The sequence below is a fragment of the Sciurus carolinensis genome, chromosome 4, assembly GCF_902686445.1.
Source record: "Sciurus carolinensis chromosome 4, mSciCar1.2, whole genome shotgun sequence".
NCBI lineage: Eukaryota > Metazoa > Chordata > Mammalia > Rodentia > Sciuridae > Sciurus > Sciurus carolinensis.
In genome coordinates, this window is record NC_062216.1 from 113,896,193 (window position 1) to 114,035,531 (window position 139,339).

A 139,339-nucleotide genomic window follows, 5' to 3' on the forward strand; every position below is an offset into this window, starting at 1 on the left:
CCAACCAAATATTCAGGGTGAGGCTGAGCTTTGAATCTGAGTGAGGATTGTGTCGGTGCTGCAACTATTTGTCTAGTTTAACCTCCCAAATTATAACGTACTCCACTGACTTTAACACAAAACACCCTGTGTCTCAAACTGGGTCTTAAGGAGCAAGAAAATAGAAGTATCTGAATGGTTTAGGAAGAAAATCATTCTTCTGTTGTGTGTATGCAAGCTTATATCGTCCAAATGAGTTCTGTATTTGGACCTGATTATCTACGAAGTCGTTCTGCTCCACTCTGATCTGCACAGCCAAAGCTGGGTATTTAAAGCCACTATTGAGCGAGCGGGCAGGAGATGGACCCGGCTGTCCGGGTTCTGTGGATGCTAATGCAACCGGAAACCCAGCGCGATCGATGGCTCAGACCCAGAGCCGAGCAGGGACCGCCGGCCCAGATCCGCAAACAAAACAAACCCTTGGGACCTTGAGATCCGGCCAGCCCGGAGTCCCCCCCCGCCCCCACCCTCCCTCGCTTTATATCCAAGAAAGCGGGACCGGTTTTTAGGCTCCAGGCCACACGGGAAACGCACCCTGGAGCCGCCAAACCTCTCTGCGCAATGGGCATTTGGACGTGCGGAAGGTTTTGGTATAATCCAGCACAAAGTAAACAGAAGGTCCGGTATCCCACAGCCCACATGCCTGGTCTTAGGCCTGAGCGGCCGCATTTCTAAATCTGCCTCCATAGAGACAGAATTGCCAATTTTCCGCGGATAGGCCTGAGGTCCGTGCCCGCAGCCGCAAGACTCCCCAGCCTCTCCCACCGCTCACCGCTGCAGGCCCGCGCCGTGCTCGCGGTTGTTGCTCTAGGGGAGGCCCCGAGACAAAGGCGGGTCGGCCGCTGCCGGATGACTCCGGCGCCTGGTCCGCTCCCCAACTCACGCCTGGAGCCCTCAGCGCCCTGGCCCAGTGGAGAGGGCTCTGAGACCCGGGTCGGTCCGGATCCCGCTGACCGGTCCACTTCAGGGACCCAGGAAGAGGAAACCCAGCGCGCCCAAAGCCCCTGCTGATCCGAGTAGCTCGCCGCCCAACAGCGCCGGAGGCTCTCGTTGCTTTCCGAGGGCAGCCGGGCCCCGCGAAGGACGGGATGACCCCTGCTGGCCGGAGCAGTGGAGACTGTCTCTCCTGGACCGGGTCCCACCCAGTTCCTCTTTCCTGAGCACCCTGGGCCTGAGGGACACCCCATGAGTGTGTGGGAAGCCTTGAAGAGCAGATGAAATCTGAGGTTCTGTCTGAGCTGCAGGAACTAGACATTTCTCCCAAATGCCTTCCCTCTGCCAGCACGCGGTGTCCTCACGGTGGCAGCCAGTCCTCCAGCGGGGCTTCTTATCTCTGGCGGTTTTGCCCGGGAGGCTCCTGTGCTACCGCTGAATCCTGGCACAGAAGACAGGAAATTAGACCTCCACAAGACGATACAACTGGACCAGTGGGAACCAACACAGTGCCAGCAGCCGATCTCTCATTTTCAAGCCAAAGCACTTGCTGGACACTTGGAGACAAGTCGACACTTGGAGACAAGTCTTCACTTAATCAGTTTCTCTGACCACGAGTGGAAAACTTCCTTCGAGGACAGGTCTGTAGGGATGGAACCCACCAGCAGCCCTTGCTTGGAAAGCTTTCTGTGAAAGGCATGTAGTCCACATGGGATCATGGAAAGATATTCCTAACATATACACCTGGCCTTGCTGGGGCCAAAACCAATATATGGTAACAGTCATTTTAGATACCTATATTACTTGTATATTCTGGGCATGCAAAATACATTTTTATATAAAATATGAACAGAGGCACTTTTATCTGTCACACGGAAAAGCAATGTACAGAGAAAAGATCACATATAGCAAAGGTACTCACATGTAAAATTTATTTACATATATAAACACTACAGTGGCTGTATGTTTGTGGGGAATGTATAGTCCTCAGTCTATTTAGCTACATGCTTATATACCCCACAGGACACACAGAATCGGTGCATAAAAATGCACCTAGATCTGCTATATTTACACAAAAATTTTATGAAAAAATATTGTATATACACAAAGTGCATATTTACACACTGTAAATTATGTTTGCATGTATGGCATGTGTAATACCAAATACATTGAAAATGCAATCTTTGGACTTATAGTACATATTTCTTTGGCAGTCTTAAAAATAAGAACAGGAAGAATTTCAGGCATTGGTAATGACAGTCTCCATCTGCTCAACTTTTATTTTTTTCTTTTCTGTGGTTCTATTATCCCCATCTCCTAAAATCCCTCTCGTGTCTACAGCATTATTATGTAAGTGGTCTCCAATAGCTATTACTATGTCGAATCTCTTGTCTGAAGTTGGGTATTTAGAACAGGATAAGTCCTGTCTTCAGCAGGACCTACTGCATAATCACTCCTATATAGAATTATAAATTTTTACTCCATGTGTCCCAAGATGCTGTCTTTTAGACCTAATGTAAGTATATTATAGACATACTCTGTTCTGCCAGGTAGGAAAAGGAAGGCCACATTGATCTAGTGTGGTATTTAACAGGTTGATTCCTAGGTGTGCACTGAGCACAAGGGGGCTCCTGAAGGCTAACATTTGTTTAATTTTTAAATTTTATTTTAAATCTTGAGTCTAGGGAGCAACATGAAACAAAGGCTGGACCTGGGCTTCTGTGTTAGTCTCAAATCTGGGAGCAGCCTCACTTCCAGCCTTCTCAGCCTCTTAGCTCAGAATCCCATTTTTAAACTGGGCTGGGTCTACACAAGCACCAGGGAAAAGCTATCTCATAACCCAAAATTTTCTCTCCCTCCCCCCAACAAAACCTATTCCCAACATTTTTGGAGAGGCAGTTTCTGGCACTGAGCTCACTGTTTTGACTCCCTAAAAATTAGTCTCACTTAGGTCTCAGCAACTAAAAATTCAGGGCTCTCTGACATACCTATGGAAAATTCTTTGAGACAGTTCACTCACACCCAGCAGAGATATTGTTTATGAGTCCACGGGTTCCGTGTAGACGCGGCGATATTTTACAGTCCGAAGGAATCAATTAATTAGCGCCTCCCAGTCCCCCCGCCGGCCGCTGCTCGGCTGAGCGGCGCGGCTGAGATAGATGTGCGTGGCAGCTCGCTGGTCTTGTTAACAAGCCTCATCATAAGATGGAGATGATAAGAAGAGCAAGGAAGCTTCAGCGGCCACCGCGGGGCGGGCGGGGTGCGGCTTGGAGGGCCCCGGTCGTGATATGCGTGTGGGGCAACGCCTGTCTGGAGCTTGAGCTGCCCTGGCGCCCACTCGGGTTTATCCAGCCCTTCTTTTCTTCTTGGGCGGTGATACTGTGAGCTAGGACCCGGATAATTCTCTCTCCCCTCTCCTTCCCTGAAATTTCCCTTTTCTTTATCGGGCCCAAAATGAGATTTAAAAAATAAAAATACATAAACCTCTGTCCGCGAGCGAGTGAATGCTTGTCTTGCTCCCTGCCACGTTTGTTCCGGGGACCTGTCGTCTTGTTCTTTTCCCAGCATTTCTCTGCATGGTTCCCTTTCATCTTGGCCTGGCGCTCTCTTCCCTCCTCTGGCTCTCTCTCATTCTCTGGCTTCGTGGTTGCGTTTTCTACCAGGTCGGGGCTGGCTCAGGGTCCAACGGGCTTATAAAAAAATACAAATACCCGCTGGTTATCTTGCACCAGAGCGAACACCCCCAGATAAGGCAGATCCAGTGGGGAGGGGGAACACCTTGGGTGTAATTGCTGGTTCGGTTGTAGCACTTAATTCTGTTTATTCTCGCCGATGTGCATACTTAACAGAGAGATATTGATATTAAAGGGCAAGGGGGAATTAATTTTACTTTTATAGTCATCTATTAAGAGCAGAAGATGATCTGAGTCTCCTTTAAAGGGACCAAAAAGGGGGGGAGAGGGAGGGGGAAGGGAGAAAAATGACTGAAGGGGAACAAAGATCTTTGCCTGAAGAAACAATGTAACACTAGACAGAACTATAAAGTCGGGGAATGTAAGAACCCAGGACTCTCAGCTCCCCCCATTTGAAATCCTGTCCTCTGCACTTCCTGCTGAAATCCTGGACCCTGAGTACACAGTGGTATTCAAGGAAGAATTCATGCAATTATCCGGATAATTGTAGGGGGAGAAAGAGAAAGCATTTCCCTTTTATTGTTTGACCCTCTCTGGTGTCTGTGCTGAGGAGGAGAAGGAGGAGGGGCCAGGGGGGTGTTTGAGATATAGAGGAAAAGGAGGTGGTGGGGTCTCTCAATATTACCCTAAGTTCTACTAAATGACTACTCCTAAATCAGGAAGGGTCTAGGCAGTTTACAGATTTTGGAAACATACTTAAGTAAGTAAGAGATCCAGTTTGAAAGTCTCTAATCCAGTTTCATTTTCAGTATTCACTTGGCTTCACTTTGTCAGCATAGACCTGCCTCTAGTATTGTAATCATCACAAGTAAGTGGATAATAGATAATTATAGGGGTGTCGATAATATTATTTTATAGCCACACAAGATATGATTAGAGTTAATGTCAGAGGCTCTGTTGGAGTCTGGGAGGCAGCATGAGGCAAGGTAGAGAGGCTCTCCGAGTCTTTCTCTTTCTATTATTAAATGTGTGAAAAATCTTTGAAATTGCTAATACTCTAAATTTCTCCTCTGAGTGTCTTAAGGGAGATCTCTAAGATTTTAGGGGTCATAAAGCTCAGACAAGGGCAAAGAACAACTTGATACTTGAACTCTGCCCTTCTTAGTCTAGGGAGCAGTGGGCTCTGCTCTCCCTATGCTCCCACAATCAGGGACTTAGCTCTCAGTACAAGGCCACTAGTGTTGTGGAGACTTAGTAGGTGAGACCAGTGAGAGCAAGACAGGAGCTTATCACAATAAAGTTCACAGTCAACCCCAAGTGGGCACTGGGCCCAGAGCAAGCCCCCCTCTTTTTATCCCAAATTTTTCTTTCTTTCCTGGAGTCTCCTCCAAAGGACATATGGATGGAGGAGAAAACCCAGTGGGACTGCAAAGTTCAGTTCAAGGTAGGGATGAGGGGAGGACTGAATATATTTTTTTCAAGGTGGGTTTGTGGCTCAGGGGTAGAGCACTTGTCTACCATGCATGAGGCCTTAGGTTCAGTCCCCAGCACCACATACACTCACACACACAACATACACACCACACACAAAATTTTTTCCAGGAGTCAAGAGACCAGAAGCCTGTGGGAGACAGGGGAAGATTGCCTTAGAGGCAAAAGCAGAGAGCAAGGCCCAGAGAATTGTAGGGAACTATGAAACCAAAGGCAAGACTAAAATAAATGAGAGAAAGAAATGGGGCAGCGAGAACTGGAGGAGAAAACAAAGAGGAGGAGAAATAAAAAGGAAAAGGTAGGGTTGAAAAGGAAGAAAAGGGCCAAAATTAACAGAAAAAGAGAGGGGGAGGCAGAGGCAAGGGTCAGCCAGTTTCCCTTCCTGGTTGCTTTCAGCAGTCTGGGTGGGCGGGGGCGCCATGACAAAGTGAAGGTCAAGTTAGCATCGTACCTTATAAGGAAGGCGTCGGTCCTCCATTTCAGTCTTTCTCTTCAGAAGGACGCTGGCAGTGGCATTTCTGATCTTGTAAACACTGGACTCTATGGGACATTGAAAAAATAAAGACCCCCACTCCTTCCTTTATTGGGGGCGAGCTCTGCCCGCCGGGAAAGCTTCGGATAGGGAAGTCAACTAAAGAAGACTCCGGGAAACTTTTCTTTTTTTCTCTCTGGCTACGCTCCCGCCAGCTGGGGGGCTCCCTCTCTCCCGCACCCCCACCTCTCTCTCTCTCTCTCTCTCTCTCTCTCTCCTCTCTCTGTCTCTCTCTCTCTCCCCCCCCCCCCTTCTCTCTCCCCTTCCCCTCCGAATCTCCCATTCTTCCGCATCTTTCACCCTAACTCTGGGCTCAATCTCTCCACTCACCCTCTCCCCTACTGCAGACTTCTAAATTCGTTCTATTCCACCGTCAAGCGGAGCAGGACGTTAACAAATGGAGAGAAAATTAAACATCTTAAAGAAAAATTCATTTACCGCTCAAATGTCTGAACATTACGGTTTCCTTCAGGAAACAAAGAGATTATCTTCGGTAAGGAGAAGTGAGATAGCAGCGATGGGGAGGGCTGATGTAGTAGGAGACTTGGATTTATTTCTCAGATCCAGGGGCGAAAAGGAGGGAAATGAGAGAGAAGCGTTTTAACCAAGCAACTAGCGAAGAAAGAGGCTGCAGCTGGTGACCGCGCAAGGACCGGGTACTCCCGCTGCGATCCCATAGTGCTGAGCCTGCTCAGTCCCGGCCTTGGGTGCGGAGAAGCAAGTATATTAGATATTTGTTGGTTTCAGGGAGCTGGGCGGCAGAATGGAGGAAGGCAGGGAGACACAGAGAGTAAGGCGGAGTCACAGCCGGTCTGTGAGACATTCTGTGAGACAGAAAGTGAGATCCGCAGCCTTGCCGGCTGGCGGAGTACAACCCGCGGCTCAGCTGAAAGCGCTACGGGAAGGAGCCTGAACTGGGATCCTTGATCCTTTTCCTCCAAGGTATCACTGAGGTGTTGAGAGAGGGCACTATTGGTGTAGTGGTATCCGCGGAAAACTCACCTCCTTTTTCTTAAACCTCACAGTTGTCTTCTCTTCTGAGCTCTGAGAGCCATTTTTAAGGTCTCGTCATTTCTTTTTAAATTGAAATTCTAATGTTAAGGATGTTCAGAAAGCAATGATAGGGGATTCTGGTTAAATCTGATGCTCCAAAAGCCCTTAATTGTTGTCACATCCACCTTTCTCAACTGGAAAACTGGCCTCTGGAATCAACTCCCTCTCATCTTGCCTACCTGGTTCGGAATACCTTAGAGACCTGAAATGGGACTGGGGTGGCAAAAGCAATGGATATGGTCACAGGGGCTCCTAGGCCTTGGGGCCTGGTAACCTCCTACCCTGTGTTCTGCCAAGAAAAAACAAAGAGGCCTGATTTGATTATTTCTGGTAGTATTAAAGGATCCTGGCTTTCAGTGGAGCTTCTGAACTTGAGGTCTGAGTGATAAGTGTTCCACTCATAGACATTTAATCTGGTAAAAGTGCCATTTGTGTCACAGTGCTTGGACTCAAGCAGTTAGGGGGTAGCCAGGGTGGGGACTTTCATTACTCAGGAAGTCCCGGAGAAGGAATGGTAGGTCCTCTTTGTCAGAATCTAGAGTTCTGCAGAAAGTATTTTAAATGTTCAAAATGGACAGGGGAGTCCCTTTCTAATGTTCCCTCAGCTGTGAAGGGGAGTCCCAGGAAGTGAAGAGGTTTACTAGTTGGGATGCTTCCCCCTAGTGTGGGAAAGATAGAGATAGCCAGATTTCACCCTGCAAAAATACGCTCTGTATCTGACAGAAAATTGGCAGGCACTTCAGAGATTTAGGGACTTACACGGAGAAAAGCAAGTCCAGACACCCTGGTGAAGGCTAAAGTGTGATTCAGGGTGGACAGGGGAATCTGAAGGAGTAAGGCTGGAAAGGTATCACCCAAAACCATTTCCTCAGAGAAACCAATTTGCACAATGGACTCCAATATTGAAAAACACCAGATGATCTGCTTCGAAAGGGACATAAACAGGCCAAGCGGATGCAGGTTAATAAAACCTGCAAAAGCCCAGACAGGAACACTTAAAATGCCCCAGAACAAAGCACACCGTGACAAATTCTCACCCAACACACAAGTACACGCACTGGAATGTTCCCAGGCACAGAGAGAAAGAGACCTTTTCTACCTCTGGCTTCCACCCGTGAACCCTCAGGTATACCTGCCCAACTCCAAGAACACACACAAATTTATGCATTCTTCTAAACTGACCCAAAGAAACCCCTAAGAGTGTTGGGCAGGCATGGCTGCACTGCACACCCCACAGAGCCAGCCCACGTCCCCTGAGCCTTGCTAATGCACGATCCAGATCCATACCGAGAGATAAAAGTCTAGACAATAGACGGCTGTTTATGACAACGAGGCTCTCCAAGTTTGGGGCTGGGCGATAAATCTCTGGCGAATCTTCCTGTAACTCAACTTCTGGCTGTAGTGAAGAGAGAACCATGGAGATCACAGAAAGCAGCGAAATGGGGGAGACTTTTAAATCGTGAGCAGGAGTCTTTCTTGTTGGGGCAAGTAAATGGAGGCCAGCACACTCGACCCACGCAGGCATCCACACCGTGGAAGCTATTGGATCTAGCTTTCAAGCCCTGGCGAGTCAGGGCTCCCGGAAATCCGGCAGAAGTGTGTGGGCAGAAAGATAGGGCCTAGAGGCTGGGACAGACCCACAAACCACTCTTGCTGGGGGCAAAGATTCTTTTTTTGTTGGTGACTGGAATCTTCTTGCTCTGTGACACCTGAATTTTCGGGCCCTTCTCTCTTGTCCTTTCTCTCTCCCTCTCCTTCCTTTCCTTCTTCTCCCTGAACTTCTTCTTCTCCCTCTCCCTCTTCTTTTCGTTTTTGGGTTGATGGGCTGTTCTCTTTTGCATTTTCAACCCAGGCGTCTGATTACAAGTAAAGAGCCACTGAAGTTGATCTCATAAAAATGCCGAGAGCTCACTTTGATCAGCTCGGACTGGGTCCGAGCCTAAGTAGGCGCTAAAGCCCGGGAATGGCGGCTTGGGCCAACCCTGTCTCTGCTAAGAACAAGGGGGGAGATTTGGGTGGCCCAAGCCAGCAATTTTGCTCAGAAAAGATATTTTCTGTGGGGCTACAACTGGCTTTGGAAACTAAGGCCCAGGGCAGCGGCTCCATTTCCAGACTGCTTTTAAGACATTTCCTTCATTTTAGAGCATTTGGTGAGGGGGGCCAGTGAAACTGGCTCATAAAATCGGGCTTTTATGGGGAGAAATAGGGTCGCATTGCTAGCCTCCTAGGACAATACCTCTGAGGGGAAAGCTGGGTGGAGCTGCAGGGGTGGAGAAACTGCCCTTCTTCCACCACACATTTTCCATATGCCTGAGGAACCTGAGCAGAGTCCACTGCTTAGGTGACCTGACTTGTGGCCTTGGGCTTGGGGCTCTGACCAAGGCTGAAGTGAGGTGGAAGCCATAAACCAGCAGTCCCACCCTTTCTAGTTCCCTGGCTGGGGTGAAATGGGGTGTTGGTGTCTCCCTTGCAAAACAGCTGTTAGTCTGAAAATCTAAAGGGATTATTCAATGCAACAATATTGCTCGAAGGGAGAGAAATATGTGCAAGAAGGTGCAAGTTGATTTTTAATGAGGGCTCCTCCTTGCCCTCCTAGGATAGGAACCATGTCCATGCATGGGACTCCTTCCTCTTATCTCTTCATTGACTCCATACAGAACGGAACTTACAACCAAGGTCCACTGGAGATCTTATGAACCCCTTTTCTCCTGCTAGGGTTTTCTTCCTAGCTCATGATCTGTGGGGTAGTCACCTCCCCGCACCAAGGTCTGCAGAATCTAGAGCAGCAGAAGGAGGTAGACAAGCTGCCAGGCAACCCTAGCGCTGTGTGTGGGTGCCACTCAGGCCAGAATTCGCTAGATACTGCCCCCTTCTGAAGCTGTCCCTGTGTCCCTGTGTGGGAGGGAAGGGTGTTGGTGTTGCCCTGATCAGGCTACCAAGGTAGTTGCCCAGACCACAGCCGCCTGCTAGCGGTCAGGCCGACAGTGGGAACTGAGGCCAAGAAGAGTCAGTAAATGCAGCAGGATGGCCCTCCCGCGGAGGATTTCAGGTGAAGGATCAGACCCTAGGCGGTTGGAGGACCTCCCGCACCTACCAGGTGAGGAAAAACTAGCCACCTAGAGTGAAGCCTACCAGGGAAGGAATTGGGGCCACAGATGGGTCCCTGTATGGTGTGGGGGGTAACGATTGTCCTGGCCAGAAGCTGCGGATTAAGAGGGTGCAGCCCAGGGCAAGCAAGCTCAGCCCATGCTTATGGGTGGTCTGGAACCAAGGCTAGGCAAAGAGGTCACTACCCCACACCTTGGGCATTTTTGCCATCAACATCTAGCTGACCTCAGAGACCAGGGCCTTCTTTCCTTGATCCCAGCAGCAACTGACAGCTGCTGGGATTTTTTTTTTTTTTAACTGTTGAAAAACTAAAAGTCAGAGAAACAATAGGAAAAAATATAAAATTGGTGTTCTACTTTTAGGAAGCAAAGTATAACTTCCCAAAAGTCTGTATTGGGATATCCCAAGTTTCCAGGACATCAACTCATTGATGTTCCTTCTTGAGTTTATTTTTCTTTTTTGTGTTTTGTTTTTTGTTCATTTGTTTCAAGGAAATAAGGTCGACAGCAGCCCCTTGCAGCCGCCTGGGCTTACTTTTATGGTGGCCCCAGAATAAACTTGGTGGTCAAATTCAAGTGCTCAGGCACACAGCTGTCTCCTCACAGGAAGCAGCCCACCCCTCTTGTCCCTGGCTGTGCAGAAGTGCCTTGGGGGATTGGGCCCCACATTGCCCGGGAAGCCAGAAATGGGAAGGAAGCAGACTCTCCTTGGGAAGGAGAGAAAGCAAAAGGTGAGACACTGCCCTCATCAACACCTCTGCAAGGGATAGGGGTACCTCTTGCCTCCCTCTCCTTGATTGCTGTCACTGTTTGGGGAGCATTTTGCCTCTAATAAACTCAAGTTTAATGAGGTCAGTGTGAACCCCATAAAAGCCACAGTTCCAAGTCCCCACCATTATAAATTAAAATGCTGCCCCCAGCTTACTCTATAAAAAGGGCTAGAGTTAGGAGGAAACAACAGATTTTTTCTTTTTGGTCCCTTCCCTACAGAGAAGTCCCATACTTGAGCAAAGCCCCAATCTAGTTCCTCTTTTCCCTCAGTAAAGATCTGGCCCAGACTAAAGGAGGGCTCAGGAAGCCAAACCCCGCACTGAGTAGGTAGAAGGGCACAAGAGTACTCTACTATTCTAGAATCACCACAAGAATGGGACCTAGGGTCAAGGCTGACTTCACTCAGGTGTTTCTCTAAAAGTTGAGCAAATTTAGGGAGGAAGAAGAGTTGAGGAGGAATGGATTTGGTAGGAATGTATTTAGAGAAGTTACTATAGGTCTTTCCTACCTGATTTGGGGGCCACAGCACTTCATCATGCTTCATCAAAGAAAATAAAATCCTGATAAAAAAAATTTAAAGTGGAAACCAATTTTAACCAAGAGTTAGAGCTGTAAGGTAGGTTCTGGCTATTGTTTTTGCTTTCTCTAAGAGATCAGTGGGCTTCAGCTCTTCCTCTCCTTCCTTAAGAAATCACACTCTGGCCGTACCTCTTTAGAACCAAGATTGCTTTCTGCTCATGCCAGTTGTTCAGGTCCCTTTGACCCAGTCCAGAACCTTTCAATAAAGTGATTTTCTGCTTCCCAGACATGTCCTGTGGTGCCCAAAGGGATGGGAGGCAAGAGGACAAAATTACTGAGTTCCCCCCCACCCTTGGGTCACAGTCATCCAGGAGGATGACGGACTTGGAGGAGAGCAGGGCAAGGCAGGACTGAGAAATAAGGAGGCACTGGTGTCTGGCTTTCCCCAAGGTTGAGGGTCTGGGGATACCGTCTAGAGAGAGATCCCTGGCCCTAGCCTGCCTTAGGAGCCACAGCTCTCTACTGTCCAGCTGGTCTGTAGTGGAAATTCATACCTGGCCCCACTGTCCACCTCTACAGCCCTCCCAATATCATTCAAGAATAGTAGTCCTAAACCTAATCCCCCCAACATATTCTGCCTGCACCCTCCACCAGGCTTCTTTGCAGCCTAGTAGCTGAGCTGAGCCCCCAACCCCAAGGGCCCTAACATAGAAGATGTATGACTTTCTTTCCAATCTTTTTCTTTGGGGTTTGGGATTTTAAAAATCCACAGTGGATGGAGCTTTCTGCACATTGATTGACAATAAAGGCAAGCATGAAATATTCACCCAGGGCCACTCTCTCATACTAAATATTTAACACAACATTAGAGAAGGTTTTTCCCAGACTTCGCCAGGCACCGGCTGGGCGGCTGGCGCTTCGCTTACCACTCGTTTATGACTAATCGGAGTCCCTAGCTGGCAGCCACACAGCAAGCCAGACAAAGTTGGGACACTGGCTTACAGATGGGCTGCCTCACCTTTGGGAAACTTCAGATACTCTTCCGGGGAGCTTCTCCAAATACCTTAAAGGGAGTCTTGACAACCAGCTCTGGCCAGAAAAATAATAGAATGGACTTCTTCAAACTCTTGTACAGGCGCTGACTACGGGTTGGAGGGGTAAGAGTCCCTAGACTTGGGGGGAAAGGATTCACTATTCTCCGGGAAATCAGCAATGGGGAAAGAAGTCCTCATTCCGGTCTCTGCTGATCACAGGGAGGAAGCCAGACCCCCATATTGAAAGCTCGCCTCTTTCCCCCAATCCTGGGGGGGGGGGGAGCAGCAGCTAGAAAAAAATACAATTGCCCCCTCCCAGCCACCGCCCCCGCCCATCCCACCGCCCACCCCACCCCAACCTCTCTCTCCTCTTTTGCTCGCTCTGTGGAATGGAGAGGAGGGGAGTGACGAGAGAAAAACGAATACAAATCTGCAATTGATTTTCATAATGTTTCTGCGGTGTTTGCAAACCAATCGCCTGAACGTCCCCGATCTTACCTAAGAGAGAACCCCTCCTACGTCTGCGAAGTGCTCCGAACTGATATATGACAATATCTACTTTGGATCACGTGCTCGGGGAGAGAGACTAAGACGGATAACGCGTCATCTCGCCTTCCCAAAATTTCCCCCCTCGCTAGACCGGGTCCAAAACCTCCATCCGGAGCCGGCAGGAGAGGAGAACGATGTTTAACTCGGTCAACCTGGGCAACTTCTGCTCGCCGTCGCGCAAAGAGAGGGGCGCTGACTTCGGCGAGCGAGGGAGCTGCGCCTCCAACCTCTATCTACCCAGTTGCACTTACTACGTGCCCGAGTTCTCCACGGTCTCCTCCTTCCTGCCCCAAGCCCCCTCTCGTCAGATCTCCTATCCCTACTCGGCCCAAGTGCCCCCGGTCCGGGAGGTCTCCTACGGCTTGGAGCCATCCGGCAAGTGGCACCATCGGAACAGCTACTCTTCCTGCTATGCCGCGGCCGACGAGCTTATGCACCGGGAGTGCCTTCCTCCTTCCACAGTCACTGAGATCCTCATGAAAAACGAAGGTTCCTACGGCAGCCACCACCACCCCAGCGCCCCTCATGCTGCCCCCGCCGGTTTTTACTCTTCAGTCAACAAGAACAGCGTCCTGCCTCAAGCCTTCGACCGTTTCTTCGACAACGCCTACTGCGGTGGCGGCGACGCACCCGCGGAGCCCCCCTGCTCCGGCAAGGGCGAGGCCAAGGGGGAGCCCGAAGCGCCCCCGGCCTCGGGACTGGCGTCCCGGGCTGAGGCGGGGGCCGAGGCGGAGGCCGAGGAGGAGAACACGAATCCCAGCTCGTCCGGTTCTGCCCACTCGGCGACCAAGGAGCCGGCCAAGGGAGCCGCCCCCAGTAGGTAGCACCGGCCGGGAACAGGCGGGCAGCAAGGGAGGGAACGAGAGGGAGGGCTAGAGTAGGGGGGTGGCCAGGGGAGCAGGGACAGCCTCGTGTTTTGGGTCAGTCCGATTTTATGTGGAGTTTTATAAGCATTCAAAGGATTTTATTATAACCTACAAAGCCCTCTCTCCCAACGACTCGACTTTTTACGATGGAGAAGGGGTGGGAGGGAGGGAAACGGGCTCTTTGGAAAAGACGGGTGAACCCCCCTCCCCCGTTATCTTCCTCGGTCTGTGAAAATTTTAAAAGTGCCACCATTGCGGGCGATATTAACTTTGATCGTGAACTTAGAGGAGCATTTAAGGAAGGATGGGGAGCCGGGCTGCCGGGGGGTGGGAGGGAGGGGAGGGGTGGAGGGGGAGAAAGGGGAGGGCGAGGGAAAGACAGGGAGAAACTCAGAGGGGGAAGAGGTGGAGGAAAGAAGCAATGGAGCAGAACCTGAGACCCGAGAGGCGAGCCAGGATTGCTCTGTTTCTTTTTTAAACTATTTTTTTAATGTTCAAACTATGTTTTCGCGAATCTTTGAGCAGAAACCCAAGGAACCAGGGGCTTAGCGGCGACAAGGGACTGGGGAGAGGTAGATCCCGGCTCCGCTGCGTTTTTGGCAGGGGTCTCAGCGTTTCTTCTCGATCTGCGGCCTCGGTGCAGGCCTAGCGAGGCAGCGTACAAGGCGCGGCCCGGCGGGCGGCCCCGGGCGCCAAGGTCCCCCGGAAGAGACTTTAGGGTGTCTAGGTGCCTGCTCGCTGGTTTCCTCCCGACTTCCCCACTGTTCTCGCTAGGTCATGCTTCGCGCCTTGTTCTCCGCGATTCCCTCAGAAATCTGGGGGAGATGGTAGTGGACTTTCAGAACCTTTAGGAGGGCAGCTCCGTGAGGAGCCGCCAAGGGCCGCCGGAGAGCAGGCAAGGGACTCAAGGAGACACACGTGGCCCCAGCAGGCTTTCCTTCTCCCCGAGACCCTGTCAGTTAAGGCTCTCGCCTGAAGGGCAGTGGGGCGCAAGTCGCTCAATGGCCGGAGCTAGACCAGGCGAGGGGGTCGAGGCTTGCCCCAGATCTGCGGCCTGCGAGAGGACAGCCGCGGCCTGGCGGGAGGGCTGCCCAGCGGATGGGCTGGGAGAAAGGCCGCTGAGCGCTCAGCGGGCTGGGCTGGGGTCGCCCTGGTCTCACGTGTCTCTCTCCCCCTCTCCTCGCACTTGCCTCCTCCCCTCCCTCCAGACGCCCCCCGCACCCGCAAGAAGCGCTGCCCTTATTCGAAATTCCAGATTCGGGAACTGGAGCGAGAGTTTTTCTTCAACGTGTATATCAACAAAGAGAAGCGGCTGCAGCTGTCCCGGATGCTGAACCTGACGGACCGACAAGTGAAAATTTGGTTTCAGAACAGGAGGATGAAAGAAAAAAAACTAAGCAGAGACCGGCTGCAGTATTTTCGGGAAATCCGCTGCTGTAACTGCAGACCGGGTCCTTTTGGGGGGTGGGAGGGAGGGAAAGGGGGAAATTATTTTATTTTATTTTTATTTTTTATTTTCTAACTCGTCTTTTTTCCGCGGGTGGAAAACTGGACTGGCCAGGGCTGGCCCCCACTGCCGTTGCTGGCACTTCCTTCCGGAACCTCCTTCACCTTCGGTCTGACTCTCGCTGTGGGGATAGAGACCGGCCTGGAAAAGGAGGTGAAGGGAAGTGTCTGACCCACGGCGAGTGGATCCCTTTGGCGCCGAGGCCCCAAGACTCTTTATTTAAAAGAAAACACACCTCGCGACAATGTCTTGCTGCTCGGATTTGGTGGAGGGAGGGGCGAGCGTACTGGCGCCTGAGCTGAACAATCCTTGAACTACAAGCCTTCCCTTGCCCAAGTGAACAGATCCACTAAGACACCTTGTTTGCAAGGGGAGACCTCTCGGGCTCCCCGCTCCTACCCCACCTTGCCCCACCGTTAAGGGGCAACTAAATGTGATCCTGCCTTGCTGTGAAATTCCTGTACCTTCGACCTGGTGTTAGGTGTGCAAAGTCCGTGTCCTACCTCCGTCTGCGCCCTGGCTCATCCCAAGCCTAATTGTTCGCCCCCTAAATGTGTAGAGCCCTCTTTGAAATTTCTTAACTGGTACATTGAGGTGTCCTAACCTTTCTCCAAACAATGCTCCCCTAACTCCATGGATTTATATCTAGTCTTTGCAGTTGTTACTTCCTTTTTTCTTTTCTTTTCCTTTCCTTTTTTCTTTTTCTTTCTTTTTTTATGAGGAAAAAAAGAGAAATTGGGGTGGAGGAGGCCGTAGGGAAATGGGTTGGGCACCTCCCCCTTGCTGGGGTTTGAATTTTTGTAAATAAATTTCACAAACCTTTATTTCTACCTGAGAGGATGGGAAAGAACATGCCAGAAAGAAATTCAAATTACCCATCTCCCTCCTTGTGCGTGAGTGCGTGTGTACATGTGCAATCCCCAACCTGCTCCCCACCCAGAGGGGTTGCTGTTATTTTTTTTTTGTTGGCAAATAAAGATATTTCATTCTATTCAATATTATGATTTTATTTGACCTTTTTATTAACCCCTCTCCTCTTAAAACCCTCCATCCTCCCAAGTCTAAGGAGGAGGAGGAGGAGGAGGTGGTGGTGCAGAAGGCAAGGAGGAAGAGGAAGAGGGGGAGTTAAAAAGCCAGAGACCCCCACGGGTGAGCACAAGCATGCAGAGGCAAGGCAGGCCCATGCTGGAGCTCTTCTCCACTGGCAGGGTCAGGATTCTGGCGGTAGCTTCTTCTCTGAAACAGAGGACATTCCAGGGCTACTCTTAAGATCTCCTTTCTCATGTGAAGCTTAAACTAGGTCCAAACACCCAGCAATGCTTTCCGTTTAAGCACACGTTTGTTGTGGAGTTAATTGTAACCATCATCAAATTTAAATTTATAGGAATTTTCTTGGCTCCACAGCCCTCCTGCCAGATGTCTCCGTCTGTCTCAGTTAAATGTGTAGAGTTGAGGGTAGGGCTTTTGTCAATTTTTTTTTTCTCTCTATGAGAAGATGGTATAGAAAATTTTATATACAGTTTTGAAGGAAGGAGGGGAGAGGAGGAGAAGCCATCCCCCCCTTGTCCTCTCCACAGCTTCTGAGGATGGGAAGGTAGACCCTGGCCCCTTCCCCTTTGACACAAATGGCCAGGTTCCTCCAGACACAACCAGATACCCAGAGTGGAGCTACCCTGATATTTATATTTTAGGTCTCCCAGAGTAAAAAGCCCCCACCTGTGTCTGACCTGGATGTCAGACGTGGATGGGATACTGAGGAAGGAGGTGACCCATGGGGTTAGTCACCACACCCATGTATATTTGCTGCACGTTTCTTCCTTCTCCTTTTCTTCCTCTTCCTCTTCTCCCCCCTTTTCCCTCTTCTCTTTCATACTGGAAACTGAACCCAGGGTTTGGCACATGCTATGCAAGCACTCTACCACTGAGCTACATCCCTAGCTCTTTTTATTTTTTATTTTGGGATGGGGTCTTGCTAACTTGCAGAGGCCGCCTTCAACCTTGCAATCATCCTGCCTCAGCCTCCCAGGTATCTGGAATTACAGCATGCACCATCACACCCAGGATGCATGTTTCTTCTGTATTAGGATAACCTTGGTCCTTTCAATACTTTCAGTGAAGCCTCATGGTCATCTCTGTTATAAATATGTTACTTGGGGGCAGAGGTTCAGGACCAATTCTCTCATCTTTCCACTCTCTGTTCTTGTGTAATTGAAAAAATGTTTTTGTCCATGCTGTTGGATGAAATGAAAAAACACCATGACTATCAAATCTAAGTTCTACTGTTGTTTTCCACGGCAGGGATCCCTGCGGCTTAGGTGTCTGAATCTTGTAATTTGTAAATGTGGGGTCCTTAAGACAATTGTTGTGTATATGTGATCCACAATTCTTTCATGTGCTCACACACATTTTGTTGAAGTCAGTGAGCCTATGAGTGAATATGAAAAGGAATATTATTTTTACTCTTTTACCTATAGTACAGAAAAGCCTGACCACATGTGTGTCTAGAGCTTGTGTCACCCTTAGTGTGTAACCATCGGCAGTGTTTAATGAGTGTGGACAGGAATACAACTGAGGGTTTTCTGCATGTGTGGCACTGCTCTAGGTATAATGCTTGTCCACTAGCCCTATCAGAGACCATTAGCCTGCTGGCCATGTTTCCTGTAAAAGGATGGAGATAACTCTTCAGAATGAACTAGTTTATAAAGCAAACTATTAACCTTCAAAGGGCTCCTGATTTGGAGGTGGGGGGTAGTTTAAAACTGTCAGCTACCACTTTCTGTGCAATGTGCAACCCAGAAAGATTTCCAGCTCCAGAAGAGATTTCTGAAGGATGAGAGGAGAGTCCTCGTGAAAGAAAAACAAAGGTTTCTGTGACCCAGGCCCAGGAACCTGCCTTGCTGATTTTCTCAAAGGGAAAACAGGGGTCTCCGGGCCCCCAACAAACCCACCTTCATACTTCTGAATGTCCAACCCCCCTTGCGGGCCAGGGGCACTCTGGACACGACCTCTTGGGGTAATCCCCTCCAGCCGCAGCGCTGCCCAGGAACAAAAGATCCTCGTCTAGACGCCGCCATAAAGCGCCCCCCGCGCCTCTAAACCCAGATTCATTTCGCTCTTAACGACCCAGTCTGGCCTGTGTTAAAAAACGCTTCCGCCCTAAATAGTAAACAAATCCGAAGTGGACCATCTTAGCTCTCCCAACACACCCCAGACCCCCACCCCATCATCCCCTTGCCCCACATTTTCTCTCTTTTCACCATCCTTTCTCAGCTCCCAGCTCCCCCCTGCCCAAGTAAATAAACCCGAGGCCGAGTTCAAAGTTTCCTGGAGCTAAGGAGGAATGTTGGTTGTAAAAATCCAAGTTTATAGCGCACGTGGGAGTTTACAAGGGTATTAAGTGGTGTGGGCTGACAGAGAACTCTGGGCCCCTCCCCCTCCCACTATGGGCTTTGGGGGTGCTGGGGAGCCAGGGGCACTTGAAAGGAGAGAGGGGTTTGGGGTAGCCTTGGGTTTGGGGTTTCTTTGTCACTCAGAGCCTTCCAGGTCGTGGGGAATGGCAATGCAAGGGTCATTGAGAAGAAGGCTCACAACCCCTATTAAGCGCCTCTGAGAGCATGGATTCTGGGCATCCCAGATGGAGGAGCTGGGGAGCCTTGTTTGGGGGAAAGCGAAAAAGGTGTAGACCTGGGTCTGAAAGGTATACAGAGGTGGGGTTGCTTGCAGTCAGTTCTCACTAAAAGGGGAAGAAACAACCTTGGGCTAATTTCTTGAGTGGGCTGAGGACAGAGAGGACCTTTTTTTTCATCAGGGCAAAGAAGAACTTTGAACTTCAAGGAAGTCAAGGGCACCACCCCTTCTCCCCCCACCCCTCCTCTCTCTGGAATCTGTAGGGCAATTCCTTTCTGGGCCAATATTCCCTGAAGGGGGCAGCCCCTGAGGTTTCCTGGTGCCCTAGGGCTAGATAATGCAGTTTGCTAAATCCTCCCTGCTCCGGGCAGGCCAGAACACTGTGCACGCGACTACACTCTTTATTATTCATATAAACCTTTGGAAAAGGCAACGCCCGGGAAGTTTTTATAACTTTGTTTGGCATAAAAGTTTTACAAGATTCCCCCTCCCTTAAAAAAAAAAAAAAAAAAAAACCTCACAGTTTTGGTTCTGCCATAGGATGGAATCTAAGATCTTTGAGAGGGGAAGCGATAGAAAGGGCACTGGGGCTTCATTGTCTGGGTGTGTGGTGGGGAGCTGTCTTTCTTTGCTGAAGGCAAAAAGACTTGAAGGTCGGGATCAGTCCTTCCTAAAGCACACCTTGGACCTGCCTTTGGAGGCTGCCAGCCAACTGAGGCTGCAGGACCTCAGGAGAGTTCTGTTCACTATGTTCTTGAGATACAACCTTATAAACCTCCAAAGTTTGGATAATGTCCCCAGGACATGAGGCTCCCCATCACACACTCTTATTCTCCTCCAGGCACTATACTCTCCCGCAACCCTGCCACGGACACACAGCCGTGCACATGCCCCCCACAACCCACTACACAAAGCAGAGAAGACCCATAACCTTGACTCAAACTGCTGATTGGGGAGGGTCTTTTCACATAATCTTGCATCCCTGCTGCCTGTGAAATAAAAAATGGGTTAGAAGAAAGACAGTATCCAAAGTGCCAAGAAACTCTTGCCCAGGGGTTGCAACTGTTGCAGGACTAAAGACGACAAAAGTCCAGAAGGGTTGCAGTCCAGGACCACAGAGAACAAAGGTACCCATGTGAGGACAGGGCCTTGGGCTGCTGAGTCTAAGGATAACTCCCCCACCTGTAACTGACAACCCCCTCCCTCATTTTTTGCAGCCTTGGGGGCACCAATTGGGCTCAACTTTGGGTCATTTTAACGTCAGCTCTGAAAGTCAGGACAAAATGTCAGGCTTAGTGGACAAAGCTCCTTTGGGGTGATGAAAATGAAAATACCTTACCCCCGGAACTTGGCACTTCAGGGAACCATCAGGCATTAGTGGGGACGTGCCTCAGAGCCAGCTTTTCCTTTCCTTTAATGGCGACTGCTGAGGCCTGGCTGCTGGTCGGTCGCTGGCAGTCCTACACTTCGCCTTGTGAGAAACCGAGCTGAGGCTGAAGGCGGGAGAAGGTCAACTCCAAGCCTGAGGAGCTGGGCTGGGGAGGCATGCGACTGAGTCTAGTGTTTTCACCCTCATTGAGCCCAGCACACCAGAAAAAAAAATAAGAAAGCCTAGGTAAGAAAATCAAGGAAAAAGAAAGAATTGAGGAGGGGAAAAAAAGAGCAAAAAATAAATTGTCTAATAAGAAAAAGAGGAAATGGTGAAATAAGGAAGACAACAAATTAAGAAAGAGAATGGATCAGAAAAAGAGAAAAGAAAAAGGAATTGTAGGATAAAAGAAAAGAAAAAAGAGGATTGAAAAAAAGAAAGAATGAATGAACAAATCAAGGAAAGTGTTAAAAAAGAAAAAGAAAGAAATCAAGATCTTTAAAAAGGAATTTAGCCCCGAGAAGAAGGATTAGGGGTTTTCTCCCGAGCAAACCAGCCCAACCACAGTCCTTATACTGGCTGGAAACCTGACCTTCTGGGGCAACTTAGAAACAAACCATCAAAGTGGGGACCAGGGCTTTCCCCCCAAGACATCGTCCCATCCAGCTCCTCCTCCCCAAGCTTCTCTTGGAGGTATCTGCAGTCTGGTTTCGATTCAGGAGGCAAAGTTAAATAACTGGTTGGCTTCGGCAAGACAGAAGCAGTCCGGCTGGCGCGGGTTACCAGACTTCAGGATTCAAGGTTCTCAGGGAGCACTTTGGGTAAAAGTGAATATTTGTGACTGTGTAGACTCAATTAATAAGTGCAAGTTGGACATGTGTGTAGATACTAAGCCACACAGCATCTGGGTGCAAGTGTACAGTGTCCAGATGTGAGAGTGATTTTGTTGGCTGGGCCCGCCGGAGTGGCTATAAGATCCGAATTAGACCAAAGGCCTCAGCCTCTCACCTCCGTACCTGTTTGAAAACTGTTTTTCTGGACCTCCAAACATGCCACAGTTTGCCTGGAATTTCCTTGCTCTCAATTCAGCTGGGACAGAGCCTGGTGCTAAGTGAAGAAAAGTCAACCTTTCCTTCAAGATTTGGGAAGAGAATGATTTATCTTGGCCTTCAAAACAAGTGGAAAAACCCTGCAATCACTGGTGTGATTTTATTTTCCATTTCGCTTGAAGAGCTTTCTGAACACACAATTTTATTTTATTATTTTATCCCAGCGGAAGAGTCACTTTTCCTTTTTCATTTCATCTCTAAATTTTCCCAGATAACTTTCTAAACCACTTGGGGAAATAGAAAATTTTCAGTGGAGAAATCAGGGTGCTTCTGGAGTGATCTGAGTGCTACGCCGGGAAAACAGCCGAATTTCCTTTCTGTCCGTTGAGCACGACAGTTTCCTTCTGCTTTTAATAGGGACCCCTAGTGCCTCAGCCCTTGGCCTGCTATGTGGAACCACTGGATCCTCCTGGAGCATGCCAAGAGCTTTGGAAACCCTCCTTGTCTCCCTTGCTCAGAGACCCACAGCCGGCAGGAGTCCCAGGCCCATCCTTGCTGCCCCTTCAGGGTCTAGGTACCGGGCAGGAAGAGCAAAAGATGCCAGGGTTCCTGGGGCAGGTGAGATTTGTCCAGACACATGCAGAGCCTGAGCCCCAACTCTGGCCTGCAGCCCTGGATATTCGGGTCCCCAAGCTGAGGTAAGAAGAGTTCCAGAGTCAGTCTTAGGTGCAGGTCTCTCCGCATTCTCTTCAGGAAGTTGGAGAAGTGGCGTAATAAGACTTGATATGGGGGTGATTTCAGTAACACAGACTTCTCCTGAACCCCGATCCGGTTGCCAAGGGTGCAGGCTAAGGGTCTTGGTCCTGTGAGCAGGGCTGGTGGGCGCCTGGCAGTGGTGGCAGGCGGGGTGACTCTGGTGGCCGGCATGCCTTTGAACGCCAGGCCCAGACAATAGGATGGAAACTGCCTTTGCTCGTGGCCTCAGGAAAGACTGAGCCCAAGGGGGCAGGGCTGAGACCCAGACCAGGCTGGACTTCTTTGGAACCACACAAATGCTCCTTTTGCCTGGCCCACTCTTTCTTCCTTCTTTCTTCCTTTTACCTTCACTGAGGCAGAGTCCCAAAGTCTGCAAAACCCAACAAGTTATTCAAGTCTGCGTCTGTCCGAGCCGAGCGGGCTCTTGTTTAACAGCTCTGGGTTTTCGTTTATCTTGAGTAATTAGAGGCAAACATTTGTCCCACCGGGGGTCCCACTTAGGCTGATGAATTTGATTTCTTTTTCCATTAATGGGCCGTGTTTATCATACTTCTAATTATTTCAACTTTAAACACTATCCGTTCTTGTGAGGAGGTGGGAGGCTTTCTCCCAAGGGTATTATTTCCATTAATAATAGCAAGGATTCTGAAGCAACTCTATCCCTTCCCCTGGCTAAGGTGGGTAGTAGGTTTGGGATGGGGGTCAGGCTGGTAAGGGGAGACAGACCCGAGGCCCAGTGACTTTGTTCCTCTCCTGACGGCTCTTCGGCTTTTGCCTGGGGACTTGGTTTTGAGAATTTCTCTCTTTCACCCTCTTCTGGAACTCCTACCATTCCCTCCCAGACTGAGCTTGGATTCGTCTTGGAGGTTCTTCCCTCATCACCTTCCCTCAGTCCTAGCCTGGCCTGGGTAGAGTATCCGAGAGCGCTGCTCCAGCTCTCAGCCTCTGACACAGAGAAAAAGGCCAGGAAAATTTGAGGTAGCTAGGCAGCACCTGGTCATGGGGAAAAGGGACTACTGTAGTCCAAAACAGGGGGCAAGGGCAGGGGATTGGGACAACAAACTCCAGGGACAGACAAACCAGGCAGGAAAATAAAGGAGACATGAAAGAGGGGGGAGGGAACCCCCCAAAGCCATATAATTCTCAATTGCTTTGGTCTTTAATTTCATCGTCCCATAAATGAGGAAATATCAGTTCCCATACTAAATTTTTATCCTCAGCTGATAAATATGACGGGAAATTTTCGTTGGGTCCTCGTAAAAGGGAACGGTTTCGATCAAACTGGTGGGGAAAGACTTATGCAGATAATACAAACAGAGTGGCCATAAAGTCTGGTCTGTTTCCCCGGGGATAGGCGGTGGGACAAATGGCTCCCTGGATTGACTACTGCCCGGGCTGTCCCAAGTCTGGTCTGGGGCCTAAACAACCTAACCTTGCCCTGGACAACCCCCATGCTGAGGCCAGGCGACCCCTGCAAATGAAAACACAAAACTATTTCAAATCTCCCCTGTCCATTCTGCAAGCAAGTCACACACTCCAGTCACACACTCCTTCCAGTTTTCTGGGGTTTCAGGGACCCCTGCGCCTTCTCTTTCAATCCATGGATGAGGGAATTCGGCAGATTTCTTTCCACGGTCCTCTTCTGGCCGCGCTGGCTTGGGCCTCCCTAGAAGCGGTCCGGCCTTCTTACTCGACCACGCCAGGGCGCTCGGCATTAGGGTCCTTTCCCCGCTTGGCTTCAGCACTTCGGAAAGTCGAAACCCCGGGCTCTGTCCAGAGAAAAATGCGGGGCTACCGGAAAGACAAGTTATTCTCCGGATTCCGTTTCCTGAGGAAGGGGTGGAGAGTTTTGTTCGCTTTGGGAGAAAGACGATGGAGAAACGGAAAGAACTATTTGAAACATGTATTTCTCTGTTTTTTTCTTCCCTTTATTAAACAACAACAACAATAACAAAAACAGACTGGCCTCACTTCTTTAAAAGATGCTTCCAGCCCAATCGTCTGGGTCCGATTTGGTTGCGTCTGGTGTCCTCCTTTTCGTGTTGATATGCGACTCCCCGAACCCGATCAAAGTCCCTGCAGGTTCGGTCTTTTTCTTCAGAAATATTCCCTGTTTTGGTAGGGGCAAGGTCAAGCGGAAAGCAAGGGTCGCTAATGCCTGGAGCAAAGCGGCCGAACCAGCTCCAAGGCCAAAGTCCTGAGATAGTGACCCAGGAGCTGCCTGCTCAGCCAGGCCCAGGCCATAGCTCCGGGGTGGGGAGCGGGCACCTCTGGTCCTGTGCTTCCTCCTCCAAGGATCCCTACATCCACTGGGAGCCTCCTTTCCCCAGCAGCCCTGAAGTGACCGTGACCCCCTCCCTGACCCACCCCAGACACTGGAGATTCCCCTTCAACTCCCACAGGGAACTTGCAACTCAACCAATCTCCAAGACGGTCGGTCCCCGAACTCCCAGACCCAAAAGGCCAAGCCCGAGAAAGCAGGACACAGGCAGCTGAAACTTTAGTCCTGTTTGGGATTCTTTAACTTTCTCTTTCTCTGTCCGCGGGAGCACCCTTCACCCTCCCATCTACCCCCCAAAAACAACCCTCATCCTGCTCCCACCCCAAGAGAAGAGTGGGTGGGGGCTGAGAAAAGGAAAAGGGGAGGTGAAGAGAAGGGAAGAAGTACCTGAATCGAGTCTTGACCTTTTAATTTGAATTTGTTTTGAGCCCCGTTGCCTCTCTCTCCCACTTTCCCTCATTTCCCCCCTCTCCTCCCTCCTCTCCCCAGGAGTTACCGGCTGGTTCCCGGGTAAACAAACCCCACTCTACCCAGAACGCCCCCATCTCCCTCCACCCCCCAACCGCCCCTGCCGCCTGGGGGGCGCTTCCTTTGTTCGCGGGGAAGGGCTCCAGTGCCCCTACCCCGAGGCAGCTGCTAGGTGGCGCTGTTACTCCATGCTGAGCGCTCCGCCTGCCGACAACTTGACCCCGCTGACGTCACGGCCGTCTGAATCATCAAGGCCATTTTCAAATCCCATTGGTCTAGCCGTCACATGGTGAGGACCGAATGCGCGGATAATTATGGAGCTGATATTTCCCCCCCTCCCCTTCTTTTTCCTCCCGCCCCTCCAACCGCCCCCCCTTCCCGGATGGGGGAAAAAAAAGATGTCAGCTCCTCCGCTGTAGTATTGCTCCTTAAAAACCCCTCTCTCTGAAAATGACATGCCCTCGCAATGTAACTCCGAACTCGTACGCGGAGCCCTTGGCTGCGCCGGGCGGAGGAGAGCGCTATAGCCGGAGCGCAGGCATGTATATGCAATCTGGGAGTGACTTCAACTGCGGGGTGATGAGAGGCTGCGGGCTCGCGCCCTCGCTCTCCAAGAGGGACGAGGGCGGCAGTCCCAACCTCGCCCTCAACACCTACCCGTCCTACCTCTCGCAGCTGGACTCCTGGGGCGACCCCAAAGCCGCCTACCGCCTGGAACAACCTGTTGGCAGGCCGCTGTCCTCCTGCTCCTACCCACCTAGTGTCAAGGAGGAGAATGTCTGCTGCATGTACAGCGCAGAGAAGCGGGCGAAAAGTGGCCCCGAGGCAGCTCTCTACTCCCACCCCCTGCCGGAGTCCTGCCTCGGGGAGCACGAGGTGCCCGTGCCCAGCTACTACCGCGCCAGCCCGAGCTACTCGGCGCTGGACAAGACGCCCCACTGCGCCGGGGCCAACGACTTCGAAGCCCCTTTCGAGCAGCGGGCCAGTCTTAACCCGCGCGCCGAACATCTGGAATCGCCTCAGCTCGGGGGCAAAGTGAGTTTCCCTGAGACCCCCAAGTCCGACAGCCAGACCCCTAGCCCCAATGAAATCAAGACCGAGCAGAGCCTGGCGGGCCCCAAAAGCAGCCCCTCGGAGAGCGAAAAGGAGCGGGCCAAGACTGCCGACTCCAGTCCAGATACCTCCGATAACGAAGCGAAAGGTAAGGCCGCCTGGGCCGCGGGCCGGGCTGGGACGCTCTGGCACTTGGTCTTCGTGGCCAGAACAGGGGCAGGGGGGAGGGTTGGGCTGAGGCCTCGAAAACCGGAGGTCCTGGGAATGCGACCACGGTTTGCGACTGATGTCTGCTGAACGCCAGGCTGGTAGCGCGTCATTAGCTGGGGAAGGTAAGCGGCGACGTGGAGGTGCCGGGCCAGCCCGGGCCGTGGGTGCTAAGGCAGGGGCGGTGCGCACCACAGGCAGCCGGCAGGCGCCCTGTGCTGCCCAGTACGGATGATGGCTCCTGGGCGCATGCTGGTTTTGGTTTGCTTTCTCAACACTGGTATCCTGGGGTGGGGGCTGATGTGCCCCACTTAGGTCAAAAGCTCACAAAAAGCTTAAAATGGCGATCATAGGCCAGGAACTAGGGAAGGCTTTTGAGATGAGGGATTTCTCTTTACTGCGTTTTCCCAGTTGAAAATTGTTTCCTGCGAAACGCGATTTGTTGTTTGTGGGTTTGATATGTGCATAGGGTTTGGGCTTCTTGGTTTTTTGGCTTGTCTGGCCTGGGGGCCTTGGACTGGAGGGCTGAGACCGGAAGAGGTGGAGGTGAAGGGCTGCCCGCCACATCTCTCCTTCTCCTCCAGATGCTTGGCTAGGAGATGGCTTGAAACAGGGCATTTGGAATGTTTTAAGTTTTTCTTTTGGGTTGTTGTTGTTGTTGTTGTTGCCTCTCTTAAATTTTTTTCTTTTACTTTTTTTCTAGCTAAATCACATTTCCCCCATTGGTTTCCAAAAGCAGCTTACAAATGAGTGGTTGGAAAATTCTGTGTGCGTGGCAAGCGGTTTTCTCCTGAAAGGGAGTGTGGCTTTGGTTGGATTTCATTGTGACTTTGGTTAGAGAGAGAAAGCCTAGCCAGAGTTCAAGCTCAGGGTTCAAGATTCATTTCTGCTCTAGGAACTGGGGACCTTCAGAATCTTTCTCTGACACCTGGAGAAAGAATGTGGAGGAAACACAGGAGCAGAGGAGGGAGGCTGAGGGTAATGACTTTCCCTGAAAAGTTGGAGCAAAAAGCATCGGAAAGGCCCAACGGGGAGGAATAAACCTGCTCCCTGTGACACTGGCTACTGGCAGCAGTATATAAGAGGGACTCATTGGGTGTAGAGGTAGATGAAATATTGAGAGTGGAGCAGACTGGGGGGTGGCCTGGATCTTGTGGTGCTTTGTATATGGGTGCGACGCACACACGCACGCCTGACGGCGACTTGTGTCACACTCACACACCCTTCTGGCATGTTCCTCACACACTCACTCATGCCCGCTCACAGAGGTACATGCACTCTTTTTGCACGAAAGAGTAGAACCTCACTCTCTTGGGTCTGCTTTACAAGGGTGTCCTTGGCAAATCAGTCCACAGAGACCTGGCCCGAAGATGACCACTGGTGTGTTTGTGAGGATAAGAGGGAGAGTGAGGCAGCTCCACACATGAAACCTTCCTGGTGGCACATATGCATTGTAGAGGTTTAATTTTATACACTCTCCATAGACACTGAGCTTGAATGGGGTACGGATTTATGGTAGAAAAAGTTGTGTTCTAGCCCCACCAAAAGCAAAGTCAAGGTTAACAAGTTCATCTCCTAACTCAAATTGCAACCATTCCCATAGGCTCCTCTTTCTCTCCTACTGTACACACCACAACCTAAACCCTCCTATTCCAACTAATCCCCTTAGCCTGCACTTTGCCTGTGCTCTTCTTGTCCCCCTACCTTTTTGGTGTCTCCATCAGGCCAGAGCCAAGACAGCTTTTGGCTGAACTTCCCCATCTATAATTTCTCTCCTCTCCCCAAAATCCAACAACACCAATAAGAAAAATAAACAAGTTATATGTGAAGTTATATGTGAAGAGCCTGTACACAACTTGGCAGGATGGTGCAGGTGCAAAGGATGGAGAATAAGCAAAGATTTTTATGCTGCAGTTTCCAGTTTGCATCTTTCTGGCGTTTTCTGGTTCCCTTGGTACTTACTTCCTTACTACTCCCACTCAAGATAGGATCCTGGAACCTGGCAGCTTCCTTTGGCACAAGGAGGAGAGAGAGAGAGCACAGAACCATAACAGAGTTGTTTGCTGGGTGCCTCCTCTTAGGTCTTTGGACTGTGTGTTTCCCTTAATAAATGGCCAAGTTTTTGCTTGAAGAGCAAGGCTGGTTCATTTCAGAAAGAATATGTGCCAGGGAGAGAACCTATTAATAAGATAATAGGAAATACACACTACACTATTGTATCTCCTTATATAAGTGGACATGTGTACATTTCTGTGTGTACAGATGTATATGCAAGCGTGTATCTTTGCAGGTATACATGTATGTTTGCAGGCATACATATCTATCTACACACAGATTGGGCAGGAGAGTTCTAGGAGGCTAAAATTTCTCAGGATATCTCTCTCCCTTGACCTTAGGTCCTCTGGCCAGGGAACATGTCTGAGGACCCCTCAGCCTGCCCCGGAGCCATTGCCCCTGACCTCCACTACTCCAACAAGCTTCCCTGCTTCACACACCTGGGGGAAATAGCCAGGAGAGGAAGAGATGCCAACAGGGAGATCTAATGGGGCAGTCATTCTCTGGCAACTCAGGTGGGAGTTAGAGCTGGAAGGGTGGTGCAAGGACAATGCAATGGCCTCTGGTTGCAGAGACTGGGACAAAGTCCCTCCACTGAGTTGAAAGGGGCCAAAGCTCTTTGGAAATTGACTCTGGGTTCTGGGGTGGACTCTGCACTTGGGTCTGGGGCCTGGAAAATACTATTCAGTCTGGCTGGAATTTTCCAGAGCTGGAGCGGAGCAGAGTTGAGGGAGGGCCTGGAGAGGTTTAGGGAAACTCACCAGGGTCAGCAAGCTGAGAAAAATGACAATACTCAGGATCTGCTAGATTAATGTGGGCTTGGGTAATCTAAATTTAATGAATGCTTTGAAGGCAAGAACCTCCACCCTTTCTCCCTGTAAGTCTAGACCCAAAGACATTCTAAAAGTCCTGTGCCCAAGAGGATCCCACTGGCAAGGCCTGTGGGGTGAGAGAAGCTCCCCTGTGCTCCCTCAGTCTCCCCAACAGCAGGCTGGCAAAGGTTGCAGCGCTGCTGGGAGGGTTTGCATCTTCGAGGGATACTTATGTAAATAATGTTATTTTTAACAGAGGAGATAAAGGCAGAAAACACCACAGGAAATTGGCTGACAGCAAAGAGCGGAAGGAAGAAGAGGTGCCCCTATACTAAACACCAGACGCTGGAATTGGAGAAAGAATTTCTGTTCAATATGTATTTGACGCGAGAGCGCCGCCTGGAGATTAGCAAGACCATTAACCTTACAGACAGACAAGTCAAAATCTGGTTTCAAAATCGCAGAATGAAACTCAAGAAAATGAACCGAGAGAATCGGATCCGGGAACTGACCTCCAATTTTAATTTCACCTGAGTGCGCGGTCTCCCCTCCCCCTCCCTCCTCCTTCCTTTCCCCGCCCCTCCTCCCTTTGTGCCTGGTGATATTTTTTTTTTTCCTCCCTGAGTATAAATGCAACGCGCCTGCAAAAAAAGGCAAAGACCTCAGACTCTCCTTCCAAGGGACCTATGGTTCGTGCTGCGAGGATGCTTCTACCTAAAGCATGAGAAATGGGGTGCCTGGGTGTGGGGTGTGGTGTATGCCCTCATGATGGGGGTGGGAGTGTGACTGGTGTGTGTGTCAGCCCCCACTCACCCACTCACACACTCACACACAGCATTCTGTTCTCTGTGCAAAATTAAGATCGAATCCACCCGATTGTAGGGGAAGAAAAGAAAAATAACCAACCAGAGAGGGTCTGTAATCTTGCAGAGCACAGTCAGTCAGAATCGCTTCTTCCTTGCTGCATTTCCTCCTTAGAATAATAGACGTTTTGGAAAGTTCGGCTAGTGTTTGTGTGTCTGTCGTAGCACCCAGCGTCTCCACCAAACCCTCTCTGTGTCTTACCTCCCAGTCGCTCTGAGAATCTGCTTGAAGTCTTGTATTTGTACTGCTTTCTGCTTTTCTCCCACCCCTCCCAGCACCCCCACATCCCCTGTCCGCTAACATCTCAAAAATTCCATGCAGAGGAACAAAAAAATTAAAAATAGAACATAGCAAAGCAAAGGCAGAATGACCCCCCCTCAAAAAAATTGCCCTGTCCCTGTCTGGGAGTTGTGTTATTTAAAGATATTCTGTATGTTGTATCTTTTGCATGTAGCTTCCTTAATGGAGAAAAAAATCCTAATAAATTTCCGGAATCATAATCCTCAAATGGGTGGTTTTTTTGTTTTTAGTATTTTTTAGCGACACCCCCCTCCCCCAAAGAAGCTGAGTGTGTGGATGTGTGTGTTTTGTGTTTGACTCATCTCCTAGAGCCTTTCTAGAACGTCTCTTGGCGGGTTTAATGTAAGTGAGAGACCATAACGTTGATTTAAATATTATCCAGGTGACCACAATAAGTCAAGGTCATAAAACAGTAATGTCAGGACGGTCTTGGTGCGCGCGAGAGGTGGATTTTATGATCTGCAAATATAATGTGGTGCTGCAGTAAAAGATGCATTTAAAGGTGACTGGAGGAGGGAAAGAGGCAGAGAGCAAACTGCAATCTTGAGGAGCAGACGGATCTGATTGCCTGGGGTGCTGGGCTGGGCGCACCCCACCACTGCTGGGGGGCACCCCAAGAGCCCCCTACCCATCCAAAGAGAGGAATAAACTTAACCGCTGGAGGGGCGCGAGGAGCTCAACCCCCTACACACACACATCGACAGCAGCTAACAGAAACGCCGGCAGCAGCAGGAGGAGGAAGCAGCGATAAGGTAAGAGAAGCGGTTTCTTGTTCTTCTCTTGGCGGCGGAGTGGGGACAAGCAGCGTCCCCAGGTGCCTGGCGTGCAGTGGGCAAGCCGAGAAGAAGGTGTTTCAGGCATCCGTGCTTGCTAAGAGCCCAGGCTTGCCTTGTGGGTGCTGGCAGCGGAGGGCAGCAGTCTTGAGCTCCCTCTCTTCCCCTCCCCGGCCCATTGCTATGGGGTTCGGTGGTTAAAGGGGTAAATTGGTGGTTTTGGCTTCTTTATCTTTGTGGGCATTTAGAGTCACCACGAGGTTCACGCACTGGTCTAGGTGTCTCTCAGTCTGGTCGTCTGTTGAGGGGAGGAGGGAGAGGTAGAGTGGGTTGGAGCTTGATGCTTAGGTTTTCCTGCTTTTTGCTGGTGTGGGTGTGAGCCTTGTCCAGGGCTCTTGGTCCTTAACACTCCCTGCCTGTAGGGCTTTGCCAGGCAAGTGGTCTGATTGGAAGTGGCTTCAGAGCACAGGCGCTGTGGTAGGACTCATGCTCACCAGGAAGCCTAAACCGAGCTGAAAGAGGAAAATGATACGAGAGTGTACGAGAGTGCAGGAGAGCCAGATGCACAAGACAGGGGACCCAGCTCAAGAGTGGAAGGACAATCCAGCTTCCCTCAGGGCCAGGGCCAGATGCAGGGAAATAGCTCCACTGCGGTGCTGGGGGTGGGGCAGGGATTTGGCGGCTAGCGGTCCCATTTCACCAGAGTTTCCCTTAGTGATTGCTTAGACCAGAAACTGATGAAGGCAGACTCCCTACCCACCCAGCCACACAAAATCTTCTCTCTAGTCCTTAGGGAGGTTGTGGGGGCGGAAAGGGGGACGGGGCTGAATTTCTTCCTTCCCCAACCCCCTTCCCTTCTCCTCCGGATAGATGCAAAGCTGAATCTCCCGCCCTGCTTGCTCAGCTGATCTGTGGCTTAGGTAGTTTCATGTTGTTGGGATTGAGTTTTGAACTCGGCAACAAGAAACTGCCTGAGTTACATCAGTCGGTTTTCGTCGAGGGCCCCAACCCACCTCTCCTGCTCATTCCCTCCCCAGTAAACCTGCCCCACAGCCCCCTCCCAGATAGGGCAAAGTGGGTGCAAGCTGTGAATGGGACCGCAGGATAAGTCTGGAGAACCCTGCTTTATACTCTCCCCTCCCCAGTCTGTCCCAATCCCGTGACTGAGGGAAAGGAGTTTTTCCTGCAGCTATTGTCTCCTGGGCCCAGCTGATGGAGACAGACAAAGAAGGTCCAGCCAATTCCAAGGAAATTCAGGAGTTTTGAGTTTGGCCTGGCGGGCCAGCTCAGTTGGACAGCAGGGTGGGGCAGAATCATTCGGGAAAAGAGGAATGGTTAGGATCTTTCACCTACCATTTGCAAAAGAGAATATGCCTCTAGTTGGCTGGGGCTGGAGCTTCTCATTAGAAAAGCGAGGTGCCTGGAGGTTCTAAGAGTTGGGGAACTCTGTAAGACAGCCCAGCTACCTTCCCTTCCCCTTCTATAGCTCCATCTCCAAGGGAAGAACATATTTGGGGTATTAACAGATTATGGAAAAGCTATCAAGTCCAAGTAGAGACCCCCAAAACACCCTACTGGGAAACATCAGGGTAAAAACCTGGCTCGGGTCTGTTTAGCAGTCTTTGCCCATAGGCCTGGTCTGTGTATCGGTGAATCTGTGGTTGTCAGACAGTTGCCTATCTTTGCGTTCCATGGAAATGTCTAGGTGAACAAGCTGCCAGCGCCCACCATTACCATGTTGGGAAGATTGTTGTCTGATGCCAGGGGGAGGAGGGGAGGAGAATGGGGTAGGGGAAAATCTGAGCAATGAGAAACTTTGTAAAGCTGCCTCCACTCCTTTTGAATTGGGTTCCCCAGTTCTGGCCCTGGTTGCTAGAAAGAAGGGTCTCAAAAGATGTTTCTTTGCCTTTGAAAATGGGGGAGGGGTCAGGAAGAATGGGGAGGTATACCCTGTTCTCAGAGATACTGGAAAAGGGAAGCCAAAAAGAGTTTGGGTTGTTGGTTCTCTTACTTTGGAATAATTATGATTATTAAAACATAAACTTTCAAATAGGGAACAGAATCATGTCCCTGTAACAAAATAGGTACACAGAGTGTTCTATATTCTCTCAGTCATTTGCTGGGGTGGGGGGAAATATATGCAACCTTGCATGAATGTAGGTCTCTGTTTCTATCTCTTCATCTCCTTTAGGCTCAAATCCCCTGTATTTATTTATACACATACTCATTCAGTTTTTTCTTCTATCTTATACAAAGAGATTTATTTGAACCTCAAGGAAATTGGAGAAAATGGAAATAGAGCCTTTCCTTTCCCCAGCTGAATTGTCAGTCTATCTCCTATCCCTTTGTGAGAGAAAAAAATTCTTCCCTTGGAGGGGTGTACTCAAATCTCTAAGGCTCCCAGGGAAATGGGGAGGTTTCCAGAGAGACACGCCAGCTGGTGGGAAGCAAGGGACTCCTCTGGTTTGGGAGCCTCTAGCAGCCTTTGAGTCTTTAGTCTGACCCAAGCACACAGAGGATTGGGGTAAGGGGAGTCTCAGGTTGGGGCAGGGTGTTCAAAAGCACTTGGCTTGGAGATAGTGTCCCCCGATGGGCCGAAATTCACCAATGAATGACTTCTGTGATTTGGGTCCCTTTGCTCCCATTTCCATTTCAAAGCTAGAGGGCTTATAAGGGGTGGCCACAGAGCCAGGGGTCAGTGGGTCCTCCTCCCTGGATCCCAAGAAATGGAGCAAGGTCTCATAGGGCCAAGGTGAGGGCCAGTCTGGTAATGAGTCCATCTCTGGGCCCTGGGACAGTGGATCATGGCTAAGGCGATGGTAATTATTTATTCGCTTCGCTGGAAGGGAGTCTTCAGAAGGAACAGCGTGAAGAGGAGGGAAAAATTATCTCTCTCGTCTGCGGATATTAAGATGGATTTTTATTTCTTAAAGGACCCTCCCCGCAGAGAGCGCATAAGCGTAAACTTAATATATGCTCCTCAGCCCAACTCTAGAAATCGCAATAAAAGTTAAAACCTCCCCTACTGGTTTTTTTTAATTATGATATGAGAAAGAGGAGCAGGATTTATAGAGCTGAACTCTCGGCGTGTGAGTGTTTGAGACTTGCGGGAGAAGGCGGAAAAGGCAAGAGCTCGCCAAGGAAGAGCCTTGGTCTCAGATATCTCGCCGGCTGCGGGGGCTCCAGCTCAGCCCGACTGATCTCTGTGGCCTCCCTGAGACCTCGCCCCGGCCATCGGCCTTGCCTCCGCTCGCTTGGAGATGAAGGAAGCTCTTCTGGGGAACAGGTGAAGGGGGAGGCGGAAACCGGAGACTGGGGCTACGGGTGGGAACGGTGGGAACGCCAGCTCTCAGGGCTTTGTGTGGGTCCCATTCAGGGGACGAGGTTTGAAGTCCTGGGCAGCGCCGCAGCCCAAGTGTAGCCCAGCTGGCGACTTGACTAGGAAGGGTGTCCGGGCAGGGCACTAGAGAACCAACAAGGTGGATCGTGTGTGGACTTTGGCCACAGACGGAGCAAAGTGGGTTCTAGGGCTGTGGTCAGCGGCGAGGCCAGCAACCGGATGTTGAGTCTGTAGGAAGGACCTTGAGGTCTGTTGCGCGTTTGGGCAGCCGGGGGCGGCGGCCCAGAGGGTGTGCTGCGTGCAGTGCGGGGGGCGCGGCGGTCAGTGTGGGCGAGGCAGCAGGCCCCGCACACCTCTGCGGCTGCCGGTCTGTGTCCTGGATGTCTGAACTGAGGCCGACCAATGGTCAGAGCTTAAAAAATAAATGCAGTTAAGGGTCTTCCATTTTTCCATTTTCACATAAGAGGTCCTTTCTTTTTTCTCTTTCGGAGATACCTGGATTTGGTCCAGAGCAGGTTGCCCGCGGGAGGGCCCCGCGAGCGGCAGCGCGTGAGGGAGGGAGAGAGGGAGGGAGGGCGAGATGGAGGGAGGGAGGGAAGGAGGGCGGGTGGCGACGGCTGCGGTGGCCGGGGCTTTCCTCCCCCGGCGGCGGGAGGCGGCTGCCCTGCATCTGTGGCCGTGGGGAGTCGAGGAGCAGGTAACGAAGGCGCTTCCCGAGGCGGGATTGGACCAAGCCAGAGGGACCGAGTCTTCTGGGTCTCTTGCCTGAGGCCTTGGCGGGAGAGAAGGTAGGGAGATCGGCGCCCGCCAGGCCTGGCAACGAGGCCTCGGGGAATGTTGAACCTGTATATTATTTCAGGCTCACACTCATGTTGTGAGTCTGTCCGTCTCGGGAGATGCGGTTTGTCTGACTGTCTGAGACGTCCCAAACCCTAGGCTCTCCTTCTAAAGGCTGAGACAATTCGGAAAAATTAGTCGTCGGAATGCGCACTTTCATTCATTGGATTCTCTGCAACTCAGCAGGGCGGGTTACGGCGCCCCCAACTTGGAAGGGAGCTTTCCTCTTGTTTCTTGATACCGAGTTCTCTTGCTCTCCCCTCCACGGGCTGTTTCTGACTCCAGGTTCGTTGAGTCGCCCTGAGGTTTGAGGCCAGACAGCTCCCAGTCGGGCAGGGAGGGCGGGGGAGAGACCAGAGGCTCTAACCCCTTAATTGTACTTCGGGCCAGTATTGTCTCTCCTTTCGCTACCTCCGCTTGCTCAGTCTGGGCTCCAAAGTCACTGCAAATTTCCTTGCGACACATACATCACACAAAAGATCAGGTAACAACGCGCTCAGGGCCATTGGGGCTCCAGGCAGAGGGCAGCCCTAGCTCTGGGGCGGCTCCCCCTCCAGCCACTCCCCATGCTGGAAAATCACAACGTGTTGGGGGAGCCGGAAATAGCCCCGTTTGCTGCGGAGCGGCAGGGCGGGGGCGTCAGCGGGAATGCAGGCCGGGCGGCAGGCCGTGGCGTTGAGAGGGCCACGTTCACAGGCCCTGGGGATTTCACTCCTGCTGGGCTTGGGGGCCGGACTCCGGGTGTGCAGGGATCCGGGATACCCACCTGGGGTGGGGGCAGGACGCGGGTCTCCTCGCGGCAGGCCAAGAGGACTCAGTTTCTGCTTCCAGCGCAGGCAGGCCTTAGCTAGGAGGAGTTGTGTGTGGGTGTGTTTTTCCCAACAAAGAGGGATCAGAAAAGAAGGGGGGAAAATAGAAGGGAACCGGGGAGGGGGCGGGGAGGGGAGAGGGCAGCGGAGAGGTGAAATGAGCCCATTTCAGGGGGAGAAGGAAAATGAAAGCAAATGGAGCAAGGCCTTCTACGCGCAGGGCCGGTGCTGAGAAGCGGTGAGCGGGATCCCTGCCTGCGGCGGCTGGGCTGGCCCACTGGGGGCACAGGGAAAAAAGCCTGTTTTAAATTTAATCCGAACTTGACGGTGTGGATTGAACCGGAGGGAATTTAAATCACTGAAAGGGAGCCGCGGGACAGGGGGAGGGGAAGACTCTAACCTGTCTGTCTGTCCTTCCCACGGTGGTGCTAGCTTGATTGTGGTCTCAGATGCCCAGGTTCGAGGTGATAGAGTAAGCGTGCCCCTCCCCCTTACGGGTCTCTCCAGTGCCCAGTGAATCGGGGGTGGGAGAAGAGCGTTAAGCAATCCGAGTTAATTTACAGAACTGCTAGCTAGAACTGGGTACCCCCCCCCAAACACCAACAGGGACTCTCAGTCCCCTCAGGTCTCTCAAATTGCCCCAGCCGTGCTAAGGAAAATTAAAGGGAGTGGTTGTGGGTGAGAGGGTCTTGAAATATGGTGGAAGATTGAGTAGGAGTAACTGAACCCCAGGAATATAAGCCCCTCCTTCTTGGCGCCCCCATAGCCTTGTGCCCCCACACCTATAAGCCCGGGTTTAGGGAAAGCCTGCTTCCGAGCCCTGACCTGCCATCCTGTCTCCAAATGTGGCAAACAGGGGCTGCAACCCATAATGCAGTTTTGGAACCTGTCTTACTTGGGCCTACTGGACTTCAGGACTCCCAGGCTTTCCAAGGCCTCCCCACAGCTTCCTCTCTCTCAGAGGCATAGGGAAAATGGGACATTGGCCAGGAGGGGGCTGTGGGCGAGGCCTGCTTCCTGATCCACAGCTGTGCCTGTGACTTAGTGGGGAGGGTCGGAGTTCCTGCTCCCAAAAGCAAGGCAAGGCAAGAATCCCCCTTGGTTTCCTGGGGGATTTAATGGGCAGCAAAGATCCCTAGATGGTGATCCTGAGGACTGACTGCTACAGACTCCGCAGGGTAGGCAGGCTGGTGTTCAGGGAGCTCAAGAGTTGAAAAGAAGGCAGTGTTCAAAGGGGATAGGAGAGAAGGGGGTGTCTCTTTACAGCCACGATGTCCATTTTAGGGGCTCTCCCAAAGACCAGAAGTCTATAGGAGAGGATCCTTAAGGACTCTTTTCTGCAGGAAAGCTGAGGTTAAGGCAGAGGGGCCCTGTTGCCTGGCGAAAACGCAAAGGAGAAGCAGGCGTGAACGCTCTTTCTCCTGTTTCTTTGCTCTTTGACCAAAGCATGGCTCAGCCTCCAGTCGCCTGGGCTGCTGTCTGGGCCAATATGGGATTCTGTATCCCATAGGCCTAGTGTACCCACCAGAGCTGGTCCCCCAGGAGGGGCAGGAGAAGAGGCCTCTTCCTCCTTTGTGTCCAGACAGAAGTGGCTGCTGCGCCCGGAGTCGGTCCCACTGCAAAGGCCCGGCAAGCAAGCGGTCTGCACAATGCCACGGCTGCTCCGCCAGCTCTCGCCCTGCCCCGTCCTGCCTGCCTGCCTGCGTATCACTGTCCTTCCTCAGGCTAGCTATCTGTATGCCTTCCTTTCCCTACTCTCTTTCCATCTGACTTTCCTTCTCCCCCCCACCCTTTTCTTTTTATCCTAATCCTCTGTTTCCTTCTTTCCTTTCTTGGGCCTGGCGCCGGGTTGTAGTTGGTCTGTCTCAGGCTGTCTGGGGCTCAGTCTCTCTTAGGCTCCGTCCTCTGGTGTCCTCTTGGTTGCAGTCTGGCCCGGGGCCCCGCTGAAGGCTAAATGTCTCTGCTTATCGCTGCCAGCAGCCGCCCAAGAGCCAGGCCGGGTCCCCAGTCACCAAGGGCTGGGGGAGGTGCTGACTGTGCTGGGGATTTGGAGAAAGCTTCCGCAGAGGGACTGGAACCTTCCGTCTTTTCCTTGAACTAGTGAGGAAGATTTTTGATTGACAGCTGACTCGACTCCATCAATGCCAAAGAGATATTCTGTTTCTTGTTGTAATTTGGATTTCCTAGCCAGTCCAGTCCCAGGGAGAAGACAGTAGGAGCTGAGGGGGACAAGGCTGCAAATCCCGGGTTGCCTCTGCCCAGTCAGATTATTTCCCTCATCTCCCCTGTGCATTGAAATCCCAGCCCCGGTAGACCGAAATGGAAAGAACTGAAGAGGGGGAGGAGCAGGGACTGGGGAGGGGAACTATGGAGCTGGGGTCCAAGCTGGGAGCAGCAGCTGTGCCCTCCCCCCAACTTTCCTCCCCACCAAATACACATAATACATTCCCCAGCCCTTCTCCACCTCAGAGGAGATAGATCAACACAGGCACAGGGGAAACCCAGTCCTTGCCCCCACCCCTGGTGTTTGGTCCCCTCCTGGGGACAGAAGAGGGAAAGCAGGGCAAGCATGGATGGATCTGGGAAGCCTCCTTCCCCTGCTGCCTTCAGAGCCAGCATCTCAGCCTCAGCTCCTGCCTATTTCCCCTAGAGCAGACTAGGACTCTTCCCTCTGACCCTGAAATTGCACCCTTCCCTCAAACTCACTCTGCCCTGCCTAGGTACACCACCTCTGGGGACATCACCTGTCCTTCTCCTGCCCCTAGTCAATCTCTCAACCCCCCTCTTGCACTCACAGTAAGGGTTTTCTGATTGCTTAATGCCCTCCCCATTACTAAACCACCATGGGACAGTCTAATGGAAAGCCTAGGGCTGTGCAGTGAACCCGAAATTCCAGGAGGGTAGCAATCTACTATGGGGGGGTAATCTAAGTTCTCTGATATTCACCTACAATCACACTGCCCCCTCCAGAATTCCTGCATCCGACCCCAAAGAAATTGCTTTCTTCCATCCCTCCGTTGCTTTTTTCCCATTCCAAAAACAGCCTACAATTTTATTTAATGAAAGACACATTTATGAACAATCAAATGATCCTCATAAAATTTTTATTGAAGGACGTAAAAACAAGCTACTTGCCCACGACCGAGGTCGCTCTCTCGCCTTGCCCGCTCTCACCCTGGCTCTCTGCAGGCAGAACCAGTGAGTGACTTCTTTTTTGGGGGGTAGGGTGTCGCAGAGATGGAGTTGGGGGCAAAACAGTGTGAGCAGGCAAACGGGATGGGGATGCCCCACTTAAGTTGTGTAGATCTCTCCTCCACTTCTTCAAGCTGGCAAAGAAACATAAATAGATACAGACAATAAATTTAAAATAAAGGCGCTTGTATATCTGTGCCAAAGCGACGACTTCCAAGGCTGATGATAAAGGTGTATGAGATTCCGAAGTTCTTCCCCTCCCACCCGCAGATCATCTTCCCTAAGCTTCCTCTACCCCAGATTTGGGGGCTGAGTTGGCCAGTGGCAGAAGGATGCTCCCCTTTCCCTCCTTCCCTCCCTCCACCCCAGCTTCTCCAGTCCCCTCCCACCCTCCCTCCCTCACTGCTGCTGTTCCTGAAAGAAATACATACATACACACTATTTAAAAACGCATTTTTAAAAGCCACGTTCCGAACTGACAATCGCTGATCTAGGCTGGCTCACAGACTGCGGGAGCTTCGGGGCCGACAGAGACAGATTACGTCAAGAAATAGTTCCTCCACCTACCTCGACCGGCCTCCCCGCCCCTCTGGGGCTCCTGCGCCCGGCTCAACCCTGGGGGTCCGGGAACCCTTGCTTCGGGGACTGGTATTTTCACCCCATTAAAAAATCCTCATGGTTGGAGAGAGCCATCTGTTTATATGGGTGGACATGGGCAAGGGGGGTTTCTCTGATTATCAGCGATCCTGAGGGGGGGCCGGCGCCTTGAGTCCAGAGTTGCGGACCCCCAGGAAAACGCAGGTCGCGGGGATCAGCAGAGAGAGGGGGTGGGAGGGGGGGGGGAAGCAAGGGAAAAAAAAGCCCCTGCGCATTGATCCGCGCCGTATTTTTGGGTAAATACGATCACGTGGGGGTTGGGGAACCAATGAGCTGCCGGGAAAAGGCTGGAAAAATAATTACCTGCCTTGATTGTTCTGTGAGCAGATAAAAAGTACATATACAGTTCATACAATAATCTTATGTATGTAAAACCCTGTTACGATGTCGGCGACGGGGCCCATCAGTAACTATTACGTGGACTCGCTCATCTCTCACGACAATGAAGACCTCCTAGCGTCCAGGTTTCCGGCCACAGGGGCTCACCCCGCCGCCGCCAGACCCAGCGGTTTGGTGCCGGACTGTAGCGATTTTCCGTCCTGTAGCTTCGCGCCCAAGCCGGCAGTGTTCAGCACGTCGTGGGCGCCCGTGCCCTCGCAGTCGTCCGTGGTATATCACCCGTACGGCCCCCAGCCCCACCTCGGCGCCGACACGCGCTACATGCGGACTTGGCTCGAGCCGCTGTCCGGCGCCGTCTCCTTCCCCAGCTTCCCGGCCGGGGGCCGTCACTACGCCCTCAAGCCGGACGCCTACCCCGGGCGCCGCGCCGACTGCGGCCCGGGAGACGGCCGCAGCTACCCGGACTACATGTACGGCTCGCCCGGGGAGCTGCGCGACCGCGCCCCGCAGACACTGCCCTCGCCCGAGGCGGACGCACTCGCCGGCAGCAAGCACAAAGAGGAGAAGGCCGACCTGGACCCCAGTAAGTTGGGAGCAATTTTCCTTTACAACCGGCGCGGGAGGGGAGGGGAGGACAGGCGGGGGGAGCCGAATTACAGCCCCTCGGAGCGATGCTGGGAGCGCGGGAGAGGGGCGAGGGCGAGGGGGCGAGGACTCAATAAAAGCGAATTACCTTGGGGAGCTTTCAGGGGAAGGAAGGTCTGAGAAGGGGGCCCAGGGAGCCAGGTTGGGAGAGGGTCGAAGGGGAGCTCCTCTCACAGATGCTGACTTGATGAGAGACCCCTGTCCCTCTCCAAGCCCAGGCTTTTTGACTCATTTGCCACTTTCGAAGAAATGCAGACAGGGCCAGGGACTGGGGTGGGGGGCGAGATTCATTTTATGGTTTGAGATGGGACAGGGGAGAGGTGAAGAGAATACTAGGGGCAGAGAGGAAATACCTCTGGGAGAAAAATCACCCTTGCCTCCCAGTCAGCATGGGAATTCTCACCCCACTATGGATTCATAAAACAGAAGGTTCATTGCCCTCCCCCAGGAGCACTGGTTGAGGGGTCTTCAGGGATTTTACAGCCTGGGATCTTGAAGAGATCAAGACTTCCAGAGGGAACTGGGGAGAGAAGTAGGATCTGAGTCTCCTTAAACTTGAGAACCCTCTTCTGAGGGTTTACAGGAGAAAGCGTTGAGAATGGGTGTCAGGGATGTGGAGTGGGGAGACATCTCCCCAGATTAGAGAATTTCATACACACACACACACACAATCACAATCAGGCTCCTATCAGGGAGATAGGAACCTTCTGAGTATTGCAAAGGAGGGCTGGTTGGGGTAGGTGGGGGGCAGGTGAGAACTGCAGGACCAGAGAAAGGATTTTGAAAGAAGAAGAAACAGCAGGAGAGGGGGTGCAGTCCCCTGGGTGTGAGGAAGTGTCTGGGGGAGTCCCAGGAGGGGGCTGCAGGAAATCTTTTTCTCTAGCCCCACAAGGGGCCAGGGCCTAATTATACCCCTCTGAAGGCTTCCCTCCCTGCCCTTAGCTACTCCCATAAACCTGAAATTGGAGGCTTGGCTCCTGCATAGCCTGTCCTGGAGCTGGCAAGTGGGGACACTGGAGGCCAAGATACAGGGGAACCTGTTCCCAAGGCCAGCAGCCCTCTGGAGAGAGAAGAAAGACTTTCCCCATCTCAGCATCGTCCTGAGAATTCGCCTCAGCAGGGTTGAACTCTGAGCGGGAGACAGGCACTAGAGAGAGTGGTGAGGGGTTTAGGGACTCTCAGGGTCAGGAAGCAGAAGTGCTGAAATTTCAGGACTTGGTCGTGGGCTGGGAGGATGGGAGGGGGCAGAGGAGGAGGGAGGTGGGGAGGAGAGAGACCTCGCTATAAAAATAAAAAACAAGAGAGAGAAGCGTTTATGGGCCTATGAAACGGTTGGGAATTTGGACTTTTTATGAGGATATTCTCGAATTACTACTCTTGAAGCTGAGGACCAGACTGTAGGGGCTTTGATAGCCTCGGATTTCCTACAGTTTTAGGTGCTGGAAACTGAAGAGGGAGGGGAGGTGGGGAGGGGGCAGCATGCAAAAGGAGGAAGGGGGAAAATTCCTAAGGTAAAACGTGTCCAAATTCAGGTTCAATTATTGGGTTTGGGAAGCCTGGCTAAGCCTGGGGTTGGGGTGGCAGAGGTCCTGGGCTGGAAAGGGGCTCCACTGACCCCTGCCTATGTTTGGCCCTCCAGGCAACCCCGTGGCCAACTGGATCCACGCCCGCTCCACGAGGAAGAAGCGCTGCCCCTACACCAAGTACCAGACGCTGGAACTGGAGAAGGAGTTTCTCTTCAATATGTATTTAACCAGGGACCGTCGGTACGAGGTGGCCCGGGTTCTCAATCTCACCGAGCGGCAGGTCAAAATCTGGTTTCAGAACCGGAGGATGAAGATGAAAAAGATGAATAAAGAGAAAACCGACAAGGAGCAATCCTAAACCCTGCCCCAGCCTGCTGCCTCAGCACAGCCAAGGGAAAAACAGAAACCCCACAAAAATACCCCAACCCAGGCGGGAGAATGAAAGCACGAAAAGAAAAGGAAGGAGCAAGATAGAGAAAAGCCAATCAGCTTAAAAAGGAAAAAAAAGGGGGAAAAAGGAAAACTCGCGATTTGGGAGGGTTACGTGTTGAGAAATTGGTGTTTTAGAGTTAGTTCTACCCAGCGATAAAGAGGCAGGAAAGAAACTGAATTCTCTTCCCCCAGCGCAACAGAAATAAATGACACACACAAATGTGATTTTTTCCTCCTTTCTTCAGAGAAGCCAGTACTTGAATTGCTATATTTCTATTTTTTCCTGTATCATATTTGATCTGGGCTATCCCTTCCCAGGCCTGGGGCATTCTGCGTGCAGATTTTGTACAAAAAAAAAAAAAAGACACACACACACACACACACACACACACACACACACTTACACACACAACAGTGATTCCCAACCCAGGAGCTGAGGGGCCAGGACGCGCAGGCTGGGTCGGGCGGCGCAGGCCGGCGCCTCAGGCATGTATATAGCAGCGTTCCCTCTCACCCCCAGCGTCGGTCCTGTAATGTGCTTCTGTTTGTTATGGTAGAACAGCTCTGTGTTAATATATCCAAGTCGCTTTAAAAACCAGAAACCCAACTGCATCCAGTTCTCGTTATTTCTCCTCCCTGAGGTTCCCAGACTAATGTTGTGGAGGAGGCAAGTGCTCAGATCCTCTAGGGGAGGCTGGCTACCTCGGAGGGGCAAATGCCTGTCGCTTCTCTGGGGCAGGGCAGGGTGGGGTGAGGGTTCCAGGGGAGGGGTGGAAGCTGCTGAGGCAGAGGCCTGGCTTGTGCCTGCCTCGGTTGGCTGCCTACAAGTTTCCTGGTGGCTAGATGGGGGGGCACAGCATGAATGGCTTTCCCTGGCTGTAATTAATTGTAATAATTTATGAGTACATGAGATCGTAGAGAAGAGATAGGTGAAGATGAAAGTTGGGTGCTGGGTGAGGGCCCAGGCTGGATTTTTGCCCAGCTGCATTGGTGATTTGGTGTTTTCAGGGATGACTAGAAAAGAAGGCTGGCGGGATGTTCGGCTAGGAGGAAGACCAGGCAGGCCTCAGGGAGCAGGACAAGCATTGGGGACTGCATTGAGAGAGAAAGGAAAAAATGGAGAGAGAGAGAGGAGAAGAAGGAAGGGCTGGAAGGGGAAATGAAAGAAATAAGGGAAGAAGGAAAGGGAGAGAAGGAGGAAAGAAAGAAGAAAGGAAGATGATAAAACCCAATATAACCAGAATTAGATTTACTTTCTACTTCTCAATGCATTCTCTTCTCCTCCTAGTTCTCTTCTCAACCTCTCCCTCTTTCTGGTGTTGAGTTTGCATGTTGGTCTGGGTGTAACCAGGGTCATGCTAAGCAGCTGCAGCACTTCTAGGGGATGGTGAGGCCAGGGCCCAAGGTAGCTGGTTAGGGATTAGCCAGGAGTGGGGTGCTCCCTGGCGGCTGTGAGACCCCAAGCATAAAGGTGAGGGTGTGTGTGTAACAGCCTGGTGGGGCTGGTTGGCTGAGCTGCACCCCAGAGCGCCTTCCCTAGAACCAGCAGTTTTCATCTGCTAATCAGAAGCAGACACAAGCTGCTGGGTATATGCCTGGGCCCGGCGCCCCCTTTCTCGGAAATCCCCCAATCTGGAAACTATTAAAATCAGACTGCTTGAAATATAGCCCTTTAATATCGCAGGCTGCCCATTTTGCTGAGGGTGCTCTGAATATTTGGAGGATACCACCATAAAAGACAATAATTTTGGGCCCCAGTCCATATGCTGCTTCCCCCAAAGCATCACCTTACAGGATTTTTGATACACTTGTAGGAACTAGTCTCTACCCAATTATTTGAATCTCTTACCCCCTCCTTCCATTAAACCCTCCAATTTTGAGGTCTGGAGGAAAGTGGAAAGGGGTGAAAACTGTTGTAATATTTTGGGGAACAATCAAGTTGTAACAACAGATTTAGTTGTTGAAGTATTTGCTCCTCTTTTCTGCTTAGGAGACTTCCTCCCCAATTCCAGAAGCATTGTTTTCTTGGCCTTTGCAAAGGTGCTTTGCCTAGTTTGCTCTCTTTTCTCACTTCTCCCTTTGGTCCTTTGCTGTTCTGTAACCCTGGCCTCAGTTCCGCACTTGATGGAAACCAAGACACCCCTTTCTCCCTCAGTTTAGACCGCTGGGATGCGGGCTTCTCTCCCAGCCCGAGCTCGGCGGTGTTTGAGGGCTTCCACCCCGCCCCTGCTCAAAGGCCCTGTCGCCTCCCCTCGGCGTCCGTCAGCACGGCCTGCTTCCTGCAGCCTGCCCGCCGGAGCCGGCTTTGCTGTGGGGCTGTGGGCAGGAAGGAGGGCTGCAGGGCTTGGAAGACCCTGAGGAGAGCTTGGGATTCAGAGCAGGCCCACCGCCCGGTTCACTATTCAATCCCAGCCCAGCCTTCAGCCTGCAGGTCAGGATTGGATTTGATTTTTATTCATTATCACTTATGAATTAAAACAACACGACACACTTCTGGGGAAAGAAATGAAAGCTGGCCGGATAGGGGGGCTAGCAAATGCCCTCCTTCCCTAATCTTCCCCTCCCACCTCTCCTGCTCCTTTGTCAGAATCACAAAACCCTAAAGGTTGTTCCACTTGGGAAGGCAGCGGATAGGTACATTTCCGCAGCCCCGAAATGCCACTTTTATGGCGCTGTTTGTCTCCTTGCTCTGGGTTCTGAATGGGGCCGAACAAAACAGCAGCGCAGAGCTGGCTAGACGTCTGGGCTTAATTGTTTTATGGTTTAAATAAGGTGGACACTCTTTCCTTTGAAATCGGATTATAGGAATGTTTTGTCTATGGCCCACGGAGAACAGGACCTCACTGGCTAGGAGAGAGAGGTGGAGAAAGCGCGCGCGCGCGCGCGCGCGGGATGGGCTACAAACCAGGGGCAAACAGCCTGGAGGAGTCATAGCCCACCTTAAAGTCCTACAGGCGGCGGCAGAATAAACCATGCGGGTCCAGCATCAGGATAAGGGGAAGGAGGAGTTTAGGGTGCGCGCTGTGGACAGGAGGTCGTGGGAGCTTCGTTCGTGCATCCGCGTGCGCGGAGGTTTTCCGAGGTCAGAAATGCGACTGAATGGTGTCGGTGGGGCGGGGGCGGCGAGGGCGGGGAAGATAGCTAGTTTCTTTGCACAATGTCTCTTAATGCAAGAAAGGAGGGTAACAAAAAGAGAACAGTTTGGAACCTTTCACAAGGTTTATTTCAAGAACTTAGAAAACAAAAGAACAGCAGTCCCGAGACAACTCCCTTCCGGGGAATCCCTTTCTTTTGCACCCAGTTGGAGCCTCCTTCCTTCCACTTCCCACCTTTGGGCCAAGCCTAGGACCTCTGTTGGCTTTTTGCCGACCGGACTGCATTGGAGCAAATGGACGCGAGGTGGCGCTGTTGCTCAATGATAGAGGCGACGGTGCCCCCCGACCCTCCTGGCCGCACTGACATTTGAGGCCTGGCCTAGGGCCGCGGCAGGAAGGCCCCGCGCCTCTGCCCGGCCCAGCCCCACTGGCTCTGAGCAAATCAATCCTCTCACCTGCGAGGTGTAAATAATTCGCGAGTGGCAGCGGTAGATGGACCCAGGCTCTGGCAGGGGGCTTGTGAGGCGCAGGAGGGTAGGCATCAAAAATAATCGCTTTGCGGAGGAGATAAGTGCGAAGCAGGCAGCGCGTAATTAACACAAAAAGGCGGAATGACCCGGACAAACGAACATAAATCCGTGATACCTAAGGGCGGTGCAGGCCTCGGGGAGAGGAATAGAGATGGCCCCGGCGAGGATGGCTGCTTTCGGTTCCTTTATTTCCAGGCTCAGGGAGCGAAATAAACCAGATACGTGCAAAAGCAAAAAATAAAAAATAAAAATAAAATAATCAATCAAATTAAAGGAAGATGAAATATCTCCACCAAAGGGGAAACCAAGTCCGACCAGGGGTTGCGGGACTGGTGGGTTCTTCGGACAGGCGGCGGTGGCGGCACACTCGGGACAGTCGCATTCCAAGACACAAAGGCCCAGAAGAATAGCTCTGTGGCAGGGTTTTCGCTGGACCATAAAATGTCGAAATATCCCCCCACCCCCTAAAAGATAAGGCGCAGGCCCCAGAGCGATCCTGCCCTCTGGGCCTCCTCTTTCCAGACAGAGAAGAGAAAGTATTTATGACAGTCCCCAGTGACCCAGATGCTGGGAGCCCAGAGTCCACCCTGTTCAGCTCGACACCAGAGGAGCAGGCTTGGAAAAAGGCAGGGTTGGAGCCAAGGATGCAGCAGGCTCTGGTAGGTGGAAAAGCCTGGTTGTGCCCATGCACTATTCTGGACCCTAGGGAGGCCTGCAGCCCTGGAACTGCCTCCTCTGGCCCTTCCCTCCTGGCCCCAGGGCCAGAGTTCTGAGTGTCTAAGAGTTGGGGCAGTCCCTAACTGAGATAGGAGTGGGTCCCCCAAAGGCAAGGGACCCTGGAAGGATCTTTTGCTGGTGTACCAGTGAATGTCCTTTGGGAATTTGGCTGAGAGTGACCATTTCCCCAGCAATTATTCAGATAATAGGACGGAGGGTCTAAACCATCCTACACTGCACAGCTATTCCTTTCTCCATCCCCAGAGCTGACTCCGGATGGGGATGGGGAAGAAAAAGATCTGGTTTTCTAACCACCTCCTTCCTCATCCAACCCTGAAACCCCAGGATGTGGAAGGAAAACAGGTAGCAGGGTTTTGGGGTTTGAGTTTTTCTTTTCTTTTTTTTTTTTTTCATGATGCAAAGACCTAAAGATACATTTGTGTTTTTCAGGCATTGTGTGCATGTGGGCCTGGTATGCACGTGTGTGTAGTGTCTGTGAGGTGAAAGGGATGCTTCCAGGAATGTATATGCCAGTTTACAGTGAGCATGCACTTGATGTGTCCCAGAATGAGAAGGTAGCATATACCGTGTGTATTCAGTGTGCCCCAGGGTTGCACACACTGGAGAGGGAGGAAGGGGGAAACCATTCTTATCTTCTTCATTCATATGCACATAGCACACATACATGGCTTTCTCACTTTCTCCCTTTTTCTGTCTGCGTTAAACCCATATAACTATACATACTTAGGGCCAGGGAAGGATGCTGATGGATTAAGATTCTTTTATCCATTAGAATTAACTTCGGTTTGCCCAGTATTGGGGATGAAGAGACCCCCCACACACACACACAGAGAGAAAGTGTGGGTAAATATTTAAAGAGTGTCTGTTGACAGTTCCCATCCACATCCTGACCTGGGCAGCTTGCCTGGGGAAGAGGAGGGTTCAGAGAGCCAAGCAGCCCCTCCAGGCTAAGCTGGCATTTCCTATGAGGTGGGAGTATGTGGGGACAAGTAAGAGGCCTGCTTCAGTACCCTCCAACTCAGATACAAATAGTCTCCTGAAAAGAAACATCCTGGATCAGCCCAGCCAGAAGCCAGGAACACAAACTGTCCTTTCCTTTCTTAGTCCTCATAAGCAGCTTTGCTCTCAGACCCCCAGTCAAGCTTATTGGCATTGCTTGGGTTCCCTGTTCCAGGTAGGGTTGGTGTCTGAAGGGATAGTGTGGCCCTGATAGGGTACGTGGGGTAACCAGTCCTCTGTCCTCCTCTACTCATAGTAGCCAAGAGAGTCTTAAGGATCTAAGGAAGACAGGGCACTTTCAGACCCTGGGGAGGGGTCAGTGACTGGGTCCTATGCCTGGGGACTGTGGTGTGCTTTTTTTCTCTTTAAAGTCCCCAGACTTAAGGACCCTCTAAGGATATCATGTTTTGGGTTAGAGGCTCTGCTCTGGCTTGCTGACATTCAAAGCTGGTCTGGGGGGAGGGGGGAGTTCTTATACCTGTTGAGGTAACCTGAATTGACCTGCTGGCTAAGGTATTGCCCCCCACCAGAGAGGAAGGAAAAGAGAAGGGGGAGGGAGCACCTTCAAATCTGAATGCGTACCTTGGAAAATCTGGCCCCAGCCATTAGCTGGGGCTGGCTAGCCACCCCCTACACACACCACACCCCCCATCCCTCCCCCTTTCCTCCCTCCCCTTCCTTCAGGTCCCCCCCAGCCCTGAACCCCTCAACCCCCGCCATCTCTCTCTCTCCTCTCTTCTTCCTCTCTCTCTCTCTCTCTCTCTCTCTCTCTCTCTCTCTCTCTCTCTCTCTCTCTCTCTCTCTCTCTCTCTCTCTCTCTCTCTCGCCTGTCTTCATGTCGTGGATTGATGAACGCGAATCGCGTGTAAGCGCCGCCACCGCCGGGAGTCTGAGGAATTCGCCTGGGCTGTTAAAGGAAAGAGCTAAGTGAGAGAGCGCGAGCTCTACCTACCGACAGTGAAGAGAGCCGCCGCCGCCGCCGCCGCCCGCTCGCCGCCCGCCGCCGCCGCCCGCGCCCCAGACCCCGGAGCTCTGCACCGAGGCGCCCCCCACCTGCCCAGCCCCCAGCCCACCAGCCCAGCCCAGTCCGGGGGCGCCAGCCGACCTGGGGTTCGGTCCCGGGGGGAGGGGAGTTTCGGGGGTACCGGGCGGGGGAGCCGTGAGCCAGAGGGGAGGGGGCCGCGGGTTTTCATGTACCCAGCATGAGCTCCTACTTCGTCAACCCCCTGTTCTCCAAATACAAAGGCGGCGAGTCCCTGGAACCGGCCTATTACGACTGCCGGTTCCCTCAGAGTGTGGGCAGGAGCCATGCGCTGGTGTACGGGCCCGGCGGCTCGGCGCCGGGCTTCCAGCACGCCTCGCACCACGTCCAAGACTTCTTCCACCACGGCACCTCCGGCATCTCCAACTCGGGCTACCAGCAGAACCCGTGCTCGCTTAGCTGCCACGGAGACGCCTCCAAATTCTATGGCTACGAGGCGCTCCCCAGACAGTCCCTTTATGGGGCTCAGCAAGAGGCGAGCGTGGTGCAATATCCCGACTGTAAATCCTCCGCCAACACTAACAGTAGCGAAGGACAAGGCCACTTAAATCAAAACTCGTCTCCCAGCCTCATGTTTCCATGGATGAGACCCCACGGTGAGAAGCCTTTTCTCTTTCCCCCTTGGTCTCCCGCGCTCCGGGGTCTTCTCCCCCTCCCTCGCCTTTTTGTCTGTCCTTGCTTTTCCTCCTGGCTTTGGGGTCTCTCCCACCCCACCCCCATGCCTGGGTGGGTTTCTGGAGGTTGTTGGGAGGGGCGCCTGGGACGTTTTGGAAATTGGGGTGAAGGTGGGGAAAAGGTGGTGTGTGGGTGGCAAAGGGTTAAAAATAATTTCCTCCATTTCTGTCTATGTCTGTCTCTCTGTCTCTCCCTCTCCCCATCTCTAAAGTCAAAGTTGGGGAGGTGACTGGGAAGGGTACCCTGAGGCTATCAGTGTTTGGAGCTGATAACCAGTTTCTCCAAAGGCAGAGAACCCGCAGTCCAAGGCAGTGGCCAGGCTGTCTTGGGTCTAGCCAGACCCAAGCCAGAGAGAGTGTGAAGACCCCTAGGATAGACACTCTGGCTCTCTAGGGTCCCCACTGCTTCCTTTCAGAGAACTAGCCTAAGGGCCATTACCTCAACTTTTTTGTACTTTCCCCAGTTGAAGAAAAGACAGGGAGCCTGAGAAAAGAAAAGGGAAAAAAAGTGCTCCAAAGGAGAGGGGCATACAGGTTGAAGTCCAGAGGACCCTAACCAGGTTACCCTCTGATCAAGGACTTGTGGGGTCTCCTTGAGACCTGCAGAGCTACTCAGGTCATGAGCCCCTCCAAGGGTGACCCCTCACAGCCCAATTTCGAAGTACAGGGGGAAGCGATAAAGCGACAAGTTCCGGCAGGGATGGCCCTTGATTTATTTGCTGGTCTCCAGTTAGCAATCAGGCAAAGCAGTGATACATTCCAGGAGATCAATTATTTTTCTTATTGGAAAAGCATTAGGCAGAGAGAGGCAATGAGGGGGCAGTGGGCAGAACCCCTCTCCCTTATCCCCATTCCTTTTTCCTTTCTTTTGGAAACAGATTCTGTCCCCAGCCCATCTCACTAAATGCCATTCTGCACTTGTAAACAAAGCTGCAAAGGCCAGTTCTCTGGGATTGCAGGCCTGGGGGACTCTGAAGGGTTCCCCTGGCTCCTTTAAGCCCCCAGGTTCCAGACAACTCCAGTCCCTGCCCCCACCCTCACCCCATCTCCCAAGGTGAAGCCAAACCAAAACAATCCCCCAGACTTTCTTGCCCTTGCCTGCCTTCTGCTCTAGCCTCTTCTGCAGGAGGGTGGTGAACTGGGGAGACCAAAGTGGGGACTCTAAGGGAGGCAGAGTAGCAGGGAAAAGCCGAGCCCCCACCCAGACATAACCAGACTGGGGTTCTGTTCTGTCCAGCTCCGGGGCGGCGCAGCGGTCGGCAAACTTACAGCCGGTATCAGACCTTGGAACTAGAAAAGGAGTTTCTCTTTAATCCTTATTTGACACGAAAGCGCCGGATTGAAGTCTCTCACGCCCTGGGACTGACCGAGAGACAAGTGAAGATCTGGTTCCAGAACCGAAGAATGAAGTGGAAAAAGGAGAACAACAAGGATAAACTGCCTGGGGCTCGAGATGAGGAGAAGGTGGAGGAAGAAGGAAATGAGGAAGAGGAGAAAGAGGAGGAGGAAAAGGAAGAAAACAAGGACTAAAAAAAAAAAAAAAGAAAAAGAAAATTTCCCTCCTTTTAGCAACTCCCTTGAAGTTTCGTTTTATGGTAGCAGATAAATTGAGAAGTTTACGACTGTCATTTGCTTTTATAGAGAATAGAATGACACTCACAACTCTAACTACCTGTCAGATACTTGCAGCTCTGGTTTTATTACCTTTGGACTCCCCCTCCTCTTTATTTGTTTGGGGGCTGGAGGGGGGAGATCCAGACACAGCAAAAAGTTTGGACTCTCTGTCTCACTCCTTGCCCTAACACACACACTTGTCCCTACTCCCACCTTCTGAGTCCTATTTGAATTTTAAGGTCTGTGACCTGGCCTCCTTACCCCTTCTTTCTGCCCCTGCTCACCATGCTCCCACTTCCCTGCTTCTCTGGTATTTATTTTAGAGGGGAACCCCCCCTAAAATGCAGAAGAGGAATCCTGGCTTTGTTTTTATGCTAGGTTTAGTGTATTAGATTTACTTTTTAAAAAAGGAAAGGAAAGGAATAGTAATAAAAGGAAGGAAAGGAAAATAAATGAAAAAATTTTAAAGAAATAGGAAAAGATAGCAAGGATTATTCCTTCCCCCTCCTTTAGGCTCCTGCTTAGAAAACCCCCTTGACTTTCTCTAGGAACCTGATGGAAACCTGAAATAGATGTGGGTCTCTCCCCTCCTCCCTTTCTAAGAGACCTACAGTCACCTCTAAAATCCTACCTAGCCATCCCATGGTCACTCGGGCCCATGCCTTCCTTGCCTTCACTGTTTGATTTCTGTTCTTTTGGGCCCGGCTCCCTCTGAGCTGCAGCAGTGATAGCGCTCAGAAATCACCATAATCATGAAAATAAATAATAATAATAATAATAATAATAATAATGACAATAAATCTTTAACATACTACCTAAAGGGAACCTGCAATAACCTTGAAAAAGAAAATTTAAAAATCCTACTATAGGAAAAAAAAAGAGAAAAAATTAAAACTCAAAAAAAAGAAAGAAACCTCCAACGTATTTTATCACTACCTATAGAAAGAAATCCTGCTTTGAGAGTATTCGTAATGCAGTTTTGTTGTCGTTTGTTGCTGCTTATTTCACTAAGAAGAACCCAACAACTGAGACTGCCTAGCCCGCCGGTCCTGTGCGCTTTTATTGTGCTTCTAACCCCAGTAGAGTAGAACTAAATTGCACTGAATGTATAGTTAACTCTGTCTTGAATTCTCTGTTTATGCAACATGCTCGAAAGGAAAAAAAACGTTAAAAATATATCTATAATAATAATTTTTGGTCATTTGTCTTTATGTCCAGCTATGAATGTAGATTTTGTGTCCCGACAGCCCTGTTCCTGGTCCAAGTACTTTGTATTGTATACGTGAGTCATAATAAAAAAAAGGAGAAAAATATATGAAGCTGAAATGCCTTGCTTTTTCTCCACAGTTCTTCTCCATTCTCTACCCCCTCCCTCCTTATTCTCCTTCCCTAACACTCTGGAAAAGATCCCCACTGATCTGACTTTGGGGTGGGGGAACTTGCATGGAGAGAAATGTAGGAATGGAGAGAAGAGGCTGGGCTCAAAGGGCAGGTGACTGGTTTCCAGGTGAGAAGAGGAGGAAGAGGAACAGTTCACTGGTAGAAAGAAGAAGGGGTACACCAGTAGGCTCTTGAGGGAGTCTTGGCTCCCAAGTGGGTTTCTAGGTATCAGGACCCCAATGGGAAGAAAGATCTCATTCATTCACCTTTCTCTTCCTCAGCTGTGGCCTGGGCCCAGACAAAGAATCTGTTCCATGCCTCTCCCATGGATATGTCTTTTTCCCAGGAGCTGGGGCTGAGGATGAGGCAGTGAGGTTCTTTCTGATCTTCACACGCCCTTTTCGTCCTTTTTGGCCAGTCTCTGGCACCATCATACAGCACTGGGATAGTGAACAGGGTGGGGGAAGTGTAAGGCTCAGGACAGCTGACCTGTCAGAGGGGCTTGAAGGGCAAGATACCTAAAGAGAGGCTGCTAAGTGTGGGGGATAAGAAAGTTGCAGCCTGGGAGAGATGGGAGGGAAAGAAGAAATGAATGAGCTGGTAGATCAACCAGCTTGGGTCCACATCCTAGAATTCAAATTCAGTCAGTGTAGGGCCATCGCTGTCACTCAACTCTTATGTCCACTCCACCTCTCTTCTGGCTGTTTCAAGACAGCTCCAGGCTTCACGGTGGCAACTGGGCAACTTGCTGGGCCCCCATAATGCGCCCCTTGGCCTGGGGAAATGGGTCTGCTGAGTGGACGGTCCTCCACTCCAACCACTGCAGGTTAAGGGGACTCCTGGTTGGAATCTTCCATTCCCTAAAATAAAGAGTTGAAGGCTCAGGGACCCAGGGGGCAAAAGAGCCTCTCTCTTCTCTCTGGAGGGTCTTAAACTGAGAAGTCTGTTTATGCCAATAAGATTCTGGTCAAATAACCCCAAATTCCAGAGATGCAAAACTTCTGACTCAGTCAGGAGTAGGGGGAGATAGAGAGGGAAGAGGATCTCTGATCTTCAAAACCAGACCCCCAAAGACTGAAATATTTTTGAGGCCAGATATCCCTCTCTCTCACACCCACCCCCTTCCTCTGGTCAATGATTTTCACGGATCTAGATTCAGGCCAATCTTCTTTGGTGTGCTGTACTGAGCTCCCAGTCCTTGACTCCTAGGAAAAGTGGTCCTGAGTACATGATTGGGTCAGGCAGTGTTCATAGGGGACTCCTGCTGCCTGGAGAGAGGCTGCGGGTTGGTAGCACAAGCTGCAGCGCAGCTGGTGACAGCTTTAAGCAGAAGCTCCGGGAAAATCTGTTCCAACCTGGGGTTCCTGCTGCGAGTTAAGGAGCCAACCAGGTAACCCCTTTTGCTGCAGGAGACACTGGCTACCAGCTAGGGAGGCTCCAAAAGAGGGCATTTTGCCCCGAATCTCAGGCCTTCCCATAGGCGTCCCCTTCGTACTCCCAGTAATGGCCGAGGGCTGTTTCATTTTTAAACGTGGAGTTATGATTGCTATTAATAAAAATGTCTGGCTCAGTAGCCAAGCGGGATGAGCCCTGCATTAAGTGGCTCCGAAGGGCCTTGCCGCTTTTCCCCACACCAAATACCCCATTCATCCCTGGCCCTGTTCTGCAACGTCCGTGGCCCCAAGCCTGTCGCGTCGGAGGGCGGGGTGCGTCTGGCGCCCGGTTTCACTCAAAAAGTCGGGCAACTGGAGGGTCAGACCCCGGGAGCCCCAGCCGACCCCTCATGCAGCACTCGTTTCCCCGCTCCTCCTGCCCACCGCCTCTGTTTCCTCGTTTGGAAAGAAAAGGAGGTAAAAACCCGTTTTATGGGGGGAACGTAATTGCGAGCGGGATGCTCTCTCTTTAGAAACGCGTCCTCCCAAATGCTCCCTCCATCCCATTACCGGAATGGGGACCATTCGGCTGCTGCAGATAGGACTTTCTCCCATTCTTTACTTTTTTATTAGCCAATCAAAGTGGCTTCCGAAAGCTATTTGTGATTTGTGAAAAATAGTATCTTTCAAAATGCTGAGTTGAAGCATCTCGCTCATTTCGCCTTGAATTTATTATTCTAATCTCAACGGTAGAGACAGGATAATGTAGCTATTAAGTTGGGGGGCAAATTCGTTTCTCTGGATTAAAAAAATCCTCTCGGCATTTTCTTTCCCTCCCCACTACCTTACTGCAGAGGCCAAGGGAGGTGCGGGCCTTGGAGAATTCAGGGGAACCAGGGGATATAATGAGCACCCTGAAGGAGTCTTTGGGGGATCCTTTGGAGGGAGGGTGAGATTGACCTCCCCAGTCTTATCTTCCATAAATAAGATGCCCCACCGTCTGCCTGCCTGGTGACTGTGAAAGTTATCCCCAGCCCCAATTAGAGAAAACTCAGGACAGGTTGTGCCACAGACTAGAGGTAAAATTTCCGGTGAACTGCCCGCAGCGCTGTCCCATTCTCCGGGCTGCCCATTGTGAAAAGCTGGCCAGTGCTTCCTCCTCGTAATTTTTAACTACCTGTTATAAAATTTATGGGTGGGTTTGTAAAAAGAAACGAGGTCTCTGCATCCGGCTGAGGCTGAGGGAACTGTTTTGCTTACTGTGGGAGAAGTTTAAGGAAGGGGCGAAGGATCCCCTGTTGGTTGGGGTGGGGACACCCAGCCACTGAGATTCCCATGCCAGTTCCCATGTTGGACCAAGGGGAAAGCTGCCGGCCTTCAAATCTCCAGTCAGTGGGGAGAGATGGCTAGGCTGCAATGCACCAGAATATAGTCTATAGGGGGGAATTTATTCTGTATCCCTACATTAGGCTTACCACCAAAATTAGGGGTCTGGATAAATGGGATGCTCAGAATTCTAGTATCAAAGGTAGCATTCAGGACAGTAAAAGGTTTATCTTTCAAGGCCTCAGAAGCACCTTCCAGCTGCTAGGACACCAAACCAGATTTTTTTTTTTTTTTTTTCGGAAAAAGGCAGATGGATGTGGACAACCTGACAAAATTGAAAAGGCTTAAAATTGCCTTGTGCCTCAAAGTAAAAGGAAATGGGGACCAAGATCTTGGGCTTTAATTTTGTTGTTAACTCTAAAATGTTTGTGATTAAGCTGCATTGAGGACCTAGGAAATGAGGAGACCAGATGTTAGGGATGGTCTTGGGGAGAAATGTCATTCTGTCTCAGACAGGGACCTGGAGATGAGGGTTGCTTTGAGAATTCTGGAGCTCCAAACTCTCACCCCTCCTGCTGCTCCCACAGGACTGTTCAGGGCTGGTCTAGCCCTCTAGGCTCTTTAGACCATGTCCAGGGCAGGCTTGGTTGGGAGACTGTCAGTGGCCTGGGAACTACTGTTCTTGTCTGGGGTGGAGTGGGAGTTTGTGAGGGAACCCCGGTAGGAAGGATGTCAGTTTTATCCTAGAAAAAATGGTAAGGTTAGGGAGGGTATGCTAGTTCAGTTCCTTACCTTCACCAACCCTCACTGCCTCAAGGCTACAAATCTTAGCATAGCTTCGATTCCCCCAGATACAACCTTATTACCTCCATTTATTAAGGAAACTATTTTAAAATTCGGCACAGCAGGAGAAGGCAGCGGACCCCCAGCTCCTGAACCCTTCCTTCTTTCCTCCCTGCATCCCCTCCCTGCTCTTCCTGTACTCGCCAGGAGCAGCGGGCCCTTGGGGAGTGGGCGATGGGTGGGGGTGGGATGGGGGTCGGGGGGGATGCTCCCTTTCTGAGAGAATTGGGTAAACATGGCGACCGCGGCGCCCATTTGCACACGCTACACAAATGCATCGCATTCCCGGTTGTTTGCAGAAAATTTACAGCTGAGTAATAAAAGTTTACGATCGACTCACAAGTTGGATTGGCCACAAGAAGTCATGTGGATTCCATCCATGAACGTGAACTTTTTATTGTGGTTTGTCCGTTCCGAGCGCTCCGCAGAACAGTCCTCCCTGTAAGAGCCTAACCATTGCCAGGGAAACCTGCGCTGGGCGCTGCCTTCATTATCAGTATTTTTTTATTAATCTGATTAATAATTATTTTCGCCCCATTTAATTTTTTTCCTCCCAGGTGGAGTTGCCGGAAGCTGGGGGCACCTGGGGAGGTCGGGAATGAGAGGGGAGAGGCAGGAGTTGAGGGCATCTCCCTCTCTCTACCCGACCCTCTGGCCCCCAAGGGGCAGGAGGAATGCGGGAACAGGAGTTGAGATAGGGAGCTGCAGATGCCTCCACCCCTCCCCTCTCCTAGGCTCTCTCTCCTGACCCCTTCCTGCAACTCTCCTTAATTTTATTTTTTTTTTTTTCTTGATGATCAGGACTATTCTTTTTTATTTTAATTTATATAAAGTATATGTGTGTGTGTGGAGCTGAAACAGGCTCGGCAGCGGCACAGAATGAGGGAAGACGAGAAAGACAGAGAGTGGGAGAGAGAGAGGCAGAGAGAGAGAGGGAGAGGGAGAGTGACAGCAGCGCCCGGTAAGTGTTTTCTTATTGGTTCAAATATGTAACTAATGGTCCGTAGCTGGGTGGCGGTTTTAAGATAAGGGCAGCAGCGGCTTGTCTTGGTTAGAGAGGCGAGGGGGCTGGTGGAAGGGTGGGCGCGTGGGTGATTATGGGGAGTAAAAGTGGGGAGTAGATGGGGTTAAACTGGAATACTGGTAACTGGTAGTGGGGCAAATGTGTTATCCTGATGTCACTGTGCGCCGAAGTTGAGGGTCGGGGGCAGGAGGATTTTTCCTGTGGGGCGAAGCCTGGGGTCTAGAGGGCGCGGGCCCTCTGCCTGATGCCCACTGTGTCTGTACCTGTTTATTATAGATCTGCTACTCTTGGCTAATGGGACTGGGACGGAGGGGTCTGGAAGCTCAAACCCCAGCGCAGGAGCGAGAACCTGTAGGCTGCGCCCATTGCCCCCAGAGCAAAAGAGCCCCCCAGCCCCCAAACAAACTTTCCAGAACCCCCTCCCTGTCGAACAGCCCCCTCCCTCCCGCAGAGAGCGACCGAAGGAGCTCACACATGCGCAGTGTGGGCCCAGGGCTGGGCCGCAGAGCAGGAAGCGAGCGCAGCTAGGCGGGCGGCAGCGCCTGTTAATTGGCAATTAAGGAGGAGGCTAGTGGCTGGTGCGCGTCAGCCGAAGGGAGAGCGTCTGCCCACCCCCCTGCTCCCGCCCCTACCCTGGCGGATGGAAGGATGGGAGGTGCCCTGCACTGCGGGTGGAGGGTAGAGGGTGGGGGTTGGGGATGCAGTACTCAAAAGCCATCTTGTGCTCGGAGGAAAGAGGCCTATCCGAGTTCCCATCTGGGAGCCGGCGCCCTCCATTCCCAACCGCGGCCACTCCATCGGGATACCCATTGAACAGCTTCACCCGCCTCGCATGGCTGCTCTAGGCTAGGATCTGCCCGGTCCCGGGCGGAGGTGGGAACTGAGAAGGCCCTAGGCTGAACGGGCACAGGACAGGCCTCGATGGCAGGGCCTCCTGGGTGCTGTGGAGGCAGTGAGGATGGTCGAATCCTGCGGTAGCGGCGTCAGAATAGGGTGGTCGGGAGAGTCCCGGGCGCTCAGGATCTTCCTAATAATTGGTGCTAATGGCGTGTTGTGTAGACTTAACCTGACACATATGGTTTCATAACACAGTGGCTTAATTTCTTCCAAATGTACGTGGCCCTGAATGTGTTGCACTGTGATGTATGACCCCGCCCCGCTCCCCGGCCTGGGTCCAAGGCAGCCCTATATGTTGAGTTTCTGTTTATAAAGAGCGACGCACATGCAAATGCTTACACACCCAAGCAGACACACCCAAGAGTTGGGGAGGGAGCATACTCCTGATGAGGTTCGAGAGTCTGGGGCCAGGCTCACCTTCAATCCGGGCCAACATACTCCCCCCCATCCTCTCCCAGCGTCGTGACTGGGATTCTGCGCCAAGCCCGCGTGGGGGAGGGGAGCGCTCCTCGATTTCCTGTTAAACCCTGACCGGTCGCCTGAGGTGGGGGGGTTAGGAAGGGGGAGAAAACCCATTTTCATCAAATTGTTAAAAAATAAGATTCGACTGCATTCAAATCAGACCCCCTGGGCCCCCGAGCTGACGACGGTGAATCTTCTCTCCCCTCCCCCCACAATCCCTTTCCCTTCCTCTCCTGCCCCCCCAAAATTCCCCTTTCGCAGTCGACATAAAGGCCTCTGAGGTATTCTCCCGGGGGAAGAAATGGCATTTTCTCTCCCCCTTCCCACTCCCCACCCCCAATAGGACTGGTGTGTCGGCAGAGGCGTCTGCCGAGGGCTAATTTCGCGTTCCTTGTTTACGATCGAGAAAAGCGCTTGGCTCTCCCCAAATGGGCCCAGCCCGCCGCCTGCTCCGGCTGCCGCGCGCTCTCCCGCGGCGCAGGCACGGCCCAGGGGCTGGCGCCCGGGGAACCAGGCTGCGCCGGCCGGGACTCGAGTCTGTGGGACCTGAAAAGGGCAAGGGGAGTACAGTGGGACTGTGGAGGGGCCCGGAAGGCCCGAAAACGGGAGCCTTTCTCTTGGCGTATTGTGGGAACCGCCGACCGGTGAGGCCTCTATTTCTCTTTCGCCTGTATTTTGTCCGCCCTTGGCCCCAGTGGATGGCCGCAGTGATGTTGGGGGGTGGGGGGCACAAATCTCCTTTGTTTTCCCAGAAAGAAAAGCGTTTCCGGAGAAGGCTCTTCAGGCCAGTGGTGATTCACCTGGGATATTAGCGGGACCCCCCCCCCCTCCCATCAGAGGGGCGGGCCTGGGCAAAGCAGGGGTATTTCGCTGGGCCTACAGGGATCTATTGAATGTGCTAACAGTGAGATTTGGGGGTACTAGACTGCAAGGTTGACTGGTTAACCGCCCCATTCTGAAGTGTCCTTTATCAATTTACTGCCCCTTCCTTGGCAGGGTCCTGCAGGCCCCCATCTTACCTATGCCCTTCACCCCTAGAGCCCTCCTTCTGAAATAGAGGGATGCAGGGATAGCAAGGCAGCAGCGACTGGCCCTGGTTTTTCAATTTTCCGGTCTGGCCAGGAGAGAAACCAGACCCCAACGCTAGTCCTCTGCTTCCCAGTTACTTTCGTTTTTTCTTCCCCTTCTTTTTCTTCCTTTCTGGTGCTCAAATGGAAGCACCAGGGGAGCCCCCAGTGGCAGCCCTCAGCTCTTTGCAGGCCAAATCCTCTGTGGATATGGTCCTCACTGCAGGAGAGCTCGTTTGTGATTATCTAATAATAGCCATAGTGGCTGATAATAGAATCTGGCAAAAGAACTCTGCACACCCAGAGCTGAGGCTGGGCAGAGACACTGATCTGTGGATCAGGGTTTGGCAACTTTCCCCAGAGCCCAGGGCCCCAGTATCCCATTCTCCTCTAAACCCACCCTTTGGGCACCCTCAGGCCTGCCCTTTCTGTGGCTTTGTTAGTTCAGCAATCACATCCTCTGTGTTACATTCAGGGTTCCTAGCTAAGGAGAAATGGGCAGAACAAACACTTTCTCTCCTTGATCTGTCAGTTGTGATCCCCACGGAGAATGCGACCTTGTTTGGAGAAGGCAACCTTGTTTGGTTGGATGTTGTGTTCTGAAACCAGGCGTGGTGACTTTATGCATTTAGTATATACAGGCTCAAATGTACAGACTCAGACTTATGCATGAATATATGCAGTCTCATATTTCCTTGGTGGTTAATTGTATATTACCATGCCTATATTTGCTCAAACTCCGTTTTATGTGCGTGCGAAATTTTGTTAGCCCTCACTAGATGAGAGTGGGCTCATGGAAGCACCTGGTGTACAAAAGAGGCCCTCTCTACTGTTTTGTTGGAATATGTGTGCGCTGGAATCGGAGTATGCGGGTTCCAATAACCAACAGATGCCACAAGAGCTTTCTCTGACCTTACTGCTTTTGCTATCTGTGCAGCTGTACTGGGGAAATACTAAATTCCTTCTGTTTTCCTTCCTCACCTTCCTACATACTCCCGCAATTTACAGACTTTGTTACAAGGGGAACCCAGTCATCTGGTCTGTGAGGGGTTTTGTGGGTATTGTGGGCCTCTGAGCAGTTCTCAACAGCCAGGACTGAAGTCTGGCACTGCCGGAAGCCTCACTGGGGCGGCAAAGGGATTGGAGTAGTTAATGAGGTGACTCTGGGCAGTGGTCTGGGGTGACTGTTGCCGAGGCTGCTTGAAGAGGCTAGTGGAGAAAGCCAACCAGAAGGAGTAGGGGTGCTTGCTCTCCTGCTGCTTGCTCTGGCCACTCACCCCATCCTACCCCAGATTTGACTGTGGCTCTAAGGGGCCAAATTAAGAACTGAGGCACCCTAACTATGTGGATCTGGTTACTGGTGGGTTTGCATTTTAAGCCTGACTGCAGCCTGGATCAAGGCAAGGCCAGGCTAAGAAAAAAGGCCGATGGAGACTTTTCAGGAGTGGAAACTGGGCCCTGCTGCCTGTGGGCCCTGCTGTATGGGCCGCTACTGGGAATTAATCGGCCTCCTTTCCAGCCTTTCCAGCTTCTGGGGCCATGAAAAGACAAGAGCAGAGGGAAATAAAAATGTCAGTAGAAAGCCCTATAAAAGAAAGTAAGAACAGGAGCAGGGCTGGAGGGGTTTTCTGCTGCTCCCAAGGCACTCAGGTTCCTCCCAAGAACCTCCTGTCTAGACTTGCTGTGCCGGGAGGCCCGCAGCCTTTCCCACCTTCCTTCCCCGCTTACTGCAGGCAGCCTCAGGCTTTCGAGCCTTGGCCACCTGGGGCGCTGGGGTGACATTACCCCAGGACTGTGCCCCTCACCCAGCCCACGTCCTCTGCCACGGTGCTGCAGCCGCCCCTGTTTATTGTGTCTGTGAGTTGTTTACTTGTTTTGTCTGCTGCCACCCTGCGTCAGAAACCCGCCAAACCAGCAAATTCGCCTAGAAGAACAAAGTGAGGCACTAACCCAAACTCCCTCCCCTTTCCCGCACCCTTCTCCCACCCTAACACTCTTCCTCATTCTGCCTTTCTGAGGGGAGGAAGCAGAAATTGTCCTAAAACAGGGCAGCTGTTTAAAGGGTCGGGAATTATGGGGACACCATAAACCTCCGGGTGTCCTGGTGGCCGACTCACAAGCAGCCCTTCTCTTGCCTCCAGCTAGCTTTTCTTCCTTCCCCCTGGTAACCTCTTGGTTAGGGGGGGTCCACAATCACTGAGAAAGTGGAGCCCCCCTCACTGCACTCCTCCATTCCTTTCTGCAGGAGTTTCCCTGAGACACAGGTTGTTGGGTTTTAAATCAGGGTAATGTTGGTAGATTTGTAAGCTAGATAAAGCATATCATTTTTCCCACTTCGCTCTCCTCAGCCCCCCAAAATAGCAGTGAATTTAAGCAAATCCTACGAAATTAAATTGCCCCTTTGCTAAAGATCCTATAAATCTCCGATCCCGCCAGGTGTAGAGTAGAAGAGGCTGCTGTTCGCCTTTAATTTTGCTCCTGGCTATCAAATATAAAAGAGTATCATTGAAGTAATATTCTTGTTCCTGAAATTAATCCCCCTCCCCATCTCTCTCCCTCTTTTCACCAGCACAGATTAAATGGTTCTTTCAAAACTGCAAACAATAAAGGATAAAATTATTTATAGGGGAAAAGAGGGTGATGTTTCATTGCTGGCTTATTGTTCCAGAACATAATAACATTTTATTTTCAAGTAGGAGAAGTTAGACCAGGGAAAGAAGAGGAGGAAAGGAAGAAAAGTGAGGGGAGGTTGGGCACCCACACACTAAACTCCTTCTGTACATAAGTACTTAACTTTTATGACATTTATAATTTCCATATGACAATTCACTGTGATGTCATAAATGCCAAGTTCTTGAATTTTGCAATTCTCATAAACCTCCAAAATGGGTCAAAGCAAAGCTTGGATGTTGAGAGGCATAAGAGAAACCAGGAAGTTGGGGCTCCTTTGACCTGGCACAGAGCAGCATACCCCCTATTGCCCCTCCCTCATAGTCTGACACCCTCTTGAGGCCCTAAAATATTCTGAATATTCAGGATTTTAATTTTTCTTCCTGGGCCAAACTGGGACACTTGCTTTGCCCTCCTGGAATGTCCCTAAGCATCTGAGCTGCCTCCCCCTTCCTAGTGGGATTGAGGTGCTAAGTCCCCAAGTCCCTTCTTCTGCTGATATTCAGCTGCTTATGATAAAGATGGGAGGCTTGAGGGCCAGGCCCCAAAAGCCAGAAATTATTTCTTCCAGATGGAACCGGAAGGGGGCTCAGGACTAAGTGTGTAAGGGCAGAGATGTTTGGGACCTATTTTACTTTCTAACTGTAAGCCAGAAAAGTAAGTTGAAAGGCCAGACCAACACCAATGGGAGGGGCAGTTATCTGCTGCTGGCAGCAGCAGTAAGTGGGGTGCCAGCAAGGCCAGACAGATCTGGAAAGAGAAAGGGAGAAAAGGAAATATGATGTAAGTTAGCAGATCCCCTCCATATACCTTTCTTCTCTGTTGAATTACAATAAAGCAAAGACAGCCCAGGCAGTCTCTCAACTCTTCTCAGAAAAGTAGTCACCAACACAGGCCTCAGAGGTGTTTGAGGCAGTTCTCAGCAGCTGAGCATGCCCCATCTGGTCCCTTTCCCCGCTCACTGCTGACCCCGACTCCCTTTAGCTGGCCAGTTTGAACCTTATTCCTAGAATATCAGCACCTATATATGGAATCCATTTCCAGGTTGGGTGTGTCGAATTTCATTTTTCTCCAAGCGCCTGCAAGCCTGAACTTTGAAAGGAGTAAGAGTGTTCCTTTTTGGAATGCAGTGTGTGTATGGAGGGGCTCTGTGCTCAGAAAACTATAATATCTATGAGAAACTGGAAACACCTTGGATGAGCTTTGCTTTGGTGTCCCCTAGCACCAAAGTCTCCTCGTTCAGGTTCTCTGACAGACTTCGAAGCTCTCTTTGCAATCCTTTTATTCAGGGTTCCACAGAGATCAAAGGAGCTTGTACACAAAACACCAAGCATTTGAGTAGGGTTTATTTTTTTTTAATTTTAAATTAAAAAAAAATCTAATCACATGCCACTGGGCAGCTAAGCAGTCACTCCAGAACAGCAAAGCCTTAACCAAATAGTTCAATTGTGAGGTGAGCTGAGCAATTATTGGAACTCGGCTTTCTCTGTAAGAGGGATTTCAGCCCTCACCCAGTGGCACAAAAGGGGCCGGCGGGGCAACAGCTCTTCTCTGGCTCTGGAAAACTAGAATTAGGAGTGGTGGAAGGTAAGGGTCTGGTAGCTGCAGTAGCCTCCAAGTAGCCAAGCACCCAGGCCGAGGGAGAGCTGAGTTCTGTGGCTCCAGTGTTGGGGTCCCTGAGTAGACCCCGAAGGCACCAAGCTGTAATTGGTGGCGCAGGCAGCCAGGAATGGACTGTGTGTATCTGTGTGTGAGTCACAAACATCCTGGCATAGTTGGGGGATCTGGGGAGAGACAGGAGCCCTGCAGAACACAAACTAAGGAGGACCTTTGGAAAAGATTGTCCCCAAATAAAAATTCCAGATCTCATCATGTTCACTTCAAACGTACCTCCCCAAGAAATTAACATATTTCCCAGAGTAGAGTGGAGAGAAAAGGCAGGCAAAGCAAGGCCTGCCCATGAACCTCTTCAGGCCTGGGGTGGGGGCAGTCCCACCACTCTTTCCCCAGTTCAGTCACAGGGGCTACGAACCTTTCCCTGGCCTAGAGCCCGGCAGGGCTCAAGTAGGAGTGAGTGACTAAAGGCACCCTAGGAAACCCCCAAATGCCCAGCTCCAAGGTAACCCTCAACCCTGGGTACTCCAGGCCGGTGACTGCACCCCACTCAGGCCCAAGGCGCCGGCAGTAAATTCCTCTCCTATAATTAGTACTCACCGAAAGCATGTGTTTTGGATTGGGGAGGGGGAAGACTGGAGCAGGGAGTGCCAACTTTCCCCCTTCATCCTTTTCTGGCTTTTTTGAATTCTGTCTTTGAATCTGCTAATTACAGCTCCGAAAGCAAAAAACTGCTTTTGACACCAAGCCCCTTCCGAATGGCTAATTCTGAAAGCTGAGGAGCCAGAGAAGCTCCTAAACCTGCCGGCCTGATGGGAGGTGTTCTCTGATTTCTCTAGGCTTGTTTTATAGAAACAAAGAATGAGTTCGCTCCCTCCTTCCCAAGACTTGTGCATATTTACAGAGCTCAACTGCAGTTTTAATAAAACATCTGTTCTTGCTTCTGCTGATGAGTTTCCATAATTGTTTTCAGACAAATTTAACAGGAAAATATAAATATATTTAGAAAAATTCAAGCTTCAGTTTCCTCCCCTCCAGATAGTATTCTTTTGCCAAAAAAAATAAAATTAACATGAACTGGGAAAAGGAAAATATAATCCAATGTAGGGAAGATCGAGCTAATCTGACCTACTCTACCCCCTTGGATCGAATCCTTCCAGCATATTTCAGCTGCATAATTAAAGATCTAACTGAAAGAAGGAGGTTTCTTTCCTCAGAAACGGAAGGTGATGGAGGAAGAAACTGTGTTGGAAATTAATTTTGCCTACAGTCTTCAAGCAATGGGTGAATGTATTTGTATTTCTGCTACCCCTTTTCTCCCCCCTCCAGCATTTCTGCCTTTTTTTCCCCAGCAGCTGGTTTCTGTTCATTATAAATCCGCGAGACCTTTCAGTCTCTGCCCTCTGTTTAGGGATGTAATAAAACACTTAACTTTCAGGGCCTGAGACTTACTTTCTGTTCCTCAGATCACCACCCCCAAGCCCACCGCCTTTAGGCCCCAAAAGAGAATCTCCCCAACTCTGGGTCCCTTTCCTCTCCGGATCTGGTTAAGGATGGCCTCAAGGAAACTCAAGCACCTTTGCTGGGGGGCTGTAGCAATGCTTCCCCAAGAAGCCCCTTCTTTCTGTCTAAATCCCTCCCTCCCACCCATCCATAAAAGAGATCTTAAAATACATAGAAAATCAACACTCATTGAAAGCGAAATCTCATTAAGACATCCTATCTTCCATCATTCAATTTGTTGTACATTGCAACAATTTAATATCTTGAAGGAAATATCACTGACATGATTTATCCCTCTAGCAATTTCGCTTTGAAATGGGGGGGGGGTGGTTTACTCTTTCTTCCGGCCTCTTCTACTTGTTACACCGCTAACCTCAGGGCAGAAAGGAGGCTGGGAACTCTGAAAGAGGCTACTTGCATCCAGGGGTGCTGACTTGTTTCCTATTCCAGCACTAGGGTACTCCCTCCCCTTGTTCTCTCTCCCCCCTACCTCTTGCCCTCCAGGGAAACTAAAGCCCCAGCCAGCTGTTGAAAACCTCTGCCCAGGCATGCTACGAATTCGAGGACAGCTGGATTCAAGAAAAAAAAGTAACTCCTCATACTCATGTCTATGTGTACCTGCCATATCACCCCAAAATGAGATAACTTCTCTTAAAATTCCCTTCTTAATGTAAGCGTCCTCCTCTACCCTTTCACCTTCATCTCCATGGGAAGAAGAAAGTGTAGTCCAAGGGGAGAAACCTTTATAATTATGGGGATCTTTCCCCTACTCACCCTTCTAAATGCCAACCAATTTCCCTCCTTTCTGAAGGATGGGGACTGAATTTTTTTTAAAGCCAACACAAATTGTCTTGCAGTACGACTCTTCAACCCCCTAACGAGGTTCATGTATTAACTAACATGTTGTCTGCACCAGCTCCTATACACTGTCTGCTTTTGGGTTTGAAACTTTATTTTTCCCCCCTAGCGACACTCCAGGGAAACCTTAACGTTACAGAAGATGAATAAATGAGTTTTTTTCCCAGCATAGTCCCGTTTATGGCTTTATTGCTACCCATTGATTACTTCGCTTTGTTACACAGAAGGAAAAGATCATAAAAACCGGCGACATCCGGGTTCTTGTTATAGCCAGTTACCGCCCCCCCCCCCCAAAAAAAAAGTGAGGGGGAAAATATAAGCTTTCATTGATTCCTGCATACGCCCTACCGCCCCCTTTTTGTCGACTCCAAGCATTTTTAGCCTATGTCGTGATACCAAATTAGGTTTGAATTTAAAAGGGGCAAACCCCACACCTTCCGTAGTTTCAGTTCGCCCACTGCAGCTGTCTTAAGCCTGTGACCCAGGCTTAATTTTTCTAACCATCTCTGTCTTCCTCTCAGCCCCAAGGTGGGGGAAAAAAGGAGGTAGAGCCTGCTGAGAGTCCAGGGGTGACTGGCACTTGGGCAAGAGTTCCCCAGGATCACTCTGCTAGAATCCTCAGGCATCAGAACTCAGGTCCAGGGGCGCCTCCCGTGGCAGGGCAGTGAATCCGGAGCGGGTAGGGGTTTCTGACTTGTGCAGGGGCTTGAGCTTCATGAAGCTAACTGTTCATCAGAGCCCCACCAGTCTTCTCTCCTCTTCCAGACTGGATCCTATGTGAATTACCCCACCGGCCCTGCCTGGCTCCAAATCATAAATTCTCACCAACATAAACAGGGGTTGATGTCTCTAGAAAGACTCTCGGAGTTTTCTTTCTTCTCTTCTCTCTCTCTCTCTCCCACTTTTTACTTCTTTATCTCCCTTTCTGTTGTATTTTTATACATTTTCCCCTGTAGGCAAAAATGTTGCTAGCATTTCCTCAAGAGGGTCCTGAGGAGAAGGCAGAAGGGGGATAAGGAGGCAGAGGAGAACAGATGTGTGCTTCCTTTGCCCACTTAAGCTCAGTCACTGTACCCTGCAATCTCACTCTCACCTCTTTAAACCTAATTGCTCCCCATATTCCCTCTACACCCAAAACTCTCAGTCACACTCTCTTTCCTCTGGGAACCATGTTTTATGAAATTTCTTTTTTCTTTTGATTTTTTAAATTACTGGGCAAAAATATACCACTTTAGTGATGGAGACTCACCCCATGGAGTGTCAACCACGATTTCTTGTAGGATTTCTGAGAACCCTCCCTGAGCTGGGAGAGAATTCCTCCCATGAAGAAAACAGGATGTATTTTTAGAAGGAGGAAGATATAAAAGATGAAATCAGGTTGAAAATACAGGGATTTCTCTGGCCCAGGCTCTGGCTACAGCAGGGCAAAGTTATCTGGGTCTGAGATTTCCTGGGAGTAGTACATCTCTCCTTCCCTGGGTCCTAAGGTCCTGTTCATGGACATGCACCTCCTCCTTCACCCCCAAACCAGTTCTCCACATAAATATTTTTAAAAAGAAACCCAGGTCTTACTTTCAAATCACACACTTAGTCTCAACTAGGGAATCAACAGAAGCAGAAGCGATTTTTTTCCCCCTTCTTGACATCTGGCTTGCGATTGGCTGGAAGGGGGTCAGCTGACTTTGTCATTTTGTCTGTCCTGGATTGGAGCCGTCCCTATAACCATCTAGTTCCGAGTACAAACTGGAGACAGAAATAAATATTAAAGAAATCATAGCCCGACCAGGTAAAGGCAAAGGGATGAATTCCTACTTCACTAACCCTTCCTTATCCTGCCACCTCGCCGGGGGCCAGGACGTCCTCCCTAACGTCGCCCTCAATTCCACCGCCTATGATCCAGTGAGGCATTTCTCGACCTATGGAGCAGCCGTTGCCCAGAACCGGATCTACTCGACTCCCTTTTATTCGCCACAGGAGAATGTCGTGTTCAGTTCCAGCCGGGGGCCGTATGACTATGGATCTAATTCCTTTTACCAGGAGAAAGACATGCTCTCAAACTGCAGACAAAACACCTTAGGACATAACACACAGACCTCTATCGCTCAGGATTTTAGTTCTGAGCAGGGCAGGACTGCGCCCCAGGACCAGAAAGCCAGTATCCAGATTTACCCCTGGATGCAGCGAATGAATTCGCACAGTGGTGAGTTTTACAGCTCCGAGATATAAATTAAATAAACTGAACTGGCTTTATGACCGGCTTCCCTAGAAGAACGGGCGGAGAGAGTTTTTTATGGCCCCATAAAAACAATCACGCTCGTCTCCTCGCCGACGCCGAGACAGGGCCCCCTCTTCTGCCCCCTCTGCTTGCCTCCCGCGCTGGCTCACTGGGGCCAGGCCCCCTCAGCCCCTGGTGGATTGGAGGGCTCCAAGGCGAGCTGAGGGGGGAAGGAACAGGGTAGGGAATGAGAGGAATGGGGCAATGGGTGGGGGAGCCCCAAAGTCGAGTTAGGCTGAGGAGAAGGGAGGGGGAGAGGAGAGGGCAGAGAAGTGGGGAGAACTTTTTAAGGAGCTAGAGTGCTTGGGAAGGTGTGGAGCCCAGTCTTTGAGAAATGGGGCCCTTACCCAAGCATTTGAGATTTTTCAAAAATCAGATTTTAGGCTGGCAGCTTTCTGCCTGGTTTTTGCCCCGCCCCCACCTTTCTTTGGGACATGCATCTCCCACCCTGAGGGAGGACTGAATGAAGTTGGGGCCCTAGGCTGTACCCCCAGTGGGGGTGGGGCAGGGCAAAAGAAGACTAGACCCCGAGGGGTCGCGAGCTGCAGGCCAAGTTGGGAGGGTCAGGACTTGGCTAGGGGGAATCCTCTGCAGAGGACGCCTTGCTGATTGTTTTTAGTGTGTTTTGTGCCCGGATCTCTAGGGGTCGGCTATGGAGCAGACCGGAGGCGCGGCCGCCAGATCTACTCGCGGTACCAGACCCTGGAACTGGAGAAGGAATTTCACTTCAACCGCTACCTAACACGGCGCCGGCGCATCGAGATCGCTAATGCGCTCTGCCTGACCGAGCGGCAGATCAAAATCTGGTTCCAGAATCGCAGGATGAAGTGGAAAAAAGAATCTAATCTCACGTCCACGCTTTCAGGGGGCGGCGGAGGGGCCGCAGCTGACAGCCTGGGAGGAAAAGAGGAAAAACGAGAAGAGACAGAAGAGGAGAAGCAGAAAGAGTGACCAGGACTGTCCTTGCCACCCCTCTCTTTCCTTCTCCCTTGCTTACCCCAACTCTCCCCTAATCACACACTCTGTATTTATCACTGGCACAATTGATGTGTTTTGACTCCCTAAAACAAAATTAGGGAGTCAAACGTGGACCTGAAAGTCAGTTCTGGACCCCCTCCCTCACCGCACAACTCTTCACCATGCGCCTCCTCTTCCTAGCTTCCTTGCTAGCTCCTTCTCAGCTTGTCTGCAGGCCCCTTTCCCCGCCCAGGCCTTGGGGGCTCTTAGTCCCTGAACCTCGCTTCAGACTCCACAGATTTCCCTCCAAATGAGGACTTGACTCCCCCCACCAGTCCCTGGACGTTCCCTACCCCCCACCCCCGCGCCCAGAGCGGGCTCTCGGGCCTGGGGCCTCTGTTCCCGGGCCTTAGGGCCTGGCCTGGCAGCCCGGGAGAACCGGAGGCCCAAGGAGGGCGCGCCTGGGCCCCAGAGCAACCCCCAGGGCCTCCCCGCAACCCCTGCCCGGCCCCTCTGCCCCAGCAAATGCCCAGCCCAGGCAAATTGTATTTAAATATTCCTGGGGGTCATTATGGCATATTACAAACTGTGACCGTTTCTGTGTGAATATTTTTAGCTGTATTTGTGGTCTCTGTATTTATATTTATGTTTAGAACCCTCAGTGTTCCGATCTCATTTTAAAAAAGGGAAAAAAGAGGGAAGATTACAAAAAGAAAAAAAAAGTGAATGAACGTTTGTTTAGCCAGTAGGAGAAAATAAATAAATAAATCCCCTCGTGTTACCCTCCTGTATAAATCCGACCTCTGGATCCGTTCTCGAATATTTAATAAAACATATTATTTTTAAAAGTTTATATCAGCGTTTCTGTTAATTCGCTCAGCCGCCGGCTTGGAGCAGGCTCCAAGCGCGCCCGCGTCTGCCCGCCGCCTGCAAGCCCCCAGTCCTCTGCACTCGCCTTCTTCGGGAGCCGGGCGCCGAGTCCCGGTCTCCGAGTTCTCCTCCTGATCGCGCTGGGGGCTGGGAAGTCTCTCTGGGCTCCCCACGCGAGTCAACACACACCCATAAAGAAAAAAAAATGCCGTTTAGGATTTCGTTGGGGTGGGGGTGGGGGAGCCCGGGTGAGTTGGGTTGAGCTCCAAGCCCCACACAGGCCTCTTTTTCCTGCCTTTGGCAACCTGGGGTCCTCGGCATCTGCACCCCAAGCCCTAAAGGCTAGGAGAGAAGCATTATTCAGGCACCAGGGTCTCCCCCGCCCCACTTCCAGGACGTGGGGAGGGGGACGCTCGGCGAGCAAGTCCCCGGCCCAAACCAGGCCCGCAGTTGTGAAACGTGGCGGAGGCGGAGAGTCTAGGAGAACCAGAAGACCGCGGGATTGAGTCTTTCGGCCGGGACTGAGCGACTCAAGGACATCCCGAAAGAGAAAGCCTGGAAACTGAGCTCTCGCCTGTGCTGGGACTCCTGAAGTGGCCGGAACAAAATTCCTCCTTCTTTACAGCCCCAACTTCTCTGGTTCCTTCCTCCTTCTCTCAAACCTGGCGGGTGAGGGGCGCAGCAGGACCCTAACCATTTCTCAGCTCCAGCCTTCTCTCTCCAAGCCCAGTCAGAGAAACCTGAGTGGGCCTAGTGGAGAGGTGGTGTGTGTTTGGGGGGGGGGGTCTCCTGAAGAGAAAAATATCTGCCAGAGTTTTCCAGATTCTCCAAATCCCCGCCAGCACCTCTGCCTGCGGGAAGGGGGGCTTCTCCTGGCAGAGGCGGAGATTTCCTGGGAAGAAAGAGCAAGGAGGAAAGAGTAAGACTTGGGACTAGGAGAGGAGGGGAAGGGGCAGAAAGGCTGCAGAGACCCTAGCCAAAGGCCGCCAAGGTTGCCCAGGCTTCTGCCCTGCCAGCCCCCTCTGCAGGGTCTCTCCTTGCCTCTAAAGAGCTAAGAAATTGCTCTCCTGTGTGCCTTCTGGATTCAGGTTCCTGGAAAGCCTGGAAAAGCACCAAAGAAAAAGATGTCCTTGCTTATATAATATTTGTGGAGGCTTGAATCTTGCCTCTCCATGCTCTCTAGTAGCATCTATTTTCCTTCTAAAATATCTGGCATGAGTAACACAAGAAGATCACACACAGGGAAAAGTCCTCCCACCCATTGTGTCTGGTTCTAAATATACACAGGCACACACTTGAAAACTGCCTTATTGTCACTCTGGGACCCCTGGCATGGTGAGGTCTACCCAAGTCTACCTACCACCTTACTTCCAGGCTCATCACAGAGAATCTCCAGCACTCTCAGCCTCATGACCTCCCTGTCTGGTTTTGCCTATCCAGAGGACACTTCCTCTTGGGAATTCTGTCTACCTCTCCCTGAGGCAGAGTCTATTTTCCCATATCGATAGGCACCTCATCAGTAGTATTGGGGCCTTGGGGCCCTGGAGGCAAAGGACCTCGACCTTTGGTTTTGGAAACCCGATGTAAGTCCCCTTAGTTCTCCAACCTAGGCAGGGGCCAGCCACCCTATATAATTCCCTTTCCTCATCCATTTTTAAAGTTTGGAAGGCCTTGGAGGAAGGGAGAATGGGTCTATGTATTAAAAAGGCACCTCTGTGTATCTTAAATGGAACCTTATTTCTTCTCAATTTAAACAGAATTTAAAAGGCCAGCTCAGGGATTTGTTGCAGCAACAACCAGCTTCTCCACAGGGTAGAAAAATCCAGCCGCCAGAAGGCGACCCGCGCCTCAAGATGCAATTCTTCCATATAGACACCAGGTGTCGCTGTGGGCTTGTTGTCACGGCTACCCCCCAATTCCAAGAAGCTTTTTTTTTTCTCCCCCTTCCCTCTCTTTCTCTCTCACTCCCTCTCCCCCTTGCTTGGGCTTTGCCAACATATCAAGATGCGTTTCGCCGGCTTCCATCACTAACCTCCCGGAGGTCATCAAGCCAAATTTATGAGTGGCCGTTCCAGTCACGTGACTCTATTTAAGGCTCCCTTATTTGGGAAGAGCGCATAGGATAAAGAAAGAGATATCTCCACCTATAAATTGTGCACTTTGGAGAACAAAAAACCCCTCAACTTCAAAGAGTCACAAATCACCCTTAATCAAAAAGGGTGCAGAAATTTTTTTTGGGCCCTCCCCGCCATGAGCTCCTACGTAGCCAATTCATTCTATAAGCAGAGCCCCAATATCCCTGCCTATAACATGCAAACTTGTGGGAACTATGGATCGGCCTCTGAGGTGCAGGCATCCAGGTACTGCTACGGCGGATTGGACTTAAGCATCACTTTCCCACCGCCTGCGCCTTCCAACTCTCTCCACGGGGTAGACATGGCTGCCAACCCCCGGGCTCACCCCGACCGCCCCGCCTGCAGCGCCGCGGCCGCTCCGGGACACGCTCTGGGCAGAGACGAAGCGGCTCCTCTGAACCCCGGGATGTACAGTCAGAAGGCAGCTCGCCCGGCGCTGGAGGAGCGAGCTAAGAGCAGTGGGGAGATCAAAGAGGAGCAGGCGCAGACAGGGCAACCCGCCGGACTGAGCCAGCCACCGGCCCCGCCACAGATTTACCCGTGGATGACCAAACTGCACATGAGCCACGGTAAACTTTAGGACTTCATTTTGCGCGCTCGGGTCCGCCTGGGTTTTATAGGCCATGCGGGGCAAATAAAGAAAAAAAACCTGCGGCCATAAATTTTACGATCCAGGCATCAATGGCTCGTAAAACTGTCCACTAAAAGGCTTAGAGGCTGTGTGCGCCCAAATTTACGACGACATAATTGGATCATAGGAACAAAACGTGTATAAAAGGCAATATTCAATTTTTGGGGGAGAGGGAGGGAGTTAAAAAAATAGAGGGATCTGAAGGGTGAGGAGCGCGGGGCTCCAGAGCGGGGATCCCCCCGCGGCTCCCTCCCTCCCTCCCCTGCGGAGCCGGCTCGGCCGGCGCTCGCGGCTCCGGCGGATTCCAGCGACTCGGGAGGGGCGGGAGGGGGGTCCCCGGTGCCCGGATCTCGAGGGTGCTTATTGTTCGGTCCGAGCCTGGGTCTCCCTCTTCCCCCCACCCCCCCTCAGCCCCTCCGGCTGCTGAGTGAAGGCTGCGGTGGAAAGTTTCCTGCCTGGGCGGAGGCGCCTCTCCCGGGGCTACGTTGGGCTGGGTCGGCCCGCCTGCGGCCCACCGGGCCTGTCTGGTGGTTCTCGCCTCCTCTCCCTCCGGCCGCGGGTGGGGGGCCTGGGGTTGGGTGGGACGCCGGGGTGCTGCAAGCTATTCACCCCTTCCTGGCTTGGGGGGATTTATGTTCTAGAGACGGACGGCAAGCGGTCCCGAACCAGTTACACGCGCTACCAGACTCTGGAACTCGAGAAAGAATTCCACTTTAACCGCTACCTCACTCGCCGCAGGCGCATAGAGATCGCCAACAACTTGTGTCTCAACGAGAGACAGATCAAGATCTGGTTCCAGAACCGCAGGATGAAGTGGAAGAAAGATTCCAAAATGAAAAGCAAAGAAGCTCTTTAGAGTCAGTGGGAAGGCCCGCAGAGAGCGCCCCAGCCGGCTTGGGTTCCTTGCGCCTTTTCTTTTCGGTTTTTCTCTCTGTATTTTTGGGCGGGGTGGGAGCTGGAGCACTGGCTCCCGGGCCTCACAGACAAGCGCTTTTACTTGGCATTCTGTATCCCCATCAACCCAGGGTTCCCGCCAGGCTACCGGCACTGCCCCATCTCCCCTCAGCTCAGCTCAGCTCAACTCAGCTTAGCTGGACATCCAGGGCCCAGGGCAAACTCTGCAGGGCCTCCCCAGAGGGCTGCGGCAAACCGCAGGCTGGTGCTGAACAAACCTCAGCCCGGGCCGCCTCTTCAGCTAGCAGCCCCAGTTCGGCCCGCCTGAGTTTAGGTGGGCCCTGCCGGCCACAGGACCCTCGACCCGACCTCCGGCCTTGAGCTCTCCTTTGTTCCTTGTTAGGCTGGCCAGGCGGCTGCAAGCTGGTGCAAGAGTGCTTGTGCCTGGCAGTCTCTTGCCAGATTCGGGGCGATTCCTTATAGCGACTAAACTGGGTCTTCACTTATTAATGATTTGCATATGAAAGAGGGAGATGACTGAACATGGCCTTAGGGTCCTCTCCTTGCCCTATCCTCTCCAAATCTCTCCCCCCAAAAGACTGGGAGTCTATCCAATCCGATCCTGCTGCATGCCCTCTACCTAGCTCAGTTTTTTGGGTTTCCTGCCACAGGACCCCAGAAAGTGATTCTAGAGGCTCCATACCATCCCACATGGAAGTTCCTGCCATGACTTTCTTTCCCTCCTGCTCCATCACTCTTGCCCAACTATTTATTGACTCCAGGTTCTTCCTGAAACTATATTTTGTCATATCGAATAAAGACCAAGAGAGAACAGGACTAAAGATGCAGTGGCTCCTGTCTGTTTAGGGCATGTATTGGGGAAAAGTGTCTAAACGAGCTGTGAGGTATAGGTACAGTCTTTAAGCCTCTCCTTTAAAAAATATTTCTTAGGTGCTTCTAGGGACAGCAAGAAGAGGGAAGTAAACATAAGTTATTTTCTTGATTCTTAGCTCCAAGAAGGACCTCCAGGGAAGAGGAGGTCACCTAGTCTTCCCATACTCGAATTTTCCATGCTGTGGCTGGCTACCCAGGGTATTCAGGCCTCTACATTCATTTCTCCCTTGGCTGGGTATATCTGAGACTTCTAGACTGGAAGTAACCCTTATTCCATACCAGAGCTAATGTATAGGGAGGATCACTGGCTCCGCCGGGCTCAGACTCAGGCCCTTACGGGTCTCCGAAGATCTCTCGTAGGGCTAGGTGGTCGTAGGGTTTTACTGGGCATAAGAGTGTTGAGCCCCTAGTCTAAGGACCCATTTGGCTACAGAAGGACCTCCCAGAGAGTTGGGTACTGCTGGGCAAAGTGGTGCTGGGGGAGTTGACCTAGACATGCTTCAGCTTTCTAAGCTGAGAGAAGGAAGACAATATGCAGTGTATACCTTCCTGTCAGGAAATATTCAAATGGTTTCCCTCTTCTAGGGTGTAGGGCTATGCAGAACTATTAACTGGGATAAGAGCTGTATAAATAAGTGCCCATGTCATGTCTTTTTGCCATCATTTAGCTCAGTCTCAGATTTTGTGTAAAGGGGGAGAGTGGCCTCTAGGGAGAGGAAGGGCAGCTAATTCAGGTGGTATGTGAATCTGGTCTAGGCCCAGGCTCTGCTCTTCTCTCCTCCAGGCTCCTGGGATGAGTTGGGGGAGGAAGCACTTTATAGGAGAAACAAATGTGAGAAGGGTCCATAAAACTTTACTGCATTTCCTCTCCCACCTCCCACAATGGGGTGATTTCCTGGAGCTAAGCCTAGGCCCCCCACTCTGGTGGGGTGGGGGTCTGAAGTTGGGCTAGGGAGATGCTCTGGCAGTCAAGAGGGAAGGGAGCAGAGGTACTCTGGGGAGGGGCAGGGGAATATTTATGATTATTAATGGTGATGCTCCTTGGATTTATTATAAGGACTGACTTTGCTACATCCTACTGCCTAGGCTATCAGTTCATCATTTTTAGAAGACCCAAGAGCCTTTCTTCACCCCACGATTAGCACCCATTGCTACTACCCTTCCCCTTCATACTGCACTCAGGCCAGGTTAGAGCACCAGGGGTATCTCTCCTCAACTTGCATACAGCGGGTCAACCCAAGCCAGCACTAACTCTCTCTCTCTCTCTCTCTCTCTCTCTCTCTCTCTCTCTCTCTCTCTCTCTTTCCCTGTCCCTCTCTCTCTCTCTCCTTCCCCGTCCCTCTCTCTCTCTCTCCTTCCCCCTCTCCCTCTCTGAAATAAAATGTGTAATTTTCTTCAGGGAGTTATTTTAATTTTTTCTCCATGCTGAGTAAAACTATTGGGCGAGCAGTGAAGCATGAAGAAGCACTGGCGTCTCTCCGGTGGGTAACAGTTAACTAAGAGGCTATGTTGCCTGCACTCACCCGCACCAGCTTCCCAGGCTGTAGAGGGCCTATGCTTCCTCCCTAGGAGACAGACCTGGGAGAACCAAGGGTTTTACTGTGATTTGGGGCAATGTTGCTCAGACCCACCAGGCAAGGTGCACCTGGCACTGACTGCTTCTTCCCAGCAGGGTCTGGGCCTCTCCTTCCCTGAAAGAGCTGAAGGACTGACTCAGCTTGGCCAGGCTTGAGGAGATGACTGCTCTCTTCCCTCCTGTCACAGTCTGCAGGCCTGCACCCAGGCCCAGCCTCAGCTTTAGCGGCAGCGGCGCCAGCAGCGGCAAAGGAGCCACAGGCCTTGGATCTACTCCCCTACACTGGGAGTGGGTGAGGCCCAGACCCTTGCTTTTTCCCTGAGCAGGAACTTCTGCTTAGGGTCTAGAGGAGACTGCCCCACTGGTCAGCCTCCTGAAACAATCTCCAAGTACCAGGGTTTGGTACTGCTCTGGAGGAGTAAGTGAAGAGGCTTCTGGGTCCCAAAAGGAGACCATGGAGCCTGCCTCTCCACTTTTCCCTGGAACCCACCCACTCTGGCAGCCAGAAAGAAGGGGAAGAAGCATGACTTACCTTCCCGGGGGAGTGGGAAGAGGGGACACGGCCCACTCTGAGCAATTAGAGGAGAGAGGAGGAAAAAATAGGAAGAAAAAATATCAACACGACCACGAAGGCGACAGGTCCTTATGGAAATAAGTAAGCAAGTAAGTAAATAAATAAATAAATCTCCACCCTCTCTCCCCTCCCCACCCTGCAAGGGGGTGTGGGGGTGGGGCAAATAAGAAGCATGAGGGCTTTTTAATGTAACTGAGCATTAGAAAAATAGGCACAGCTTCTATGTGAATTTAGGAGTTTGAAACTTTTGGAGGTTATTTATGTGAATGGCCCGAAGGCAAGCCCGTGAGTGGCTCTTGGGGGACCACGTGATGTCATTAAACCAAGTTTTATGGTGTAGGGAGAGCTGACAAACCCACAATATATTTACATCATATATAATCTTAACTGTCCAGCCACGCAGCTGCTGGTGAGGTTTAATGCTAGGACAGAGGGCCTGGCAGTTAGAGGGGATTACGGCGCTGGGGATGATGGTGAGAGAGGTTACATCTTCGCAAATGAATCCCAGGCGAACGCTGTAAGTTAATTCTCTCTCCCTCTCTCTCTCTCTTTCTCTTTCTCTCAGACTCTTTCTCCCATTTACCTAACTCCCCGCCTCCACTACTTGAAAGAAGGCAGTTCCTACTCATTAAGGGGAGGGAGGAAGGCCTCCCCAGGCTGGGGTGGGAGAAGAGAGGAAGCGGTTAGGAAGTAGGAAGGGGGAAACTTGTCTTCCCAAACCAGTCCTCTCATCCCTACCCCTTTTTCTCTCTGGATATAAGCCAGGAAGAAGCCATGGTTCCTTAGAGTTCCTTTGCAAGGTCTTCCTCTCTCCCTCTCAGTTGGGAAGAAAGCCAGCAGTAGAAACATGGGTTGTTTCTGATTGTTGTTTGTAGGAGTGTGTAAACTCTAGACACGAGTGCAAAGTGCCTCTGGGGTCTTCTGTTCCAGGGAGGGGCCTGTTCAGTCCTTGGCTAGTGGCCCAGAATCTAGGCAGAAAGGGAAGCTGGGGAGAAAGGCAGGGAAGAAGGGCTTTGTGGCTTCAGACCCAAATGCTGCTGCCTGGACTGCTCCCAAAGTTTCTCCTCCGCCCCTCACCACTAGGCCTGGGTGGGCAGCAGTCCCAGTCTCCAAAGTCTGGGGTCTTTGTCTGGGGCCAGTGCAGTTCATGCTTCTCCTTGCCTCTAGCTGCTGGTATCTTCCTGGCATCTCTAGTCCTTGGTTCAGGTAAAACTTAGGCCCCATGAGGCCTAGAGGTTTTTTCTCTGTGAATGTAGTGTAAATGTGTATTGGATGGGAGAAAATGGAGACTAGAAAAGCTGGACTAGAAAAGCTTTCCATCCTGAGGAGTGATCCTTAGGGGATGGAAGTAACAGGACCCAATCTGAGCATTGTATCCTGGGGCCAACCCTGGGGGTTTTGGGGAGCCTCCCTTCAGTTTTCTAGGGAGGAGAAGGAGAAGAATCAGGCATGGGAGGCACATGTCCTCCACACCTGAGTGTGCATACTCACTCTGTGAGTCACTGTCACCGGGAGCTAAGCCAGGAAAGTGACAACATGTGAACTCTGGCTGCTCCAGAAGCAGGGGGAAGGCCAACAGGAGATGGAAAGGGGAGGGGAGAAAAAGGAATGAACTTCCCGAAGGGGAGGCTGCCTTAGTTCCAGAGGGGTCTGGGTACCAGCTTTGTGGAAAGGTGCATTTGGGTGATGAACAGGGAATGCTGTTAGCACCACTCAGATGCCCAGGTCCAAGGGACTAGGGAAGGAGAGAGACAGTAGAAATAATGAGGCAGACTCTGGGAAGATAGAGACCCAAAAGCAGGAGCCAAGCAAAGTCTCACTGTGAGAATTATTGTCTTCCAAGATTTGGCCTCCCTCATCCTCTTCCCTGAGACCTTTGTTTCCCTGGGAAGTGTTAGGATCCCAGGGGATTCTCTCCAGTAACCCATTCAAAACGTTTATTCCTGGGTTCTCTGTTCCTGATTTTACCTGTCCTCCTCTATGCTCTCCTCCCCACCAGTCTGTAATTTTGAGGGTTTCTGGAAACTTTCCCATCCAAGCTTGGGGAGACGGCAGTTTTCCTGGTCTATAATTTGACTCTTCCATTCCCATAAGCCTCCCCAGGGCCCTAGCAGAGAGTTCAATGGTCTTTAGCCAGGAATTTAGCCAGAACCAAAGTCCCACACCCTGGCAAGACTTCACCACTCTCCCTAACCCCTAGCCAAGTCTCAGCTTTGTTCCCTTTTTGTGTAGAGGGCTGTGTGTATTTCTATGTCTTACAGATTTACATAGCCAGCATCTCTTGAAGTATTCAATGACTTCCTTACCCCCTTTTCTGTTTTCTAGGCTCAAAACTCCCATTTAAATACCACCCACTCTTCCTATAACAATAGATCTTCCTCCCCTTAAATAGTTTGCCTCAGTCAGGTTAGTTTTTTACTGTTTTGTCATTTTCACCTGGAAACGCACAAACACAAAAGGAGTCTGAGATTCTTGATTTCCACCCACTTTCAGGTACCTGCATTTGATCATCCCTAGAGGGGAATGGGTAGACAATCAGGCACTAAGGTGCCCCAGCCAACCCATAAGGCCTCTAATTTTGTTCCTAATTTTTTAACCCTAGAAGAGGTCAAGCAACCAATGAGCAATGCATTAAGCAGGGTCACGTGGCAACCAACCAATCAGCAAAAGAGTGCCTGGATTTCTGTCTAGCTCTTCCACTCCATTCCTTTCCTTCCTTTCTCTCTTCTCACCATGCCCTTAGCTCCTGGTTCTGCTCTATCTCAGATGTGGAGGGGAAGATACTAAGCCCCCTCTCTCTGTCCTTGCACCAGCTGTATGGAGTCTTTGGTTGGGTTTTCAGTTTCTAACAAAGTCAAATGTTAAGATCAATCTCAGTTGTACAGGGAGCTGAAGTTGTGGGAGTACACTCTGAAACATTCCCATGTCTGCCAGCATGATCACAGACAATTTTCTGGGCTTTATAGAGTTCACCTCTTAATTAGGCTACAGTGCAAATGTAGATATGAACTCCAACTATGAATTCAAATTGTGACCAAGATTACTCCCTATACACTTACCTTTTAGAAGTTTTTATTTCCTTCTGATCCCCATGGGGGCAGGTGGGGGCAATTAAAGGATACCCCTTTTAATTTATCTTCCTGGAAATGCTCCAGGAACCATTAGTTTTGTCAAATTGCTTCAATTATGGTTGGAGAAGGGTTTGGGGAAGGGGGCAAAAGTGGAGATTCATTTTGAAAATTGTGTGGAGTACCTTTTTAGTTTGTCAAATAACTTTCAACCAGTTAAGAGAAGAGTTCTGGTAAAGAGTGAACACAAAATCAGAACCCTCCTTACCTTCCTTATTAATGAGTTGATGAATTTGCTTAAGCTCCTTACCCTTCTTTTCTTCTAACAAGATGTACTAATAGGGCTAGAGGTGTAGCTCAGTGATAGAGCATGAGCTTAGCATGTAGGAGTCCCTGGTTTCAATCTCCAGCAACAGATAAAAAATATGTATGTAGTGATGACAGACTAGGTGATGATCCTATGTCCTGGCCAACAGCTATCAAAGGACATGGTCATTGATGTTGTATTTACTTGAGTCAGATCAGAGCAAGCAAAGGATAACAATTTTTTTTTTAAGCAAGAGCCATCTGATAGCATAGAAAGCATACATGTATGACAGAAATGCTTGCATTTTCTGACACTTGGGTTGACCCAGAGCCAATCCAGACCTGGGCATTCTTTCCACCGACCCCATCATCAGGGCTTTATTCCAGGGTTAGTTTTCTGGTTGGGTCCCTTACCCTCCTCTTCCTGATTTCCTATACTCCTTAAGCTAAGGAGCAGGAGTTTTAAAGGGCTGTGCCACCTGGACCTCTAAGCCTTCCTCTGGAGGCATTAAGGATAGGATGTGGGAATAAGAGGGATGGCTGGATTTGAGATGGGCTTTGTCAACACTCCTGCTTGTTTGTTTGTCTTCTGGGTAGGGCTGGTTTAAGGACAATGCCACAGGCCAGGTAGGAAGGATTAAGATGAGAAATCAGGAAGAGGGCAACTCTTCTCAGAAATCATTGAGATCCTTCTTCTTAAGTCACCTTCAACCACACCACTCCATTTGCCTCTTTTATGTGTTATTTTTCCTCAGTAGAAGATGTGGTAGCCTTATCTGAGACTGGTTTTCACTTTCAGTGTGGACCTTTCACACTGGGCTTACAAGATTCCATGATGAAGGAGGAGAGAGGCATGGCAAGATTGCCTCTGTCCATGCAGGCACTGGGGGCAAAGATTCATCAGAGGGCCTCAAACCCTCCTAATGGTCAAGTAAACTGTTTCTTTGTTGCTCTTGGTCTGTAACTGCTTCCTCTGTTTTCGAGAAGTGGAATGCTGAAACATCATTTTCTGGCTTTAACTCTGAATCTCTATAACTGGGAGAATATTGCTACTCTTAGCCTCCTCTACAGTGGAACTAGAGCTTCTGAAGCCCTTAGAAGTGGAGAAAAAAGCAAATCTGTAATCAGGATGCTAACCTAGGGCTTGTTGGCTTAGGGATTCAATGTAAGAAGAAGACTGGGTTGTTAGAGAGACAGGAAGTCATATCCCTTCCTTCCCTCCCCCTTTTATTGGGTCCTTATAACCCCTAGTGGTTTGTCCTGATAAAATCTCCCTGGCTTCTTTGTTGGGACCCCAGGAGCCCAAGGAATCACCAGTCAGGGTCTAGGAATTGTGGTGCTAGAGATCTCTTTGTCCTTGAACCTAACAGAACCCTGGGATTCATCTCCCCCTAAGGGGAGGGTGGAAAAGGGAGAAGTTGTATGTGTGTGTGTGTGTGTGTGTGTGTGTGTGTGTACTGTGTGGGGCCTAGCACAAACAGTTGAACTAGGTTTTTAAGTTATCCAGGATCTTGTTCAACTCCGATGACCATTCCTTAGAAGGTATGATAAGCTGGTGTAAGGAGGAGACTACATCTCTAATTCTACCATGATTCTTAGCCATTCTCTACCATCTCTACCATTCTACTGTGATCTTCCTTTTCTAGAAGAAACTAGTCTAGATTAAATGTGTGGGCTTATATTCCTGAGACCTTTTCTTATTTTATCATAGGTCTCGAAGAGGCAGGGCAGGCTGGTTCTTCTCTCAGAGATCCTTACTTCCCTCATTCCCTGTCCCTAAACACCAGAATAGCTAAAAGTGTAGAAACTTATGTACATTCTAAGTATGGTTTAATAGAGGTGAAAAGCCTGAGCTGGACACAGTAAACCAGCCTTCAATCAACTGCCCAATCCTCTCCCACTCCATTCTGTTCATCAGCTCAGTCTGGAAACATTTGTCCTGCCCTCCCCACCTCTACCCCTTAAGCCCTGAACAAGTGCTGAGTATCCTTCTTTCTGCTAGCTGGTTGCAGATAGGGTTGGGGACCCTCAGAGTCCTATTGGCCCAGACTGAGTTATGTTGGGCTGTGGGGTCATGGGGGCCTAGGAAGCTAGACTCATGTAATCAACCCTTTTGTGCTGTTCCAGGCTCAACCTCCAAACCTCTCAGGGATGTTTCTTTGCTTCAACATTAGAGAAAAATCTTTTCTAGAAAAAAAAAAAAAAAAAACTTCTTTAAAATAGTCAACTTTCTGGCTGAAAGCGGTGTGTGTGTGTGTGTGTGTGTGTGTGTGTGTGTGTGTGTGTGTGTGTGTTTTAAAGGTAATAAAGGTCAGGTCCCTCATTTCAGATTGTCTCTCCCCATCTCCTGGGTGGAGAATAGGGGTGTGGGCCAAGGTTTTATTGAGGGTGATTTTCCTGTTGGGAGTGGAGATAGGGTCATAAACACCTAGAGGAGGCTGTTTTGATCTGGTGACTTCTCAGGAAGTGGCATCTCAGGTTTTGCTTTATAAATCACTCTCCTCAAGCTGGCCAACTAGGTTGGATTGCACTTCCCCAAGCCCACCTGAAGCTCCTCCTTGTTTCCCTTCCCTAGTAAACCAGAAGGGAAAAAACTGTTCAGAATCCTCCAAATCCTCTGCCTCCAATAGGAATAGGGCCAGCTGGTGATCCCCTCCTCCAAAGTTCCAGATGTAAAAATTGTGCAACCTTTACTCTTCTTTTGTCAGTACAGATCTCTGTCTCTCAATCCTTTAATCACAAAGGAACTAACTTTGAAGGCAAAAGACTTCAGAGCCTGTCTGCAGATACCATGACTCCCATGGGTTGTCTCTTCTGGGGATGCTGTCTCCCTAGATCCTCATTTCCTAGCCCTAAGCAGCTTCTTGATAAGTAGGGATCTTGTGGAAGAGAGAGAACTCCTAAAAGCTATGAAAGAGATAAGAATGAGGAATATTGAGACCTCATCTAGTTCTGTAGGAATGGAGGAAACTATTTGAAGTCTGTGACTGTGTTTCATGTAATTAAGAGGGTTCAGGGTGTGTGTGTGAAAGCCCACAGCCTTCTCACATATCTCTCTACCGAGCTGTCTCCACACAAAATATATATTACCCAAAGGACTCTATTTTGTAATTTTAATGAGCCTTCCCCTACCAAAGACATCCCAACCTCCACAGGTCCCTACCCATTCTCATCCATGGGCTAGAGAACTGAAAGAAAAAGAATTTAAGATGCCTCCCCTAGAGTGTGGACTACATCAGATCAGGATCCTTTGTGTGGGGTGGGGGGATATGGGCAGGCATCAGCGCTCATATTCATTGCCAGTGAAATGCTCCTATTTGCAGAAGCCATACATTATATGAGTTCCTGGGTCCCCTTAGTACTTGAGAAGGCTCTAGTTTTCCCTGAACCATTTTCCAGAGAAGTCTGGGCTGGGACACCCCAAACCTACAAACACCAGGAAATCCTCCCCATTCCTAGCACACCAGCAAATACATGTGTCTCTGTAGAGAGGTGAGCACTCCTATAATTGTATACATGAAAATGTATTTATAGATTGTTTTATGTATCAGGATGTATATTTCACATTCCTTTCTGCTCCACATTTAACTGCAGACTTATAGATCTTTAGATACATAGATCTATAGTGAACATAGCCCTCTGTTGGATTCCTCTGTGTACATTGCCAATCTTTCTATAAAGTTTGGATTATATGCTGGGATGTATTGGTATAGCTCTCTCCAAACATCTAAATGAATATTTGGTGGGTTTCTTTTCTCAATTGGAAAGAACTATGTATGTGTTGCCCAATCTTTATTTTGAAATTTTTATCTAGATTTATTCAAGGGCTCTAACCCATAAAATAGCTATATATTGAAGCTACATATTTGGGGAACTGTGTAGTTATTGCAGTTTTTCTGCAAACTTAAAATGTTTGAATGTATGTTTAGAGATAGTTCCATAATGCAAGTATCTGGATGTAGGTGTAGATCTCCCTCTAGAAGAACTTAAACTTACTGCATTTCTGTATCTGTCTCTCTTGATCTATAAAGGTGTCAGGTGAGTGGGGAATGAATATCTTTTGGATGTCTTGCCTATTAAAACAAGTGATTCTGTCACTAGTGCTAAGGTTAACTCCAACTCTAGTCCAACTGTTATCTGCCCACTCTAGAGATAACTTCCTCTCTCTAGGCTGCGTCTGTGATTGGAGGTCCCAACCCATGTTCCCCAACTTGCAGACCTGCAAAGGCAGCCACTAAAGAGAAGGGGCAAAGAGGAAAGTGGAGAGCCCTCCGCTGTAGTTCCTATTGGGTCCCAGGGTGAGGGGCAAATAGATTTCCTTCCCCCACCTCACTACCCTAACAAGGTTTTGAAATTTGGAGAAAAGGGTAAGTCCCACATGATGCCAGGGTCATTGTACATCCCGTAGGTGCCCCCTCTCCAGTTGTTCTTGGTGCCTCAAGCCCAATTAAGCGGGCTCCCGGCAGTCGTGCTCTTATCGGCGGGGATTGATGCCTTGGTGGCTCCTGTATATCATTTCCAAGATTTTTTCTGTCCAACTCCTCCGCTCCTTTGGCTTCTGTGGCTTTGACTAATGATTGCTACAGATGCCAACGTCTCCAGAATCCTAATAGCCAGGCAGGCGGACTCTTATTTACCCAGCAACATTGATGTGGGGGAAGGGATGGGGGGCAGGAATTTGGGTGTTGGAGGTCTGGGGACTGGGAGAAGGTTGTGACCAACTTCAGCCTCACTGAACTTCTGCAGTGAGCAAGACATTCCAAACACCCACTCTCCCTGAGGGGAGAATGAATATATTTATATATATATACAAATATGGATATAAATATATATACACATGCACATATATATCACATGTATCGCATACACATATACATAAAAAACTGCTACTAGCAACTCATTGTTACCTCATTAGAAAGGATCAAAGAATGCACAGGACATGGTAAAATAAGCAGAGACGTGTTTATTTGTTGTATGTAAATGAAATATTAAGCGAAAAACAAACCGTTTGGAAGGGAAAGAGTTTCTCCTGGATGAGAGAAAGGGAAAGAGGTCAGCTACGATGGGAGAAAGGGTTCCTATTCTTTATTCTTGTCTTCCCCTTCCTCTCCCCACCCTAAATCTACTCTTCTCCTAAATTTAAATTCCCCCTTCCCCTTCCTTGCCTCACCTTCAGTCCCCTCGGTGGAAGGGGCTGAACCGCTAGTTCCTGTACCCCTGGAGCCTGCTGCCGGGTGCCCGCTGGGGCTGCCAGGGTGAGGGGGCCTCTGTCTGGGGCCATGGAGTGGAAATCAAATCCAACCGCGTACTGCTGCTAAAGGAGCGCGGCCAGGATCGCCAGCTCTGCGGCCCCACTGGCGCATAGTAACGTGAAGTGGCCGAATTTGCTTCTCCTGGCGCTTATTAACACGCCAGCGCGGAGCTCAGGTGTTTAGGGAAAGGAACTTGAGTTCCTTGAGAGGTTGGAGCCAGGCGTCCTTGCTTCCTTAGGTCTCAACGCAGACTGTATGATACACACTTTATTCGAGTGACGACAAAAACGCAGAGATCCCAGCTCTGAGGCCAGACATGAAGTGATGACCCAAACAGGGAGCATTATTTTTCTATCAGAGAATAATAGAGCACAAAATAATTCAGAGAGGCGAATGGGTAAGGCTACAGTATCAGAGTACGGCGCCGTGGGGCGGCTGCAGACCTGGCCGCGCCTAACACCGTGGCAAGGCCAATTCGCTGGAGTGTAGGGCTGTAGGGTGAGGCGGCAGCGGGACCCCGACCCAGGCCGCGTGGTGCGCGCCCGCCGCCCGCCCCAGGGGCTGGCAGTCTCTGAATTGCACTCGGTCGGGAGGACTTGGAAATACAAAAAGGGAGCCCAAAGATTTAAATAGTCGGAGGCAGAGGCGTCCTGTAGCGGCCCAAGAGAAAATCAATCACGTAATTAAAATAGGGAGGGGGCGAGGCCCGAGGCTGGGGTCCTGGGTTCCGAGGAGGCGGCTGAAGTGCCGGGCCGAGGCGAGCGAGCGGCGTGGGGATGTCTCTGCCCGCCTGGCTGGAGCGCGCGGACCTGCTGCGGGGAAGTTTATAGCAGATCGCTATTGATTCCTGCTTGACTGGGAAGAGCAGAGTCTGTGCCCTCTCCCAAGCAGATCCTGAAGTCGCGGATAGCTTCTTCTCCGGCTTCCCCATTCTTATGGGGTTGAGATGCACAGTTGCAGTTGAAGGCTGCTCCCCAGATCCCACTGGTGCCACGGAATTGCCGAGGCAAGTTTGTCTGAGAACCTAGATTGGCACCAAGCTGCTGCCTCTGGGTTTGAGGGGACGGAGGGAGGTAGCACCCTAGTTTCAGGCACTTAAATTTCCTTTGACCTTGATCCCACCATCCCAGGATTCAAGGTGTTCCTTTGGATTGACTCTGATCTATGGGCCAGGTTTGGAGACTGTTGGGAGGCCAGTGGGCTAAAGGGGAAGGGGAAACTTCGGGATAAAGAAACTGGGTCCCTTTGGGAAGGGAAGGAGAAGGAACGGTTCCCACAACAAGAGAAAATGAGGCACACAGGGAGCTCAGTTGTGTGAGAGGAAGATGTTCTTGTTATTACTGAGGTTAATAATGGTAATGATCTGGTATGACTGGGTCAGACCGAGGAGACTGGTCTCTGCATAGTCCCTTTTCACAGAGGTTTCTCTGGAGGAGCCAAAGGCTCCCCAGCTTGGCTGTGGTTGGGAGGAATAGAATAAAGACCTTCCCTTCATTCCTCTGCCCTTTTCTCTCCCATTTCTTGAAAATTCCAGGGGAAAAAAGGGGGACCCTTATAAAATCTCCATCAACTCCGTCATTTTTCTCTGCTCATTAGTTCACTAAAATGCACTGTGGTCTTAGAGTTTTCCGGGAGCACCCTCCTTGTGAAGGACCACAGTTTGGCAAGCTAGTACCCGACCATGTCCCCATATATTCTGACTCTAAGGGATCCTAGGATTCCCTTCTCTGGTCCATGAAATTCGCCCTCTGTCCTTAGCTTTTTCCAGCCTCTGCCTTTTTTGGTTCTGGGTGCCTGCTCCGGTAGGGCAGGTCAAAAGCCAAGAATAGATTAGGGCATCTTGAGATATCCTCATCAAACCCCCAAAGGGTTTCCAGTTTCCTTTCCGTTCCACGATTCTAGGAGCATTGGGCCAGCGAGCACTCAGTAAACTAAGGCTGGCCTAATTTTTAGATCTTTTCAAGCAACATTTAGGCTCCTTTAAAAGTCCTTCTCCTAACAAAGAAGTTCAGGTTTCAAACCTCCAGCAGAGCAAGCTTCCTGTATCCACACTTCAGAATTTTTTAGAACAAAACAATATTTAGAGTAAGAAGTAAAGTTTGCACCCAAGAGAGAAAGAGACAACCCAAACCAAGTTTTTAAAGGTATTATAATCCAGCAGCCTTGGATGAGAGTGGGGGGGGGTCAAATGAGGCTGGGATGAGCAAAGAAGGGGGTGGGGAACCCAACCTCTAACTAACAATTTCTCCAGCATAAAAATGAAACATCAAATTCGTTAGCCCAGGGCCTTCATTTTTCCCCTTCCACATTATAACTAGTTATTGAACTCGCTGGAAGATCTAAAGGCCATTTGCGAAGAGACAAATTTCAATGGAGTTTCCCCATCAATAACCCCATGGCAGTGACCTATTGGAACAAGTCAAACACCCGAGGTGAAATGCAGGTCACTCTGTCTAACCAATATTAAAATGCGGCCACTTTTTAAAAAGCCACTTTAAACGAGATTTGAGGAAAATTGAATTTCAAGGAAGGCATGGCAAGGCGGGGGAAATCCACGGAAGGACCTTGCCTATGGTCTCAGAACAAACAAGAGAAATTCATCTTTAATATTTTAAAGGGGGGCAAATTAACATTCCATGATTGCTTTTTTTTTTTTTTTTTTTTTTGAGACTATAAGCGATTCCAGGAGGAAAAAAAAAGGTTGAGTATTTTCTGGTGACACGTCCGGGTTATTAAAATCATTTTAGACCAATTCATTACTTTTACTGACAAGAGATTTAAGAAAAAATCAATTAAGTATTTGCATATTCTTTTGCATATATTAGCCTGGCCTGCTGGCATTAGAAAGGGACAAAAACACACATATATCCACATACTCACGAGCGCGCATACACTCACACAAAAGAAAAATGGCTTAAGGGTCTTGTTTTAATCTGGGGTTTTCATGTTTTGGCAGGGGAGGGGGTAGAAAGATCTAAATGAAATGAATTGCCTGATTGCATACCATCTAAAAGTCTATTTATTTGAGGAAAAGGAAAAAGACATGTTGCAATTTTTAATCCCTAAATTATCAGCAATAACAATGCAAAACAAAACACATATATGTAAAAAAAAAAAACTGCACTTTTGAGAAGCAAAGGAATGACCCTCGTTTTCTTTCTCTTTGCTCTCCAAATTCTGAATTGGTTCTCTCATTTATTTTTCTCCCTTGGAAGATCCAGGGAATGTGAGAGGTGAGATTTTAATGCAGCACAGAATCTGTGGAGCCGCTGAGGTCTCTCAGCCAGCAGCTTGTTACTGGGGAGGGGAGGAATATGGGTTATCCAACGGTCAGTATGGTAATCCAGGCACAATAAGGCCTCACACACAATGGACACATATTTTTCTTCAGTGGTGTCAGAAGGGAAGCGCTTTGTACTGAAACATGTTTCCTAAAGAGAAACCAGATCGAGATTTAGAAAGGAGATGGGGTTGGGGGCGGTGTACGGAGAGCGTTTGGATTCTGGCAAAAGGTAGTCAGAAAAAATAAAAAATAAAATTGGGGCAGAGTGAGGTGAAGGGCAGAGCAGAGATGGAGGTGGAGGTCCTTGTGCTGGCAAGGCAAGAGGCAGGAGGGGAAGCATAAAAGAAGACAGGACCAGATACAAGGTTCATCATAGGCAGATGTCTTAGAACCTCTTCTCCATCCCAATTAAGCCATTGCTAAGTGCAGGAGCCCTCCAAAAGGATTTTATTTCCATACTTGTAATAATAATATCCAGGTAAAAATATTTGTATGTGTATGTTTGGTGAGGCATTTTATTCATGTGATAGGTGATTTCCTTACTACTAAGCTATAGGAGCCTAAAAAAAGTTTGGGGTGGGTTGGTTGGTTGGTTGGTTGGTTGGTTTTTGTAATAATGTAGATAAGCGTGGGCACATTTTGGGGTATTACCTAGCATTTACTTTCTGGATATTCATGTTGAATTTGCTGTGCAAACCTGTAATGAGAACTCTGCATATTTATGGCTGCATAAGAGATATTTAATATTTTAATAAGTATTAATAGCATGTATGCATTCATATTTTGTTAACCTTAATAACCAAAGACAGTCTTGACATTCAATGGGAAGTATCTGAACCCTCTGTGTCTACTTACTCACACTGGCCCAAAGAGGTCTCCTTGACCCTCCTGCAAGAGCTCAGAGGAGAAGCAGGGTAGTAGGAAGGGCAATGACCATAATAAGTCCAGGAGGGTGAGGGTTGAAGAAAAGAGGGTTGAAATGGGGAGCAGGGCTGATAGAAGGTGGATGTGAAGACTGGAAGGAGGGGAACCAGGCAGACAGCTCACTTCTTCAGGTGGGAAAGAATATTCTCATCTGGGATGGGGTGGGAACCAGGTGCAGGCCTAGAAGAGAGATTGGGGGTGGGGATGGAAGGGTGTCTCTCCCTTCACCAACCTTCCCCCCACCCTACTAGAGCTCTCTGGAGCTTTGAACCCTTCCTTCCCATGGGGCAGTCTGAGGCTATAGTTCAAACTTTTGTAGTTCCAGATTCAGTACTGGTTTCCCTTTGCCCTCTTCCAGCAACCAGTAATTAATGCCCCCCCATCAATTACAAAATGGAAAACCCTCACACAATTCCCAACCACCAACCACCAAGTACTGCCTCTCCCTCACTCACAATTTCAGGTTCCTCTTCCAATCAAACATACTTAAAGGGTCCTGAACCAAGTGAGAAGGGTTCTTCATCAACTTTAGTTTAGGAATCTCCTGTAAGAGGAGATTCCTGTTTCCTTCCTTAGCTAGTGACAGTTGGGGCAGGACTCTGTCCTCCTAGGGAGTGGTTATGCAGGGACACCCCCCCCCCCCAAGCACCACCTCCTACTGGACCAAGCACTGGTCCTGGTGAACCTGGGCTGGGGCTGGGGGTCTAACCATTGGAGCAGGAAAGGCAGCTAGAGTCCCAGACTAGAATCGTCCCCTTTGAGCCTTACCTGTGGCCCATCTTCCCTCTCATTCCAGCCCTCAAGGTGAGCCCTAATTTGGAAGTGGGGACCCTCTCCCACATCTCAAAGGTGGTGAGGGAAGGTTGGGAATCTCCTGTTTCAGTCTCCCTCTCACAAGGGCTTTATTTTTTTTCCCTTTTGCCTCCTCATTCCCTTAATTGCAGATGTTCTAATTAAACCCTCAAATAGTTGTTATGCCGTTTTAAAAGGTACTTATTCAAGTGTCAACCAGGCTGGGCTGGGAGGAGGCAGCATAGGGCGGCGAATTAAAGGTAGATTGACTAATCACGGCGGCGATCATAATAATAAAATCAGAGGGAAAAAAATCACATTACGACTTTTCGTGGAAAGGAGGGAGCAGGCAGCCAGCGGCCGCCAGCCCTGTGCCGCCGCCGACACAAAGAGTGCGGGCGATTCCGCGAGACTGATTTATGACGTTTTACAGCCCTATAAAAGCTGTAGCGACGAGGCAAGCGCTCCTACCACCGCTGGCAGATTTAGTCTAATAAATAAAACATAAACAGTTAACTTTATGTGTCACTTTTATTGTTATCAAGTAAAATATAGCTGAGCCCCGGCAAGCTATGATTTTAAACTATAATTGTTATCAAGTACAACAAGGGGACCCGGCTCCCTCCCTGGGCTTTCCCTTCTGCAACCTCCCCCCCTCAACGCTGAGTTATGGATGATCAGTTAATTGGAATTGGTGGCATGATGTGGCCACCCTCGCTGAGGGAGGGGGGCTGGGAAAGCAGCCTTTCCTTGCCTCTCCCTCCTCTATGGTCCTGCCACCCCCCACATCATAGTATTCCTATGGGAGGGTGGCAGAGGGAAAAGTAAGGGTGGGAATGGGCTGGAGAACCCCCAAGACCTTCCCTACCTCCCCAGCTTGGTGACCTCACTCCTCCTTTTTGGAAGGCAGCCTAGAGCTGGCCCTTGGGAAATATGTGTTTACATGTAAACACACGTGTTACATGGATACAGTCCCTGGCCGGAAGCAAGCAGGCTCTGCACAGATAGGCCTTCCTTTTAGCTAGGTCTACCCTCTGTGGGGATGGGGAAGGAAGACTTACCAGGACCCTGACTGGGCACCATCACAGGGCACTGACAGAAATTTCTCCTTTTTGCCAGAACTCCTTAGGGGCCAGTCTGGGAGGTAGTTGTCAGAAAACAGAAGGCCCAGCAGCATGGAGAGTGGAAACAGGAGCCAGCAGTAAAAGAGATCTTTGGCTCTGGGTCTGGGACAGGGAGGGTCAGTGGGTCGTAGGGGAGGGCAAGGCTTCTGAACTCTGCTTTTGCCAACCACTTCCTGTCTCTCTTCAGCGGGGGGCTCAACCCCAAGACCTCCAGAAATGACGTCAGAATCATTTGCATCCTGGCTGCCTCTACCTGCCTGGTCCAGCTGGGGACCCTGCCTCGCCGTCCCCGTGGCCAGAGGGTTGGGTGAGTGTGTAGTGGGGGGAGGGTGGCTGGACTTTGGGATCTTTGGAGCGGTGACACCCAGGCTCTCCAGCCTCCTCGGCTTAGCCTGGGCCCCTCCCCATCCAACCTCCACTCCAGTCCTCATTCAACTTCCTCTTCCTGCGAAAGAGGGGCGCTGCCTGGTGACCTACACAGATTGAAACACGATCGCCATGAATGGAGACCGCTGGAAAAGCACTGGAGCACAGGCCCACTGGGCCAACTGGAGGCCAGAGAGAAGACCCTGGGCGGGGGCTGAAGCAGAGCCTTCCGGCAGCCCCCCAATGCCCAGGCTTTGGAGAGGAGCTGGAAGCTTCACAACCCCTTCTGCAGGGGTCAGTTGTATGTCTGGCTGGGCGTGCACTAGGGGGGCACCCCAGTCCCTACCAGCTATCACCCCATCACCCCCCCACCAGCAGCAGCACCACCACACACACAAAAAATTGGATACATTTTGAATAAAGCGATTCGGTTCCTTATCCGGGGACTGGGTTGCTCCGTGTGATTGGCCGGCGGAGTCACATGGTGAAAGTAACTTTACAGGGTCGCTAGCTAGTAGGAGGGCTTTATGGAGCAGAAAAACGACAAAGCGAGAAAAATTATTTTCCACTCCAGAAATTAATGATCATGAGCTCGTATTTGATGGACTCTAACTACATCGATCCGAAATTTCCTCCATGCGAAGAATATTCGCAAAATAGCTACATCCCTGAACACAGTCCGGAATATTACGGCCGGACCAGGGAATCGGGATTCCAGCATCACCACCAGGAGCTGTACCCACCACCGCCTCCGCGCCCTAGCTACCCTGAGCGCCAGTATAGCTGCACCAGTCTCCAGGGGCCGGGCAATTCGCGAGGCCACGGGCCGGCCCAGGCGGGCCACCATCACCCCGAGAAATCGCAGCCGCTCTGCGAGCCGGCGCCTCTCTCAGGCGCCTCCGCCTCCCCGTCCCCAGCCCCGCCAGCCTGCAGCCAGCCAGCCCCCGACCATCCCTCCAGCGCCGCCAGCAAGCAACCCATAGTCTACCCATGGATGAAAAAAATTCACGTTAGCACGGGTAGGCAACTTTGCTTTTTGCTCCCCCCTCCCTTCCCTCTTTCCCGGCGCTCCCCACCCTCCCTGGCCCCCTCCGGCCCCCGTCCTCCTTTCTCTCCTTCCCCCTCTCTCTCCAGGAGCGACTCTGGGTTAGCACAATTGAACTGGATTTACGAGCGAGAATGGGTAATTACATCCCCCATAAATTTTATGGCTTAGCTACTCTGGGCAGTCCGAGCCATGTGCTACGATCTGTTATGTATGTGTGAAAACTATGCTCGCTTTCTAAGGGCGCATAAATAATTCAGTGTCGTTACAATGAGGATTCCCCTCTTATTACACTACAAAGTCTCTAGCTTCCTTCAACTTCTTTATAACCCATTTAGCTTGATGACTTTATTTCCACCACTCCCTCCTCCTGTTCCTCAAAGCTGAGGATGGGGTAAGGGTGGGGGGCAGCAAGCCTACTTGCCTCTGAACCCCACTATTTGCTTTTCCCATCCCCCTCCCCTCAGTGAACCCCAATTATAACGGAGGGGAGCCCAAGCGCTCGAGGACAGCCTACACCCGGCAGCAAGTCCTGGAATTAGAGAAAGAGTTTCATTACAACCGCTACCTGACCCGAAGGAGAAGGATCGAGATCGCCCACTCGCTGTGCCTCTCTGAGAGGCAGATCAAAATCTGGTTCCAAAACCGTCGCATGAAATGGAAGAAGGACCACCGACTCCCCAACACCAAAGTCAGGTCAGCGCCCCCGGCCGGCGCTGCGCCCAGCACCCTCTCGGCAGCCACCCCGGGCACTTCTGAAGACCACTCCCAGAGCGCCACGCCGCCGGAGCAGCAACGGGCAGAGGACATTACCAGGTTATAAAACATAACTCACACCCCTGCCCCCACCCCTTGCCCCCATCCTCCCCTCACACACAAATTGACTCTTATTTATAGAATTTAATATATATATATATTTTGGTTCTTTTCTTTCTCCCACGTCCTCCCTTGTCAATTCAAACAGACAAAACAGATAAACAAACAAGCCCCCTGCCCTTCTCTCCCTTCCACTGTTTAGGACCCTTTTAAGCATGTGATGTTGTCTTAGCATGGTACCTGCTGGGTTTTTTTTTTTTTTAAAGGTCATTTGGGGGGTTATTTATTTTTTAAGAAAAAAAGCTGCAAAAAATATATATTGCAAGGTGCGATGGTCTGGTTTGGGTGAATTTCAGGGGAAATGAGGAAAAGAAAAAAGGAAAGGGAGATTTTTAAGCCAATTCTCATCCTTCTTCTCCTCCTCCTTCCCCCCTTTCCTTAGGCCTTTTGCATTGAAAATGCACCAGGGGAGGTTAGTGAGGGGGAAGTCATTTTAAGGAGAACAAAGCTATGAAGTTCTTTTGTATTATTGTGGGGGGGTGGGAGGAGGGGGGAGGACAGCAGACAAAGCTAAATGCATCTGGAGAGCCTCTCAGAGCTGTTCAGTTTGAGGAGCCAAAAGAAAATCAAAATGAACTTTCAGTTCAAAGAGGCAGTCTATAGGTAGAATCTCCCCCCACCCCCATCGTGGTTATTGTGTTTTTGGACTGAATTTACTTGATTATTGTAAAACTTGCAATAAAGAATTTTAGTGTTGATGTGAAATGCCCCGTGATCAATAATAAACCAGTGGATGTGAATTAGTTTTACGTCAATGTCTGTTGGTTTCTTTTTATCTCCCCCCTACTGGCCTGGTAACATCCCACCTTCTCTATAGTTGCTTAAGTTTACTCTAAGCAAACACACAAACCTTAACTCTCAACTCCAGTTTCCAGTGTCCTTAGAAGAACCAGTATGGGACTTGGGTGAAGGGATATGGAAGATTGTGACTGATTTCTTCTGTTCCCTTCTCTTTGACTCTTCAGAGAAGCCAGACTTGGTGTGCTTACAGTGGAGCTGGGGTGTGTCGGGAGGGGGGCACTTTTCCATAGTTAGGCACAGTCCCTTCTTTTGGTCTATTCCTCTCTCTTCTCCTTTCTGTCTTCTGTCAAGTTGGCCTGCCTAATCTACAAACTGAAAGGGAAGTTTAAGGAGTGGGAAGGAGAAAACTTTTCATCCTTTAGGGATCTTTTGGGATGGGAGATTGAGAAAGATGTCTCATCCACACTTAAAATACTCCTTAAAAGAGGAAAGGTTTTTGAGCCGGTGATTCTGAAGCAGCAAAGCAACCCGTCAGGATGGTTTCTCTGTTTGTTTAGACTTGGGGAAAAGGGTGAAGTGGAGGCCAGAGGCTTGGAGGGTCCCCTTGCATGGGTGTGCCTCAAAGGCTGATGCCTGGAGGTAATGAAGGACCTTTATGTTTTCCCCTAACTTTTATCATGGACCTGCCAGGTGTTAAGAGACTCAGAGAGGCAAGTACCACTCCCTCTTCCTACAACCTCCCAGGTCCTGGCAGGGTTTGGAGATAGCCTGATAGCCTAAATAAGGCTCTCTGGATGTAAAATAAAAGAAAATGGTTTCCTTGGGGCTAAGAAAAAAAAAAAAAAGAAAGCTTAGATTACCTGAAGAACTCATTCAAGCCAAAGGCTCTCAGATAATTGTCCCAGAGTCCAGACCCTAAACCAGGCCTACTCAAGTTTTTCCTTGTTTGTTGGGAAAAAGTGGAGGGAGGGCAGCTGACAAACTTATTCTCAGGCAATTTATCCAAAATTTCAGGATGGAGGGCAATCAGAAGTAGAAGAGAGAATGAGAAGCAATCTGGGGTACATAGGGATATCCCTTCCCTCTATCCCAAATTCTGGATCAAAAGGCAACAGTGGGACCAAGTTGAGAAAATCTGTTTTGTGTGCATTAAATTTATTTCCTCTTGAACCACTTGCTGGCTGGCAGTTGGGATAGACTGTGTGTGTACAAGCGTATCTGTGGGTTGGGGAGAAATCGCTTAGTCCTTTAGGTCTACTTTCTCCTCCCTCCATGGTACCCTGGAGACAGCAAAACATGCTGCCTACAGTGTGAGGAAGCAGGGCCAACAATTATCTGGAGTTATTTTATGTAATCAAGTGAATTAGGGGCCTGATCTGACTGTAGCCCCCATCATCTTAAGGCAATTGCCTTGGGGCAGGAAAAGCGGTGGTATGGGGGGAGGCATCTAACAGTGCTTGGGGAAAAGGAAGGAAGATCTGAGGTCAGGATGTCTTTTTAAGTCTGTAATGAAGCTGAAATGAAGAGGAGGTGGGGTGATAACTTCAGAGCCATAGTACTTTCCTAAATTTGCCATTTGAAGAGATGAGAACAAGTAGGGGAAAATCATTACATTTTATTTCTTAAGTTTCTTTCAGAACTTACTAAAGAACACTAACTCAGGAAAAGCAACTTAAAAGCGTTGGGATGTTTATTTTATTTCCCTTTCAGCACATGCATGTTTTTTTCCCTCTTGTTACATACACATAATTACTCTCTGTGTGTCTCTTTCTGTCCTTGGTCTGAAGAGGGAAAACATCAGAAATTCACAGATCTTGACAAATGAAGCAAAAATCTTTTACACTTGCATATTTGAAGATTTTGGTCTCTGGTCTTCCCTCCAGTCGGTTCCGTTTTCTCCTCTTTCCCCAAAACTCTCCCTTGCTTTGGACCTGATCACCCAGACTGGGATCAGGCTGCCCAGGCATGGGTGGGTGGAGGAAGCTAACCTAGGCTGGGGCCCCAAGTTCCAACAGTCTTGATCCCCATTCTCTGCCTGCCCGATGCTGCTATAGCCTCACTGGGAGGCTGAGGGCCAGTCTTTTATTGAAGTTGAGTGGAGCAGTGGGGAAAGGCTTGGGGGAGGACACAGCCCAGGTTCACGGGGAGGACACAGCATTTTCTTTCCCATTGCCTTTATATTCCGCAGCGCCTCTGACCTCTCCCCCACCCCCATCTTCAACCCTCCCAAGCCAGCCCTTGCTCAGCCCTGGGTCTCCAGATAGGATGCCACTGCTTTTGTAGGACTGGGGATTTCTTGCCCAGAGTCATGGGAGAGGCAAGGCGCATGAATGCCTGCTAGCGCAGCATTGTATCTCTCTCTTCAATGGCCAAGAAAAAAGAAGACGGGGTGAACGGGCGGCTACACCAATCTTCCAAGGTCCTTCTCTCCAAGCACCAGGAGATCTCCACAGGCCCCAAGTCCCCTTGACATGTAAGTAGTTAGCACTCATCTGCTCTGGGGTGAGGAGCACAAAAGTTCAAAACTCTTATCTGTCACTTGATTTTTGTCTTAACTCCCAGTGTTAGGGAGGGAAGGTGGGAAATCCAATTGTGAGTGGAAAGGTTCTTCTTGGGAAAATGGAGTTTCTGAGCAGAGTTCATGTACCTGGAGGTGAAGAAATGTAGTTCAAAAAGGAACAAGACAGAGGCCCCAAAAATTGAGACTAAGAGGTAGAGGACTGGGTACTTTGTTTCTCTGGGGGCCTCTTGCTGCTGTTTGTGTTAAGTTTGCTGCAAAGTTTTCTCTGCAATTCATGTGTCAGCTCTCTTCCTGGGTGGACTTGGAAGATTGAAATCCAGAAACATTTTCATACTGTGTGTGTGTGTGTGTGTGTGTGTGTGTGTGTGTGAGAGAGAGAGAGAGAGAGAGAGAGAGAGAGAGAGAGAGAGAGAGAAGGAGAGAGAGAGGTGGGGGAGAACGTGAATGTGGGGGAATGTGTAGTACGTAAATGATTTGCTGGAGCTTGGAGTCAGGGTGCACTCTACTAGATTTCTCTGCTTTCCTGGGAAAAGTGTCCGGGAAAGAGGCCCTTGAGATTGAGGGTACCATGACAAGGAGGATCAGTGTGCTGGGGCCATTCCAACTCCTGCTTTTTGCTCAGTCCTGAGGGAGCATGTATGGTTTTTCACAGTTTTTATCTAATACCCCACCTTTAGAGAGCTAATTCTAATTAGAATGTTCCCTTCCAAGAGAACCCTCTATGATTGGAAAAAGAAATGGAGGATCCCAACTCCAGCGGCCACCAGAGCAGAGGGAATATTTATTACCTTTCTGGATGTCATTACCTAAGAATACAATTTTATGAACTTCCTAATCTGTTAGTTTGATTTATCTGGATGGGCAGAAGCCCAAAATAAACATTTGGGGAATTTGGTGACGGGGGGAAGTCTGCCTCTGACCAATCTTTCTAATAGAACTGACCACTCGTCTCGGCAGCCTGCTTTTTCTGCACCCTGCATTGCTAGCCCCATTTTAATTTTTCTCCTGCAGCATGTAGCTGCTCTGGGTATCTGAGGTATCTGAATTTTAGCTGCTTCTAGAGAAAAAATGGTAGGATGCACTCTTTGAACCAGATACCTGCAGGGCTCCCTCAGACACTTTAAAACCTGCAGCTCAGGGAGCTCCATTCCCTTTGGACCTGGAAAGCAGAGAGAAGCTGAAGCCAATCTGGAGGTTTATTGTCTGCTCTCCAAGTCTAGGAACCCCTTCTCAGATCTGACTTTCCCTCTACTCCTCGGAGATTTTCTTCTCTTTGGTGTCAGCTTTGTGGCTTCTTGAAACACTGGCGGATCCAGCAGAACCCAGATGAATGCAAGCAGGGATAAGGGCCTCTGCAGCTCCATCTTCCTGCTTCTCCTTCCTGCAACCGAAGACATGGCTGGAAGGTCTCAGAGTGTGTTTGAGGGCGGATAGGGCTATAGAGTCTACCAAAGGGAAAGAGATTATTTTAAATTTCCAGTCCCCATCAACAATTGCCACATTCCTTAGTAAGTAGAGTCCTCCAGGGTCTACTCTGACTGTCCTGGGGGTATGGGTCAAGCCAACGGAAATGTCATCTCTACTCACTCCTCAGTTTGGAACTACCTTTCTTCTCAGCAATAGAAATTGGGAGAGGGAAGTATATTTGAATTTCAGGGGCGGGGCAGAAACCATGAAACCGAGTATGTAAGAGGCACGGCCACACAGCCAAATCAAACCCTGGGTTCCCACCCCTGCCTCTGGTTTCCTGGGAAGTCAGAGGGGAAAATGGAGTAAAATCTGACTGTTTTCGGGGGAGGTGGAGGCATCTCAGCTCTTTTTCTTGGAGCAGTGGTGGTCTCCAGGATCTAGAAATTGGGCCAGCCGGGGCAAAGGCGAGGTTCCAGAGGCAGTGGCCCAGCCCTTCAGGGTTCCACATTGTATACGCCCAGGTTGAGGGGCTGCCTTCGGCCAGGTCATGACCCAGGGCTCAGACTGCAGACAATAGGGCGCAGGGAGGGGGACGAGGGCTGCGTGGCCGGCTGAGCAGGTTCACTGCACGGTGAACTCTTGTTGGGCCTGAGGGGTCTCACCCTTTAGAACCCAACATGCCCTTCCTTTTCCCTATTTTATTGTACAGTTTTTCATAGAATATCGTGTGGACTCTCAATTGCTGCTTCACTCTACCGCTATCACTACCAAATGAAATTTCATTTTCTCTAGAAATGAAGGATACTTTTCTGCCAGTTACAAAAGCAGGAAATGGAACCTTCTCAAGATTTCTTGGGGTTGGTGAAGGGAGATCTAGTTATCAGTAGAAATGCTGGGAGCCAGCACTGAGGACTGCTCTGAAAAATCTGAGTCCATCAAACCAACAATCCCCTCCATCAGAGGAGTTCCAGGCCAATGTCCACTTCCTGCCCCAATTGTAGAAAGAATTGCCTTCTTCTATCTCCTGGCCTTTGTCCAATCCCAAACTAGGATTGGGACTTTTATAAAAGGGAAATATGTTCTTAAATCAGATGGGTAGGAATAGGACTCAGCTATTGATGGGCAGGGGTTGGGGTCCCAGGATTTGTGAGCCACTTGGGAGATGTCCCCCAGTCCTTTCTGTTCTTGTTCGGGTGATGCCTCACCACTACAATGATAGCCTGTCTCTTACTTGTGCCTCTTCTCCTTTGAGCAGCACTATGTCTATAACCTTGTACATGTGGAGTCTTTCCACTCGGCTGGAACAGATTTTGGAAAATAAGGTTACAGAATGGGACTTGAGTTCTCACTGAAGGAACAAAAAGGCAGCTAGTTTGGGAAAGCAGAAAATGGGGAAGTGTGGAATACTCCCAGTGCAGCCTTGTTTAGCACTGACCTGAAATCCCCCACCTCCCACCTCTTCCCTATCCCATCTGACCTGACTCAGGTATGACAGGGGATGTGGGCCTCCCAGCTGGAAATTCTCATGGATTCAGTCTTTCCCAGGATTTCAGACCATTTTGAAATGAGACTGCCTTCAGTTCTGTCTCTCTTCTTGGATGTTTCAGGGTCTCTGCTTAGCATTTCTACTGCTTTCTGTGCTCCATATTTCCTGATATCCTTGTTCCTCTTTCTTTCTCATCCTGCAGTAACCCTTTCGGAAGATCCCTACCCTAGTCCCCCCTCCTAGGACTCCTTTCCCACTTTAAAAACAAAGGCAGAAAAGCCAAAGGTGTTGGGGGTGGCAACCTTAGAGGGACTGCTGAGGTTCAAAGGTTTCTGGCTGGGCCTCCAGGCCTGGCCACCTCAAGACTGATCTGACCATTCCAGAGTGGCCCCAGGCTAGCAGCAAAGAACAAGGTTTTATAGCAGGGGCAGATGTTGGCTCAGCCATCTCACCAGATTCCCCTTCATCTCTCCTTCACTGCAGAGACTCCAATCTCCTCTATACCTTTGTTTTCTTTCCTGTCCCACCACCTCCTCCTCTTCCTCTGTTTGATCCTGCCCCCACCCCACACACAATTGTTTCTTTAGATCTGGAAGCATCTGTTCCTGTCTGCCCCTCCTCCACACCCTTATTCCCTCTTTCTTCCTCCCTCTACCTCAAGCAGTCAAATTTTTTAAAAATGAAAGGCCTCTGGTGTCTGGTCTATTCTGATACACTATGGTCCAGATTCCTTTCAGACTAAAACTTGGGACCCCTTCCTAATTCCCAGTCACTTTTATTTCATTCTCCCAGCTGGAAAGGTCCTGGAATTACACAATTTGTGTCTTGGCCCCCAGTTTAGTCTCCTCTCACTGGAATAATAATCCATTTAATTCAGGTAAAAGCAAGGATTCTGTGCTGAATTATTTAGATAATTACTTCAGTTCTCTTCTGGGATTTCTTGGGCTCTAAATTTGGGACATACCTTCAAATTCTGACCATAGAGAGAAGAGGGACTTTTCTAATGTCTCTGCCTGGCCGTGTCTTTTATCACTCCCTTCTGTTCCTTCCCTTGGTTACCAAGTCATATTTTGAGCAATTAAAAATGTCCCTAGTCCCTCCTAGAATTTTCTTATCTAAATTAAGGAGACTGAGGCAGTATCTACACTCTGCACACTGGGAAGCCTCTTTGTTTCCTAAAAGAAAAAATAAAAAAAAGAAACAAAAAATTACTCCCTTACATTCTCCTTTCTTCCACTCATTCCCAGAGAATATATGATCTCCAGAGTTTGAAGGAGGACATGGTAAATCAATTCAATGTAGACAATAACCTGTCTTCCTTCTTTTAGTCAATCCACTTGGGGTTGAGTCCAGATAATTCAGGTGCAAGGTTCTTGAACTATACTGAGATTTGTCTCTAAAAAAACCCACTTTACATTCCCAGGGCACCAGACTGTAATAATTCCAAAGCCCTGTCCTAGCACCCACAACTGAACACTGGTGGAAAAGAGTAACCCTTTCTCATTCCCCTCTCTTCAGCTCATCCTGAGATCCAGGCCCTGCCTGTCTCCTTCTCTACTCTAGAAGAGCAGATGTTGGCCAAGAGCCCCAGATTCATGCTCCCAGTGGTTTTGCCATTTGGTTTCCATGGTGATGAAAGGCAGTTGAACTACCTACCACTCCTTACACACACACACACACACACACACACACACACACACACACACTGATTGGGTAGACCTGGACTAGCCAGGATGTTCTCTGGAGGAAACATGCCCAAAAAAGATACAGGAGGTGGGAGCCTGTGTTTCATGATAACCTCTTCACCAATTAGGAAGGAAGAGGAAAAACAGTGGAGAGAGTCTTCCTCTCCAGTCAACAATTTCAGTCTTTTCTCTCTGAACACATTTAACTAGAGGCATATGCTCAAATATACATGACACATACTTGCAAGAATCTAAACAAACTCATGTTTTCTGTTCATATATGCAAGGATAGGTGACTTTGCTGAAGGCCAAATCACATAAAGGCTGAGTCTTTATGTGTGTAGGGGCAAAAAGTGACAGAAAATAACATCCCAACCAGGCACCTAAGAAGTGACTTTTTTAACTTATCACTGATGTCACTGGTGACAAAGTCTTTTTCTGTCCCCTCTTCCCTATAAACTGCTATGACTGCTCCTTTGCTGAGGATCACATGACCTGAAGACTCATCCTTGTCTCTTGAGTTGGCTTGTTAGGCTTGTGAAGGCTAAAGAGGAAGAGGCAGGACTCAGAGGACTGTCTAGGAGAGCAAATTCCTCACTTACTATTCTTACTTTTTTGTCAAAGTGAAATCACAAGGATGAACTTTTACTTAACCCTCAGCCTATACCATACTACTCGTGGGTAGGACCTAGGAAACAACCACTGCCACAACAAAAACAGTAGCAACAGCCAGGTAACTACCTCCTAGAGTCATGAACTGCCTTATAGTGGTACTGGAGGGTTCAATGGATTAGTTCATAAAAAGCACTTAGACTAATGTTTGGCAGAGAGTAAGCTTTCAGTGAGTGCCATCTACTATTATCCTTAACAATGATGGACATTTACTTAAACACTTGCTATGTACCAGACACTGAACTAGATTCATTATCTCATTCAAACCTTGCAATAACACTATAAAAAGGTTATATTCCCATCTGACATAAGGCGAAATTGAGTGGGGTTCAGAAAGCCAAGAATGCAAAGGTATAGCATGGACCCGAATCAGATTTGCCTGACCCCAGAGTGGGTGCTCCTGAACCACTCCAATTCTTTGCTCATTATATACATGATCACTGGCTGTTAGTATAAGGCAGGGATCATGGTGAGGATGTATGTTAGCAACAGCTTGAGGCAAAAGAATAGCCCAGTTTTTCCTGCCTGTCTTGTTTCCACCTTGGCAGGTCTTATCCCCATCAACACCTGGTTCTAACCCAGTGGTTTTCAAAACTTCTGGTCCCAGGAACCCTTTACACTCTTTATTTAAATTTTTTTTGAAAATTTTTTGGTACCAGAGATTAAACCCAGGGGCACTTAACAACTGAGCCACGTCCCCAGCCCTTTTTAGTTTTTATTTTGAGACAGAGTCTTGCTGAGTTGTTTAGGATCTCATTAGGTTGCTGAGGCTGGCTTTGAACTTGTGATTCTCCTGCCTCAGCCTCCTGAGTCACTGGGATTATAGGCATGTACCTCTGTGCCCAGTAAGAACCTTTTACATTCTTAAAAATTATTACAATTTTAAGGAGCTTTTATTTATATGGGTCTTATCTATCAATATTTATGTTATTAGAAATTAAAACAAACTTTAAAAAATCTTTAAAATATTGATAATGATAATATAACTAAATTTTAATGAAAAAAATATATTTTTTCTTTTTCTTTTTTTCTTTTTTTTTTTTTTTGATGGTGCTGGGGATTGAACCCAGGGCCATGTGCTTGCAAGGCAAGCACTCTACCAACTGAGCTATATCCCCAGCCCAAAATATATTTTCCAAAACAAAAATTTAAGGCAAAGAATGTTATTATTTTATACTTTTGCAAACCTCTTTAATGCCTAGCTTCATAGAAGGTAGTTGGATTCTCCTGCCTGTTTCTGCCTTCAATTTGTTCTGGTATGATGCTTTGGTTGAAGTATCTGAAGTATCTGAATGTCACCTTACACAGACATGTAACTGTGAATGGAAGGAACTGAAGAGCTCTGGGTCCCCAGAGATCATTGGGCCACACTTTAAGGACCATTGATTTAACAAGCTGAGATAGCCAGCAGAAGCTACTCTTAATAATAATGTTGGATGCCTTTTTAGTTCTTTTGTTGTGCTTTTGACTCCAAAAACCCACTATCCTTTCACTATTCCATGATGTATTCAAATTGAGTTATCTTAAGCAAGTTACTTAATTTTTCTCTCCCATATAGACAGATTAGATATAGACAGATATATTTGTGCCATAGGGGCATTATTCATTATTTTTTAATATAAGCATATATAGTAAAATATAAATTAATGGATAAAGTAGCTTTCACATGTGTGGCATTGTTTGAGGAAGGGAAAACTAAGCCAAATAGGGGTGCTATGACTTGCTAAAGATGATGCACTCAGCAAGTGGTGGACAGTATATTGGAACCCCTAGCCTCTAACTGGTCCTGTGCTTGCCTTCTTAGCAATTGTCTCCGTAGAGGCCTGGTTATATAACATGCATAGGTGTGTGCCATGTACAAAAAATGTATGGAAACCTATCATGTTTATAATTATTTGAACATATCTATATGTGCGGGAAAGAAATATCTCAAACCTCTTCATACAAAGTTATAGCTTTTCTGAGAGATGCAAGGCACCAACCTTCCAATGTCTTTCCTTCCTCACCAAATTCTCCATATGTCTATAGTCCTGGGACCAATAAGTCCAATGTTGGGGATACCTCTTCCTTTCAGATCCCCTGTTGGTACAGTCTTACCAAGATTATATAGAAAACACAGCTTTTCGAATGAGCACACAGAACAGGCACACTTGGAGGTAGTAGTCTGATCCCCATCTTTTTCTTTTTCCTGTACATGATGTCTACCATACCTTTTCAGAATAAATGGTTTACAAGTGTACAACCAAGGAAAGCATAGTTGTGAGAGCTGAGGTGTATCTGTATCTCTGCAGATGCAAATGTAGAACCCTCAGGTGTCCTAGGTAAGTCCTATGCAAATGTATGAGCAACTGGAGTCTCAGTTCTTTTATTAATCTGATAGGTATTTATTCACAAATTCTATGTTTTATAACTGTATGAGACTCATGTTTATGCAGGATCCAATGAGAAGAACCCTCAGTGGGAAGTCAGTCTGTCTGAATTCTAGTCAAGCTTTCTGTTCCCGGTTGCTTTGAGCAAATCACTTACCCAGTGAGAGCCTCCATTTCTTCATCCACGTAATGGGGGGAAATAATTGTAATCTCAAATACATCTCAGAATACTATTATGGGGGAGAAATTGTAGGAGATTCCTGAGTGAATGCAGTGTTTTTCTTTTATAGAAAAACCAAGACAAAATATGAGAGGGTATAATATAATCAAACACTCATGTATCCATCACCTTGCTTAAATAATGACAAACCTACAGCCAGTGTAGTTTCATCTATTCTCCTACTCAGTGCTGTCTCGTACATTTGGAAGCAAATCCCAGACATCATATAATTTCTTCTCTAAGCAATTCAGTGAATATCTCTAAAAGATAGACTTTTTTTATAACATAATAGCAATATGATTATAATACCCACCTAAGTTTTTTAGCAATTTTACTTCAGTTTTTAAAGAGTAAAAAAGGTGTAATAATCTGACTCCCCTGTGTCTCATGCTCAGGGTTGATTAATGTAAATAAGAGAAAATGAGAATGGGGAGAAAAGATGAAGTTTCCTTTTTTATTTCTTTCTTTAAATCCCAGACCTCCAACTCCTCTTCTTTACTCATTAGGTCCATTAAAAATAGGGCTAAGAGCCAGGGATGCTGACACATGCCTGTAATCCCATTAGCTGGGAAGTTGAGGCAGGAGGATCACAAATTTGAGACCAGCCTCAGTAACTTAGTGAAACTCTGACTATAATAAAATAAAATAAAATAAAATGACTGGAGATATAACTCAGTGGGGAAGTGCCTCTGGGTTCAATCCCCAATAATAAATAAATAGGGCTGAGAGGGAACCCTAGAGGTCTAGATGTGGTAAAGGGAAGGGGCTCTTAGAAAATACTGCAAATCTCATCTTGGAACAAAATAGGACTTGAACCAGAGGGAATCTGAGTCAAGGGCCTACCCAACCATTCTCCAGCATCAGGTTACAATTTTCTTGGCTTGCCAAGTATTTGAGAGTTGTCTTAAGTCAGTTTGGAATTACTGATCTCCAGAGGTGTGTAGATACATGGAATGGCATGTGTCTACACATCAGAAACCCAAGAGTGTCCAGGTAAACCCACCTACTCAAATATGAACCATGTACAAACACACGCAAACACTCAGAGACAGATACAACTGTACAAATACCTATCATCAAACTCAGGTGTCTGGGAAAACACAGAATACAAGCCCAAACACCCAGGTTATTTGAATGTGCAGGGATACAAACACACAAATCCTGGAACCAAATACAAAAGCCCAGCCCAGACACATGCAAATACACTTGCTTCGCCACCCACCTTTTTTTACTTATTACCAGTTAATAAGGCCAAGCTCAAAGTCTGGATGGCTTCTTCTCTCTCATACCATAAAATGGACCAAATATTGACCAAAGCTATAATCTGAGTCACATTCATGAAAGCGTGCACTTCACATAAGTCACGCCAAAGCCTTCCCACTGCCCTTGCCAGCACAAATTTCCTGTCTTTTCTCTCCCAAAAAGGTAGGAATAAGAGTTGTATGATGTGGTATAGTATGTATTGGTACATGTGTTCATATGACACACATTTCTTCATACTGATGAGTCAGCCTGGTAAGAAAGGGAAAGAGCATTAGTCATGTACAAATCACCACAGGTGGACAATTGAATATTGCTTTGCCTGCACTGTGCTACTGTTGTAGGTTAGACTGCTTTTTCACTGAACTGATTGACCTGAGTGGGTGTTTTGGCATCTTATAGACATGACCTAAGGGTGCTTTCTCAGGACCTGAGTGAAGCTGTATCTCAGCTTGTTGTCTGGAGTTGATTCTTCTATGTGAACTTACCAATCAATTAAAGAATAAAGGAACTGGCTGGATCAGACTGTTGACTGGCCCTGAAGTGATTCTCAGTCAAAAAGGAAGGATAGATCTGACAGTTTAAAAACAAGATTCAGTCAGGCATGGTGGTGCAGGCCTGTAACCCCAGCAACTGGGCTAAGGCAGGAGGATCACAAGTTTAAGGCCAGCCTCAGTAACTTGGTGAGACTCTCAGCAACTTAGTAAGACTCTGTCTTAAAATAAAAAGTAAAAAAGACTGGGAATGCAGCTCAGTTGAAAAGAACCCCTGAGTTTAATCCCTAGTACCAGAAAAAGAAAAGGAAAGGAAGGAAGGAAGGGGAGGGAGGGAAGAAGAGAGAGGGAGGAAAAAGAAAAAGGAAAAAACCACCAATGAAATGGAGATTAACTATTAGGTCTACATGGTACTGTGTTCAGCAAAACAGTCAATTGACTAAAATGATCTCATTTCAACCAATTTTTATGAGATGCAGCAGCAGTAGCTTCTGAGTGCTGGGGAACTCAAATGTGTTTGAATTCAACCCTGTATCTCCCCTGGCACTTGGGGTATGGGAAGAGTTCAGTAAGTAACTATGCCTTTGAAAAAATAAAGTAGGGACACAGGCTCTATATATGATTGCATGAATATGGGTAGCTGCAATTTAACACATCATTGCAAGCAAGAAAAGCCATGTGTAATTGGGGTTTTCTCTTTAAGTGGAATCACAGAATGTTAGGTATTGAAGTGACCTTGGAGTTCATGTGGAAAGGCTTGGAGAGTTTTAAAAGAGTTTCCCAAGGTCACACAGCAAGTAAATTGTGGAAACACATTTAGACACTATAATAGCTTGCGAGGGCTACCATAACAAAGTACCATAGACTGGGTGACTTAAATACGGAAATTAATTTTCTCATAGTTCTAGAGGCTTGAAGTCCAAGATCAAGGAGTCAGTAGTGATGATTCTTCCTGAGGTCCCTCCCCTTGGTTTGTAGGGAGCTGTCATCTCCATCTGTTTTCATGTAGTTTTCCTTCAGTGTCTGTCTATGAACTAATCTCTTCTAATAAGGACATGGGGCATTTTGGATTAGGTCCCACCTATATGATCTCATTTTGTTAATTACCTCTTTAAAGTCCCATCTCCAAATAGAGTCATATTCAAAGGTACTCTGAGTTAGGACTTTGACATATGAATCTTGAGGGAACATAATTCAGCTCATAACAGACTCTGGACCCCTGGTCCAGTGCCATTGTGTCCATATCAGACTAAGTGATCGGTGGATTTTATACTTGGAACATTCAGTTTTGTTTATGATTTTTTCCTTAGGAATGAGGAAGTTGTTGTTCAGAGCCACCTATCTGGCATTCTCTCTCTCTCTCTCTCTCTCTTTTTTTTTTTTTTTTTTTTTCGGTGCTGGGGGTTGAACCCATGGGCTTGTGCTTGCTCCTCCAACTGAGCTATATCCCCAGCCTCTCTTTCTTAAGTATAACAAGTAGTACTAATGCTAAGCTCAATCCTACCCTTACTTCCAGTCCTCAGAGTTGTACAGGAAGAAAAGTTCGTTCAATAAGAGGTTTTTCCGTCTTTGAAGTTTGATAAAGGCTTGACAATATCTTCAGGAATATTTTTTCAACAGTTTTCTCTTCTCTAATCTGGGAGTGGGGGAAATAAGAGCCAAAAGAGTTGCCCTCACCCCTTTGCTTTCTACCCTGAGACCTGCAGTCCCCTTTCCAGGTCCTGACCAGCTTAAGAAATGGATTGAGATGGGTTAATGTTTAATGTGGTGTGGAAATAGGGGGAATGGTGAGGACTTCTAATGTCATAGAAATCACAAAGATGGGCTCCAGTGGGATTATGGAGCATGGTGTCTGATGAGGTATTTGCCAAAAAATGGCCACAACCAGGAAGGAAGTTCTGCATTATTATGGTGGTTGGTGCCTGTGTTCTCTCCTATGGAAATCAAGTTTGCATTCTGGATCTTGAGGGAGCAGTTCCAAAAATACTAAGCTGAAACACAAAGAGAGTCAGAGTCATGTAGTGTTGTGGAGAGTACTAGTTTGAAATCAGAACACTTGGATCCTGGTCCCTGTCTGAGCCTCAGTTTCCCTTTCCTCACAATGAAGTGGTTTGATTAGGTTATCACTAAGATCCTTCCAGCTCTGAGACTCTAAGCAAACACTGGAGGATGCTGGGGGCAGGGAGAAGGAATACTCTTTGTAGCAAATCAAATGATGGACTATGTGTCTCCGTGAACCAAACCAGGCACAGAAGACTCTCCATCTTCATTCCAGAGTTGGTGGGGGGTGGGGGAGTGGGGGTGTTTGCTGCAGTGTCTCCTCATTTGACAACTCAACCTTTTCTACAGGGCCCCTGCAGACACACCATGGGGAGCTGTTTCCCTTAAGGACCCTGCCCCTGAGGCCAGAGAGGCAGAAACAAGATGGGACAGGAAGATGGGGAGGGTGTCTGCATGATGCCAGCAGCCAGGTGAAAACAGGGAAATCAGCCCACTATCTGCTTAGTTTCAAATATCAGAAAAAAGGGATCCAATTTTGTTGCTTTCATCTGAAGTTAATAGATAATGAGATGCAGAATCAGCCTTATGTAGTGATGCCGTTTAAAGCTCCTGGGAAGGCTCTATTTCCCCCTCCCCAATTATCCTGCCACTGAAATGCCTTAAGTTCCACCATTAGAGCACATGATGTTAAGTACAGCCCTCTGCAGATCACATCCTTTAAAATACAAAAGCGCCACTGGGATACTTTATCAAATAAGGATAGAGTCAGAAAAGTAGTGCTTATGGGGGATGCTTAGGGAGATGAGGGACTCTGAAGATCAATCTCTAGATACTTCTCAGTTTCACAAGCTGACCCTTGTGGGAAAGCTGGACTCTGCCTGAGGAAGTTTGAATTCAGGGACTCCCCTAGAAACAGATGCCTGCAATTATGGGTATATTCTTCATCTTGGGAAAATGGGTAGACTCTAAGCAGTGAGGTAGTGATCATGCTGAAAAATCACAGGGTCTGCCAGTAAAATTGAATTCAGGGAAATGAAAATTCCCATAGTTCACATGTACCTGGGTCAGCCACTATAGAAGCCAGTGTAGAAGTGCTTTATGGAGCCCCTTCTGTATGCTCTGAGGAGGTAAAACCATTTTAGGGAAAAAAAACCTCTTCATTTCCGTGATTTTTTGCAGTTTATCTAACTCATAAAAGCATAATTTAGGAGCATTAAAACCTAGCAGATAGGGAAACACACGGGCTGGGTTCATACCCACCATGTGATCTGGGCAGCTGACTTTTTTTTTCTCCCCTGGTTCTGGGGATTAAACCCAGGGGTACTTTACCACTGAGCTATATCCCCAGATATTTTTATTTTTTATTTTGAGGCAGGGTCTCACTAAATTGTCCAAGTTGGCTTCAAATTTGCAATCCTCCTGCCTCAGCCTCCTGAGCAGGCATGCACTACACTGCCCAACTGATTTAGCCTTCCTGAGATTACATTTCCTCATCATATTCAATATAAATTATCAGATATATAGTAATCTTCCATAAACAGGGAATTTTGTGGTTATGAGTGCAGAGGGGCCTGCAGGACACTATCTTGGAACTAAGTTGTAGAATAAACGATGACCACCATGATCAGAATAAATCAGAAGTCAGACCAAGATAAATTCATGCATGATCTCCTTTTTACCTGGATGAAGACAGACTCTTTTAATTTAATTTTGCCTTTCAAGATCTGGCAATAAAAGTAGAAAGAGTTCTGTACCACTCTAAATAGCCCAGAAGTCTCACATTTGGGAAAACATTGGCCTTACCCACAGAGAAGATGAGTAGTTGCCCCATGACATGATTTAAAGAAAATAATAAACCATCTTCACCCAATTTCTATCATGCCACCTGCCATATAGGCCTGAAATTCCATCAACATAGGTATTTCCCTCTTTCTGGGCAATGGATTTTGAATACTGCTACCAGAAAACACAGTTGTCTGGGAGAATGTATGTGTCAACATATTGGTGAAAGTTTCTAATCTGGCAGTCTGGTTGTTACCCAATAGAGAAGAATGGGCTGGGATTCAGAAAAGTAAGTTTTCATAGGACTGGGTTATCAAAGGGCCCAGAGGATAGACCTTTTCTTTCCAGGAGGCATACAGTGAAATATGTGGGTGGGGGAAAGACAGGAGGACTACAGAAAAAGGAAAATAGACCATATGCTGATGCGGACGGACCCACCAGGAATGTCAGCTATGCCACCTATTATTTAGGGAGCTCTTGCACCTTCCAGCCCAGACTTGCTTCCTCCCAGGAGTAATTGTGTATTTGTGCAGAGAGGTGTGGAGTTGATCCTAGAATCAGAGTAACCTGAGCAACAACACCCAGGGTCTCAATGACTGAGGCCAGACAGCTCCATCTATGACCAAGATTATGGTGACAGCAGCTACAATCCTCCATGCTGAGTTGGTACCAAGGGAATGGATAGCAAACAGTGTGTCCCACATATCACTGGGACTCTGAGGGCTCTTTTAGTGAGTCCAAAAGTCTGTCTAGAATACATTATCCAAAAGCATGTGTCTGGTCTGTCTTGATTGTAATCTCTGAGAAGATAAGAATTTATATTTAAAAATACAAAGAATTGAATATTTTTTTTTAAAAACATGACCACTATCATGGCTATTTACTCAGGAAAACACACATATGTATCTACATTCCTTCTTTTCACCTTACCCACCTCCCTCCCTGCCTTCCTTCCTTCCTAAAAGGCCAATGAGATATGTAGGACCTAACAGTTCTGAGGTCTGACCTGAAACACCAGAGCGAATATTAGGTTTGCAGAACTAACTGACTCCTACGCCTGACTCAGACATTTTGACCTCATGGCAGCTCCAGTCTTCTCTGTAACATTGCCTGCCCTAAAAAGAGCAGCAAAGAAGGAATTGGTTTCTTCCGCATTATCTTAAAAATTGCTGTTATCAGAGTAACTATTAATACCTACAATCATAATAAAGTAAATCTTTTGGGGCCTCAACCAATCCTCTCTCCACCCTTTCCTCCTCAGAATATTCCTTAATAGAGATATGGGGGGGGGGACCAGGAATGGGAGGGGAGGATTGGGAATGGGGGAGAAAGTGCTAAGCAGGTATAAAACACAGAAAGGGTTCAGTAAAAGCTCCATCTCAGAGAGGGTGACTTTGTGGATGGGAGGAGGAGAAGGAGCTGAAGGGTGGTAATTAGCTTATTATTGTTTCCCCTGGGTGTTGTGAGAATTCCTTAGGAGACACTTGTAAAAAAGCAGAGGGAAGACAGTAAATACACATCTAATGATATGCTAAATAAATTATTATTGTTATTATTATGACTATTATTATAGCAATTGCAACTTGCTCCTGGCATCCAAGTTTCCACTAGAGATGGGAATTGGTCCCTCTACAGCCAGGCTTCCACTGCTGCCAATATGCCCTCAGGCACTCCCCCACTCTCAGGAATTGTTGAGTAATTGGGCAATACAGACCAGTCTTCAGTTAATAGCTGATCAGGAACCTCTGCCAGGTGCCTGCTTTAGCAAAGAAGAAAAGGAAAGGGGATTTGCTAAGAATACCAGAGGTTATACTTAGGGAAGAACTTTCTGAAAACATCCCCAACTCAGGGAGGGCAAAAGTTAAAGCCAGGCGAGTGGGGAGGGGAGGGAAGGGGGTCACAGAAAGAAAGGAATATTAAACAAATCAGGGATAGTTCTCTACCTAGAGATCATGGGCTTTCTGGACTCCACATAACCCCAGCAACTGTTAAAGACATTGTGTATGCATGCATTTTGCTGGAGAGAGAGTCAATCATTTTTGTCAGCTTCTCAAAGGAGTCTGGGATCCAGAAACAGCTAAAAGTCACACAAGCCCAAGTTAAGGGACACAGGACTCCCTAGAATAAAAAAATATTGGCTGGTACTTCTTGGTTTCCTGCATTTTGATTAAGGACAGTCCTTATCTGAACTGTGAAGTTTCTGATGTTTACAATAATGTCCCCCATTCAATCCCCATCCTGGTCAGAGCCTGGGAGACTGTCCTGAATCCTTCTTAGGTTAAAAAGATGTAAATACAGGAACCTCAGTTCTCCCTGCATTTCTTCCTTAAAAATTTATATTTTTATATTTTTTCAGTTGTCAATGGACTTAGTTTATTTTTATGTGGTGCTGAGAATTGAACCCAGTGCCTCATACATGTCCAGGCAAGCTCTCTATCACTGAGACAACCCCAATCCTCCCTGCATATCTTTAGGGAAAGCATACCATCCCTGTGGGAATTACCTATTGGTGGGGAGGGGAGAAGGAGGCTGTGATTTTGAGGAGGAAATTGTCAAAGGCTGGGGCAACTAGAAAATGGATCCCAGGTTTAATTTAGGCCTCGTCTGATCTTAGTCCTTCACTTAGACACAGAGTGGGTGCCTCTAAGGAGCCTCCAAATCTGGAGGGTCCACCCAATTCTAAGCCTTGATGGGAGAGGGGGAAGGCTGACCCTTCCCTGCAAATAGGAATCCTCATTAGATGGGGGAACCCAGAACTTGCCCATCTCATTCCATTCACTGACAGTGACTGCCTGGGCCCCCAAGCTCCCAGAAGAAACTATTTTAATAGGGACCAAAGAGGGGAAAACAATGACAATTATATATATATATATATAATTAATCTGATTAGGGGGCATTCTGAGATTGGAAAATTGGTGATTGGCTGATTGATTCAATGATTGATTGATTTTGCAGTTGCTGGGGATGGAACCCAAGGCCTTGTATGTGCCAGGCAAATGTAATACAATTGAGCCACTGTGAGGTTTTTAATTTTTGATTCTTTTAAAAAAATTTTAAACTATTAAAAACTTAAAGTATTAAGCCTGATCTGTCTGATATCCCTAGAGCAGAGCTGAGAAATAGAGGTCTTTCCTTCTGCCAGGCTGTCTTGCACTGACTTATTTTTATTTGTGTATTTCTTGGTGGGGTGGTGGTTCCTCTTTGGGTCTCTCAAGGCAGACAGGCAGTTCCTTCCCAGGCCAGGTCTTGTTAGGGTTCAGTTTTCATACATTTGAGGTCAGGGAGTGGGGGGAGGGGAAGTACATTGTTCCCTGCTCTCACAGGCCTGCCTTGGCCCCCCACAATTTTCCTTTCATTTCCACTTGGGTCACTCTCCCATCCTACTAATCACAGGCTGAGGCCAGTGGAGCAAGCACTGCTGCCAGTTACCGTGTTATTCCCCAGACGGCCTCGGCTGCCTCCAGCCCAGGTACCTGGGTGCCTGCTAGCCAGTGGTGGTCACAGTGGCATGCAGAGTGAGGGTTAGCGTTTGGGCCTGGTAGTAGAAAGAGGCCCTGACCTGGACGAGTTCCCAGTTTTATGGGCAGGAGTGTATGGAGGGTAGTATATGGCATTTAACCCCAGCCGGGTGTCTTCATTCCCTTCCTAACATCCTAGGGATCTTGGTGGCATAGCTGGCCACCCAGATTGAGCTCAGGAAAACTTTTTCACAAGCCATTCAGCAAAGATATCTGAGACTCCCTGGTTAAAACAAAAACAAAACAGAAAACACCCGAAGAGTGTGTGTGTGTGTGTGTGTGTGTGTGTGTGTGTTCGTTCCCCGGAGATGGATGCTGTCAGGGGAAGAACGGTGAAGCCCTGGGCCAGTGGCACTTGCAAGGGAGCTGGAGGAAGAGCACTGTGGGTATGAGTGGGACAAGTGAGGTCCTAGGGCCTAGATCCATATTCTCTCCTTGTTAAAGTCAAATCCTCCTAAATGATGTCCAAGGCAGGGTGGTTACGGATCTGGAGGGGGCCCCTCTTTACCCAGAGGGAGCCCCAACTGGAGGAGCAACAAAGAAGAAACAGGCCAGTGGAGTGGAATTAGGTGACAGAGGCCCAGGTCTGGGAGAAGGGGTGGGTGATGAAGAATAGGCCGGTGTTCACAAATTCACTCATCAAATCCACTGGTCTCTTGGTCTCATTCATAGTCACCCCCTGGGGCAAAGGAAGTTCAGTTGAATGCGAGCTTTATTTGACCAGATTACCTCGATTTGCTGGCTGCATTACCAGAAAGCCGTGGTGGCAAAAGTATACTTCCTTCTTGCCCAGTGTCTCCCCATACTTCTTCACCTCTCAATATTCTCCACCACCCCTCATTCACTAAGGATTGAACCCAGGGTCACTTTACCACTAAGCTACATCTTGAACATTATTTTCTATTTTGAGACAGGATCTCAGTAATTCATTTGTCTAGGCTGGTCTCCAACTTACCATCCTCCTGCCTCAGCCTCTCTGGTCACTGGGATGACTGGCCTGCACCTCCATGTTGGTTTGAAGCCCACTCTTTCAAAAATTAGGGTTCAAGACAAATGAGCTAGGAATGAAGGCAGGGCAAGATTTTAAATGTCTAACAGGAGGCTGCTCCCTCAGTGGAGAGTGTACTTCCCCGTGGGATGGTGGGAGTGTTCACTGCTTCCCCTTTTGTAAGCCCATGTCCACACCTGTCCCCAGCCAGCCCCTCACAAAACTGACTGTCACCTTCTGGTGAGTGCTGGTGTTTACCCTTTTCCTCCTGGTCTATCTGCTCCTGAGAGCCCCACTCACACTCCATTTCCCTCCCCTCCGGGGCACTTCCTATGCTCTATTTCTCCTTTTGTAATTTCATCCCTCCCTGAATAAAGAACTCTGCTAGCAAGTTTCCTAGATGGCCAGATACAGCTTTTCCAACGGCCCTCTGTGTTTATCTCCCTGAACAAGTCTCTCCCAGCTCCTACACATAAATATGTCTATGCAGAGATAGACTGGCCTAAGTCCGAACACACACACATCATGAGATAATTACACCTTATATACATATGGATATCTCTATAGAGTTATATTCAAAAGTGTCTATAACTCTAGAGAGAGAGAGCAGCATGTACATATAGGACTATAATTACTTCTATTTTTATAACTATGTGATTATAAATAGATATGCCTATACAGAGTGATAATAATATAGAAATATCTCCAAAGCCATATATGACTCTAAGTGAATGCTCTAACTACTCTATATCACAATCAATAAGTATATATCTGCTGATACATAATTCTAATGATATACATTTATCTATATAGCTGCTCAGGGATATAAATCTGTCAGAATATCAAATGTCCATAAAGCTGGATGGCTATAAGAGAGTCATATATTTTCCCATATATAAATCTGCTCCTATAACTATTGTATATTCACAAATACAATGGAAATAATTATGTTTTCCTCAAGCATAAATCTGTAAATACAACCACAGCACATTTAGGTATGGTTAGAGATAGAGCAATATTTTGTAGACATCAGTCTGTCAATAGAGCCACCAGTGCTTCCAAACAGAGAGAGTTATAGAGGGTGTTATAAATAAACTCTCCAGATGTGAATGGATCAGTAGAACTAGATGTAAACAGGGCTCCAAGCTGTTCTTTCTTCTTCTTGGTAAAGTATTTCCGAAGGGAACCAGGTCGCGCAGGACAGGGGGCTAAGATGCCCGGGTACCGGTATTTTTCCCCCAAGGAGGGTTGGAGGTCGCTGGACTTTGGGAAGCCAAGCTGGAATGGGTGGGGAGCAGAGTCAGCTCCCAACTGCCCAGAAGCCCCTTCCGTCAGTGTCCTGGTGGCTGAGAGCTGCGCAAGTGGAGAGGCCTAAGGGAGAAAAATAAAAAAGCGGAACCTGGCTTGAATCACTTTGTCCCCTTTAGGAACCAAAAACCCTCTCACCAGGGAAGTCCCAACCGGGTCTCTAAGCGAAAAGAGCCCGAAAGGCGCGAAGGCTGGGGGACAAGGGCCGCAAGCAGGGCTCGGGAGGCCGAGGCCGACCGTTGTCTCCAGCCAGCGCGTGGCCGGCCGGCGCCCCACCACCCGGGGCAGCTGCCTCGCCGGCGGCCGCCTGGAACTCAAGACCAGGATCCTCTTCCTGCGCCCTGCGCTCAGCGCTTCAACCTGTTTTATCTTTTTTTTTTTTTTTTTTTTTTTCCCTGTTTGTTTTGTGTTATCGCAGTGTCCTCCACCCGTGGGGTTTCCGAATTCGAGGAAGCCCAGGGCGCTCTCAGGAATTTTTGTGTGCCTTGGTCTTAAAGCGGTGACTCAGTGGATGGAGTATCTCTTTTCAGACCAAATGGGTCACCCGCGGTTGAAAAAGAATCCAAACCTCTGAAAAGGTTTGTGATTTAAATCTTTTAGAAGTTCTCATGCTCACTGGTTATGGTCATTTTCTTTTCTCTTTTAAAAAGTTGATTAATGTTTGTTCTTATATTTTCCTTTCTGATCTTTTTTTGGGGGGAGTACAATTTTTTGAAAGGAAGGATTTCGTTAGACCCGAAACTGTAGGGCGGCTTCCTCTCCCGCAAACGTTGGATCTCTACATCTCTGACTCCCACCTCCCCCAAACAAATTAATGAACAAAATTATCAGAAAATTGTACCTGGAGAGAACGAGGTGGACATTGCAGGACCCTGGACTGTGGTCTCCGCTTCCTTTATGGAAATCCGCTTGGCTCCACGCTCGCGAAGGAAAATTCAAGGCGCTTCAACTCCTCCCTTGGTCTTCTTTTTAGAAAGACTCTAGGAAGGGAACTTTCCCTGGGCCTGCAGAAACCCCGGCTTCGCTCTCCGGTTCTCCCCACTCTCCCGGGCGGGCGGCCATAAATATTTTTCTGCTTCCCGCGCGGCCCCGCGGCTACTGCTCCTGGGCACCTCTGCCGCCCGGGCCGCGGAAATCGAGGCTGTGGTCATAGCCTCCTTTAACTCGGTCCCTTGGCCTGACCCTGCACCTTTGGCCTTCTCATTAAGATAGGAGATCCCAGAGAGTCCCCAAAGCCACTAACCACCCCTTAAATGGGGTCCCTTTCCTTCTCGTTCAAAGCAAAAGACATTGAAAAAGAAGCAGGAAAGAGTGGCCTGCTGGCTCTTCCTCCCCTCCTCTGGTCAGAGGGCTCTGTTTGGGGAGGGGATTCCCAACCCCAGCCCCCAAGGGCATTTAAAGAAGCTAACTTCCTTTCTAGTCTTTCTCTTAGATTCAGCGATAGTGACCCCTTCCTCTACCCCCTCCTCAAAACATCTCATCGGCATTTTATTGTTACCCTACTAGGGCGGGACTCTTAACTACTGCTTTTTATTATTGTTATTTATTGTTATGATTGTTAGAGATTTGTTCATCGGGTTCAGGGGACAACAGCCTGGCCCAGAGGGAGGCCTGCCTGTCACACGTGAATGGGGAACGCGCGCGCGCGCGCGCGCACACACACACACACACACACACACACACCTAACACAGTGCACACACTCACATGTATATGCCCACAAATGCCTCCTAGGTTCGGGCCCTTGCACAGCAATTCAAATGAGGCAGGCGTCCTCCTATCCCCCAGCACACAAACAGCACGCTACCCACGCGCACCAGCATTCAGGCAGAACACCACCCCCAGACCGATGCCAAAACCCACACGCACCGAGATTGCAAGGCAAAGAAAATACGTATGAATCCCTTCTCTCCCACAATCTGGAGGGGCGAGTCAGGCCTCTGTCTCTTTCCCCCAGTCTCCCTCGCTTTCTCTTTTTTTTCTCCTTGTTTACAGCTTCAGAGAGCTCAAGGCCCATAAATCTTGAGGGGCCTACAGAGCGCAGAGCACATTTGTATGCATCGTTAGGACTCGCTAATACCTAAGCCCATTAACGAGCGTGTATGCGCGTGGTTTCCGGTGTATATTAACTTATAGTTAAATTCTGGAGGAAAGGGCATTGTGAATTAACATATACCGAATCCATCACGGGCTTTTGTCATATCAGATTAGTCAGCCATGGGTTTGGGGGAGCAAGTTGCCTGGGTCAGAGTGTAATCACCCTCCAAACTTTGTGGAGTAAATTGGGGGGTCTGGGAAAGAGCACACTCCTCCTGCCCAGCCCTGGTGCTTCAGACCCGCAGGCTAAATAGCTTCACACCTGCGGGAAGACTGAGGACCCGGAGGTCGGGGAGAAGGCTGTTGCGGCAGGAGGCGGGCGAGGGAAGGCCCGGCTGGCGGCAGGCTGGGGTAGTGCTGAGGCCGCGAGGCCCGTGGTCGATGGATGAGCCGTCTGGTTTCCGCTTTACAAGAGAAACGCGAGGAGAGGCTAGTGGAGTCGCTGAACTTTAATTAAACCAAAGAAAATGCAGTGGGAGGAGGGAGAAACGATGGGAGGGGAGGACGAGGCCTAGGACGAAGCAAGGAAGGAAGTCCGGGCTCTACAGAGCCTGGGCATCTCTCGAGGGGGCTGAAAGCTGGTGGTTGTATGGTCCTTTTCCCACCCCAGTTCCCCCTGAGTCGAGGCGTAATAGCTTTTTTAAAAAACAAGAAAGGAAGAAAGGAAAGGAGAAAGGAAAGCAAAGGTAAAGAAAATCTACAACGGGATTCAGCCAGGTGTGCCTAGTTCCAATGACTCAGATCCTATTGGAACCCCAAGGATTGGGCCTGCACAGACAGAGATGCAGGATGCCACTTCTACAGGGAGGACGGGAGAGGAAGGTCCATCTCCTGGGGTCCCGTAGAAAATGCCAAAGACCGAACAAGTAAATTATTATGTCCGTGTAGCTCTATCTGCCTATCTAAATACAGCAGACCGAGGCGGGGAGGCGGCTGGGGGGAGGATAATCGGCCGGGATGAAGCGGGCTGGCAGGAGCGAAAATGCCCTCCTCCCCTTTCCTTTGCGGGAACAGGCAGAGGCCTCCCCAGGCTGTGCCGGCGGCCGCACGGCCGGCCCGGCCGCGGCCGGCCGGGGCCGGGCCTGGGGGAGGGGAGGCGGGGGCGGGCCCTCCCCGGGCGCTGTGAACTTTAGCTGGGCCGCCGCCTGTCAGCCCCAGAAAGCGTTAAAGGTGCAGCAGCCCGCGCCAGCCTCCGCAGCCGCCTTTGTACGCGTGATTTATGACTTCAATCTTGGTTCACCGAGAGTTCACACGGCTTTCGCTGCTGTTGAAGGTTAAAAGATGGTCTTCGCTTGACAAGTGGGACTATTGAAAATTCCTTCTTCTTCGTTTTTTTTTTTTTTTTTTTTTTTTTTTTTTTTTTTTTTTTTTTTTAAAGACGCGAAGAGCGGAGGCTCAGGAGAGAAAAAATTTCCGGGGAGGGGGCAGGGGTTGCAGGTGGGGCAAAATAGTAGGTCAGGAAGGTTTGCCCTCCTACATTTAGAATTTTTCGTAGCTAAGATTTGACTGTGTATTGGTGAGGGAGGTGGAGAATAGGAAGGAGCTAGGGAGGAGGTTTAGAGATTTCTCATATTTAGAGGCCAAAGGAGTGGCATTTTGAAAAACACAAGGTGTTTTCCACCTCTAGATAACTCGAGTTACAGACCCTACTCCATACTCTTCTTGAGACCAAAAACCGGCCAGGTAAGGAGAAAGCTGAGCGAAGGGCAGGGTATTGCTGACAGTATGCCAGCGGGTGAGCCCGGCTGACCTTCCACCTTGCCTAGAAGGCCAGGTTTCAGTGTGTTCTTGTACCCTCAGATTTGGCAGATCTGGGTCCCAGTGTTCCAACTCTCTTCATCCTGTCCTATAGGTTTAGTTTAACATGTATATTTGATGCAAATGAAGAGGAAGGTAGGCTTAGTTTAACATGTATATTTGATGCAAATGAGGAGGAAGATAGGTTTAGTTTAACATGTATATTTGATGCAAATGAGGAGGAAGGAAGGTTGGATTGGGACTGGAAATCCTTTCTAATCTCAGATCCCCTTGGGCCACGAAGAGGTCCCTCTTCCTTCTGGCATTTTGGAGAAGATAGTGTCACAGCATAGATGGTGACCAAAGATCTCTGAATGGTCAGAAGATAAGGGTTCTTTGTCATCTAAAGCTTTGTGTATTTGGAAAAACAGGAGCGTCTTAATTTTGAGGGGGGGGGGGAGAAGGCGATAACCTTGAGCTGTTAGGGACTGAGTGGTTCTTAGAGGTTCCTTGAAACTATTTTTATATCATTTGGTGTAAGAATTTGGGATTTTGATGTTGGGGAGGGGAAAAGTACAGAACCAAGTCTGGTGTTGGGCATGCCCACCTACTCCTACTTAGGCACCATTTCCATTATTGGTACCACTTAGGTTTTCTGTTGTGTTGGGGATAAGAACCCAGGGCCTCAAGCATGCTAGGTAGGTGCTCTACCACTGAGCTATACTCCCAACCCTCTTATGCAGATGTCAGAGCCAGTCCCTCAAATCCAGATCCTGGGACCAAAGGCATTCACACTAGGAGGGGTGCTCCCTGTCTCTCTTCTCACATACAGTTGGAAAGACCTTCCACATAGTGTAGGAGGATTGCCAGGCACTCCCTATCAGAGGAGAGAAGGGAGAGGGAGAAGAGTCAGGAAGAAGACCACTTCTCCTTGGGATACCCTGCACCAGCCCCTCCTGCTGGAGATCCCATATATAAATAACAGAACAGATGCAGAGAACAGAAAGACTCCAGAAATCTAGAGTTCAGGTTCTGAGGTCACTTTGGTACAGATGACCCTCTGGCCTCAAGAAGAACAGAGAAGCAATGTAGTGCCGTATGTAGAAGTTTGGGGGTGGGTAGTGTTAGGAGGAATGGCCAAGAAAGCTAATGAATCTCTTCCAGGTTCTGGTTGGGAAGCAAAGGAATGAACATAATGGCCTCTGGAAATAATGGCTGCACTGAAGTCCCCTTCCTACCAACTCTGACTATGTTTCTCCCTGGGAAATAATTTCAGTGGGCTTGTGCTTATCTGCAAGTCTGGAATAATTATAAATTTTTAATTCATAATTAAGACTGTTGATTGTGACCATTGCTCTTCAGGAGACCTGTTTATTTCCTTCTGTTCTATGAGGCAGAAGGCAGCCTCAGTTAGCCCCTGCCCTCTGTAACAAGCAAACTGAGGCCCAGTGGCTCTTAAAGACAGCCCTTGAACTCAGCCATTTGTGGAAAGGTTGCCTCATTACTAGTCAATTCATGTTGCACTTCACAGAGTATTTGCGCTCAATACAACCAACTCCCACTAACCTCAGATTGCCTCAGATTTCAAAGTGCTTGTGGGCTTGGCTCCTGGGAAGACTAGGAGTGAGACTCCAACAAGAGAAGCAGCTTGGTCAAACTGTGTGGAGACAGAAATGAAGGCCAGGTGGCAGGGCTCCCAGGCATAATACCTAAGCAATCTGGGATGAAGAATGGACAGCCTAAGGAAATGCTGACCTTCCTCAAACCTCTAGGTCCCCTGAACACACACCTGGTCATTTTTTCTGACTTTCCTTTCCATATCCTCCCCCCAACCCCTGCCACACACAATAGGGAGGCACAGGCTTCAAGATGTACCATGTTCTTAGATGGTTGGGGGTGGGGAAGTGGCACCTGCAAGTTGTTTCACATCTGTAAAGACACAGAGAATGAGAAAATTGTTCCTAACCCATGAGATAATGTCCAAGTAAACTCCTTTTTTCAGCTCATCCAGCATGAAATATTTGTCTTCATTCCCTTTCTCCTCTCCTAACCTCTGGAAATAGGGAGGTCGAGGGCAGGATGAGCAGTTCCCAGCAACAGCTGAACCTAGAGAAAGAGACAGAAGTAGAAAATGAAGGGGGTGGTAATCACCTCCTATAAGCTTTGTCTACATTCTTCAAACCCAGATCAACACCCTGAAACCAGGGACAGAGGGAGAAACCCACCACCACCATGGAGCCAATTCTCTCTCCCTGAGGCCTGGATTGCTCTGAGACCTTTGCTCTAAGAACAGTACTGTTTTTCAAAGGACATCCAAAAACCCAAACTCCATGGATCTCTCAGGGCTTGTCTGGTCTAGAAGGAAGCCAGTGGCCACTTAATAACCCGCCAGTGGGTGGGTTCATGGAGTCCCCTCAACCACCATCCCAAAACTCATCTGCTCTTCCCCAGAGCTAGCCCAGTGTCCTTGATCTTGCCCAAGTCAGGACACAGGTAGAAAGCCCGTTCAGAGGGTTCTCAGGAGCTGGCTAGTATATTTTAATGTACTGGTTGATGGTAAATAAAGAGACCTTGGGAAAAAAGGGAAGGAGCAACTGCGCCTGGCATCTCCCCACTGGCCCCTCCTCTGGACATTGGCTTTCTTGATGAAACAGTGCACTGTTGTTCTTGAACAACCATTCCCCACCATCTCTGTTCGAAGGGTTTGAGTTTCACCCTCCGTTCACCCCCATTAATCACCCCAGCAGCTAAACATCACCCAGCCCCCTCTAGCCTTTTCTCTTCTTCTTGCCCTTAGTATTCATGGCGGGGCATTCCTCACTGCTGCGTGCCTCACAAAGATCCCTCCTCTGACCAAGGACCCTCCCCCTCTCTAGCTACCTAGTCCATGGTGGGCACAAGTCTGTTCTGGGTGTCCTGACTGCCAGCTCCCACTCCTGCACCCCATTCCCCAGCTTTTCCCATAGCCATGGCCCCATTGCCATGCACATTCCCACTCACCACACCTGCTTCAGGTACCTCAGCTCATCCCCACAAAACCTCTCCAGTCTCTACCACGCACCATCATTCTTTCCCCCATGCCCCACCTGCTTGTAGCTCCCATCTGCATTTCAACACTTCTCCTTGCCTCTTCTTTCCCTCCACCAAGACCTTCCCTTGGGTCTTTAGATGGTGACTTTGAAACCTGTTCTTCTAACCTCAAGAAACTGAGAGGCAGTGTAGCACAGTGGTTAAAAGCATGGGTTTTAGATTCAATCCCAGAGCCGATACCTGCTACTTATGCAACTATAGACAAATTACTCAACCTTTCTGAGCCATCCATAAAATGGACATACTCATTGGCCTTGTAGAGTTGTTGTATAGATCAAATTAAATTTTATTTGCATAGATCCAAGCATTCAGCAGAGGTTTGATAAATGGCTGTTATTAATATCAGAAGCTTCTTGGGAACAGAGAAAGGATGCTCTTTGGATTCCAATAAAAGTTAAGGAGTTGCCTCTTGCAGCACCGGAGAAGTGGGATAAAAATGACACAGTCTTGCAGATAAGCAGGGCCCATTTACCAGGAAGCCTTACTCTTCTGTTTGTCCAAGAGGATCTCAACTTTGGCTGCACATTGGAACCCTGAGAATTCTTTTTACAAATCCTGATGCCTGGACTCCACCTCCAAAGATTCTAATTTGTTGGCCTGAGTAGGGTTTGGGCATCTTGATTGTTTTTTAAACACCCCAGGTGATGCTAATGTGCAGCCAGCATTCCATATGTAGCCTTAGGAAGGGACACAAGATGAGGAGGATTGCTACTTCTGCCAACATTTGAAGGATCCTCAACTGAGGACTTCTTAACATGGGGTACCTCCCTCTAGCTGCATTGCTTCAAAGGGAAGAGGTGTTGCTTAGGATTAGCTTCCCTTGAGATCCCAGAATTTCAGAAAGACTCATGCTTTCCATTTCCTATAGCTATCAGGATTTAGAAAGAGTCCACACCAAGAAAAAACAAGAGAATGGGTAAATTGACTTCTTAGAGGCCTCTCCCATCAGAAAGCATATGGTCCCCAGACCACCACACACAGAGGAAGAAGCAGCTACCCTCAGTAGTGGGAAAATTTGTAGTTATATAGTAAATGAAGTTTCTACCTGGTTGCTACAATAATAGGCCAAGCAATTAGGATACAAGTTCCAGAATCTTTTCCTATATTTCCAAAAAGATAAATCACCCCCAGGAACAGAATCTGCATATTGTAATTAACTGATAAATATTTCATGCCTGGTTCAAACTTTCTCCTCTTCTATTTAATGGCCACAAACTTGAGCACTGAGGAACCAGGGGAGAAGACAGTGGGGGCTGGTGTGGGGAGGCTCTGCATCGGCTTTGGGGGAGGGAAACTCTATCTTAGTTACTGCTTTATTTACTTTCCTTCTGTTCTTTTAAGAAAACACTGCCCACCTGAAGCAAATCAGGTTCACAGGTGGTAGGTAGAGGGTGTGACACAGGCTTGTGGCCTTAGTCCTGACCTCCCCCAGGGGAGGCCATTCTCTGGTGACCCTGGGGGCATAGGGAGCAGCAGGTTTCAGAATCTAAGAGCCCAATATTTGAAAATAAGTTCTGTTCTCTAACTTTTTAACAGGATGGGCTTAGGTAATTTAATCTACCTGAAACTCAGTTTTTTCATCTGTAAAACAGGCATACCAATTGTGTGTGTGTGTGTGTGTGTGTGTTGCTGGGGATCACACCCAAAGCTTTAAACGTTCTAGGCAAATGCTTTCCCACTGAGCGACATCCTCAGCTGAGGCATAACAATTTTTATCTTATAGGATTGCCTGTGCTCAGTAGGCTCTCAATACATGATGACTATGATCAACAATGATGATCATAATTAATTGCATCACATTGTATCCCTTTCCTCATCCAACCCCACCCCAATGTTTATAGTACCTAAACAATTGAATTCTTACTTTGAGTATGGTGAATGCCTATCTCATTTAATCAACACAACAACTCTGTGAAGTGAGTATTTTTCATCCCTATTTATTATCAGTGTTTGGTAAACAAGGGAACTGGGGCGGGTAGAAGGTAAGTACCTTGCCAGGAGACACACAGCTAAGTGGTAAAGACTAAAGGCTTTGTATCTGACTGTGCAGTTTCAAATCTGGGCTCTAGCTGGGTATAGAGATGCACACCTGTAATCCTAGCTAGTCTGGAGACTGAGGCAGGAGAATCAAAATTTTGAGGCCAGCCTAGGCAACTTAGTGACCCTTGTGTCAAAATAAAACATAAAAAGGGCTGGGGATGTAACTCAGTGAGTTCAATCTCCAGTACCAAAAAGCAGGGGGAAAGAATTACTTATAAATATTATTGTCATAGTACTCTTACACCTTTCAATTACTTATAAATATTATTCTGTATCAAATCTGGGCTCTGGCATGCTGTACCTGTAGGATACAGCATAAACCACTTAAATTTTCTGAGTCTCAGCTTCTTCCTCTATAAACTGGGAATGTGAATGGTACCTACTTGACAGGTAGTTGTAAGAATTGAGAGATGTATGTACAGTGCCTGCCTCAGTCCTGGTGTATGGTAAGTGCCCAATAAATAAGTCATCGTTATCCTCATCATCACACCACTCTGCACCCCAGGGCCATGGTGTCTCTTGCTTTTTGGTGTTTGGGAGGTAAGTGTTTGTGAGGGTCTTCCAGAGGCCATAGAGCTGCTCTTCATTATGCACCCCTCCCCCACTTCTGTACCCAGGACTTGGGGAAAAGGACGCTAAGCAGATTATGACTCCATTTCAGGAATTAAATCAAAACTCAAGACTAACTCAATTTGGCTTCTGATGAGAGGGAAAGGTTAAAAGGGAGGGAGGAGGCATCTGGGTGGGCTCTCAGAAGTGTACCTGATCTGAATCCTCCCCGGTAGCCCCTCCACAGGGCTTTGCAGGAGGGGCATCACATGGGGGCAGAGAAGTGAAGGAACTTGGAAATTCGCACCACCTGAAAATGAATGAGGGGCTGGGAAATTGTCCAGGAACATTTCCCCAGGGGGATCTTTCCTCATGCCACCTCAGCCTAGCCCTGGGTTGCAGGGAACCCCTAGACTGGATGGGACTGAGGGCCTAGACAGGAAGGTGGGCCTCGGGAGAGTGGGGAGTCCTGCTGGGGGCAGTTGCTTCCCTGGAGAATACCTGAGCTGAGGCTCTTTAAAGACTTCAAAGCAGTGCCGATATTGCCATCTCTTGTTTTCTGATGTATTTATTAGCCTAAATACATGATATGTGTATCTGTATAAAAACAGATTCTCTGTGTGAATAACCATTCAGCTGCTATTCAGCTTCATCCATTTAGCTCAGATTACTATAAGCACTGCAAACTCAAAGTAAAAAATCAATTCTTGAGGAAGAATGGTGATTTCCTCAGTATTTTCTCTTGTGCTCCCAGAAGACCATTATTTCCCAGTACACAGAAGAGGAAACTGAGGCTCAAGGAGATGAGTATTTGCTCACAAACAGACGCTGTGTGGATGCAAGGATTCCAAAACAGAAACTAGTGTTTGGGGGAAGAGAGGCAGGGAAAGACTGCCTGGGGCCCTAAGCTGGAGGCCTCACTCTTCCCCAAAGCCCATTGAGTTGGGAAAGCCTGGGAGGCTGGCGCTGGGGAGGGAGGGATCCTGGGCTCGCCAAACAGCGGGGCCTCGGGCGAGAGCGTCTCCAGCGCGTCCTCATTCTGCGATTACTGTCAGGGGACCATCCATCAGCGCCGCCCGGGACGCTCGGGCCAGACTGCCCGCCGCCCGCCCGGGTCTCTCCAGATCGCATTAGCGTGGGGTGAGGGCGCAGTGCGGCACCGGCTGCCGAGCGAGAGGCCGGCTGGCCACGCTGGGCGCACGCACCCAGCAGTACGCCGCGGTGGAGCCACCTCAGGGGAAGGAGAGGGGCTGCCTTAGGATCCTTCCTCTTCTCCCAATCTCTCCACTCAGGGGCCTAAGGCTGTTGAAGGGGGCGCTAGAACCGGTGGGTGTGCCCAGAGAACAGAAGGTGCCAGGGAGGGGCCAGCAGCAGTGGTAGGAGATGTCACTAGAAGAAGAGAGGGAGAAACACCTGTGAACGGTGACGTGGGAGGGGAGAGACTGAGAAGGAGGCACAGAGGTTGGAAATTAAGTGGGAGAGGAGGATTTAAGGTGCGAAAAATGATGGGGAGAGAATTAGAAAGAACAGATGAGTGAGCAGGGAAATAGAAAGCCGCAGATTGTCAGGGGTGGCAAACACCTTACAGATGATCTACTGAAGAAACTGAGGCCCAGAGCAGAGAATACGTCACCCACACAGCCACTCCAGCTGCTTGCTGGGCTAGGTCTTGACCCTGAGGCACATGTGTTCCTTCAAACCATGTTTTGAGCGTCTGCTCTGTGCTGGGCACAGGGGCTGTGGAAATGATGCAGAATTCAGTTCCTTCCTCCAGAAGCTGCATCTCACCTTGAGGAGAGGGACTGAGCATCCAGAAAAGTTCCCTCACCACCAGTCAGGAGGGTACCCTGAATTCACCTCTCCTGGTGAACCCTCCTTGTCCTCTGTATTCTGCTTACACCCTCATGGAGTGTGGCCGTTCAGTGGAGAACCCTCCCCCCACTTCCCATGGGGTGCCCCAGGAATGGAGAAAGATTTTTGTTGTTGCTCTTGTTGTTAACCAGGGATTGAAACCAGGGGCACCTAACTATTTAGCCACATCCCAAGCTCTTTTTATTTTTCATTTTGAGACAAAGTCTCACTAAGTTGCTGAGGGCCTCTCTAAGTTGCTGGGACCGGCTTTCAACTTGCAATCCTCCTGCCTTGGCCTTCCAAGTTGCTGGGATTACAGGTGCACACGTGGCTCCAAGACAGGTTCTCGAGGGTTTGCCCAGGTTGTTCCAACCCATATCAATAGCCCTAGCCTGAAATCAAGGCCCACTCCCTGCTCAACTTGTCCTCTGGGATGAATCAACCCCCTGGGTTTCTTGAGATCAAATGAGCTGAGGACTGAAGTTGAACATGAAGTACTTCCAGGTCCCACAGTTGGGAATCTTTTTTTTTTTTTTTTTGGCTGGAGCTTTCAAGAAGCTATCTTTCCCTAAGTAGGGAGTTGGCACCATCTTCCAGGAAAGGATTTGCCCTCGTTAGTCAGGTTCTGCAGACAGTTCTGTGTGAGATATGTGTCAGGCATGTTGGGGACTCCAGATACCCACCTGGTCACTGCCCGTGGGGTTTGTACTCTGGTTCTTCCCCAGTTACTGCCAACTCTGCATCACTGTGCAACACCATAGAATCCTTTACAACCCCCACACCATCTCACCCTTCCTCTTTCTTCTGGGAAGACTGGGTCTGAGTAGCTCATATCTAGCCCTCCACAACCTCTCTCCCTAAACCCATTCCCTGATGACCAGGAAGTGTCTCCCTCTAACTAAACTTGATCCTTCCTTGCTGCCATGGTCCATCATCAGCACCTGACTTGTCATGACCTGGGTTGAAGCAGTATACTTTTTCTTACAAACACCCCTCCCTCCCAGTGATGCTCACCCCAACCTCAGCAGTCAGGCAGGGAGTGGGGGAAGTCTCCCACCAGGAGCTCTGGAACCATCTTTCCTCCCTCTGAAACAAGCTCCTGTATACCCTAGCCCATGGCTGTCTATGACCCTCTTGAAGAAGGGGCTGTGTGGCTCAACTTGCATCTTCAGGGAAGCAAATGTGAGTTTCTAATCCCTGCATCTTGGTCTCCATACATAAGAGGTGTGGAACTCAGAAAAGAAGAGAAATGAGCAGAACTGAGACGAGAACAGCTCCCATTTCCCACCCTCATGTTTCAGCCCCCAGTTCTCAACGGGACCCCCAGAGGGCAAGAGATGTGGACACTCCTGAAGCCCCAGACTAAAGACCTACAGATACATTTCAGCATTATTCTTTCTTGCAGGCTCAATGATGCCCTTGGGATCCAACCAAATGGAAAAGCCTAGGAAATAGGCTATCTCTGCAACTCTTGACGCTTCGTCCAGAGCAGGATGTCAGCTTCCTTGCGGGAGAAGCACTGGAAATGGAGTGGTTGGGAGTAGATGGTGAAGCAATTCTTCCAAGGGCATTCCAGATTAGGGGGTGGGAGCACCCAGTCCAGAAAAGCAACCAAGGAAGGAGGCCTTGGCAATAACTCTCAGTGTCTGTACTAACTCCACATACATTGTTTCATGCAGTCCTCGCAGTGCCAAGTTCAGCACCTGGCACAAAATGCATGCTTGTGTAAATGGATGAGTGAAGAGCCTCAGGAGGAAGGTCAGGATCCTTAATTATAGAAGAAGAAACAGCAGCACAGAAAGGTTAAATAACTTGTTCAAGGTCACATGTCTTGTTTGAGGCAAGGCCAGGCTTCAGTGGAGAGTCATTTGTTGGTGGAAGGTGGTAGAAAGGGAGGCAGGAAAGGTGCCAATAAATTAACACACACCACACTTGGGTACAGAACTCCATAAAGTGGCAACTCCCTGAAATATGGCATTTAAGACTAAACAACTAAAATAATTCACAGAAGGTTGATTTGTAGCATATACACAGTACTGCAAATAACGTGGAGAGGTCAATGGGCAGACCAGGACAGTGAATGCCAAAACACAAAGTCCACACTGAGAGTCTAGACATCCAACACCCAGATCTTCACTAGTCTTTTATTGGGTGAGGGACAGGTACCAGGAATTGAACCCAGGGGCACTCAGCCACTGAGCCACATCCCCAGCCTATTTTGTATTTTATTTTGAGACAGGGTCTCACTGAGTTGCTTAGTGCCTCACTGTTGCTGAGGCTGTTGTGAACCCGTGATCCTCCTGCCTCGGCCTCCCCCACTGCTGGAATTACAGGTGTGCACCACCGCACCTGGCTGATCTTTGCTAGTCTTAAATGCTGTGTGGCATCTGACCAGTAATGCCTTTTCTGAACCTCTAGAGAAGGGAGATGCCAGATGAGAAGGAAGATGCATTTGGGCAAGAAAGTTCAGGTCATTGTCCTCAGGGTAACAATTGGACAATTGGAAGCATCAAGTTTCCACTTCCCTAGATCTGCTCTTTGTTGTTATTTTTATTGCTCTTATCTGATTTTAATGACTGTGTGTGTGCTGGGATTGAACCCAGGGCCTCACACATGCTAAACACATGCTCTTCCACAGAGCCACATCTCCAGCCCCCATAAGTTTTTATTTTTTAATAAGAAATGTATATGCATAGTCCAAAACTCAAAAGGCACTAAGAGTTATATGATAACAAGCCCAGCATTGTGGTGCACACCTGTAATCCCAGCAACCGGGGAGGCTGAGGCAAAAGGATCATGAGTTGAAAACCAGCCTCAGCAATTTAATGAGGCCCTAAGCAACTTAGTGAGACCCTGTCTCTAAATAAAATATAAAAGGGGCTGGAGATTTGACTCAGTGGTTAAGCATCCATGGGTTCAATCCCTGGTACAAAAAAAAAAAAAAAAAGAGTTATATGATGATAAGTGGGTATCCTTTCCATCTTCAGGACTCCAGGGAACCTGGTTCTCTCTCCATTGTAACCACAGTACCCACTGTCTTGGATAAGATAACCCTTGAAAGATATTTTGTTTCTCTTGACTTATATCCTGAAGTCCCTATGAAGCTATGTGGGAGACTTTTAGGTGAGAGGGTGGACTCTCACCAGAAACCAGAGCTGCACAGCCACAGGGCCTCAGTGTTAACCTGTCTGAGGTGCACACCCAGTCACGTCCTGCTCGAGTTTCCCAGAAGACAAGACTCCATGCTATCCCTCCACCACCTGTCGTCTTGTTGGGAGGCCTTTCTTGATGTCTAGCCCAACTTACTTACCCTCAGTAGAGATGAAACACCCTCTTTGAGATGACAGCCTCTGGCAACTCAGTTTTCTCTCCCACTTGAATGCATAATCTTCCATCAGGCCCAGTTATTCCACCTGGGTCTTTTTTCCAGACTTAGATATACTGCTCTGCTCTTTCAGCTGCCCTTCCCCCACCCTGAAGGCCGTTGGATTCCCAGTTTACCCCCCATTTCTAAAACCTCATTCTGGCCCTGCTCATCCCTTCCGTATTATACCAAAGTATAATTTGTCATGAAGATGATGAAATCCCAACCTAAAGCTAAGTCTTCCACCAGATTCAGGGGTAAATTCAACCTATCCCTTTGCTAGCTGAATTTCCCTGTTTGTGATGATGCCCTAACCCAACTCTGGCACTTGTCACTCCAGCTGCCAGACCCTCACACATGCTTGCTGAGAGCTAAGGCACAGGTTAACCCCAAGCCTGGGATGGCTTCCCTTTGCCCTCCTCTCCACCCACTATCCTGGTAAACCTCATCCTTCACATTTTCTTATTAAGCAATTATTACTGAGCCTATTCCAGGTTATTAGAATACATTGGTGATCAAAATACACAGTCCCCTGCCTGTGTGGAGTTTGCATTCAAGCAGGGAGGAACAGATAATGAACAATACACTTACTAAATAAGTTATATCATATATTAGAAAGTGACAGTTGTTAGAGACAATAACTGGGAAAGAGGAATCAGGATGGGAGGAAGTCCAAAGTTTTAAATAAAGTATTCAAGGAGGGCTCATCGAGAATATGATCTTTGCACAAAGACATATCCCCACAGATCACTTGGCAAACGTATTCCAAGTAGAGAGAATAGCTGGTGCAAAGGTCCTGAGGCAAGAGCATGCCTGGCAAGTGTGTGGAACCTGGAAGCCAGTGTAGCTGTAAGGAAGTAAGCTAGGAGAGTGGGGGTGCAGGGAATGACAGAGAGATAATGAGGAACAAGGTGATGTAGGACTGTGTAGGCTAACTTAGGGACTCTGCTTTTCAGTCTAAGTGGAATGGGCAGGAGAGGCGTGACTGGACTTTGGTTTTTAAATGGTCCTTCTGTCTTCTTTTGTTGAGAATGGATTGCAGGGTAAGGGAAAGGTGCAGGGAGACTTGTTGAAAGCCACCCGTCTCTCACAAATCTAAATCTAAATCTCACTTAGATTTGTGAGAAATGGGTGGCTTGGACCAGAGTGGCAGCAATAGGTACAATCAGGGCCTAGATTCTGGTCTTGGTGCATTTCGCCTCCCTGGTTTCCTTCCTTTTGTTCTCTTCACTTCCTTCTTTCCTAGGTTGTGTTTCCTCTTTCCTCAAGGAAAGGCCTGAGAGCTCTGTGAGGGTGGCCCTCAGTACCTGGTCTGGAGTCTGCCTCAGGACTCAGGGTAGGGTCTCACGCGGGGCAGGCGGCAGGCCCCATAGGCAGCACTGGGGCCTGACAAGCAGCGTGGCCTCGCAGCCCTCCCCAGACCAGGCTCCCTGAGCCAGGGGAGGAGGCTGCTGTCTCTAAGGAGGATGTGATAGACAGTTATTGAAGGCACTCAGCTGGGGGCTCCACTCTAGTCTTAATCTGAGCCGCCCTCAAGGAAATCATAACCAGCTCTTAAAAACATGTTAAGACCAAAGCTGGCGTGTGTGTGTTTGCGCACAGCTTCAGACAGCTACTTAACACTGGGGGCCTCAGGGCCTTTGATTCCTCCACTCGGCGCCTTGCCCTCTCCCCTCATCTGGCTGGTGTTTATCAACCAAGACGTTGTTTAAATCATGCTCGTTTCCTCTAAACATCTCACTCCAAATGCCATCCACTGTTCCAGAAATGCATCTGTCACTGGCTTGGGGGTGTACTTGAGAAGCCTCAGAGAGATGGCGCCCCTTCTCTGTCCCCTGTCCCCATTACTCCTCCCCTGGCCCACATTCTCAGGTTCATGCAGTAAGAATTGCTTCCTTTCAGTGTAATGGGCACTTAGTGCCAGGATTATTTACAACACTGTGATGGCAACAGGCTCTGGGAGCAGCCCGGACCATGGACACGTCCTCTTTCAGCTCAATGGATGGACCTGGATCACAGTTACCACCTGGGTGTGTCGGCTTCTTCTGTGTTTCCTGTGGCTCCAAGGGAACGTGGGGGATAGGGGAACATGAGTCCAGGCCAGCTCAAGGCTGTCATCAGAATTTAAGGTGCTTTAAGACAGGCTCCAAATAAAGTGACCCCTCACCTTACACCCCGGCCAGGCACTTTTCTGCCTCCAGCCACTTTTTTCTTGGCTATGAGCTGCTCGTGGGGCTTGTTGAGCAAGAGTCCTGCTCTCTCCCTCTGGGAATACCAGCATCATACCCCCACCACAGTGGCAGAGCCAGAACTCAAGCTGACACCCTCTGACTTGGATTGGAATGAGATTCTGGAGCTTCTTCCAAGGAAAAGTTCAAGCTGGTCAATTCTGTCTAGAGCAGAAGTGGAGATAGGGTAGATGAATTCACTTCCTGAGGCCTGAAAACTTTCTTAGGAACCTCCTCCTCCCCAACTACAGCCAATTACTCATTGTCCTGTTTCAAAGGTTCTTCTTGTGTCTAGGACCAGAGGATCCTAACCCACTTCATACTCCTCTCCCAGTGTCATCTCTCTGGCCAGTATTGCAATAAGGAAAGGCATTGCCCAATGTTCTATTCCTTCCCAAAGGCCTGGTTCAGCTGCTCTCCTGACAGAGAGACATGCTACCTCCTTCCCTCCATACCTGTGGCACTCCCCACTTCAAGGTGAGTTGCAGAGAGAGCCCAGGTGAGACACTCCAAGAAGGTAGGGAAGGCTCAGGGTTCAGCCCACGGCGGGGGAGGCAGAGGAAGCAGTCCCAGTCTTTGGGGGTCAGGTAATGCCCCTTTACAAGCCAAATGAAGAAAAAAAGTTCTAAGGGGAGCACATGACTCCATAAAATAAAGGGACATAATTGGGAGCGATATCTAATTTATCTATTGAATGCCTCCTACGTACTCTTTTATCACTTAGATGGACAGAATATAATTGGTGTGCTGAACGCCATCAATCTCAGGGCCTGGGCTTCCTGTGCTGGCTACACCTATTACTGTCAGATTATGACACTGTAATACCAAGATCAATGACATTTTAAATGTGCTCCAGTTATGGGCAATTGCTGACAATAAAAACAGTGACAAATTGATGAAACTTGGGCAGCGATGATCTGGTGTCAAAAATAAACCATAAATAATCTGCTTTCCAAACTGGGAGAGGTGCCTGGGACACCTGCTTAGGGGAAAAAGGCCAAGACAGAGGAGACTCTACCCCACCATAGCACCATGGCCCCTCAGGGAGCCTACCTGCTGTGGAGATCTCCCTCCAGGTGGCCTGAAAGGCCCCAACAGGGAGATGGAGTTTAGTCAAGGCCTGGGATCCCTTTAGAGAGAGACCCCCATCACTGAGGACTTTGAGACAAGTCTGTGTGGCTACCGAAAAGGAGGACATCCAAGTTCACAGAGGCACAGGTGGGTGGTATTTCAATGTCCTGCGCACACTGAAGAATCAGGGCAGTCCAGCTGAGTCACAGAACCAGTCTTAGCCAGCATCATATCTGAGGGAGACCTTGACGGTCTCTTCACACAGGTCAGGCTCTGTCTCTGAACTGGCTCCAGGAGGGTCCTGGACCCTCCCTACCGGATGTCAACCTGCCCTAGGCATTATTTCTCCAGGCAAAAATCCTCCCACCTGTTGAAGGCAACTCAGGCCTTCAACCAGCAGAGCAATTTGGGGGTACATTAAGGTGGATCTTCTACAGCTCCTTATTTTTAAAAGACTGCCTTACTTTGCAGTATTGCTCTCATTCATTTCTCTCAATTTAATAATCACAATTTTTTGATATGAATACTATTGATACTATGATCACAAGGATCACTACCATTGTAATGCTATTGGCATTTACAGAGCAATTACTGTATACCAAACTCTGTCCCACATGCTCCCCAACCCATTATTTTTAATCCCCACAGCTGTTCTGGGAGGTGGAGATTGTTTTTCATGTTTTGGAAGTGAGGACCCAGAGGTTTAGAGTCCCAGTGGCTTGCTCAAGATGGCACAGCTGGTAAGCAGCAGAGCCAGAAAGGCACACAGGATATTAGGTCAGTGCTCATCTTTTCCCCATTGTCCCTTTCACCCCATCTTTCAAATAAGGTTAAGGGGATCCCTCAAGAACCTATAGCTAGTCAGAAGCAGAGCTAGATGAAATCGTGCTTTTATGTCGCTTCCTTTATTACTCTCATGCTCTTTCTAGATGTACCATGACAGTCTCCATCCTGGGGGGCGGGGCAGGGCTACTACTTACTCTGCCAGGTGCTCCAGCCTTTGCCTTCGAGAGGCAGCAGGGGGCCCCAGTCTGCTTTGGAGCCAAAGTTCAGAGAGGTATTTAAATCTTCACTGTGCCACCTTATAGCTGTGTGGCCTTAGGCAAGTTACTTCACCTCTCTGAGTTTCAGTTGAATGTGAGAATTTAAATGATGTAACACAAATAAAAGCATCTGGCATGGATCCTGGCACATAGTCCATACTCAGTAAGTGGTAATCAGAGATACACTCTGGGCCAGTGGCAGGGAAGTTCAACAAATTTAAAAATCAAACAGAAAAGGTACTTATTTGGGGGTCACACTCTGCAATGCCTCTTATCTCAGAGGCACACTATGATGGTGGCATGCTGGGGGTGTCACAGGATACGTAAGAAACCTCTATCATAACCACAGAGGATTTTTTTTTATGACAAATAGGTTTTTTCCCTTGGGTGTGTGTGTAGGGGGGAACTAGGGATTGAACCCAGGGACCTTTTTATCACTGAGCTACATCCTCAGTCCCATTTTAATTTTTTTTTATTTTGAGAGAGCTAAGTTGCTGGCTGGCCTTCAATTTGCAATCCTCTTGCGTAAGCCTCCTGCATTGCTGGGATTAGAGGTGTGTGCCACCACATCTGACTGATGACATAGTTTGACATCACTTTTATGTAGCACAAAATCTACTGAAGCTAGTATGTAATAAAATGCAAAGATTACATCACTTTAAAGGTGTAATTTAAGACCTCAAAAGAACCTGTTACTATTTTGTTAATTTAAAAACTCCTAATTTTCTATAACACAAATAAAGAACATGCAAACCTTCCACTCTCTTTAAACATGAAAAAGGAAAGAAAGACAATGCATGTATGATTACGTCGAAATAAACCCTACTATTATGTATAACTGCGATGCACTAATAAAAACATTTTAAAATAAAAAAGAAGAAGAGAGAGAGGGAGAGAGGACGAAAAGAAAAAAGAAAAAGAGGAAGAAAGAATTGTCGTCCTGCTGGAAACTCTTCAGGCTAAGCCCTGAGGCTGCTGTGGTCCAATTTCACTCTCCTGTCCTTAACATCAAGAGAGTTTTGGCAGAAAAGTTGGAGTATCCTCATGTCAGGACAGAACCTGGACAAGAGCCAGGGATTCTGGCTTCTTCTGTCTTTAAAAGAGTAAAACAAACAAATAACAACACTGTTGTTTCTGCCTTCCTACTGTTTCATTCTCGAGTTTAACATTAAGAATATAAAGTACTCAGTTTAAACTTATGATGTTTATTTCTGATTCCTTCTTGTTTAATAATTACTAGCTGAACCCTAGTTATCGACTGAGTGAACAGTCACACTCGATAGAAGGCTACAAAGCAGTCTTTCAATTACTTGGATTCTTAAGGAAAACCCCACATCTGCCTATAACTTAGGTTAAGTTTTATGGCTGTATGGGGGATTGGCCATCTGCATCTTACTTCTGATGGTCCCCTCTTTCCAGTGCCCCCCATTCAAATCACCTGCAGTGACTTCTGTAGGCACCACCTTGGGGATGCCCAGGGCTTGAGGCTTTCATGGATTTTGTTTGGTTTTTGTTTTGTTTTGGGGGTTTTTGGATTTTTGGTACTGAGATTGAACCCAGAAATGCTTTACCAGGGAGTTACATCTTCAGTCCTATTTATTTATTTATTTATATTTCTCAGAGAGGTCTCACTAAGTTGTTGCTAAAGCTGGCCTCAAAGTTGCAATCCACCTGCCTCAGCCTCTTGAATCACTGGGATTGCAGGCATGAGCCACTGCACCTGTGAGGCTTGCATGTTTTCAAGGGAACCTGCAGCAACCCCGATTCCTTAGAACATGCACAGGACAGGGCTCGTGTGGTGGCACACACCTGTAATACCAGCAACTCGGGAGGCTAAGGCAGGAGAACCTCAAGTGTGCAGCTAGCCTCAGCAACTTGACAAGTCCCTGTCTCAAAAAGAAATAATAGTAAAATGGAAGGTAGATGTAGCTTAGTGGTTAAGGGCTCCTGGGTTCAATCCCCAGTCCAAAAACAAAAATGCTCACAGGACACACATACCAATGCACAGGGCTCTGTTACCTACGTCAGCCATGTCTACCACCACCACCCTCTAAAGTTGCATTTCTAACTCCTGCTCTTTCCAAAGTTTTTATTTTGTTTTGTTTTGGGGTGCAGTTGTTAGTTTGGTTTGGTCCTGTCACTAGGGATTGAATCCAGGGCCTTCTGCATGCTAGGTAAGTACTCTTATCACTGAGATATACCTTCAAACCCCTCTAATGTTTTATTTTCTTTTTAATAGCATATATAATACATGTTAATTGTAGAGAAATTTAGTTGGGTGCATGGTGCACACCTGCAATTCCAGTGGCTAGGGAGGCTGAGGCAGGATGTTTGCAAGTTTGAGGCTAGCCTCAGCAAATTAGCAAGACCCTGTCTCAAAATTAAAAAAAAAAAAAAAAGAAATAACTGGGGGTATAGCTCAGTGGTAAAACTTCCCTGGGTTCAATTCCCAGTACCAAAACAAAACAAAACAAAGTTTCAAGAAATTTACCCATCCAGATAAGTTAAAAAGGTAGGCGATGGGTGGAAGAACCATGTGTAGAAAGAACCATGACTTCGGAGAGTATGTGGAGTCTATACCTATTTAAGGTGGAAGTTGACATAGCCTGATTCTCTGATTAGAGCTCTGCTCAGTGTGGGCTTCAGGGAGGGAGTACTCCACAGGGTATATTACTCTGGTAAAAATTAGAAGCCTCCTTAAATTCCATGTGGGAGGGCACTGGTTACAGGATCATTAGGTTGATCCTTTGGTGACTTCATGGGGTTGGATCCAGACGACCTTCATGTATCCTACACCATCAAATAACAATCTTATGGAAAATTCCAAGACTTTCCCCTCCAACATTTCCCCATCCACCTACTCTTCTGTTTCACAATATTTAAAATTCCTTGAATAAAGAAAAAAATCTGAATCAAAAGTACTCCTGGGAAAGGGAACCAAATGATTTATATCCATGACAGCTTCATTTCTGAGAGGAGGACATACCTGACTCTCCCAGACCAAGCAAAACTAAAGTGGTCCCTCTGTCTGGTTTCCTAAGAGAGGGGCACAAGCGACGGCAAAAGTGGTCCTGCCCTAGCCTGGGGTGTAAAATGGAAATGCCGTAGTCAGGACCTGAAGAACTCTGCTGGGGCAAAGACAGGGGACAGAACAGTGAGGGTCTGCTTGGTTCAGGGAATCTGGCTGGGGGCAATAGGAAGGGCAGGGCAGGCTTGGTGGCGGGGATGGAAGAATGTGTTGGGGAAGAGTAAGGCTGGAATCACAAGGCCAGGAATGTGTGCAGGTGAGTCAACAGCAGAGGGAGGACGGTGGCTGGGCCTAGGCAGCAGCGGGCAGTGGGGCAATGGAGGGAGGGGTACTGGCGGCTTCGAGGAGCAATTTGGGCAGTGTTCCAAGGTGAGGCCAGAGCCTTGGATCTTAGCAGTAGGAAAGCAGGTTATATTTCACATCCTTTCCTGAATAGAAAGATTGGATTTGGTCAAGAATAAGTCCCTAGGAGGTAATTGTGAGCACCCGCCTGTTTATCTTGTTGATGAATATGGAGTGGGAGCAAAGTTGGGAGTGTGGGCGTCTGACAAGGTCTTCATGATTCTAGAATCACTTATTACACCTTCTTCCTCCTCCTCTGCCTTGGCTAATGGGCAGTGGGTACCCAGTGCACAAAGGGCAGCAAGACAGTCGCTGTGGGTAATACAGAGGCTGGGCCCTGCCCTCCTGGCCTTCTGAGGAGACTGGTGCTTGTGTCTGGTTTGTATTTGAACTATCCTTTTGCCTTCAGCAGGACTAAACCTTTACCCCCTCGCAATCTCTGGGTCCCTTCGAATCCTTCATCATGTTCC

General features: G+C 49.1%; 7 protein-coding genes and 1 long non-coding RNA gene across 14 annotated transcripts; 7 read left to right on the forward strand and 1 right to left on the reverse strand.

The window, feature by feature from the left end:
* The first annotated feature begins 12,763 nt into the window (after positions 1–12,763).
* Hoxc11 (homeobox C11) lies at positions 12,764–14,967 on the forward strand. Its single transcript, XM_047551181.1, is given in 3 exon segments — positions 12,764–13,477; positions 14,736–14,945; positions 14,948–14,967. Coding segments are annotated over 3 exon segments (912 nt in total). The 5' UTR covers positions 12,764–12,795.
* A 962-nt stretch (positions 14,968–15,929) lies between these two features.
* On the reverse strand, positions 15,930–20,231 carry LOC124983760 (uncharacterized). Of its 2 annotated transcripts, none has more exons than XR_007108493.1 (4): positions 20,001–20,231; positions 19,593–19,650; positions 17,983–18,069; positions 15,930–16,270 (listed from the first exon to the last, which is right to left on the reverse strand). It is a non-coding gene; the product is annotated as an uncharacterized LOC124983760 (long non-coding RNA). The 2 variants fall into 2 exon arrangements; XR_007108492.1 differs by having other exon boundaries at positions 17,983–18,190.
* Positions 20,232–24,941: 4,710 nt separating this feature from the next.
* Positions 24,942–30,075, forward strand: Hoxc10 (homeobox C10). Its single transcript, XM_047550169.1, has 2 exons — positions 24,942–25,785; positions 28,968–30,075. The coding sequence occupies exons 1-2, from the start codon at positions 25,035–25,037 to the stop codon at positions 29,243–29,245; spliced, it is 1,029 nt and encodes a 342-aa protein (XP_047406125.1). The 5' UTR covers positions 24,942–25,034; the 3' UTR covers positions 29,246–30,075.
* Positions 30,076–34,588: 4,513 nt separating this feature from the next.
* Positions 34,589–94,725, forward strand: Hoxc4 (homeobox C4). 3 transcript variants are annotated; one of them, XM_047548119.1, is made up of 5 exons: positions 91,567–91,766; positions 91,877–91,996; positions 92,114–92,349; positions 92,630–93,074; positions 93,568–94,725. In XM_047548119.1, exons 3-5 carry the CDS (start codon positions 92,188–92,190, stop codon positions 93,921–93,923), a joined length of 963 nt encoding a protein of 320 aa, XP_047404075.1. In that variant the 5' UTR covers positions 91,567–91,766; positions 91,877–91,996; positions 92,114–92,187; the 3' UTR covers positions 93,924–94,725. The 3 variants fall into 3 exon arrangements, with proteins under 3 accessions (XP_047404074.1, XP_047404073.1, XP_047404075.1); XM_047548118.1 differs by lacking the exon at positions 91,567–91,766 and adding an exon at positions 34,589–34,776 and having other exon boundaries at positions 91,877–92,349; XM_047548117.1 differs by lacking the exon at positions 91,567–91,766 and adding an exon at positions 56,875–57,000 and having other exon boundaries at positions 91,877–92,349.
* On the forward strand, positions 39,713–42,839 carry Hoxc9 (homeobox C9). The gene is made up of 2 exons (XM_047548125.1): positions 39,713–40,405; positions 42,107–42,839. The coding sequence occupies exons 1-2, from the start codon at positions 39,868–39,870 to the stop codon at positions 42,349–42,351; spliced, it is 783 nt and encodes a 260-aa protein (XP_047404081.1). The 5' UTR covers positions 39,713–39,867; the 3' UTR covers positions 42,352–42,839.
* Hoxc8 (homeobox C8) lies at positions 48,957–51,095 on the forward strand. Its single transcript, XM_047548126.1, has 2 exons — positions 48,957–49,425; positions 50,741–51,095. Exons 1-2 carry the CDS (start codon positions 48,990–48,992, stop codon positions 51,031–51,033), a joined length of 729 nt encoding a protein of 242 aa, XP_047404082.1. The 5' UTR covers positions 48,957–48,989; the 3' UTR covers positions 51,034–51,095.
* On the forward strand, positions 56,868–70,219 carry Hoxc6 (homeobox C6). Of its 4 annotated transcripts, none has more exons than XM_047548123.1 (3): positions 56,868–57,000; positions 67,989–68,334; positions 69,053–70,219. In XM_047548123.1, the coding sequence occupies exons 2-3, from the start codon at positions 68,181–68,183 to the stop codon at positions 69,358–69,360; spliced, it is 462 nt and encodes a 153-aa protein (XP_047404079.1). In that variant the 5' UTR covers positions 56,868–57,000; positions 67,989–68,180; the 3' UTR covers positions 69,361–70,219. The 4 variants fall into 4 exon arrangements, with proteins under 4 accessions (XP_047404079.1, XP_047404080.1, XP_047404078.1 ...); XM_047548124.1 differs by having other exon boundaries at positions 56,967–57,000; positions 68,109–68,334; XM_047548122.1 differs by lacking the exon at positions 56,868–57,000 and adding an exon at positions 58,574–59,066 and having other exon boundaries at positions 68,109–68,334.
* Positions 72,487–74,711, forward strand: Hoxc5 (homeobox C5). Its single transcript, XM_047548127.1, has 2 exons — positions 72,487–72,940; positions 73,644–74,711. The coding sequence occupies exons 1-2, from the start codon at positions 72,487–72,489 to the stop codon at positions 73,856–73,858; spliced, it is 669 nt and encodes a 222-aa protein (XP_047404083.1). The 3' UTR covers positions 73,859–74,711.
* Positions 94,726–139,339: the final 44,614 nt, after the last annotated feature.

Coding starts and splice junctions, on each gene's coding strand:
- Hoxc10 (XM_047550169.1), top strand. CDS start 25,035: ATGACATGCCCTCGCAATGTAACTCCGAACTCGTACGCGGAGCCCTTG. Junction 25,786..28,967: donor CTCCGATAACGAAGCGAAAG/GTAAGGCCGCCT, acceptor TATTTTTAACAG/AGGAGATAAAGGCAGAAAAC.
- Hoxc9 (XM_047548125.1), top strand. CDS start 39,868: ATGTCGGCGACGGGGCCCATCAGTAACTATTACGTGGACTCGCTCATC. Junction 40,406..42,106: donor GAAGGCCGACCTGGACCCCA/GTAAGTTGGGAG, acceptor TTGGCCCTCCAG/GCAACCCCGTGGCCAACTGG.
- Hoxc8 (XM_047548126.1), top strand. CDS start 48,990: ATGAGCTCCTACTTCGTCAACCCCCTGTTCTCCAAATACAAAGGCGGC. Junction 49,426..50,740: donor TCCATGGATGAGACCCCACG/GTGAGAAGCCTT, acceptor TGTTCTGTCCAG/CTCCGGGGCGGCGCAGCGGT.
- Hoxc6 (XM_047548120.1), top strand. CDS start 58,851: ATGGGCCCAGCCCGCCGCCTGCTCCGGCTGCCGCGCGCTCTCCCGCGG. Junction 59,067..67,988: donor ATTGTGGGAACCGCCGACCG/GTGAGGCCTCTA, acceptor GCCGGGGGCCAG/GACGTCCTCCCTAACGTCGC. Junction 68,335..69,052: donor GCGAATGAATTCGCACAGTG/GTGAGTTTTACA, acceptor CCGGATCTCTAG/GGGTCGGCTATGGAGCAGAC.
- Hoxc5 (XM_047548127.1), top strand. CDS start 72,487: ATGAGCTCCTACGTAGCCAATTCATTCTATAAGCAGAGCCCCAATATC. Junction 72,941..73,643: donor CAAACTGCACATGAGCCACG/GTAAACTTTAGG, acceptor TTTATGTTCTAG/AGACGGACGGCAAGCGGTCC.
- Hoxc4 (XM_047548118.1), top strand. CDS start 92,188: ATGAATGGAGACCGCTGGAAAAGCACTGGAGCACAGGCCCACTGGGCC. Junction 92,350..92,629: donor TCACAACCCCTTCTGCAGGG/GTCAGTTGTATG, acceptor TTTCCACTCCAG/AAATTAATGATCATGAGCTC. Junction 93,075..93,567: donor AAAAATTCACGTTAGCACGG/GTAGGCAACTTT, acceptor CCCTCCCCTCAG/TGAACCCCAATTATAACGGA.